The sequence below is a fragment of the Equus asinus genome, chromosome 4 (genome assembly GCF_041296235.1).
Source record: "Equus asinus isolate D_3611 breed Donkey chromosome 4, EquAss-T2T_v2, whole genome shotgun sequence".
Taxonomy (NCBI): Eukaryota; Metazoa; Chordata; class Mammalia; order Perissodactyla; family Equidae; genus Equus; species Equus asinus.
Window position 1 is genome coordinate 41,395,094 of NC_091793.1, and position 117,443 is coordinate 41,512,536.

Here is a 117,443-nt window from a genome sequence, read left to right on the forward strand (position 1 = left end):
GGATTGGTGGTTTCTTCCTTAAATGTTTTGACCCAAGTTCTGATTACACTTCACTTTTAAATCCTTGATCTGTTAGTCATTATTTGTACACTTTTTGGTATTTGTAGAAATAATTTAAAAAATAAACACTTTTGAGGAAATAAAGTAGGCAATAAAAAATTTTTTAATTAGAAAATGTGTCATTTTCTTAGCTAAAGGCAATGTAATCATCTCACCTTAATGACTACACTAGCAATCTCACCCTTTACCTGGATAACAATTCTTTGCACAAACTTTCATCACTACCATCATCATCTCTGACATTTACCAGGCAGGAGTATTTGCCAGGGTCTGTGCTGGGTGTGTTACACATGCCATTTCCTTTCATTGTCACCATAAGCCTATGAGGTAGACACCAGTATTGCCTGCCACATTTTAGAAGAGAAAGCTGAATTGTAGCAAACCATGTCTAGGATCCAGGACTCCAGGAAGTCTGACTGCAGACAGTGTGCTCTTCATCAGCATGAGTCACTATGTCATGGAGAGGCAGCAGAGCCTGGTAGGGATGGAAAAAAGAGATAGACAACCCGGGCTGCAACCCACCTCTGCCTCTAACTGGCAGTGAGACCTGGGACAAGACACGGTAATCTTCCTGGTCCTGGTGTCCTCAATGATAAAATGCAGAGACACTGCCTGTGGGACCTGGGATTTTGGAGGCATCCCCTTCAGTCTGGCAGGATGAGCACCTTTTCTTCTTTTGTATTATATACTGGCCTTTGATAGGATTTCATGTGAACTAATGGTGTGGAGGCTTTAAAATTTTTTAAACCATTTGACTCCTCATCAACTTCTGAGGTTCCCATATTCTAATGATTCTCATTAGATGAATGATTCTGTGAATATTCTATGATTCTATTATCCATCCCATTACCTATTAAGCACCTAATTAGATGTGGACTACATTTATCTAACCACAGAAATCTCCATCACACCCAAATGTTCATTTCTCTAATACCTTTCTAGAATAAATTCTTTACTTTTAGAATGACACTCAGATACTCTCTAAATTTTTACCATATGATAAAGCCCATTTTTTAACTTATTTTCCCCTATAAAGTGACACTCTCCAGTACGTTATAATATTACTCTCTCCTTATACTGCTTTTCATTTAATTTCAGTGGTGTTTAGCAGAGACCCTGACACACTGTATATAAGCACTCAAGTGATCACTGAATCTCGATAATAATAAACTCACTCCTCAAAGATTTAAAAATCAAAGCATCAGACAAAATGTAAGTCTTTATTAGACTTCAGTTTTTGAAACACACAACTCTTACAGCACAAACACAGTATTTACATTTCAAGTTCTTTTTACAAAATATTTATGCCATTTTGAAAGAATACTGTTGAGATCATGATCTACAATACCTGTCAGAGTTCAAAAAGGACTCATGGAAACTCGTCTCCAGAAAGCCACTGTATTATGACATAAATAAAATATGGCTGAACGTCAGGGCTTACCCAAACATACAAATATTAATCCTCTATCCCAGTGGTCAGCAAACAAAGGCCTGTGGGCCAAATCCAACTGGTGGCATGTTTTTGGACAGCTGCAAGCTAAACATGGTTTTGACATCTTTAAAGGATTGTTAAAAAAGAAAAAAAAAAAAAAAAAGAAGAGAAGAATATGCAACAGAGACACATGTGACCTGCAATTTTCTATGTGGCTTTTATAGAAAAGTTTACTGACCCCTGCATTCTATGAAACCAACTGAGAGAGATAGCTGCTGGAATATACTGATGAGTATTAAGGAAGACACCACTGTAATGTGCCAGTATCATCAGCACTGCTCATTTCTAAAATGAGGCACTTCTATTTAAATATGTACATTCCAAAACATAAATACATCTAGAAAGTAGCTCTGCTACTTGACTCTAGCCCTTTGCAATTAGGCCTACACATGAAATCACAGGATTCTTAGGGGCTGAGGGAAACAAGCACAAAGTATTTCAGACATCAGTCACGGAGCTTGTCAGTTGCTGTAAGTGGTTGAAGACCACTTATACAGCCTTAAACGTTAATAAAATCCATAATTTAGGTATTGCAAATAGGAGGTGATATTGCTGCATTATTTAAATAACATCTATAAAAACACGTTTAGTCATCCTAATTCATTGCTGTCAGAAGCAAGAATAACTAGTTAACTTAGTAACTAGTTATTTTTAAAATGAGAAATAGAAAAAAGAAAAACAAAAAAACAAAAATGTAAAACCATAACAAAAGGCTTCAGAATGCAAAGACTGGGGTCTCTTAGCATCACTCCCAAGTGGGCCTAGGCTTCTCAGGTTCAAGTTAGCTGGCAATAATTGCAATGGGAACTTAGAAGCTGTCTCTCATCAGTGAGCCTTTTCATTAAAAGAACGACAGGTCCATGAACAGATGCTTTAAAAGTAAAACCAATTCAGAGCTGCTCAGTACACAAGTTTTCAGTGTGTTGGTTGAACAACTCCTGATCAGTAAGCTAGAGTCATGCCACAAAGCAAGTATTGTAGTGGACATTTTTCCTTCTTCAGGCCAAGCTGGCTAAGCATCGCACCATGAAGACATCGCTGTGAAGCTGAGTTTTAAAATGCTCAGTGAATGCTGAGGTAGATGATTTTCAAATGAAGATCCTCTATACCCTGATTCGATCAGGACTAGCTTCTTTGTGAATCCTCCTTCTGGGAAAGATCTTCCGCTTAAGTGCAATTAACTGAATGATCAAATAGAGAAAATAAATTTTAATTCTCCACGACGACAAAAGAGTGTAAATACATTAAACTTTCTTTCGGAAAGTCTTATGACCTTAATCATTTCCACGGTCTTATACATAAAAAACAGCAAACAAGTCTCCATCATTCCTCCCCCAAAACAAAGCCAACTACTGATTTTATTTGGCTTCATAGGTCAATATGCCAAGATATGTGCTCACAAAAGACCCACAAGGATTAAAATTGTTTTGGCCTAAGCTTCATTTTTCTAAGACCTATAACTACAGGTTTTTACACAGAGATTACCCAAGCTATTTATTTTCACAATGTCTGTTTGTCAACTCTTTCTATTGAAGGAAGATAGTTCTGTTTAGCCATTAAGACTACTGTCCCTGGGTTTAAAAATGACTATATACACAGATTCTTTAAAAAAAAAAAACTGTATATTAAAAATCCTATCAACATTTTTTTCTATACTTCACTGTAGCAATAATCATTTGAAAATACAGGTAATACCCAATTTATGAATGGGTTGTGATGTAAAAGCTCATTTATAAATTAGTAGCTTAGAACCTGGATACTTTTTTCTCACAGAAATGGTTTACCCATAATATATCTGAAATAAAAAACCTGACCATCATTACAATAAAGTTTCAATGAGAAAAACATGCATGTTCTTTATGGTTTCAGTTTGGGATCCTGCTGGCTACTCCTCCACCTTGAGGTGGAAGCAGGGCTTTGCCCAGGCATATGCTGCCATGGAGTGAACGATGAGCTGGGAGTCCGGGGCAGAGGGAGGGCGGTGTTGGCAAGGTTTGTTTCTGAGTGAGGCAGAGGTTATGGAATTTGATTTGAGCGGGTGAAGAGCAGGGTGCCAGAGAGGAGAGAGGAATTATTCTTCCCGGCCTTTGCCCTCCTCCTCCCTCTCTGGTTCCCTGATCTCTGCTGGCATAAACTATACAGAAGGACGACTGACTCTCCTGTTCCCTTTCACCGACACCAGCTGCTCCTTTCAGCTAGGGTCCCTCTCCTTCCCCATGGCAGGCTAGCGCACAGCTGACTCATAGGTTCCTCACTGGACGCCTGTTCTAAAAGCAGGTACAGTCTTTTTAAGATTTTTTCTGAAGATTTTACCTGCCAGGAACAATGACAACAAATATCGAGAACAAGATTTCAATCCTCTGGGAAGCAGATGAAGGTTAAACTGCAGTCCTGCCCGCCTGCCCAATCTCCATTCCTGAGTGTCCCTCCCCCTGCGGCAGACGCCCAGGCACCATTTGTCCTAAAGCGCTCAGCACTTCAGCTGCGCCTCCTCCTCGGTGTGAGTTTCCCATAAGTGACAGCTACAAAAGCTCCACTCAGTCACTTGGAATGGAGGCTGAGGCAAGGTCCACTTGCCCCTCACAAGTCTGGTCAGCCCAGACACTGTTCCCTTCCTTATTCCATCCTTTTTCTTCAGAGCATTTCATAGCTGCAGCCTATTAAGGATTCTCTTATCCTTCTCTTTTTACCTCACAAATCTCCCTCCTACTTCTGGACCCTCAGTGGAAGGAGGCTGTGTGTGTGCCTGCCCGAGAAGAACTCCCAGCAATTCAGAGGAATTGAGAGGACATGTAACAGTGAGACTATCCCAGGCACCGTCTACAGACCAGTGGGAAGTCTGAAGATAAGACACGCAGTCACTTTTAGAAAGGTTACAAGAAAGAAAAAATTGGAGACCCATAAAAAGTTAGTACCAGATGAGGATTCTAGGCCTGTTTTTGGTTAAAAATACTTAGAGCTTTTCAGTTTTAGCTTGAAGTCTGCAAGTTAATCTACTGAGTTCCAGGTAAAAAGAATACTGGCAATGAATTTAGAAGATAGATGAATAAAAGGCTATTATGTTTGCTGCCTGAACATATGAAATCTATTTGACATACTGACATGAGCTATAAGCGAATAAAGGAAATTAAAATTCTCTTGTTGTGAGTTTATATCATTTTCTAAAGAATGAGATGCTAATATCAAGAAATAGTGTGATCTCCACATAAAATATATAAAACTTACCTGTTCAGCAAAAAACGAGAATATAGTAAATATAATCAATGTTGCTAGTACACAATGCGTCCAAAACTTCAATTTGTCTCGATATGCTCTCCTGTTCAGAGAGAAGGAGGCAAATAAGTAGCTCTCTGAATGGGTTCACTGTCATGAAAGTTATTGAATGTATTAGTTTAGCAAAAACAACACGTGAAACACAAAAACATTATCAGGAGGCAATTCTAAAATGTTAACACAATACACATTTCCAACGTGAGTTCAGATTTTTCATTATATCATAGTAAATATTACATTTGAATTCGTAACAGTTATCTAGGCAGAAAAGAGGAGCTAAGAAAATTACTTCTGGCATTTAAACAAAAGCACTCTTTCATTCATTTTTATTTTTTCATTCATACTGATTTATTCACTCAGTCACTCAATAAACACTTCCTGTGACTACGTACGGACAGATAACAAGGTGAAGTCTGTGCTCTGAAGTACTCACAAGCCTGGGTATTCACTGACATGCAGACGACTAGCCATCACACAAGATGGACAGAAATATATGTTAACAAAAACAAAGTCTTGTAGAAAAACTTAGAGACACAGGGAAAGCACCACAGAGACGGTGACATTTCATTTAAGCTGTGGAGGGAGGTGGAAGCACTGGGCAGAGAAAGGGAATGAGCAGCAGCAGAGTCAGAGCAGCAAGCTGCAGAGCTGAACGAAGTCCGGCACAGCGGCATCAGGGAGAGCTACGCCAGGGGAAGGCCGTGGGCGTGCACTGTAGCTGTTCTGGGAAACCATGCACTGGGGTTTGGACATAACACTGCAACGGGAAAGTGGATGAAACGACAGGTATGTGTATGAGTCACAATCAAAGTGAAAATGGTGGCAATTTGAATGATGAATGTCACAAGCAGGTAACGAGACGCAGGCCATCAAGTTAGTCCAGGCATGAAAAAAGAATGAGGGGCGGTGAGAATGAAAACAAACACGCAACTGAGGAGACATTCCAAGAGGAAGATCGACTGGACTTGGAGACAGGATATTGGGGATAAACAGAGGGAGTATCGCACAGTTTCCTCATCTGTAATTTGGAGTAATGAATAATTTTATGAAGACTAAATAATGCTTAACGTAAGGCTTGGAAGATACGCTAATAACTACCAAATTCAGGCCTCTGTGCTGTTTTAGGTTCTCATTACAGCGTCTGGTAGTGGATGTCTCTACCCTGATCAAGTCATGTGTTCAAAATGGTACTCTCCTACACTCTGCTCTTCTTCCTGTATTTCCTACATCTATTAATAGGATCACAACCAGCTCAGTTAGTTACAATGTCTACAGTGTCATTCAGAATCTTTGTGTAATTTAAAGAGCTAAGAAGCCACAGGCTGGAACACAGCTAATGAGATGCCCCAAAAACCAGAGATCCTATAATAGGTGGAGGTGAACCAAGCTTCCCCCAGCTACCAATCCACTGAGCACCTACCATGTGCTAGGGAGGCACCAGGCCTCAGAGAACAAGAAGACATTGTCTCTGCCCCTGCAGAGGGCTCAGTGTCCACCAGGAGAGACAAGCACACCGGACACACACTGCTGTACAGTGCCAAAAGCGCTATACCCAAGAAAGGGGAACAGGAAGAAAGCCAATGCAGGAAACCAGGGACAGGTGACAGGGGACCCAAGAGTGCAGTGTCATGGAAGGAAAGAGAAAAAGAAAAGTTTCTAGGAAGTGGGGCAGGGTTGGTAGGTCAGCAGGGAGAGAGGATGCAGAAACTGAGCAGAACGAGGGAAAAGTAGCCCAGATCAGGGAACTGCAAAGACCCGCCCACACCTGATTTGTCTCACTTGTACGACACAGAAATCAAAGTCCTCTCCAACTTCTCTTAAGCCCACTCCTTTCTTACTCAGTTGGGCCCTTAAAGGTAAATTTAGTCACAAACTGAGTTTGGGGGGTGAACACTTGGAACCACTCAACAATCTTTTTCCTCTGAGCTAAAGGAGAGTGAAAATGGTGAAAAGCCATTCCTTGCCATTTCTAGATGACAAGACCCATGCTTTAGTAATAATTTCTCCTTATGAAAATAAAAACATATAGCTATTAGCAAGAGACATGCTAACTGTCTCACTTATCCAACTCCAAGTTGCCAGGGTCTGCTAATTTCTTCTCTAAAATCTCTCCCAATTCTGTCTACTGCTTTCTCTTTATCCCCTGAGCTGTGTCCTTGGTTCTTACCTTGACTGTCTGATTCCAGGACTACTGAAATGCTTATTACTTGGCTCCCCGCCACCAGTTCCCAGACGACACTGCCTCACTCCAAACAACTTCCTCACCAGCCCAACCCCCACACTGCTGTTAGTTATCTTTCCAAATCATGAAGTCTGATCACAACAAACATCTAAAAAAATCCCTCCTGGGGAGCCCTATTCTCTAAAGAAAAAAATCTAATTCAGATAACAGCCCTTTGCAATCTCTCCTTTCCCTCTCCATAGCACTCTTTGATATCTCCGGGCCTTTGCACATGCCATTTCTTCCACCAGGAATACTCTTTCCTACCTGTAAAAGTGCTTTTCATAAATCAAAACCAAACCCAGTGTCAGCTTCCCTTAAGAGAATTAGCTGCTCCCTCCTCCATACTACAATAAGCATTGAATCTACTATGGCACTCTGTATCATAACTGTTTGCCTGGTTTCTGTCTTCCTGAATAAACTGTGAGCACCTCAAAGCCTAGTACCATATTCCCTTCATCTTTGTATTCCTAGCACCTGGCAAAGGGGAGCAAGGGGGCCAAAAATCTTCCTAAAGTGAAAGATAAAAATATCTTTATAATGAAGTGTTGGAAACGGTAGTAAAATAAAAAATGTAGGAAACAATATAAAGCAGCTTTGGAATATAGTAGAACATGTGGAGGGTTGGGAATCAGGCTGGATTTGGCACTTATCAGCTACTTCACCTTGAGCAAATCACTCAGCTTCTATTACCATGTTCTCATCTGTAACATGGCAATAACAGTATCTTTAAATGTAAAGAGTAGAATAAATGGATTGCCCAGCATTGTCCACCATATAGCAGGTACTCAAGAACCAGGGTAGCTACTCTGATGGCAGTGATGACAATGAATAAGGCTCAGATGTGCTCGGCAAGTGAGCTCAATAAAAATCATATTTCAACTACGAAGCTCAATACAAACTATAGTGTATTTTGACAAAGAAATTATAGAGCAAATAACACATTAAAGAAATTTCATCACTATGAAAAAATACACACACACACACGTCTATGGAACACGCGGACTTACCATTCCTGCAGCTCATGCATATGAAGGAAACGGTTTCGATACTCTCGTGGCAGCTCAAACTGGGATGGTATGGGGAACATGGATTCATAGAAGTCCCTGAGAACAGCCTTCACTGTCTGGGCATCTTTATGATTGTGGTCAATGTTGTCATTCAGGCAAACAAACTTCCTGGAAATTAAACAGAGACCCAGGGTTATTGGTTATCACAAGGATGATCCTGGCCTAACAAAGGAAGAAAGGTGGGTTCCAAATACATTGAATGGATTTATATCCCAAGTTGTTAGATTTGCTGATAGGATTCTCTGGGGGAGTAATGTTTCATAAAATTTTTCTTGGATATTCCTCACCTGTAAAACGAAAAGAACTAGGGAAGATAACCTTCCAAGTGCCTTCTAGCTGTAGGAGTAAATTAATTTAATGATTTCCGTTTAGCACATCCCCAATTAAGTGCTCCATAAATGTAGTTAACTGACTGGTGCATTTTGTTGGCAGCCAGGGAAAAAATTAGTTAAGTACCTAAAACCAAGTGCTCTGAACTGCGAGTTATATAGCTAAGAAGAGTCACGTAGATAACTGAGACAGAGATGGTGCCCTGTAGATATAGATTCTATGAGTTTGATGACTTCTTCCTCTTATGTCTCCAGCCAACCTCTAGGATGCTAGAGTTCTGTCAAAAAGCAGACTACAGTGGTGCTTCTCTACCATTTCAAGTTCCCTTCAAGGCAGAAGTCACTAAACTGAGGGCCCATTAAAAGGGTAGGTAGGGATAATACCAACTTTTGAAGTGCACTTGATAAAATTTTAAAAAAAATCAAAACTTAAATCTAATAAAGCCCTCAGATCCAGCTATCAACTTACAGGAAATACAGAGGACAAAGGAACAAGTTGGACAACTGGGATACAATCAGAGAGGTCCAAAGTGCAGGAAACCTACAGAACAGATAATCGGATTTCTTCACATACACATGCAAAAAATTATATGGTTAAAAAAGAAAGAAATGGAGGGGAAATCTATCCACTTGATAGAAATTTACTTATACTACTTCAAAACAACAAACTTAAAAAACATATAAATGCTTATAAAAGACAATTGGAGAAATGTGTACACTACCAGATAGTTTTTATCATATTAAGATTTTACAGATAAAATATAATGTCTGAGATTTACTTAAAAATAATCGGGAAGAGGTAGTGAGGGAGTGGGTGCGTTTAGATGAAACAAGATCAACCACAAGCTGGTTCTTATTGAAGATGAGTGATGGGTATGTGAAAGTTCATTATCCTGTCTGTTCACTAAACTTGGGGACTGCTTTAATTAAAGGACGCTGAAGAAATATGCCAACCAAATACAACGCATGAGCCTCGACTGTACCCTGGATTGAAAATAAGCAAGCAAAAAATAAACAACAGCTATAAAGGGCATGTGGAGCCAGCTGGGAAATTTGAATATAGACTATCTATTAGATGGCAATATTTAGTCAATGTTAAGGTTCTTGGATGTGTGTTAACGGTCTTGTGGTATAAAGGAGGATGACTATCTTAGAAGACATAAGCTAAAATAATTAGGGGTAAAGTGCCTGGATGTCTGCACTAATTTTCAAATGTTTCAGGAAAAAAAACAAAAACTAAACCTGTGTGTGTGTGTGTGTGTGTGTGCGCAGACAGATGAAGACAGAGATCAAGCAAATAGAACAAAATGCTGACAATTTAAAAATCTGGGTGAAGAGTTTATGAGATTTACTGTACTATTTTTTCAATTTTTCTGTATCTTCAAATTTTTGAAAAGGTTGGAGAAAATTGAAGAAAAAAGTGCATGTGTGAGACAAAGGGTGTGTGTGGATACAGGGTAGCGAAAATAAACCCGGCTCGGGGCCCAGCAAACACTTCCCTCTCCTTCCAAAGAGAACTTGCACTTTGCTCAGTATTTCTTTCCCCATGAGCTGACTCAAAGGGAGGTGACCCCCACCCTTAACCCAGAGGCAGCTCCCGACTAGTGTAAGCAAATCCCTCTCCTTCAGAATGGGGGGACAACACATGACACAGAGAGAGAGCGATCCTTTTCTGCCTCTGGACGTGCTGTGTCTGCAGGGACATGAGGAACTGCAACAGCTGCCCTATCTCCAGGCTGGGGATGAAGCCAACACAAGCAGGGGGGCAGCAGAGCCGAGGCAGTGAGTGGAAGAAAAGCAAACCTGGATACTGCCTATGCCAGAGTCCTCGTTAATGGGACAAACCTGTTCTTAAAGTTTAAGTCAGAGACTGGTTTCCACTCCTGACTTACAATGAGCCCCCCTAAAAGCAAAACAAAACAAAACAAACAAACAAGAGTTACAAACGGTAAAATCTGTTCCGGGTCACAGGAAGTATCAGGACTGGCAGACACTGCTGGAGAAGCCTGGATTGCCATGTGTCTTTTTAGTAAAACCCTGTCCCTTTAGTACCAGAAGATGTCTATGAATTCTCTCACCCAGCAACTTTCAAACTGGCACAAAGACATAAAAGTACAGGGTACAGGTAAAACCTGTAAACTCTCACATGGTATTACTGCAGATCACTGACGCCTGAGCGAGCATACCAACAGGACGGGGGAAGCAAAAAGCAAATACTGAAACTGGTTCTTAAAGTTATTTAGGAAAACCAGAGCAGGGCATTCCAAGCAGAGGGAAGAGCATGTGCAAAAAAGCTGCAAGCTGGGTGATTACTAATTATTATGGCTTCTGTGTTTGCCTGGCTTGGAGGAAATACCTGTTATTTTGTAGGAAATAAAGTATTTTACTGAATTATTGAATAAACTAAATAAGCATTAAAGACATTTTTATTTTTATTAAAATTCCAATTTCTGTCCCACCTCAACAAGAATGCATTCTTAGGAAAAAAACATGACTTTAAAATATCTAGAAACTTTACATCTCTGATCATTTATATAATTAGATTCATAATTTAAATGAGGAGAAACTGAAGACTTCCAAAAGCATTTAAAAGACTCAGATGAAACGTATTCAATTTTATATGCCATAGTCTTTCAGGAAACAGATGAAAGAACTATCTCCCACTAAAGTCCAAAACTCAAAAATGCAGACTTTAATCAATTTTATCAAACGATGTAAGGTAAGTGTTAGGGAGCCAGGCTGGAAAGTTTCAAGGTTGACGTAAACCAGAACAGTTATTCATCCCCAAAGAATGACTGGAGTTTACTGGGTTAATTTTCACATTTATGGTAGCATTTCTTTTTTCCTCAGAAGCTAAGGTGAACTATGAATTGCAAAGATAAATGTAACCACTAAAACAACTTTTCTGGAAGCAGCTTTTTAGAAACGCTGTGAGAGTCCCAGCTGTCTGGCTTCACATCCCTCATGATGCAGTCCGCCCCTCAGTCTCACTGAACAGATCGTGTCACCATTTCTTAGAAGTTGGTACTAGTCCCTCTGCAAGGAAGGACCCCTATCTCAACGTGCAGCTCCTTTCTCTCAGTCAACCCCCGGTTCAAACATAACCTCCACCGTTAGGCATTTACATCTGCTCCAAACAGAAATAAGTCACTTCCTTCTTTCCAGTCCTACTATCTTGTATTCATGTTTATTTGCATGATTAAAGATAATTTTTAAAGTTGTAGGAATTCTCTGTACTTTCTGTTCAACTTTGCTGTGCATCTAAAAGTGCTCTAAAAAATAAAGTTTATTAATTAAAAAAAACCAGTACCTGGGGTTTTTTCTTATATCATCCAACTGGCCAACCACATGAGAAACATTGGTACGAATCATTTTAAAAGCAATTTCTTCTTCTCCCATGATTTCAAACCTAATTATCAAAACATATTTAAAGAATTTAAATATTTATGTGGATATGAAACAAAAAATTTCATTAAGAAAAGCATTTTATAAGACATAATGGACTTAACATTCAAAGAATGACATAATCTTTCAACATTACTAAAGAAAACAATCTCACATAGAATTTAAAAGAATGATTAATAAACTACTGGAAAATTATGAAAATACTAGACTTTTGTAATTATTCTTAAAGTAAACAAAGACAAAATGTATCTACTACTTACCTATATTTGTTTTTGTCTTTATATGCTTTGTGGATTTTATCAGTTACTGCTTTACAGTTGGTTACCAGACTTTTAGTGACTGGGGGCTGTGAGAAAATACAGACATTACATTAGGGCCAAGACGCGGGTGGCGGCAGTCAGTACTGTCGAGTGGATTCTGACTCCTAGCGACCCGTGCACAGCAGAACGACCAAAGATCCCTGCTGGTCTTTTCACGCCATCCTCTCCCCTTTCAGTGCTGTATCAGATAATGCTCTGCTGCTGCTCTTCACAGGATTTTCATGCCAACTTTTTCTTAAGTGGGTGGCCAGGTCCTTCTTTCTAGTCTGGAAGCTTCACTGAACCTGTCCACCATGGGAGACCCTGCAGGTATTTGGAAATCCTGGTGGCAGAGCTTTCAGCATCACAGCAACACCCAGCCGCCACAGTATGACAACCAACAGACAAGTGGTGTGGTTCCCTGACTGGGAAATGAACCCAGGCCAAGGTGGTGAGAGCTGGAAATCTTAACCACTAGACCACCAGGGCTGGCTAAAACTAGGGAAAAGCAAGTAAAATATTCACCTCAGGTGCTAAATTTAAGGGAGTATCAAAAGACTCAGTAATCAAGATGAATATTTTAAAAAATCAAATTGACAGACTGTGGCCCATAGACTAATCACCTGTTTTTGTAAGTAAAGTTTTATTTTAATCACACATTACTACACGCTACCTGTTAAAACAGTTTCATAAGTTAATGTTATAATATTTTTCAGAAAGAAAATAAATTTCTAACATAACCTATAAGGAACTATATCATACTCATAGGCTAACTTGTCATTCTTACAGTCTAATTAGAAAATACTTTTATCCTACGTGTAATCACAGTTAATTATGGTAATGAAGCCAACACCTTGGCTAAGAGTTCACTGGAGTAATGTTAACTAGTGCTGCCAGTATAACTGTACTTATGCTTTAAACAGTTTACTTGCATGAGCTTCACGACTAACTTATAATCATTAGTAAGGCAGCCTTACTTAATTTTCAGCATGCAAAGGATATTTGCTGATTCTAAATCTCATGCCAAAAATCTGGCAAACACTAAAATATTATTCTGTTAATGAACAAAGATATATACATTTCAAAAGAAAACTAAAATTCCTCAATATTCTTTCACTGTGCCTGTAACAGGGCAAGATGAAGAACTGTTTTCTATGTGTACAGCATCTTCCTTAGAAAAGAACACACTTCTGCAAGTCCCATATAAGCGCAAGGGTCTGGTAACTGTAAAGTCTTACTGGAACCTGAAGCTCACAAGAGAAAGAAAACTGGGGAGGAAAGACAGACAAGCGAAAGGACAGACGTGGAAATCCAGGTGGCCGAAAGGGCTGTCTTGAGTGAGAGCTAACATAGGCCATGCCACTAGCAAAGCTCCCTGAAGCCTGAGCTGAAGCCAGTGGCCGCTAAAGCAACCGGCCAGCACAATCACTATACAGTCCCGAAGACAGTGAAGACCAAAGGTCTGCTTAAGGAGACAGGCTGAGGGGGAAACGGTTGATAAGCCCTGCACACTTTCTCCTTTCTTCCTCCTCTGTCCTAGCCACGCTCTGGGGTTGCCCACCAAGAACATACCAGAAAAGGCAAGTTAAGGTGGCTTCCCATGAACCCACAACTCAGAACTAAGTCTCATTCTCGACCTACTGATTCATACCTGCTTACCCCACTAGAGCAAACTCCCTTAGGACTGACATCAGGTCTTCTTCCTCTATTTACCTCAATTTGATTGATTTCGCAGTTTTACATTTTAACATATTTAGAGAACTGGCTTTAAGTGGCACACGTCTATATACTAACCCACGACATATGCTAAACTAACCAACGTGCAATGAGCAATGCTTAGAGTTTGTCTACATGTTCCGACAGCTGCTCTGCTGACCTCTCTCACCAATGGCTGCCACTCGTTACCCAGTGTCTCCTCATGAGCAAGCCTTCACAGGGCTCTCTGAGAACACAAGTGAGGAACACAGTCCCTGACATGTACGATGAAAGCTAAATGAATGATTTCCTTCTTCCAGGAATCAGATTTTTAATTGAGTTTATTATTTTCCTCTGCATTCATTTATAAGTCTTATCTGCAATCAATTATAAATTATTTATATATGACTTGAATATTTGCATGATGCGTAAATTTTTAAAAATAATTTTATTCTAATTATGAAAGCAAAAGCTATTCATTATAGAAAATATGGAAAATACTAGAGTGAAAAAGGAAATTAAAAACTACCTATGATTTAACCTACTGTCACTTCCATTACTTTTTGGAGGTAGGTATGTGTGTGAGCGTGTGAAGGTATTTGGGGATTTTCCACAGTCCAAATCATACTGTGTATGTGGTACTATCTATTTTTCCCCACCTAATCTTATTTTTTAAACATTTTTCCAAATATCAGTAAAACATGACTGTAAGCATCACATTAATGTCTGTATTGTACCCTTGTTCCATCAATTCTAAATGCATATTTTTTTTTTACATTATTCCTCTGAAACTGGGATGAATCTTACAATCAACAGTCTTCCAATCACTTCAGCCAAGTGGCACTCCAATGTAGCTATATGCGCACAATCCACTGCCCTTACTGTTAAGACCAACAAAGTGCCAGTATCCAAACAACTTAGCTTTGATGCAAGATGGTATTCCACCTGATGACTACTTCCTTGGTTAATGTTTAACCTCAGGATTGTTCTCCCAGGCCAGTGAGAATGCTGTGCACTATCTTTCACCACCCTTAGAGAATAGGATGTCTGCTTATGGAATATGAGCAATTAATCTCAATATTAGCATAACATCCATCAGGGAGAAAAAAGATATTCCAAAGTAAGACATAAGTGTTTCTAGATTATCTGTGCTACTACTTTCCACCAAACCCCTATAAATATACAGCCTGCTTCTAGTTTTTGAAGTGCTATAAAAAACAGTCTAACTAACACCTGGTAAGGATATACCTTCTGTTTTAAATACAGAACCATGCCACTTACCAGATTGGGATCATAGTATGCTTCCTGAGTTGGTGGAATGTTGTTTAGCTGAGTGATATTAGCAGGGAGCATTTTCGAGCAATTTATTAACATGTGTTCCAGACCTGTCAAATCCTAACAGAGAAAACCAAAAGGATAAACCTGCTATGTACATTACAAGTAACGACTGTGAGTTTAAAACTAAAAATTATGCAAGTCTCCAAAATTTGTTTAAATATTATCTTCAAAGAGAGTTTGATTATATGATTCTTAAGATAAAGACACCCTAAAAAGAGCAGAATGAGACAATACAGACATAAATATTTCATCTTTGTCTCAAAGTAGAACATACTGGAGTGCGAGACACCATTTCACATCAGAAGGTCCAGGGGATCACCACGTGGGACGCCCTGCAGCTAGATTCCTCGGCGCACTCTCCGTTAGTGGGCTTCCTGCTCTTGGGACTAGTGAACGCCACCACGGAGGGGACCGTGCAGCACCATGGGTCTGGCCGAGATCTCCAGTCGGCCACACCTGCAGCCCATGAATGAACTTGTCACAAGAATCTTATGTGCAGATACGGTCTGCCTCTTCTCCAGATAATATAACAGCAATCCCCACAGAAAGCCCCAAAAGAGGAATCTCATAAAATTCGACCTTCAAGTTTGGTTTTAATTCTGGCACGAAAAATGGACTAGCTACAAACACCTTCATTAAATATTAAGAATTACTTTTACTTGGATTACATTGAAATATGGAGGGGCAGAAAGAGAAAGTATCAAAATTAAAAGTTTCATTTAAAATGTCACAAGGTTTAGGGGGAAAAAGCTAACAATACAACACCTGCAAACTTAACGGCAGGTCGTGAATTCTGGTAGCCAGTGTTCGGATTTCTCTGTCAGATAAGACACCAGATTGGTCTGTATCAACTTCATCAAAAACCTGAGATATATTCAATGGCTGAACTGCACTCATGAGATAATAAAAGTAAGAGAAGGCAAACTGCATATCCTCAGAATGGCGCACTTTGTGAAATGACGTCTTGTCAAATTCTTCAGGGAACCTGTCCAAATAAAACACATAATGAGCTCTGGATATTCAAAATATATACAGTACCTAACGTGTGTAGTTAAAAACCTTTTCCCTTCCCACTTATTTAGATGATATACTCAACATGTTAGTCATCAAGTATTAGAACCGTAAATTTAGCACAGCAAAGATGTACACTTCAAGCAGCCTGAGCTCTGAGCACATGCAAGCAACTCAGACGCGACAGAGACTTACATATCTTGTAGTTCTTGCATAACTATTCGGTCGATCATGTGAGGCATGTGTGCAGGGACTTTCCGAGACGTGAATCCAAACTTGCTATTTAGAATTTTATTTACATATCGGAGGGAATCTGCAAACGTATCTTTTAGTTGCCTCCCAGTATGTTTGCTATCAGTAAAGTATGCCAATTGCGTCTTCAATGACTCTTCTTCCTGAAACGCAGCATTATGTTTAGTGCACTGGGTACTCTGTTAATAAGAGATAAAGGTAGTTTTATATAATGTGATAGTAACTGTCCCTAACTAATTAACAGTCACTAACTGTCCATGAGGGGCAAATGAAACGAGCACTAACAGGTCACTTTAAGGATCCTAAGAGCAGGACTAAACTGAATCTCAGAGAAAGTGTCACCAGCACTGGCTTGAGAACAACAGTTGGGTGACGGAGGCCTATTTATAGGGTGTTCTTCAAGGACTAGTCATCGACCATGAGGTTTCATAGCCAACCCAATGCAACATTTCAAAATTTTATTTAGAAATAAATTTGATAGTACTTTCAATATCAAACTATTTCCATCGGTGACATCAAAGCAGTACTTGAGTTTTGAACACAATGATTAGAATGCAAAATTGGTTTCCCCATATAATATTGTTAACATAATAATATACTAATGAACCCTATCAAAACCACTAAGAGGCGAAACTGAATGAATGGGCAAAGAATACGAGCATACTTTAAAGAAGATGAAATATTTTTGCTTGTCAAACTGACAAAAATTAAAGGGACTGATAACTGGTATGGGTTAGCCTGTGGAGAAATAAGCGGCCTTGTACACTGTGGACGTATGAAGCGGTGCAACACTTTAGAAGGACGTATCTAAATTTTGTATGGACCAGATCCTTTAACGTAGCAATTCTACCTACAGAAATAAAAACTTCCTCAAGAGTAAGATGTATGTACAAGAATCTTTACTGCAATACTACGTATTTGTAATGGAAAAACACTGGAAGTAACTGGCAGCTCTTAAGAAGAACAACGGCACTGACCCAGGCAGTTTGCCTACATACCAATAAAATCAAAGGGCAACTCAAAGCAATTTATGTACAGTGTAATTTCCCTGTTGCACAACAGAAACTAGATCATTTATATGTTTGTATATCTATAGAAAAATACTGGAAGGACACCCACCAAACTATTTGTAGTGATCATCTCAAGCAGGGAGATTAAGAAAGGAAGGAGAGAGACCTTTCTCTTGTATACTATATATATATATTTTTGCATTGCTTGCAATTTTTGCCACTAGCCTAAAGTGCTTTTGTAATTTAAAAAAAAGAAGAGAGGGGGCCGGCCCGGTGGCGCAGTGGTTAAGTTCGCACGTTGCGCTTCAGCCGCCGGGGGTTCGAGGGTTCAGATCTCGGGTGCAGACATGGCACCGCTGGGCAAGCCATGCTGTGGTAGGCGTCCCACGTATAAAGCAGAGGAAGATGGGCACGGATGTTAGCTCAGGGCCAGTCCTCCTCAGCAAAAAGAGGAGGATTGGCAGCAGATGTTAGCTCAGGGCTAATCTTCCTCAAAAACCAAATTTTAAAAAAAAAAAAAAAAGGAGAGAAAAGAGGGGAAAGTGAGGAAGCAAACCTAGGCAATAACCTGCAGTCCTTCACTCAACAATTAGTAAATGTCTAATGGCCAGGTGCGAGACACTTCCCAAAGACAATGAGAAAAATAAGACACAGTTCCCCTCCTCATGCTCTTTCCCCCAGCCTACCATCCACTTATGGCCGTGCTTTCTCCACTATCCAGCCTGGACCACAGAATTTTTCTTGGTCTGTTAACTCCTACTCTCCCTTCAAAGGTCAGTTCACAGGGCACCTCCTCCTGGATGCCTTCCCCAATATCTCTAGGCAGAGTTATGGAATCTTCCCTTTGGACTCCTTGTCCACCCCTCAACAGACATTCGTCACATTGCTATAATTATCTGCCCACAAATCTGTCCTCTCAACCTGCTCTGAGCCTCCAGAAGCAGCGACTACATTCTAATCCTCTTGCACTCCCCAGCAGTTAGCCCGGTGACCGCACTTGGGAGATGTATAAATGACACCAGGCACGTGGGGGCCATGGTATTGGAGGCAGAGCACTCCAACTGTGAGGCTTGGCTCACACTGACTTGCTGTTGTGATGTCGGGAAAACGAATGGCACCTGGATTTTTCAATCAGTAAAGGTGGAAAAACATCAGATCTGCCTCACACAATGTTCACAAAAGCAGCTGTTGAAATCTCAACATGCCAAGTAAGCAAAAGATATCATCCCTGTTCCACCACTTCTCAGGGTAGCCCTGGCTGAACCCCTCGCTCATTCACACTAAGGCTGTTTCCTAAAGTGCAAAATGCAGATAACAACAGTCCATATACTCGTGAAGTATTTTTATTGTTAGGGTTATTGGGACAATTAAATGAAACCATGTAAGAAAAGCATTTAGTTCAGTGACCGGCAGAGGGAAGTACAGAATAAATGAGAGCTATTATTATATTATCATCACTTAGAAGTCTATTTTTCCTGAGCATGGGAACAAATAGGCTGGATGTAACTTACATCAAGAAGATCTTGGAAATACTTTTTTTTCTCCCATGGCAAAAAGCCCAGGTAACTGTCTGTGTAATGTTGCAATTTTCTTCCAGGTAAGACTTCATTAAGACCTATGTCATTTCTAGCATTTTCCTCCATTCTGTTTTTCTCTTGTTCTTTCCCTGTGATTTTCTTTTCTTTTGACACACGGTTTTCCAGTGGAACAATCAGAGATAAGAACTTTTCTTTTGACAGACTTCCACCTCCTACTTTTTGGGTCTGAGTTTCAGATCTAAATTTTTCTTTGGTTTTCAAATCTGTGGGTGGATTCTGACTCTGGTTGTGGCCATTCACTTTTACTGTCACTGCTGGAAAAGTCAACCTGTTATCTAATCTCTGAGAGGCTCCTAGGCTGTCCAGCAAGATGTTTTTGTGAATCTGTTTTTCTGGGGCGGCCTCCAAACTGTCATTTCTTCCACCTGTCATTACAGCTTGATTTATTTTTACATCAGCATCCTGTACGTTCATCAGAAATGATCTCAGCAAGGCTGACTTGGACACGTTGTATCCTTTCACAGTGATGTCGCCACGTTCTAGCTGCAAATCCAAGTTACTGAGACTCAACTGGGCTTCTTTTGGGAGGAGTGAAATATTTACCAGGGGAATTTTCACCTCCTCTTGGAATCTCTCTGTGGTGTTCACATCACGTCTCTTGAACTTTGGGAAGCGTTTTTCTTCGGGAATATCCTCGAATAGGATTTCCGCCTCTGGAAGAAGTGTTATGGGGCTAACCAAATTTTGGTAAGATTTCTGAGTTGTAGAATTCAGTTTTGGTTCCTCTCTTGTGTCAACCTCTACTGTTATCTGTATTTTGAACTCTTCATCATTTGTATTTTGAAATGTAAGATTAAAATGTATTGTGGTCGCATTCATTCCACTGTGCATTATGAGATGAATGGTTTTCCATTTATTGGCAATAGAAGCGTGTCGAATTATTGGATTGTCACTATAGGCACCTTCGACTCCTCTTTTGGCTATTTCAGCAAAGCTGAAGTAAGGCAGGCATTCACCTTTTGGAAGAACATAGTGAGTCTGGTTTGGGAGAAGAGTTACTTTATACAATTCATGAAAATGATCTAGAGGAAAAAACACAAACATAACTTTTAAAAAACTCAGCATTTTTCTCCCCTTTTCCTGTAATTCTTAGAGTTTGAGTCTTCACTTTCTAAGAGTTACTTTAAATTGACTTCAAAACAATGAGAAATTCTAACACAAGAGGTCCTGCTATGGGGTTCCTTTTCCTATCTGAAGCAATCACTTATCAACGTGGAATGCGGACTGACGCACTAGAGAGACACGGCACGACTCTCGACAGCGAATTCCAGTGACAGACTTCCGTGATCTTGTCCATTTGAAAGAATACAACTTTCTGCCAAAATGGTGATAAGCTATCAACAAGATCCAGTATTCGAACCATCCTTACGTAATGAATTATTGGTCTTTTACTGTTTCCAAATTAAACCTTTACCATCTATTTTCAACTACGGTAAATCTGCTTAGTAAAAAGAAAAAATATCAGACTGAAACATAACAGGAAAAGATAGCTACTGTTAGTGTCTACAGTTTCATAAAGATCTACGTCCTTCTCTTACTTTTAACTTACAACTAGTTTAGATGCAAGGCTGGGAAAGGGACGCACAGAAAATAACTACTTTAAATAACAATAATGATCTAAAACCCTCTCTACGTATCAAGGATTTTTATCCCCTTATTCTCATTATGTTTTTATGGCAATAAATATACCTTGCCCACAGTCGCCAGCATCAAACCCACAGGACAAGACATTGCAGGCTTGGTCACAGAACTTATCAGCGAGCCAGGAATTCGCACATCCTTGATTACAGTAAGAGACACTGTTTATTCCTCCACCGAAATGCCAGGGCTGTCCGACTCCAATACTCCCGGTACCCCCGCCTCCTGCGACATAGCGACTCCCTCCACTGTTACCTGTAGAGGGAGGAGGAAAACGCAATCTTGCCGTGCTGATAATCTTGAAAGAAAGACACTTCCTTATTTCTTAATAGTGTTTGCAAGACTGATGTGTTTCAGTCAGAAAAGGTTCACCCCATTCTATAGTAGATTTCATGTAGCTTAAGAAAACAAACTGAAAAGGGGGCATCCCTTGACAGTGGACGGGGCACGGGGTGACCAGGCCTCGGCACTTACTAACTGTCCAGACCTCACAGGTGCTCAAGGGGTCATGTGCAGATGTGTACGGAGGAGCAGGGATGGGGGAGAGATTATTCTGAAGACTGCGACTGTCAGAACTGCCAAAAACGTGTCCTACTAGGGGTGCCAACCTCGTTATCAAATGTTACCGCTCTATCAGGGGCTGAGTTCTCAGGACTGCACAGATCACTTTGCACGTCTGCCTTCTCTCCCTGCAGCTGCCTGTGTTTTTCAAAAGTGTGTCTGACAGATCTGACCGAAACAGAGCTTGAAGCTTTGTTTCCTCCAACACTCCACACTTTTCCAAATCTGTTTCCACACATGGAACATGGGGATGATGATATCCGCACACGTACTCTCTCTTTCTTAGGTGACTAAGAAATTCAAGTGGATAATACATAATGCTTTATAAATTCACATGCTTTATAAACTGAAAGAAAATAAATAAATGTGAAAACTTATCATCAACAAGTCCAAATATAAGCACGTAAGAAAGGGAGAAGAGATGCTGAGAAGTTTCTTTCTTTTGCATCCACTCTCTGACCCACAGCAATCTGCTGCTGAGAGCCATCGGCCAGGAGCTCCTACAAGAACAGTTTAGAGGGATTCTTGCTCTTGAGCTTACATAATTAAGGGTATTCCTGATTTTCATATTTTAAATAATAATAAGAGGCATTTTCAAGTGCAGGGTCAATGTGGGAAAAAAGCCCTCAACAATGGATAATATGAATAAACTGGGCCATATGGGGACACTAGTCATCCCTCCAGAGAGTTTATGATTACTGACTGACTGACGTGTTTTTTTGCTGAGGAAGACTGACCCTGAGCTAACATCTGCTACCAATCTTCCTCTTAATGTATGTGAGTCACCATCACAGCATGACCACTGACACACAAGTGGCGTAGGTCCAGGCCTGGGAACTGAACCTGGGCCGCCGAAGCGGAACACACCTAATTTAACCACTAGGCCACTGGGGCTGGCCCTACGGGATTGTTTTAATACGTGAAAAATGTTTAGTCACTGCACATGTTCAATAATAATTAAGAATGGAAAAAATTCCACAAACATGAACAAATTAGATCTGAACACATCCTTACCAGAGCAATCCCCACCATCCCAATCACAGGCGGAATTATTACAAGCCTTGTCACAATAGCCGTCTTTAATCCAGGAACCCGGGCAGCCCTCGGCACAGTTTGGCACAGGCCACGTCAAATAAACCTATGATAAAACCAGAGAGAAAATAAAATGCTTTCTGGTTTCTGACATTTTTTACTCTCAAAAAGTGTCAGATTCCTTTAAATCTTTTAAAGAAATTAGGATTCCTTTAAAAAAAAAAAATTGAGCCTCTGCAAAGGGCTATCATTTTCCCAGGGCTGTCTATGCTCCCCGGCACATTTTGCCTTAAGTTTGCTGCCCACATTGTAGTTCCCTAAGCCCCGATCTGCTGGCGACGCCTCCTGAGCACAGGACTCTTCCCCATCACTCGAGGAGAGCAGACGGGGGCTCAACTCGTGGATTAGTTTCTCACAGCATGGCCTTATAATCTAGTTTGAAATAAAATAGCAACACAACAGACTTAAATGCAAGCACAAAAGTGTGCAGATGGAAAGGATACCAGACAAGTCACTGCTTTTCTGTGAGAAGCGCCATTATCTCGTCTCAGGGCTGAGAAAAGTTGCAGATGAACTCTCAACATCCTCATCTCCATGCATAAAGCCCTGGCGAATTAATCAGCTCAGCAATCTGAGTTATGAACTCGCCTGCTTCCAAAGTGAGTAATACGGTACATGGTTACTTTTTAAATTAGAATTATTTAAAAAAACACACTCCCCTTTAAAAGTCTCCATGCCTTTGCACATTCCATCTATTTGGAATGTCTTTCTTCATCTAATTGAGTCTTACTTGTTCTTCAAAGTTCACTTCAATCAGATCTGAATTCTTCCCCATCCCTGTCTGATGTCTGCCTCCCCTGCTCCTACTGCTTAGCACACAGGGCACCTGCCAGCACAGAAATCACTGTACACAGTCACTGATTTTGTGTGTCTCCCCTGTCGAGCCACAGCTCAACTCTGCAGCTCTACAATCTAACACAAGGCAACTGAACTGAACAGGGGAACAGGAGAATGAGCACACTGGGGTGGCATACACGGCGAGAGAAAAAGTGGCTACCAAGTTGTATAACTTACAAGCTATGGCGATAAGTCTCCAACTTATCAATGAAGGCTTCTAACAATGCTACAAGGGTATTCCTATTTTCCCCACTATGCAGACAGGAAACACAGACATCAAGCCATCACCCAGGACTGTCCTAAACAGTTGGCTCCTGGGTCTGTGCTCACAACCACTTCTCCATCCTGCCTCTCAAAGCTAGAGACTGGCTGCCTTCAATGAAATTGCATTCATGTCTTTAAGCAGAAAATTGAGCTAACTTTCTATCTTGGGCATTTTGCTGACATCATTACCACGACTTTGAGTTTCATAGCAGTTTTGCTTTCTCTGCTGCTGTTATAGTAGAAAATTTTAGAGAGTCAGAGAGCTCTGGGTGTCTGAGGATGTAGGAAAGCAAGAAACTACTAGAAAGGAGTAGTTTCCTAGTAGTAACCCCCCTGGGCTAAGCACTCAAAAATGTTTATTTGATCAATCTTGAATATTGTAGTATGTATGCTGATTCCTGAGTTCCCCCTTATAACTTGTAAGTGACTTTCAAGCTAGGCATCCCTTCCTCTTAGGCACTTACCTTCTGACCTTTGGAGTGACTGTAAAAATCGTCTGGCCAGACGTCCTTCCCAAACATGACATCATCATTCAGGTAAATAAACTTCTGGGACAGCCCTTCGATGCGATGGATGTGACTCTCAATAGCAGGTGAACTAAAGGTAGGCAAGTGGCTCAAATTTCGAAAAACATCCTTGTAACAAAAAAAAAAAAAAAAAAGGAGAAAAAGAGGAGGGATTAGAGTTTTTCTTGTTGTCCTTGTTTTTGGAAGGAAGGAAGGGAGGTGGAAATGGAGGTGAGGAGGGTGAACGGAATGAAATTAGGGATAAATAAAAGAACAGAAAGAGACAGAAAAGGAAACCACAGCCTCGGGTGTACCTGGTGTGTTACTATTGTCACTCGAGGATTATCAAGGTTCAGCCAGGATGGAATCTGCCCATTGGTGACAATGAAAATATTCCGAACCCATGGTGCATGCCTCTCGATAGATCGCAGTGAGTATCTTAGCTCTTCATTATCTTCAAAACGGCTGGCAGAAACGTCTTCATCTTGCTTAGACTGAGAAAAACACTGGCACATGAAGATGCAAAATATCCCTTAAATTATACCACCTCCTCCTCCCGTCTGGCCCCTGCCCTCTGCTCTCAGGGCGCTCTGGTGGACTTTTAAAGACCAAGTCCTACTTTTAAACTACAGAAAAATGCAAATGACTCAGCACATTTAAAATAACAACAGCAACACAAATACACAGCATTTCTTTAACATACTTTTTAGAAAAGGTTCTTGGATCTGATTCTATTTCACTTCAATTAATATTAACCAGTAGCAGTGGCTGAAAAATCAGAAAAGTTCCAATCAACTCACGTCTCTGCAAGTCCTCTTCCTTCTTCTAATATAGTGACTTATAAATCTTTAACACTCGAAACCCTCAATTCAGGTTTTAAAAGAATCTCTGATTCCCTCACCTGGCTGATGGCACTCAGATCCCATAATAAATACGCAGGACTTATGGTCAGTTCTTTTCCATCGATGGTCATGTTCTTCTTAGTCTGTTTATTCAGTTCTTGGAAATCTTTGGGGTTATTCAATTTTAGAAGTGCCACACTGGCCTCTGAATACAACTGCAACTACAAAGTAACAACAGGGTTACATATGGAAAAACATGTCTCAAAGAAGAGACACCTTTAAATTCCCAGTTTGAGCTTTAATCTCTAAATATAATTTATATTAAATATATACCATATATAGTATCTATAAGATGTATATTATATAGAGACTAAAAGTTTCATATATAGGGGCCGGCCTGGTATCGCAGCGCTTAAGTGCACACGTTCGGCTTCAGTGGCCCAGGGTTCGCCAGTTCAGATCCTGGGTGCGGACATGGCACTGCTGGGCACGCCATGCTGTGGTAGGTGTCCCACATATAAAGTAGAGGAAGATGGGCACAGATGTTAGCTCAGGGCCAGTCTTCCTCAGCAAAAATAGGAGGATTGGCAGCAGATGTTAGCTCAGGGCTAATCTTCCTCAAAAAAAAAAAAAAGTTTCACATATATATATATGAAATAGCAAGCCAATATCACCAAAAAAAAAAAAAGACAAACAGGCCAGACACATTTCCCAAATGAACAGAACAGAGCAGGTATTTAAGAACACAAGGGAGCGGAGGGGCTGTGGCCAACAGGACATCTCAGGACGTGTCTGGAAGGTGCAGCCACTCCTCAACATCCACAAGCGCCGGCAGATCTCCTGAGAGGCCAGGATCCCCTAGTGTTACATGAAATTTTCCCAATTTTCCATGTTGGCTCAAACATTTTTAACTGTCATACATTCAAGCAAAATACATTTGGTCACCAGTCTGTGACCTTTGTTCTAGAATATTTCCAATCTGCTTATACTGGGGAAAACCCTGCAGTGCAGCTTTGCTGGGACTGGTGGACAGCACAGTGGCCAGCAGGGTGTCCGCACAGCTTCTGCGCCCCACACCTGAGAGGAATGTCTTTGGCAAAGCTGCCTGAAGTGCTTCCACAGGAAAATCACCTTTTGGGGTAAAGCTCTCAACGCAATCCTAAATCTAAGAGGGAACATCACAGACATCAACATGTTTTACACACACACTTCCCCGCCTCTACCAGAGTCCACACCACCCTTGATCTGTTCAATGTTCTAACTCTGCATTGTACAACTTTGGATAAAAAGAGGCTTTCAGAGCTTAAAAAAGGGGGGAGGATTGAAAACCACTATTCGAGGACAGCAAAATCTTTGTGCTGAACCGGCTCTTCTAACAGAGCTAGTCTCTTTCTTAATTTATAAAACAGAGCAAACACAAATTATTCTGGGCTCCTGCTGAGCTCTTGTCTATGCTACATGACTAGATTTAGCTCATCTTTCAGAGTTTCCTGAGGTTATGTCGGCCCAAACCTGGAGTTTAGAGTTAGAATTTCATTTACATCTTTCCCCCTTTTTATGACGTAGGTCATTAACTCTTACTACAAACTGGGTGTGGGTATATGTGTGTACCTACACACGTGTGTACTGTCTTCCTGACTGACTACTTTCTTTCACCTTGACGGTGCCTGCTCTCCCCACTGTCACCATCCCGCCTGGGTGTGTGGGGCAGATGGAAGGCAGGCCACGCAGGGCAGATATCCTTCTATCTGGGTACCTAGAGAGTCTCAGACCCACCCCCAGCCTCCCCTGCCCCTACCCTCCCTCCCACCCTGCCTCCCACAGCACCTCCGAGAGCTCCCTGGAGTGCAAAAATCACTATTCTAGAATAAGCAAACGCAGGACTTCAATATTCTAATTTAATTTAAAATTTATTGGGAAAATACCCTTATCTTAATCTCTTCTATCCAAACTGCTTCTACTCTGAAAAACTATTTTGAAATGTCACAGATATTTTTGTAAGGTAACTATACAATAATTGGAAGAGAGATGAAAAGTAAAAAGCTTAAGGGAATGTTTACATGTATGAAAATGATTTTCTGCTGCTGTAACCAAGTTGTAAGCGGTGAAAAGGGTGGGGATGAAGTACCCTCTGCTGGCCACTAGATGGCACCCCGATCCTTGACACTTTACTTAGTTATGCCAGAAGGAAGAGAGACGGGAGATAGTAAGGAAAAGCAGTTGTAGTAAGTGCCTAAGGCTGGAGGTCTTGGCTTGGGTAACTGCCTCCATATATAGCTTCTCACTTGAAATTATATGTTTATCTAAACACTTTAAAAGTTTCTCAGGGCCGGCCCAGTGGCGTAATGGTTAAGTTTACACATTCCACTTTGGCAACCCAGGGTTTGCAGGTTCGGATCCCAGGCATGGACCTACACACCGCTCATCAAGCCATGCTGAGATGGCGTCCCACATATAAAATAGAGGAAGATGGGCATGGATTTTAGCTCAGCAATAATCTTCCTCAGGAAAAAAGAAAGAAAAAAAAAAGAGCAGATGCCTAAGATAGTTTCAGAGCAGTCACCAAAAGAAGGGGCATTAGTACAATATTACTTACATACTACAATTTACTGTGACCTTGAACATACCCTGAACAGAAGTTTGAGGGGCAGAAAGTCCAGGGAGGACAACATGCTGTTCCCATCCTGCCTGCACTGTCTTTCTGGTCAAATCAAACGACCTAGGCAGGCTTCAAGGATCCGTGAAGACTCTCTTCTCTGTGAAAACTTCCCCGTCTCTGATCCACAACCTTCCCTGTCTCTAAATGCCAACTCAACGTTTGTACTACTCTCTTCAATAGCTAATCTTACACTATCTTTCTTTGCTGCTTGAATATATCCTATGCACACACTCTGCTTCCAAACCATATTATAAGTAGCTGGAGGACGCATCTGTGCTCTCCACCTCTTTTGCACACCCACTCAGCAACCACTATCACTGAATTAACCTGAACGTGGGATCGCACTTGACAGCTTTGGGAAGCTTTCCACCTGCTTTAACATATGTGAAAGAAGAAGGGAACAGAAATAAAAAACAAACAAAAAACCTACCATGAATCAAAAAGTCTAAAAACAGAATGATTTAGATTGAGCTGAAAATAAAGACTACGGATCATCTGATTTCTCAAAAGGTGAATTCTGTGCCCATCACATACAAAAAACTCAACAGATAAAATAGAGGGCAATTAATGAGATCATAAAGGAGTCAACTCAAGGTCTCTCAAACTAAAAAGCTTTATTAGAAAAGATTGTTGATTTGTAAGACTACAGTCCACAGAAAAGATTTTATAAATTGAAATCTATTATCTTGCAAATGAAACCATTTTCAAGGCCCACTGCTGCTCCTGGAGGTGGGGGTGGGGATTCTGAGTTTCCTCCAAATAAAATGATAAAGGCAAAGTAGTCGTATGTATACAACCTTGGTATCAAAACCCTCAATGAGGGGCCAGCCCCATGGCCTAGTGGTTAAGTTCGGCATGCCCTGCTTCAGCGGCCTGGGTTCAGTTCCCGGGTGCAGACCTACACCACTTGTTGGCGGCCATGCTGTGGCAGCGACCCACATACAAAATAGAGGAAGATGGCACAGATGTTAGCTTAGGGAGAATCTTCCTCAGTGGGGGGAAAAAAAAACAAACCCTAAATGACTCCTTTGGATAATCGCATTGCTGAAATGTTTCCTTTTATATTCCAGGACATTGTATATGGTAGGTGTATTTAGTCACAGCCTTTCTTCTTGCTCATTCCTTCAACAGCATTTCTCCAGCAGCAGCAAGTGCCAGGCCCCGAGGTGATCGCTAGGGTAGCAGGTGAAGAGGCGTAAATACTTGTCCTGAGATGCTCGCAGGAGGGTAAGGGTCTCCGGGACGAACTCAGCCCCAGATGGCTGGGATGCCACAGGCCTTGGCAAAGGCCTCCCAGAGGAGCCTCCAAGGGCAAAATGGTTTAGCCATCCAGATCCTGAAGTCCAGTGTCTAACGGCCCTTTCCTCCCACACGCCATGTAACACACCCTGAACTGAGCTCTGGGTTTCCTTCCCGAAAACCTGCTTCTCCCACTGAAGCTCTGAGTGTGGTTAATGCCATCACTTCCATCTTCACTAGTAACATCCACTTCCCCTTTCATTTCTCCTTCTCTCTCCTCCGAGAGCTAACAAGTCACTGGGTAGCGTTGAGGTTCTATTTCTAGAACCATCCTCATCATGGGCACCACGGCTTTGAATTCACCACTTGTCTAACCCGAATGTCTTGCTGGGCTATGGCAGGGGTGGCTGAACTGGTTTTCCTGCCTCCAGCCTCTTCTTGTCTAATCTCTACCTGCTACAGCTTTCCCTGCTGTGTTCTTAGAAATGATCGGCTCCTCCGCCTCCTCCTAGAGACGTCCCCCGCCTCCACAATAAAGTCCACGCTCCTCACCAGGAGATCTTTCTCAATCTGGCCTCAACCCATCTTCCCAGTCTCTGCACCAGCAACATCCCTGCCTGGGCTTGCGCCTCTTGGAATAGTCGCCTTGGTTCTCTGAAAACACCACTTAGCTCCACCATCTACCCTTTGCTCAGGCGGCTCCCTCTTCTTGTTCTTGGGATGGTTTTTCCCACTCCCTTCTCTGCTGGGAAAATGGCTGCTCTGTGCAGGGCCCAGCTAAATTGTTTCCTATTCCGCAAAGCCTTCCTTGGCCCCAGTATGACTAAAACTCACATGTTCTCACAGGACTTTGTATAAAGATTTATTTGGCAGTGATCACACCCCAAAATTACTTAAGTGCTTTTATTTGCCCAGTTATCCTGAGCACAGTCCCTGGCACAGAGCAGGCAGTTGATAAATGCTCACTAGGAGTGGACTGGGAACCCAATGACAGGACACTCTATCTCAGGGTACTCATAATAAAACCAGGAAGAAGAACCTAACGAAGCAGAGTCACTGAAGAACTAGGCTCGAAGGCTGACACAGTACCTCTATTCTTCCTCTTCCTCATTTTCTCTCTAGCCTCCAAAAATCAGAAGTCCCAATCCCTGAAGCTGATAACAGGTGTTAGCATCAGCACAATGACCTGCAATGAATGTTACCGATGATTAGCTTGACCCTCTGAGGAGGTGCTGGCCACCACAAAGACAAGTCTGAGAATCCAAATAAATCTCCAACTGGGTGAATGAATGATGGAAAGGGGTATCACCATGCACGAAACTTGTTGGTACTCCTCGTCCAATTAAGTTACTACCCCACCCTACCTCTACCTGCGGATACCACTCCATGTCACCCAAAAATAGCCTGCTGAAGGATCGACCAGTACTTGGAGCGGCATTCTTTGGCAGCACACACCCATCCACCAGCAGATGCACCGGTGAGCTGCTGCAGCAGAGAGAGACATGGGCCAGTCAACCCTGAGCAGAGAATGGAGACACGTCATGAATCTTCTTTCCTTTAAAAATTTATCTTACTTGGAAAAAAAAGAAAAGGGGACCGGCCCCATGGCCGAGTGGTTAAGTTTGTGCGCTCTGCTTCAGCAGCCCAGGGTTTTGCCAGTTCAGATTCTGGGCCCAAACATGGCACCACTCATCAGGCCATGCTGAGGCAGCGTCCCACACAACACAACCAGAAGGATCTACAACTAGAATATACAACTATGTACTGGGGGGCTTAGGGGAGAAGAAGAAGGGGGAAAAAAAAAGATTGGCAACAGATGTTAACTCAGGTGCCAATCTTAAAAATTTATTTTAGTTGGAATTATATAAATAGAATCAGGAATGTCATTCTTTCTGCCTAAGAAATTTGAGCTGACAGTCAAAAGTACAGATATGCCCTCAGACGAGGGAAACAATAGAAAGAATAAACAAATGGGACTTCATCAGACTAAAGAGCTTCTTCAAGGCAAGGGAAAACAGGATTGAAACAAAAAAACAGCCCACTAATTGGGAAAAAATATTTACAAGTTATTCACGTGACAAAGGGTTAATCTCCATAATATATAAAGAGCTCACACAGCTCAACAACAAAAAATCAAACAACCCAATCAAAAAATGGGCAGGGGACATGAACAGACATTTCTCCAAAGAAGAGATACGGATGGCCAATAGACACATGAAAAGATGCTCATCATCACTAATCATCAGGGAAATGCAAATCAAAACTACACTAAGATATCACCTTATACCTGTTAGAATGGCAAAAATATCCAAAACCAAGAGTGACAAATGTTGGAGAGGTTGTGGAGAAAAATGAACCCTCATACACTGTTGGTGGGAATGCAAACTGGTGCAGCCACTATGGAAAACAGTATGGAGATTTCTCAAAAAGTTAAAAATAGAAATACCCTATGACCCAGCCATCCCACTACTGGGTATCTATCCTAAGAACCTGAAATCAGCAATTCCAAAAGTCACATGCACCCCTCTGTTCATCGCAGCATTATTCACAATAGCCAAGTCATGGAACCAACCTGTGTCCAGCAACTGATGATTGGATAAAGAAGGTACGGTATATATATATACAATGGAATACTACTCAGCCATAAAAAAGGACAAAGTCGTCCCATTCACAACAACATGGATAGACCTTGAGTGTATTATGCTGGGTGAAATAAGCCAGACAGAGAAAGATGAACTCTGTATGACTCCACTCGTAGATGGTAGTTAACATATAGACAAAGAGAGCTGATTGGTGGTTACCAGGGGAAAGGGGAGTTGGGGGAGGGCACTAAGGGTGAAGTGGTGTACCTACAACATGACTAATAAGAATGTACAACTGTAATTTCACAAGGTTATTAACTATCATAATCTTAATTAAAAAAAATTATGTTATAGAAAAAAAAAATTCAACAAAGAAAAACCATAAGTGCTTTGCAAGCAGCTTCCCAGTTCCTGTAAAGTCCATTAAGATTTGGCCTGGACTGAGGGTGCCATTTGACGGCTTTGGGATATTGAGTGCCCCGATTTATGGAATATGGCTTTTTGTTCCTTTAGGGTTTCTACAAGGTTTTTAAATAAAGTTTTCTCATTTTCCACTGGGGAAAAAAAAAAGTACAGATACGCATGTGTCTATAATTCTAGAACTAATAGCTAAGACGCCAAGAAACCAAATAAACATTGGCTGAAATGAATGTTAATCTATGGTTTTATCTGCCCAAATCAGAACTAAAAGTAACTCACGAAAAGGAGGGATATAATATCTATTTAAAAATAACTGCAGACTAAGAAATAATTTAACCCTAATCTAGCTGGGCACTACCATAGTTCCAGTACCAAAAAGAAAGTTATTGGGGTCAGCCCCATGGCCCAGCAGTTAAAGTTCTGCACACTCCACTTTGGCAGCCCAGGTTTGCAGATTCGGATCCCAGGTGCACACCAACTCCACTCGTCCACCATGCTGTGGAGGCATCCCACATACAAAATAGAGGAAGACTGGCACAGATGTTAGCTCAGGGACTCTTCCTCAAAAAAAAAAGGTATGAAGGAAACCATGAAAAAAAGAAAACATAAATGTCATTCATATTACCATCATATTTACAAAGGTAATACAATGTATCTTAAAACTGAAACACTTATGAGGAAAAAGAAACAAGTTAAAGGGAACTTTGAGGGGGGAAGGGCTATACAAAACATGGTCAAGACATGAACTAAGTAAGAACTCCCCCACAGTCACAGCTCTCCCCAACACTACCTCCATTCCCATCCTTCCACCTCTAATGTTAAATGACGTCAATAGAAGGAAGGAAGAATCTGGTAAGCTAAACACATGGCAGGATTTCAAGAACATTTCTTTGTAACATCAAGAAAAGCAAAGCCTAACAAATTCTGAGCCAAGAACATCATGCCCTCTATTGTAAGAGAAATGACATTCATGTTTTACCCCCTGGAATGCTTCTGACAGAACAGCAGGCGTCTTGACATAAGGTCAAAAGGAAAGTACACCCACATGGACTGTGCTCTAAATCAATCTGGCAAATGGCTCTGAACACAATAAATGTCAAGGAAAAGGCATGTCACAGGGCAGCATCCAAACTCAACTCTATCAAATGGCATTAATGGTCAAGCGTGAAGAGTTCATAGGTATAAATCCTAGATACATTAATGGCTCAATTAGCTATTAATGAAGGTTTCACATTACCAAATGTTCCAAATATCTGAAGTGTACTCTCTTTACGAGTGAAAGCTCTTAATAAATGCGCAGGTTGGAGTCTATGTGTATGTAACTACATGGGTGGTCCCTCCCATCTCCTCCTACCATGCTCCCATGGCCCTTATGCTGTAAGTTCCATCAGGACTCTCGTCTGTTTGGTCCACTGCTGTATTTCAGCAGCTATAACAGCACCTGACACACAGCAGAAGCTCGTTTGTTAAACAAATGAATCTTGCTTCTGTCTGGGAAACCAACAAACCAAATAAGACTCTTAGAATCTTGCCCAAATTAAGAATAAGGAGCAAAGATCTTCTATAAATAAAGAGTCATCTTCAGGACAACAGATTGTGGCAGAACAGAGACCCTCTTTGCTTCTTATGATTGTCAGAGCTGTATTACCAGGAAATGGGCCACAAGAGAAGGGTCATGTATTAAATGAGATAAGCTATATTGATTCCTCTATTTTTTATGCTCTTACCAGTTTTATTTTAGAAGAAAGATTTTCTGGCAGTTTTGCTTTTAGTTGATTTGTTTCCTTGAATGTCGGTGGAAATCCACTCAGGAAAGCCAAATCTTGCATTAGCACTAACCCAGGGACTTCTTTATCTGTGGTCTAAAATAAGAGGGGGAAAACACAACTCACTCTCTGCAACATAAGGCTGGTGAAAGCTCACAGCTGAGAAAACTAGTAAAGATCTATTGCACCATTCAAGCTTCAAAATAACAATGTTAAGAGGACTCAGATCAACATTCATTAATACGTCCTTGTATGCTAGCCTTGGAGGAAAAGTAAACAGTAAAAAGCCTCTCAAAGTAAAACAGCTTTATTCCTCATACTTTTATTCTAGTCACTGCAAAAATACAATTCATTTGAAACAACATACCAAGTAGCCCCTCCAAACTGTCTGTTTGCTGTTTCCTTTAAACATTCCAGCATGGGCATCTTCAACTGCAATAAAGAATACAATACATAGGCATATTTTTAATCAATACTTAACTACGATGTCTGCCAGGACACTGTACAAAGCATACTGGGAGCTGTTCAAGTGGTATAATACACGGTCTCAAAAAGAGGCAGCTGGGGAAGACAAAATTAACCCCCCCAACAAAAGGGGAATGATGGAAATCAGTGTACAATTAAATGTTAAATTTTGCAATACCGAAGGAGAAATTCATGCAGGCAGCAGAAACGTGCAGGAGCAAACATCAACCACGTTTAATGGGGAAAAAAAAGAATTGCTGGACTAGAGTAAAATATTTGGGAGTGGTGAGTACTGGGACAAAAGGGTAACCAGAAGAAGAGGGCCACTGAAAGCCAGGCCAGTGGCATTTAGGTCACCAGGAGGGAGCTCGTGCAGACTCTAGGGCACCCTGGGAGTCAGAGTGAATTCTTAAGATTCACCAGGTAATGCTGAAGAGGGCAGACGAAGTGGAGGGGGCAGGGACGAGACGTGATGACACAAGTCAACTGAGAGAGAGTTCTAACGTGACAGGGACAAATCAGATCAGCAAACTTGCCGCTGACATTCAAGGATCATGGAAAACAGAAGAGAAGTCAGAAAGCTGTAGTTCTCATCTTCAAAATGGGCACAGAAGGTGCCCATCTAATTCTGCAAATTACAGCCTGGCAAGATGGATGTCAGTCCTGGGCAAGAGTCTCAAACGCACCATAAAAATATAGCTGGTGAGCACTGGAGAAAAGAGAACCTTCGCAATAGACTGCTTATCTTTAAACAAAGCACTGAGCATTAAGAGTAGGTGTTCATGATGAATAACTCTCTCAGATATACACCTCTGTCTGTCTCTGTCTGTCTCTCTTTCCACTGATATGGTGGGTTCTACACTGGTAGACAGAGAATTCTACTGGATGCAGTATACGTATTTGTATGTAATCTCAGCAACCTACTAACAACATCTCATGTCACCTTTGTGGATCTAACAGAGACATATTGGCTAGATCTCAAGGTGGGTGGATTATAACCAATTCTGCCTGGAGAGTGTGAATTATAATGCCACAGTCACGTAGAGGGAGATTGTTGAGGTGTGCCATAGGTTCTGTCTTGTTCGACTCTCCAACAAGGTTTTGGAAGACACAGAAGGCAGGCTTGTGAACTGTGTGGATTCACACGAAGCTGACAGAGAGGCTATTATCCTAGACAACAGACTAAGGGGTCCCCAAAGTTCTTACTATGTGAAGCAGTGAGTCAAATCTAGCAAAATAAACTCTCCCACAAACAATGCTAAGATGTTTAACTTGGCACCAAAGACCAACTACACAAGCATAAAAGAGGGATTTGAGCATTAGCACATATAAATTTTTTTTATAAAGACTTAGGAGTTTTAGTCAACAGTGAGTTCTGTATGAGTCAACAATGCGCTGTGGCCATCCTGAGTTTCCATCACATTGTTGTGCTTTTAAACAGAAGTAGAGTACTCAGAGTAAGAAAGGTGACATTCTCCAATACTGATCTATCAGGAAACCCTGCTGGGTTGACCTTTAAAATGTCCAGAATCCAACCACTTAACACTACGCTGATCCAAGCCACCTTCCCACTTGTCTGAATTATAACTTTTGCCCCCTCCTCAGTCTATTCCCACTACAGCAGCCAGACTGATCCTTTGGGAACATAAGTCAGATGACATTACTCCTCTACCCAAAACCCTCCAACGATTCCTTGTTGCACTCTGAGTTGTAGTCATGCACTGCATAATGACATTTCAGTCAGCGATGGACCACATATTCCACAATGGTCCTATAAGATTAGTACCACATAGCCTAGGTGTGTAGTAGGCTATACCATCTAGGTTTGTATAAGTACCATGGCTACCAGGGCCCACACCATTTGGTCCCCAGTTACTTCTCTAGGCTCATCTCTTGCCCCCTCTCCTCTCCCTTTTTCACTCTATTCCAGCCACACTGGCCTCCCTGCTCTTTTTCTAACATGCCAGATACACTCCTGCCTCAGGGCCTTCCCACTGGCTATACCACTTACCTGAATCACCCCTTCCCCATATATTCATGTTGGCTTCATGAAGGCGCTCTCACCTTCAAATTTTCACTCAAAATCACCTTATCAGTCAGTCTGCCCCTGCTCAATTTTTCTCTACAGGACTTATCATCCACAAACTATCCAATTTACTTGTATGTTTCATTTATTGTCTGTCTCCCTCTGCCAAGATGTAAACTTGACAAGGGCAGAGACTGTTTGTCCATCTGTTTACTACTGCATCTTCAGCACAGAGAACCTGGCACTTAGTATGCACTCAGTAAATATTTGTTGAATGAATAGTCCCACTTGGTTTGCAGATTGAACCACACTGAAATAGAATGCCAGCTGACACACTTTAAAAGTAATAGAAACTGAAGCTCATTCTGAGAAGAGCAAACCAGAACAAAGACAAACCCCTAAGAGACAGCTAAAGAAGAATGAAAACAAATGTCACACGGGAAAGGGATCTGATTAGTTCTGTAGGCTCTCAAGGGGTACACATTTAACCAGTGTGAGAAAGCACTTTGTAATTCCTTGTAAAAGTCAATGAAGTCCCGAGGTAAAATGAACTGTCATAGGAGGAAATTCATTTCCTGTACATCAAAGGGGATAAGCTTGATAGGAAACACCACTTTGCCGTGGGGACCCAGGCCCAGGCCGGCCGCAGGGCTGGGTCAGGGGACTGTTCAAGTCCTGTCCAATTAGTAAGTGTAGGACATAAGTGACACGGCAAAATAATCAGAAGCGGGCAGAAATGACACAAATTAGAAGGGAAAAAAGTCAACAGAACTCAATGATTAACTGCGAAGAGGTTAAATGAGATAAATGAAATGTCAAATATGGGTACAAATTTTTAAATCTAGACAGGGTTGGCAGTCCATGGCCAAAACCTAGCCACTGCTTATTTCAGTATAGTCCACGCTAAGAACAGTATTGACATTTCAAAATAGTTAAATGTGTAAATGCATATATAAATACCTATATAATATCCACCATTTTGCTTCTTGGCCCACAAAGCCTAAAATGTTTACTATCTGGTCCTTGAAGAAAGACTTCGGCAATCCCTGATCTAGATAACAGAAGATGATAAAGAGTGAGTTGTGGCCCACTAGAAATAAAGCTCCCAAACCGCAGGAATGCGTCTTTTTTTTTGTTGTTGTCTGCTGTCTCCCTGTTACCTAGAACAACAGCCAACTCAGAGCGGTGACTCCAGAAATCCTCGCTGAATGAAGGAATATACTAAGTAGGAGAGCCAAATAGAAACCCAAGTGGGAATCCAAAAACAGTATGAATAAGACTATAGTTTAATACAGATTTTACTTATATCAAAATTCACAATCTTTTAAGTCTTTGTTATGTTATAAAATTAGTAGAGGAAAATCCGAGATTCTCTCCATAGAGGTTATAACTGATGTATACAGTAATTGTTAACATAATGTCATTCCTTTTTCTCTTCAGGTAAAATGTTATCGGAGTACCTTAATTTAAGGAAGCTCTAATTTAAAAAAAAAACAGGGGCCAGCCCTGTGGCTGAGTACTTAAGTTCACATGCTCCGCTCCAGTGGCCCAGGGTTTCACCGGTTCAAATGCTGGGCGCAGACATGGCACCATTCATCAAGCCGTGCTGAGGTGGAGTCCCACATACCACAACTAGAAGGACCCACAAGTAAAAATATACAACTGTGTACTGGGGGGGTTTGGGGAGAAAAAAGGAAAAATAAAATCTTAAAAAAAAACCAACCAAACAAAGCTAAATTTAGCCCAAAAATATATCAGATAATTTGTGAAAACTTCCCAAAGATTATCCCTTTGTTTTCCCTATATATTTAAAATGTAACTTAAATAGAAAACATAAGTTGTTTATACAAAATAGTTCAGAAACAGATCTATAGGGTGAAGGGGGAGATATATGTACTTGGAAAACTTACAATTTCCTTTCAAATTACGAATAACTTAAGTAGCAGGAAGTGAGCACTATGTTAGACATCGTTCAGGACACAAACTGGTGAGCGATAAGTTTCCTGCTCAATGAAGAAATTAGATGAGAACACCATCAACTCCTGTGCAATTAAAAACTAAGTTGTGAATTATGTTACAAGTACTACAGGGATGTAGAAAAGTAAAAATAAATAAAATCATTGTGGATGTACTAGTCCAGGATATTCATGGAGACAGATCTGAGATGGGGTTGGAAAGAACAGGAGATGGGCTGGGAGAGGAAGAGGAACAGGAGAGGCAGCACCACATATGTGTGAACACAGGGACAGCATGAGGAAGATGCAAGAAAGGCAGGGATGAGAGGATCCACGGGCAGAATCAAGACAATTAAAGCTGAATCTTAAACACCAGAAGAGGCGTTTATATTTATGGGAAAAACCAACATATACTACTATATTATTCTGCTCAAAAGGGGAGCGAACCGAAAAATCAGAGTCTTCTGATTTGTTTACAGCCATCTGCTGGACAGACTGGAGAAGACCTTTACAGGTAGGCAGAGCAGCTAGGTGTCTATTACTGGAGGCTGTGTGAAGGAATTCAGTCTGGTGTAGAAGAAATGAGATGAGTAAGAAAGGAAGGAAATCTAAGAGTTATTTGCAAGAAATGAAAGCGGTAAGAGGATAAGGTTAATTATTAGTTATGGGAAGTAAAAAGAATAGGTCAAAGATGGTTCCAAAGATTTAAGCTGGGACGTATGACATTAAAAGAATGGGAATTTGAGAAGAGGACTCAATGTGGTAAAGGGAACAGGACAGTTTTCATTTTACACAAGGGAAAAATATAGAGCCTCCAAGTAGAGAGCTCAGTGCAGAGGAAGAAGGAGAGACAGGAGGCCAGAAAAGGAGACACAGGCACCGGGCTCAGCAGCTTGGTGGCCAAGTGTGAGGATGGAATCTCTAAGGATGAAGGTGCAGTTTTACGCCAGGAATTACAATTTTAATTCTATTATCTGCCAAATCCACTGTACAGTATAACCAGATGTTTCGGAATATAAAGTCTGAATGCTCCAGGTATGTCCTGTCCAAACTGCAAAAAACAACCTTGCTCAGGACTTACGTGATAAAATAAATTAAATAAATAAGCCTCTAGAGTAACTCGGAGCAAAGAGATTGAGGCAGATGTGAGTCCCAGGTGTGAGGGCCTGCCACAGAACAGAAGGCATCTGTATTACACAGAGTAAACATATGCAATCCCCTTCTGATGTCAGGTCTGAAATACAATGGCAGCTCTGTTGCTTCTCTTTTTACGTTTTTAGTTTACCGAGCATTTCTTTAAAATTGAACCATGTCTGCTCCATTCGGAATTTTGTTATTCAAACATCCAACGATGACATGATTTTAAAATACCCACAAGGAGAGCTTACCATTCTTAGTACTGTCGAAAACAACAACTGAGACGTTAGTGGAAGGGTTTTTCGGTTTTGCGACATTGAATATGTCACTGGCAGAATGAAAAGAAGGATAAAGAGCTGGCAGGTCCTTCAGTGTGACGTTGGCCGGCAGGGCTGGGTCCAGGACAAGCATCGGCACCTTAATGCAGTGTGTCAGCAAACACTCCAACTGCTTCTCACTGGAAAGAAACACCAACAAGCTCACAACTATGTTCTAGAAAATTTCATCAACACTGAAAAGCTTGCTGGCACTACTAAATTTGCCAGATGTTTTTCTATATCCTACAAAAAATTATAATCTTTTAATAAACAAGGAATTTTACCTCAAGAATATAAACATTTAGAAAATTAGCAAGTATTTATAAAACTACGAAACAAGTGCAACTCCTATTAATAAAATAAGATTGCCACCAAAATTTACTAACTCAAAGGTGCACAAGAAATTAAATATTTCATTACTAGTTTTAAAGCTTACTCATAATCCCAGTAAAGCTCATTATTAGGCAGATTAGGAAATAGATAAATTCTGGTTAACAGAGGGTCATCTTACCAGATACAATTTACCAATTCCAACTAGAATACAATTAAATACACTGGATATGACACAACACCAATGCAAACAAGGGCAAATGCGACAAGGTTCTAAGATGAATTTACATGAGCTATTTCTATTTAAACATAAGAAATACCTAGAATAAACACATTACCTGAATAAACAAACAGGCAAAGGACACAGCAAGAGAATTCACAAAGTGGGGCTATAACTAGTCAAACAATATATAAAATTGTCCAACCTCACTAATAATCAAAGAAATGCAAAAGAGAACGATGAGGTATTACCTTCTGTTTACTAAATTAGTTTCCCTCAAAAAATGATGACTCAATGTTAGTCCAAGTATAGTAAACCTATTCCTCTCAAACACTGCTGCTGTCACTCCAAATGGGTGTCCCCCATTTCCTCTTTGGAAAAGCAATTTGGTAATACGGTCAGGTGCATAACAATGTTTCGGTCAATGATGGACCATGTATACAATGGTGTTCCTTAGATTAGTACCATACAGCCTAGGTGTACAGTAGGCTACACCATCTAGGTTTGTGTAAGCACCCTCTGTAATGCTTGCACAACGACGAAATCACCTAACACATTTCTCAGTTTATAGCCCATTGTTAAGTTAGGCATGACTGCATATACATATGGCACGTAGACATACACATATATACATATACACTCATGCAGACCCATAAAACACACATATATACATATACACTCATGCAGACCCATAAAACACATATGCTTTTTGCTCAGTAATTTACTTCCAGGAGTCTAGTCCGAGGAGAAGAGAAACAAAACAGGAAAAACAAATAAACCTACAAACAGAAAATGCCATGGACCCAAATATAACATCACAAAATATTTACAATAGTGAAAATTCCAAAGTGCCCAACATTTAATACATTACAGTATAATTATTTTATGGAGTATTATAAAACTATTAAAATTTAAAAGTAAGAAGTATGAAGATAATTTATCAACATGGAAATATTTATGATTATATAAAACGTAAAAAGATACAAAACTGCATAGATTATAAATTATAACTATAAAAACATGCATGAAAAAGGAATAATAAAATGATCAGAGTTGTTGAATGAGGGCCATAGAATTACGCGAGTTTGCTCTTTTTACTTTCCTCTCAACCTTTCTGTAATGTTGCATCATTACTTTAAATAATTTAAAAGTCACTATTAACAATAAATAAATATACATAATTAACATAAGGAGATGATTCAGAAGGCACTTCTGGATCTCAAAGTTCCTCAGGCTCAATTCTACGAATAACTCTTTCATTTAAGTCTAATGGTTAAGTGGAGAAGTGGCAGTTAACAGATTTCTGATTCTCAGTGACACAGTCTTGTTTTAAAGATCTATCAGATCAGGTATGATTCAAATCAAGATAGATGCAGCTTATTCTTATCATTGAGCTAAATCGCCTTCCCAAGTCCTTAAAGATAAGACATACAGCTATGACAGCTTTTAAAGATAAGGAAATATATACTGAACACGTAATTAAATGATGGATATAAATACTCTAAGTAAAATACTAGGTGTAAGTTAGAGTTTAAATGGACCAAGAGAACAGTACAGCAAGACAGATTAATGAAAACGACAGAGAAGAAAACCTTTTTTCTAACCCATCCAGAAACAACAAAGCTTTGGCTAGCTACAACCCAAAAAAATCAGAGTTCTCAATCAACTATGCCTTTGGCACTGCAAAATTTTCCATCTAATGGATGCACTTAATTTAAGGGTCAAAAACTAGCAGAAGAGGGATTGAACAGGAGTAACAGAGTAAATACAAAATAACGTGCACCAAACAAAAACAAGTGAGAACCTGGAAGTTTCACTTCAATGCTTCAATCTTTATTCCTGGGAGGAAACTCAAAATGCTTACCTCTTCTTAGTTGGTTCTGTTGTGTTCTTCCCAAGGATTTCTCTAATGAAAACAAATATATTTCATTACATTTGCACGGACTAGTGCTAGCCCTAAATGTGACTAACAGGTAACCTACAACCTGGATTTTCTCGGTTACTCCACTGGAACTACCCAGTAGGTTAGGAAGCACTATAATGCTTATAACATTTAAGATGCATAATAAATTATGTTTCAATCAAATATGATCAACAAATATTCTCACGCACCTCCCACAGTAACCCCGACAGTTTACTTAAAATGTAAGCTTTTACATTTTACTAGTAAAACATGGCACCAGCCTGTCAAAGTCATTTTCATGCACTGGGAAGGTCTTATATTCTCTGACACAGAGACAAAGAGACAATTTGTGGCAGTATAACATGGCCAATGACCTGCACCTGGGGTGCACCCATAACATTTACAAAGAAGTGAACGAGGAAGTTCTCAGCAAATACTCCTGAGCAATCAAAGGTGAAGTTACACCAGCCAGATCCCCAGCTCTGAAGGCTCACCAGAAGCTCACTACACCTTTCCCAGATAAAGTAAGTGAAATGATCAAAATTCCCTAGTAAAAACATTACCCAAGTTTCTAGTTCCATAGTGTATTACTTGATATTAAAAGGGATAAAGGTATTGCTTCTTGGCCTTTTGGCTAAGATGAAGTGTAGTATCTGTTCTTATCAGTTTAATATCTGATACATCCTCTATCTGAGGACAATATATTAAATGGATCTTTGGAGCAGGGAGATGGAATAGGAGCTTGCTCTGTCCACTCCGCGCATCGACTTGGTATTGCAGTACCTCCAGGAACGGTGCACCCCCTCTGGGGAAATTAAAAAAAAAGGGGGAGGTGATAAGCGGAATATACTTTTTACTGCCTTTATCAAATGGAAAAAAGTTAAGTCTGGAGGCCTGTTTTACTTTTCAAGGGAATGGGTATTACCGTGAAGCTATTCTGCATGATAAAACTTTTACTTCATGAAGCTATCACGCCTCAGACTTGGGCTGAGCCAGCTTCTAAGCCTGGAACTCCTTTGGGAGGCTCCTTCACCTTTAGGCCCCTCGGAGAGCAAGGCATCACTAGCGCCACGGTCATAAAGTGGCCATCTAACATATAAGGCGAGCATCTCGCCAAAGTGGCTGATCCTGCTTAAGCATCAAGAAACAAGGGTCGGACACATGAGTGCCAAAATCTTCTAACGGCATGAATCTGAGATGCAGAGTTTCCTTTGGACAGCATTGTGAACATCACCCTACCCTTCTGAAATGTACTGTTACTTGTACTCATGGAACTTTTTGTGGTTTGTTTTTAAAAAAGAATCAGCCTTACCTCATAGCTTTCTGCTCCTCCTCCATCTGCTCTCTGACTTGCTGTAGTTCCTTCAGTAGTTCAAGATCTGTGCCATTCACCCAGGTGTAAACCACGTCGATGGGCATGGGCAGACAGAGCCTAGGGTAAATGCACACGGCCCCCAGCTTATATGCATTTTTCCAACATATTTTGGAATAAGAGTACAACAGTTTAAACTTAGAGGTTATGAAAAAAATCAATGAAAAGGTAATCCAGCCAAGACATATATCACAGAATTGCATGTTTGCAAACTAGAGTGGTGGGACTGACGTTTGTTGAGAACCTTTTCTGTGAGTTGCATTATGCTAGACACTGTGCAATCTGCGTCATTCGGTCCTCCCAACCACCCTGTAAGGAGGCTGCTATCACTCCACTTTCAAGATTGCCGCCGCGTGCTTGGAAGCTCAGTTTAAACTGCTACATTCTTAGTTTAGCAAACGACAGAGCTGGAATGCAAATGCAGTCAAATGTAGAAAGGAAATCAGAAGCTAAACAAAGTTACCAAAAAGCAGTTAGCCAACAGTCCCCAGAGAAGACCTGGCCCCATGTAATGCTGCAGCCATCCACTCCCCGCTGCCCCCAAGCCCAGCCCCTCCCAATCCTCCCTGTCCTGCTTTGCTTTGCTTTTTTCCATAGCACTTTTCACCTTTCTAACATATTAAATAATTAACTTGCTACCTACACTGGTAATTATATGTGTCCCTCCCCAGAATGTAAGCTCAAGAAGGCAGGAAACTTTCCTATTTTGTTCCCTGCAGTACTTGACCGATTCCAAGAGTGCCTGGCACAGAGGAACTCAGTACGCCTTTGTTGAATGGGTCACTGATTTATAGGAGACACTAGCACAGAAGACATTCCCAAACCTGTGTGATTTTTCCCTTAGTATCTTATCTTCAAGATAAAGAACCAGGCAGCCTTTTAATTCTTGAGTATCCAGTCTAAGCTTCATCCTTGTGTTTGTGTTCAGCTTTTACCCCTGCTGAAAGCTTTCTTCCCCTTTCTTTCACCAACTTACCAAACTCCTACTCATCTTTCAGGGCCTGTTCTGGACCTATCATAGGAGTTCATAGTGACAAAGGACACACACTTTAGATGGTTCTGTTTCAAGTTTGATCTTTTTCAAAAAACGATATAGGTGTTCTTTTTAGGCCAAGGACCAAAGCTTACCCTAGCTTTGTCTTCCTCCCAGGCAGGCCCAGGATCAGGCCCGCAGCAGTGTACAGGGCCCCAAAGACTAACCCGAGCATCACGTCTTTGCTTTTGGCTACAATCTGATTACTCAGCACAGGGTTAATTGTCTCATGGGGAAAGAAATGCAGTTTGGTGGTTACATCTTTCAAATTAGGAAAGGAAAAAAATCAATGGTAGAAGTGACAATCACTTTTAGCTTAAAGTAGGTGAGACGACTGGAAGAAAGGAGTGGTTATCCATTCGTTGAACAAATATTTAGTGAGCACTTGGTATGTGCTAGGCACCGTTCTAGGGGCTGGGGACTCAGGAGTAAATAAAAGAAAAGCCAAATCTGTGCCTTCGTGGAGCTTACATTCTAGAAAGGTGAAGACAGGAAATAAACCAAATAAATAAAGTCAGATGACGCTAAATGTTATGGAGAAAATAAAGCAGAACATGGAGATGCAAAGTGTGTCCAGGTGGTAGGGGTGAGTTTTAAATAGGGAGATCAGAGATGGCCTCACTGGAAGGTCAGCAAAGACATGAAGGAAGTGAGGAAGCAAGCCACATGGGTAACTGGGGGTAAAACGGTCCAAGGAAAGGGAACACCATGTGCAAATGCCCTGAGGCAGACAACCCCATCTGAAATAGGCAAGGAACTAGTGGCCAGTGCAGCAGAGACAATGAAAGCAAAGGGAAGAACATAGGAAGAGATGAGGGTCAAAAAGGTACCAGGGGACACGGAGCTTCTTGGGGAAAATGAGGAATCACCTCATACTCAGGCATATGTGATAGCTGAGCATCCACCAACACTCCTGTCAAGGTTCAGCATAGCAGGCAGAATAAAATCTAAATTCCTTCATAATCTGCCCCTCAAGCTTTGGACACTCCAATGGTACACCCTTCCCCAAAGAGGATAAGAACTTGCAGGTTTCTATGCCTCTGAACATGCTTCTCCCTCTGCCTAGAATATCCTTTCTTTCATGCTTCTTTCAACCACTTCCACCTTCCCCAGTCGCCGTCTTCCCTCAGCTCCCACAAAGAGAACGTATTGCTTAACATGCGTCTTCTACGCTATCTTGTACTCTAAAGAATCCTTAGCACTCTGTGCTGTACTATTTTTATGCATGTCTATCTTCCACTAGATGGAGTATCTCCAGGGCGGAAATGGTATCATGCCTTCTGTGCCCTGCTTCATTAACTACCTCCTCCCTTTCCTATATCTTCAGGCTGTCTCCCCACTGTAATGGTATGCAAAAGCTTCCTCATCTAGGCTTTTTCTGCATTTATCTATATCAGTGGTTCTCAAACGTTAACAGGCATCAGAATCACCTGGAGGACTTGTAAGACAGATTGCTGGGCTCCACTCCCAGAGTTTGATTCATTGGGGGGTGGGGGAGGGCCAGAATTTGCAAATCTAACAAGTTCCTAGGAAATGCCAATGCTGCTGGTCACTTTGGGAACTGCTGATTTATATACAGGTTATAGTTCACATTTTTTAGTTAAAAAATCAAAAGCTTCCCCCACTAAAATGCCAGTTCTATATGAAGTCAATGGGTTCCTCTTGTTCATCACTACATGCCTAGGGATAGTGCCTGGTACATGAGTTAGGTTTAATACATACTTGTTGGCTAAATAACTATTAATTAATTCCCTCAATATATACAGCAGTCTTTTCCATTTAAAAAAAAACAAAAAACCTCATATTACTCACATGTAAATTATTCAAGGTCATCTCATTCCCAACTTCTCAGGTAGGCTATACTCAGACTAAAAAATAATTTTAGGGGCCAACTCTGTGGCAAAGTGGTTAAAGTTCAGCGTGGCCCAGGTTCACAGGTTCAAATCCTGGGAGCAGACCTACTCCACTCATCAGCCATGCTGTGGAGGCATCCCACAGACAAAATGGGGGAAAACTGGCACAGATGTTAGCTCAGGTCTAGTCTTCCTCAAGCAAAAAAAAGAGGAAGATTGGCAATGGATGTTAACTCAGGCAAATCTTCCTCACCAAAAAAAAAGAAAGAAAGAAAAAACAAAAGTTAATTTTAAAAAGCAGCTTAAGTGACATATTTTAAAAAGAACAGATTTTTTAAAAGGAAAAGAAAAAGAACTGCATATTCCAAAGCTTTCCTATAAAAGTAATTATCTGCTATTAAAGATTTTTAAATAGAATCAAGAGATATCCATACATGTTCAACTAAGAAAAAAAATATTAAGTAGATAAATGCATTTATGTACTGGCTCTTCCAATAATGCTGCATTACATGATCAGTTTAACTCTCTGGGGTTAAACTGACTGCCCTCGGGAGATCCTGTGATCTGCTCCAGGTCAATGAGTCAGTTGTTTTTCTACTCTTAGATATGATCGTGGCAGTGAGATTGAGTCTTTCGTTCTAACCACGAGACCACTATCTCAGTTCCCAGATGAGAAGGAAGCCTTTATCTAGAGCTGAAGACTAAATAAATCACCTATGACTCAGAACCAAAGTGGTGGTGAGAGTGACACAACTTTTATTTTAATCAGTTAACATAAAGGCACTTCATACTCCCTTGGTTCTCCATTCTATAAAGTAGGTAAGACACTTAGAACTTAAATAGTACCTTAGAAGCAGAGTTAGATTTACACTTACTCTAATATCTACATTTTAGAGATGACCAAGTTGAGACCCAGACTGACTTAATGCCTCACAATGGGTAGCAGCAGACAATTTACATATTCGCTTGTTACTGACAAACAGAAGGGGATTTTTTTTTTCATGCAGGGCAAACAACATTACAAAGACTTGCAGAAAAACTAGCAAAACAATGAAAATTTCCTATAAACATTATGGTATCTTAAAATATATTAGAATATGTGATATGTTATATATGATCCATTTACTTGTCATCATCAAAATTTGGCAATTTTGAAATATTCCTACATGAAAATCAAACTACTTTAATGCAATTTAAAATCAGGAGGAGAAATATTTAACACACACAAAAATATTCTTCAGAAAGAAAACAAAAATGTTTGATTAAAACTGCTGACCTCGGGGCCAGCCCAGTGGTGCAGTGGTTAAGTGCGCATGTTCCACTTCAGTGGCCTGGGATTCGCTGGTTCGGATCCCAGGTGCGGACATGGTACCACTTGGCACGCCACGCTGTGGCAGGCGTCCCACATATAAAGTAGAGGAAGATGAGCACAGATGTCAGCTCAGGGTCAGTCTTCCTTAGCAAAAAGAGGAGGATTGGCAGCAGTTAGCTCAGGGCTGATCTTCCTCAAAAACAAACAAACAAACAAACAAAAAAGTGCTGACCTCAAAATCTGGATTGTCTAAGCTAGTTTGCCTTCTAAAAGTTGTGAAGCTTCTTCAGGGCAGGGACTTATGCAACCGTGCCCCATGAGCACCTAGCACAGCATAAGGCACAGCAGGGTGAGCAGGTACTCAATAAACGTAGAAAAAGACAATACACTTTGAGCTTTTCTTAAGAAAATCAGCATTGCTAAAAAGAAAATTGGAGAAGTAAGAAAGTTCTATGTCACTAGTGATGCGGGGTCGGTGAGCCGAGGAGTTGAAAGAAAGATTTCTTGGACTCTCAAGATCTGGCAGTAGTGCTCTTTTATTTAGGGAATGGTGAGGAATAGCATGGGGACAGGACCCGTGGGCAGTCAGAGCTGCTGCTGCTGCCGCTGGCATAGGGACAGGACCCATGGGCAGGCAGAGCTGGTGCCGGCATGTTGCTGCTGCGTGGGGACAGGACCCACGGGGAGTCAGAGATGCTGCTGGCATGGGGAGCTGCTGCTGCTGCAAACATGGGTGGAGAGTTAGGCTAAATTTAAGGCATAGGTATGTGAGTTATCTCTTTACAAGAAAAAGGAAAGAATATGTAAAAAGAGTTGTTAAAATGCTATCAGTGCCGGTAGGTTCTGGCCATTGGGCGGTCCCACAACTTTTAGATAAGAATCAAACCGGATTGAGTAAATGGCAGAAGTCACTGCTTAAATATTATCCTCAGCTAAAGACAAAGGAGGATGTGGGGGGGGGGGGGGGGCGGTCACTTACATGAGGTTGCCAGACAGTAAACAACTTAAGTTCTTGCCTTTGGTATTGATCAAGAGTTTCTAGAGATAATGCCATCCCCCTTCTTCCTCCTGGCACAGAGAGAAGGCATCTTTACAGATGGAGGTTTCCATTACAAATGTAAATGTTTCCCAACAAAGGGCAAGCAAACCCTACTCCTCAGAGTTGCTTTTATTAAAGGTAACCAGCCCCCTTCTCATTTGCAGTTTTAAAAGTAACCAGCCTAAAATCCTCATCAATTAGGAATCTGTTAATGCAGTAGATCTCAAAGCGTGGTCACCAGACCAGCAGTTTCAGTATCACCAGTGAACTTGTTGGAAATGAAAATTCTCTGAGCCCCTCTGAGACCCACAGACTCAGAAAGTTGGGGGCAGAGGGGTGGGGGAACCATATTTCCTCAAGCCCTGCATGGGATCCTGCTGCACCCCAAAGTTTGAGAACTGCTACCGTAATGAAATGGTTCTCAAACTTTGTAGTCTCCAGACCCTGCACACTTTTAAACATTATTAAGGACCCCAAAAAGCTTTTGTTTATAGGTTATAACTATCCACATTTGCCATATCTGAAAATAAAAGATATTCAAAAATATATGTTAATTCATTTTAAAACAATAGTAAACTCCTTCACAGATTAACATAAATAACTTTTTGTTTTTAAAGATTTTGTTTTTCTTTTTTACTCCCCAAAGCCCCCCAGTACCTAGTTGTACATATTTTAGTTGTGGGTCCTTCTAGTTGCAGTACGTGGGACACGGCCCCAGCATGGCCTGATGAGCAATGCCATGTCTGTGCCCGGAATTCGAACCGGTGAAACCCTGGGCCACCAAAACAGAGCACGTGAACTTAACCACTCGACCACAGGGCCAGCCCCAATAAATAACTTTTTTAATGAAAATATTTTCCAAAACAACAAAAAAATTTAGTGAGAAGAGAAGCATTGTCCTATATTTCTGTAAATCTCTTTAATGACTTAGCAGAAGAAAGCAAGCATCTCATGTCTTCTGTATTCAAACTGTGCCCACATGCTGCTTTGGCTGAAGTACATGAGGAAAACCAGGCTCACGCATATACGTAGCTGGAAAGGGGAGGAGCCTTTTAACAGCCTTTTCAGATAATAGTGGATATTCTTCTATGATACTACACCAAAATAAATAGTAGTTTCTTAAAAATTAGTTGCAGTGTGGAATCTGAAACCACATTATTGAACTTTTTGTGCTTTTATATTAAAATCCATTCATCTTTCTTGCACTTTGAATGGCTCTTTTACCCATGTAAGATTCTGTGACATCAAGGTGTTGGTTATCTGGAAAATAACAGCTTACTGAGTTATGCAGATCTGCCAAATGGTGACACATTTCCTTAATTTTCTTACATAATATTAACCCATGTGATTTTTAGATGACGCCACAAATCTAATCAGAGAAGTCTTTACAATATTGTGAACCTGTTTAGGCTCAAAGTAATGAAAACAAGTTTTCCAAAATTCTAATTTTCACTTGCAAGCTCAAATGTTATCATTGGCAACAAATACTATTAATTGTCTTCCTTTAAGAGACAAGATCTCTTTGTTCATTGTCAAGAAAATACCTGCCAAATAACCAAGTCTGAGTAATCATATGCCATCTGTCCTTTCAAGTTCTAACAATGGTGTTCCATGAAACAGAAGAACTAGTTCAGTTTGCAGCTCAAACAACCACACAAGGACTTTTCCTCAACACAATCCCCATGCAGCCAGGCGCTTGATGTGTGCTTCCCATTTCATCCACAGAACATTAAAAAGATGTGCACTCAAAGGGTCAAGATATAATTGACTTAGTAATTTTTACTGCTTCATCATGAACATTTTTAAGTGAAACTAACTTTTTTCCTTCTCCCTGCAAATACGTGGCAGGAAAGAATACAATGATTCACACTAAGGTGTGGCAATTTTACCCACCACTGCTTTTACACGATCAGTGCAAATGTCTTAGTAAAAACGGTGAATAACACCTTAGTATTGTGATAAAAATAGTTTTAATTTTGCAGATCCCCAGGGTCTTTGAAAACTACTGTTTTAAGAGATCCTAAGAGAAAGATCTAGAGTTTCCCTACCCTACTAGACTACAGCAGATAGTCATATCTCAGTGTCTAAAAAAGAGTAAGGCTCAAAGAGTCAATCTTCTTTGAAGGAGCAAATTCAGGGATGCCATTCATATGTAGGGTGCCTTAAGGACCAAAGCAAAGGGTAAATCTTTAGGTCAACTCAAGGAATCCCACAGCCCTTCTCCACTGAATAGATCTAATTAGCATAGTTATTTTAAAAACTACTTATTTGATAGAAACCACATGGGCACTCATGACAAGCGAATGGAGGGACAAGGAAGGGCTTCTAAGTCCAGGTCAAGGGCTCCAGAGGAATCAGTGGTACAGCCCAGAGCTTCTCAGACAACTGTCAAGGCACACCAACTGACAGCAATTATTGCTTGTAGTTCCACGAGGTTTTCTGGTTCAGCGAGAGTAAAGGGAAGGATTTGTGGGACCTATCCTCAGGAAAAAGTGCACAGTCAGGATCGAGAGAGGTTTCTGCTTATGGCCTCCTCGGACATTTAGACCAAGGACTTTTGTGAGGTTAACTACCTTCGTTAGCCCCTCCCACATCTGCTTTGGTCACCTCCAGCTCCTTGCCCTGTAGTGATCAGTTGTGTGCCATTACAATGGAAAGAAGAGTCAACAGATAACCGCCTAAAGTGAATAAATCGAAAAGGAGAGAATTCTTGTTTCTTTTTGAAAGTCAGAATGATGATTACCAGAAGAATCCAAACAAAAATTCAGTAACAGTGGTCCCTCCGTGTCAGGGGAAATTCAGAATGGAACAGAGATCACTTTACTTTTATTTTTATGTATTGTTTGAAATGTTTTCAACCATACACATATTGCTTTTAGGATATGAAACAATATAAGTAATAGTTTTATCGACAAAAACTGAAAAGAGCCTCTATGATTCATTTTAGCTGCAAGAAGGAAAGGAGGATGTTGGAAAAGATTGCTTCCACTCTGAGGTCTGTCTTGTGAGAGGAAAAAAAAATCTCCAAGGAAAGGAAAGGTTGAAGGCAGCATTCAGGAGTGGCTGCCCCAAGAAGCTTGCCTTAAGGAGAAAAAGACCCAACCTGTGGTCTCCCCACAGCAAGGCAGCAAGATGTGGTGACCAGAGGGGCAGCTGGGGGGGGCCAATCCTGGTGGCTACGACGGGAACAGCCCTGGCTAACAGTGAAGGCAACAGAAGAATACTGACTACGGCTCAGAACTGGCTGCAGAGTAGCCACATAGTTTCCTCATCCTACAGGGGGATGGAATTATCTTTACCTCACAGAACCAGGGTAAGGGTAAAATGCACTCATGGAACTTAAAAGTACTCAATAAACTGCAAGGCAGGATTACTCTTTGGGAATCAGATTTTTCACCCATGAAACATGAGGATGGACTACAAGGTGCCTTCGGATGGGAGCAGTCTTGAATAAGTTAAACCATAGCTACAACTTGGAAAGAGCCCTTCAAACATGATATTTAAAGCATAGGTGAGTTCACGACTCATCAGTTAAGTCCTAATAAGCTACTCCAAATTTGATCTCTTCTCACCGATTCTGAAAGGACTTTCCAGCAATATTGTCTCTGTAGGAATCAAATAAAACGTGGTATTGATCCCGGCTCCATTCCAGAACCACCTAGGAAAACAAAAAAGAAAAAGAAAATGTTTTCTTTGTATTCAATACTAAAAGTATATAGCTGTCATTTTAATTTCATTAAGAATTGTTAAGGCAGCAGGTAAAGCAATCAAAATTCATCCATTCACTCAGTGCTTGCCACTTACAGACATTGTACTCAATCCAGATGAATAAGCTACAATATAAGGATAGTTGTATACATATATAAATACAAGCTATAGTTCCTGGCCTGAGGAAGGAGGAGGGAAATGAAAGAGATTTAAAAGGATGCTATATGAGAATTGGGTCTTGGAGAATGAGTTCCCCAAGTAGGGAGAAAGGGACAGTGCCAGAAGAACACGTTCAAAGGTTGAGAAGCAGCAAGGACGAGTTGTTTGTGGGCAACTGTGCAATTGGCTTTGGCTGGAGCCCAAGTAGTAACTGGAGAGAAATGGGGGTGGGAAAGAAGCTAGGCCCTCTGTGATGTGTCTTGCATGCCATGGGAAGGGGGGCACTGAAGGATTTTAGGGCAGCTACATGATCCATCCAATACTTGGGAAACACTCATCTCACAACAGAGAAGAACACAAGCCAAAACAGAAGAGATTGACAAGATATGGAGAATGACGACCTTACTACCTACGAGGTTTCAGTTGATGACGCTGACAAATATTTCATGAGAAAATGAAAGGCTTTAGATAGGGGCTCTCTCGTGTCTGCATCCCAAATCTATAAACCTACCCACATAGACAGCCCATTTTCTTCTTCACTCCCTTTACCATGGAGGAAGTGTTCCTCCTCCTTGCAAACATCCCATCTCTGTCCACTTTCTCTGGATCTCATCAACTAATCTTCTCAAGGCCTTGCTTCCTTTCTCTTTTCCTCTCAATACGATTATTCCCATCAGCATATAAACTTATTCTAGTATCTCAAGAAAACCTTCCCTTCACTCCCCTCCCCCCTCCAGCTAGTTCCTCTACTCCAAATTCTGTCTCTTTCAAGGGCAAATATCTTTAGAGAGTCACCTCCCACTCCAATATCACTTCTGCCCTCACCATTTCAGTGACCTTACCAAGGCCTTCATGCTGTCATACCCAGTGACGCTTTTCTGATCTCCTTCTTACTCAATTGGTAGTGATTGCCCAGTTCCCCCTTATTGAACCACTTTCTTGGTTTTCCTTCTATTACTCTGGTTACTCCTTTTCAGCCTCCTTTGCCAGGTCATGCTCTTCTATCTGACTTTTAAATGTGTCCTTTCATTCTACTCCTCTTCCTGGAATGCCCTCCTTCCTGCCAAGGATTCTTTCAGCTTCCTCTTCCACAAACCCTAGAATGTGGCCCTGTTATATTCAGAGAGCTGTGGGAGCCCCAGTCATTGAGATTTCTTTCCTGCCAGCAGAAAGGAGAGAAAGGGAAGACATGTCCCGCCTTTAGGAGACTTCTTGGAAGCTGCACTTACCACCTCTGTTTCTACTGGCCAGAACACAGTCACGTGACAACATCTGCCCACAGGGAAGGCCTTGTGGACCTATGTGCCCAGCTGCGACTGCTCATTTCCTTTCATGGCATTTGGGCTTTCCAAGACCTGGCCTCTGACTACCTTGACAACCTCACTTCACTAGAAGCTTCATAAGCACCATAAATTCAACTAAAAATTCTCCCACTCAATGTACCAATTTAAAAGCCAACTGATTTTAAAAGGTATTGATTTAAAAACTGAGGGTCTGATGTGCCTTGTACTAGGTTCACAAAAGAAAATAAGCTATGTTCCCTGACTTCAAGAACTACAGCCAACTTTTTCTTTTTTGGAAAGATTTTATTTTTTTCCTTTTTCTCCCCAAAGCCCCCCGGTACATAGTTGTATATTCTTCGTTGTGGGTCCTTCTAGTTGTGGCATGTGGGATGCTTCCTCAGCGTGGTTTGATGAGCAGTGCCATGTCCACGCCCAGGATAAGAACCAACGAAACACTGGGCCACCTGCAGCGGAGTGCGCAAACAGCCACTCAGCCACGGGGCCAGCCCCTACAGCCAATTATTTTTCACAGAGAAATTTTCTGCCAGCTATAATTGCACTGAAGAAGGAGCATTTGACTCTTTCTAGGAAGACACCAAAAAGACCTCCCTGAATAAGCAATGCTAGCTGCCTTAAAGGATGAGCAAGGAGTCTGTTGGCAGTTCAGCTGGGGAACAGGGGGTGTGTTAGAGGGAACTGCTTCCAGACTGGAAGGGGGAGTGAAGGAGGGGAAGAAAATCAAGGACGACTGCTAGGTTTTCCGTATTTCTATGAGTGACTGATAGTGGGGCCATTTAATGACATAGGAGGAACAGGTGTAGTGGGGATGAGAGCTGTGGGATTCAAAGGTCCTGTTTTAGTCACAGTACATTTGAGCTTGCACGTGCATACAACTGGCCCCTTCAACTGAACTGCAAATTCCAAGAGGACGGGGAATGAACTGTACCTTTAGTATCACACACAGCGCCAAACCCAGTGGCAGGCACATAGCTTTAAAATGCCATCTACTTTGAAAATATGGAATATGCATCTATTTTTAATAATACAATAGTATTGATTTGTGTCAACTTATTGAGCTCAACAAGAAGTGATTCTCCATCAACATCCCTGTGTAGTTTGCAAAAGGACAACCAGTGTATCTATTATTTTTGTAAAACAAACCACAAAAAATAAAGCTCAATATGACTGTTCCTGGCTGGCAGGGATACCCAGAGGTGGAAGGAAAACATCAGAGGGGGCACATTTCACAAATGTCTGAGAACCACTCACATGCTCTATATGTTGACACAATGTGCCTTCCTTCATCAGATAAATTAATCTCACCATCTCCAAACCACTTTGGTGTATTGGAAAGAACAGCAGCAGCAAAGGGTCCTTGTCTAAGACATTTAAGAACATTCCCACCAGTTCAGAGTTCTGCACACTCAGATCTCCAGGGAGGCAGCAGGAATGCAGGGTTATGACTCAGGGAATGTGAGTTTTTACCCAGCTCTGCCACTCAACCTTGAACAAATTACTTAGTCTCTTTGGGCTGTTTCTTCATCTGTAAAATGAAGCAGGTCTGAGCAAATCTCTGAAAGCCCTTCCAGTCCTGAAAGTATAAGACTGAAGGAAGGGCAGAGCTGCGTGGCTGACACTGTATGACTGCCCCAGTTTCCTCCCTGTGCCCACATATCTGGTCCATCAGGACACCGTATCTCTTTCTGTCTTCAGCCTCCTCTGGGTCTCCTGTCCCTGGTCCTAACCCCATCAACATTTAAATTTGATTCCCTTCCATCATAACCATTTCCCTTTTCTGCTTAATCCCAACGGTCAACTAGACCCTATTATAGAAATCTTGCCAAATTCTTTTTTAAGTGAATGAATAATATGCTATATGAGGGATAAAAAAGGAGACTTGCAAATCAAAATTTATCGAAGGGTTAGTTCAGATCATTTTCTAATACTATCAACAATGAAAGAGAGTAGAAATTTGAATGGGCAATGATCAAATTATTTATTCTGGGGTAAACTATAAAAATATAAATACCTTCCAAACAACAAAGAAGACAAAAAAGACTTAAAATTGCAATTAGATCTTGTTTTCAGCCATTATTAGCAATAAACAAGCAAACGGTTAGAGAGGAAAAGGTTCGAGAAACACTAACTACTGGAAAGTCAGGTTTCTTTTCCTCCACCAAGCCCTCCCATATTCTTCAGCCCCATCTGCGTTGCTTGCTTCTCAGAACTCTGAGTAACTTTTATCCTTATCACTTGCATGGAAACCAATTACCTGCTGCCTGGTAACATTTCTTGCCTTGCATCCTTAGCTTTTTTACTGTTATTTACCTTTGCCCCCAAGTTAGTGTCTAGTCAGACCAATCAAGTCATAAACTGCTTGACGGCAGAGAACTATTTACAATTCTATTTATCATCAACTCACACCCTGCACAATTCATTATTCACCATCATCATCTTCTTAATAAATATTACCTGGTTCCAGCAGGAGTGATATAAGACAGCCTGGATTTGGGAATTTGTGACACCTCCAAGGAGAAGCTCCCAGTTCTCCTACTTAGAGGATGTGTGACCTTGAGGAAGTTACAAATGTTCAGGCCTCAACTTCCTCGACTATGAACTAAGTACAAAATCGATCTCATCAGTTTGTAGTGTTGCTGTGGTAGGACGGTGACTCTCACATGACCTGGCTGAATAAAGGGTCTGAGGAGCGTGCCGGGCATACTAGAAGTCAGGGCTAAGCAAGGCATATCTTCCTGAACCGTCCTTTTCATAATGGCAAGACATTATATTGGTAGGAATGCGAATTTTTTATGAAGAAAATGGAAAATTGAGTGATTTTTACAGATACAATGCTGGCCTTCAAAAAATTTCCTACTTGCCATTTTGAGCTATTCCTCCCCCACATACGCCTCCTCTCTACATTCTTCTCCTCAGAGTACTTACTTTCTCTGCCACTAAGGGCAGTTTGTTGGTAAAACTTAACAAACAATGAACTAAAATTTATTTATTTATTTTTCTGCTTTTTCTCTCCAAATCCCTCAAGTACGTAGTTGTATACTTTAGTTGTGGGTCGTTCCAGTTGTGGCATGTGGGGTGCTGCCTCAACGTGGCCTGTGAGCGGTGCCATGTCCACGCCCAGGATCTGAACCGGCGAAATCCTGGGTTGTCGCAGCAGAGCGCACAAACTTAACCACTCGGCCAGGGGGCCAGCCCCCTAAAATTTATTTTTATTAAAAATTTATTTATTTATTTATTTATTTACCTAGTAAAATACTGCATGAGCTCTGAAATACTACACAAATGATGTATTATTTTAAAAGAATTGTAAAAATCATCTAAAGGTAGTTTATTCTACTAGTTAAAAATGTTTATCACTTTTAATAAAGACTCCATTTTAACAGTCACGGCATCCAAAGTATTCAAGATCAATTGTTGGCTAGTTTTTACAAAACGGCAGCCAAAGTCAGTCTTAACGTGCCAACCGCAGAGGAGAAGGGGCGCATCCACACATGCACCAAGCACCACCATGCCAGACACCTCTCTCTATTGAATCCCTGTAACAAGGTAGCACCTGTGAGGCAGGCACTACGATGGCTCATTTTCAGGGAGAAGTTCCAGGCCACATAGCAGTGTGTGATGGGGACGAGATCTGAATCAATCCAACTCCAGAGCCCACGTTCCTGTTTAGCTTCGCCCAGGCTCTCCCAGCTTCTCTAGGCGGCCTCCTCTGGGGCTTATTCACACAGAGCTCACTTTGTCAAACACACATTTATGAATGCAGTCATTCAACCAGTTCTGAAACGGGGATGTCTAGCATCCTTAATTCAATGATCCAGAAACCCTGGCATATTTATAAACGACCACACGTCACATAATACATTTGTGGTTTTCCTCAGTATTTTATTTCTTTGGTTTTTTTTCCTTTCTTTTCTTTTTTTGAGGAAGATTAGCTCTGAGCTAACATCTGCTGCCAATCCTCCTCTTTTTGCTGAGGAAGACTGGCCCTGAGCTAACATCCGTGCACATCTTCCTCTACTTTATATGTGGGACACCTATCACAGCATGGCGTGCCAAGTGGTGTCATGACCGAACCCAGGATCCGAACCAGCGAACCCCAGGCTGCCGAGTAGCAGAATGTGCGAACTTAACAGCTGCGCCACCGGCCCGGCCCCCTCCTCAGTATTTTAGAATGTGTTCCTTTAACTGGTTTGTGCATACAAATGCTAAAATCTTCAGATGATAAACTTTTTAAAATTATAAAACCAGTATACACTTGTGTTGAAGATTTTTATGATTCCAGAACAGGGTCAAATGCAAGCCTGTGGTGGAATACTGGTGAATGAGATACCAGCCCTATAATCCTTTGTATCAGAGGGATCCCCTAGCCAAGGAAAGGAAAAAGGTAATTACTAAGAAGAGAACTGGCATATAGCGCAAAGATAATAAGATTCACCATCAGAAGACATGAGTTTAAATCTGGCACTTATCAATAATAAAATCTAGGGTACTTCTCTTTTCTCAATTTCTTCTTTTGTAGAATGAGGATATTAGTATTACCAATTTCATAAGATTGTTTTGATGCGTAAATGAGATGTACAAATCATAAAGGGCTCTACCACAATACTTACATGCAAACCATTCACACGTCTCTTAAAGACAGCATTTACAATGCTGCAATATAATTTACCTTTTAAAATATCTGTCTACACCTCTGTGAGCAACTCAAAGACAAGAACTTGATCTCCTTCTTATTTTTATTCCCAGAACCTTGCATAGTGCCTGGCACAAGATTAACAAACATTCTAGAATGAATGAATATGGCTACTGATTTTACAAGGTGAACATCTTGGAACAGCTCACCCTCCATGGTTTTCCTCCAGAACCTCCTGGTTTCAGAGCCATTCCCAGTGTCAGAGTAAAGGCTAAAGGCTACAGTCATAAAAAGACACTAGCAGGCCTAGGCGCACAAGGATATAAAACTCTCTCTGTAAAAGAACATGTCGCTTTCTCAATTTTTCAGGCGTAGAAGTGTGACAAGCTACCCTACAAAACTTACACCGTCGAGGCTCTCCAACCTCAAGCAGTAAGCACTCTAAGTAACACTGACAGAGCTTTTCAGACATTGGAAGTTTATAATATTCCTAAATTACAACAGCTTCTTCAAAGTTTTTGAAAACGAAATTTATTTTGCATTAAGAGGCACTACAAGAAAGACGAAGATATCTTAAAGATAATCCAAACTTTATCTTTTCTACTTACCCTCCTCCTCCTTCGATATCAATCAGGAAGTCAAATCTGCTCATCACTAGCCGTGTCTGGGGAGGGCCCACTTTCTGGTTAAGAGAAGGAAGTCCTCTCACTGTGTCCCACTTGGTGGAAGCGATGAGAGAGTTCGCTGGGGTCTCTTTTATAAGGGCACTAATCCCATTCATGAAGTCTTCACCCTCAAGATCTAATCACCTCCCAACGGTCCCACCTCCTCATACCATCACACTGGGGATAAGGTTTCAACACAGGAATTTTGAAAGAACATAAACATTCAGTCTCCAGTATTTCCCAATGCAAAGGGGCTAAAATAAAACATTAACACATTTCATATTAGGAACTGAATGGTTATTAAAACTGAGGTGTTTTCCCCTTTTTAACATAAAGGAAAGGATCCAAACCCAAGAAGTATGACCACTATTTACTCAAACATTAACTAAACCCCAAGACACTTTTCTAGATCATTTCTACCTTCCTGAATACTTCACAGAATTAACACATCGTATATTTGTCGAACATTTTAAGGAGCACAAAATGGAAATAAAGGCCCTGTCCTCGAGGAGCTGACATCCCTATTAAGGACTAATCATTTACTTGAATGAAATGATTTCGGAGTACTTATTGATGAACTTTAAATGAGTACAGACTGAAAGAGATTACTGTCAGGGAAAAGGAATAATCAAGGATAGGGCTAACCCTGACAGCTTCACAAAATCCCTCTCCTTTGCCTAGGAGAGAAAGCTGAGATTTTTAAGGAAATAAAGCTGTGGAGAGAAAGAGAGGACTGTTTGTCACTTTTAGGGGGTGGGGGGGTTAAGAAAATAATGAAGGAAAGTGTATTAAAAGGCAGAATTAAGAATGTTAAACCTTTGATGGTATACTTTATAAATGGTAAAAAAGTTACATCTCAAGGAAAAAAAGAGAACTTCTTGCAACCACACTTGGATAAAAGAAGAAGGGGAAAAAAAACTACCAAAGATACTTTCAAAAAGTATTCATACCAAGACAAAAAACAACAAATGTTGGACAGATTGTAGAGAAAAGGGAACCCTCATCCACTGCTGGTGGGAATGCAAACTGGTGCAGCCACTACGGAAAACAGTATGCAGATTTTTCAAAAACTTAAAAATTGAAATATCATACAATCCAGCTATTTAACTAGTGAGTACTTACCCAAAGAACTTGAAATCAACAATTCAGAGACGTATGCACCCCTATGTTTATTGCAGCATTATTCAGAATAGCTAAGATGTGGAAGCAACCCAAGAGCCCATCAACTGTGGACTGGATAAAGAAGACGTAGTGTGTGTATACACAATGGAATACTACTCAGCCATAAAAAAAGACAAAATTGTCCCATTACCAACATGGATGGACCTTGAGGGTATTATGTTAAGCGAAATAAGCCAGACAGAGAAAGACAAACACCTCGTGATTTCACTCATATGTGGAAGATAAACTAACACATGGACAAATAGAACAGATTAGTGATTACCAGAGAGGAAGTGACCCCTTTGTCTCCCTGAAGCTGCTGCTGCCAAGCCCCTTAGCGCTATAAAACCCTGCTGTTGTGTGTTCTTGAGGAGGTGGATTTGAGCAAACCCAGGCTCCACCTACTCGTTCTGGCCAATGCAAATAAATCTTTCTCCATCTCCAAGCCTAGAGGTCTCAGCATTTGGTTTACTGTGCATCAGGCACATGAACTTGATATTAAGAGGTCTGATACCATAACTAGTCAAACTAAGGTTTCTTTTTAATTTTATTTTGGCAACATTTAATTGCCATAAGAAAGGTTAGTGTGGGGCTGCCGCATGGCCTAGTGGTTAAGTTCAGCATGCTCCACTTCAGTGGTCCAGGTTCAATTCCTGGGCACAGACCTACGCCACTGTTGGTGGCCATGCTGTGGTGGTGACCCACCTACAAAACAGAGGAAGATTAGCACGGCTGTTAGCTCAGAGTGAATTTTCCTCAAGCAAAAAGAGGAAGATTGGCCACAGATGTTAGCTCAGGGCCAATCTTCCTCAGCAAAAAAAGAAAGTTAGTGAAATAAGATGAAATTTTACAAAATATCTGCTTGTGACACTGCACTTATCTCCATTAACAAATGAATTTTCTCTCATACTGTTACGTAGATAAAAACAGTTTTAAATACACCAAGAAGAGGACTCTTTTTATGAGTTTGAAGTGCAGAAAACTCACAAATTAGGTGAACATAATGTTATATATTTTTAAATAGCTGCACAACCCTTTTAAAAAATCACCCCTTTCCTGAGGGGAAATTAGCAATACGTATCAAAGGACCAGAGAAATGTTCTGGTCTTTTGCTCTGATTAATTCCACTTCTAGAAATACACACCAAGAAAAGCATCATAGATGTACCCAAAGACTTCTGTATAAATATGATGACAGTTATTACTTTTAAAAAATAAAATAGTTTAAAAATTAAACAATAGGTACTTGGGTAAATAAATTTTGATATTCATACAAATATCACAAAGCTATTAAAAATAACGTTTTCAAACAATTATTAAAAACTTAGCAACTTAATTTAGTCAGTCAAAAGCATGTGACATCATTCTAGACTCTGAGGACACAGCAATGGCCAAAACAAATTTTCTCCCTTTGTAGAGAACACAAACTAGTCAAGAGATAAAGTGTTTGATATATTATTATGTGAAAAAAGCAACAATCAAAACCATCAGTCTTGGGGCCAGCTCAGTGGTTAAGTTCACATGCTCTGCTTCCACGGCCCAGGGTTTCACCGGTTCGGATCCTGGGCATGGACATAGCACCGCTCATCAAGCCATGCTGAGGCAGTGTCCCACATGCCACAACTAGAAGGACCCACAACTGAAAATATACAAGTATGTACCGGGGGGGCTTTGGGAGAAAAAGGAAAAATAAAATCTATAAAAAAAAAATTTTTTTTTAAACTATCAGTCTGGCGCATGAGGTCAGCAAAAAGGCAGAGTAGGCAACTCCAATCCCTCATCCCCCCAAAATCAAAAAACAAGCAGAAACTACCAGAACAAGAGAAGACAAACATTGTATGAAACACCCACTATATGAAATGTCCAGAATAGGCAAATCGATAAGGACAAAAAGTAATTAAAAGTTACCAGAGCCCAAGGAGAGAATGGAGAGTTACTGATTAATGATTACAGTTTCTGTTGGGGGTGATAAAAAAATTTTGGACATAGCGGTAAGGGTTGCAAAACAATGTAAATGCAATGAATGCCACTAAGTGGTACACTTAAAAGTCATTAAAATGGCCAATTTTATGTTATATGTGTTTTGCCACAATAATTTAAAAGAGAAGTAAGTCACTAAAGTACTCCTCCCAAAAGAGTAATAAAAGACCATTACAAACAACTCTATGACCACAGATTTGATAACTGAGATGAAATGGACCAAATCCTTGAAAGACACAATCTACCAAAGCTCCAACAAGGATAACAGATGATTTGAATAGGCCTATACCAATAAAAGAACTTGAATCAATAATTAACAACCTTCTAAAAGAGAATGCACCAGGCCCCGATGGGTTCACTGGTGAATTCTACCACATGTTTAGGGAAGAAATGACACCAATTCTCTACAATATTCCAGAAAACAGGAGCAGAGGGAACACTTCCTAACTCAGTCTATGTGGAAAATTACACGCCAATATCTCTCATGAACATAGATGTGAAAATCCTCAGTAAAATGTTATCAAATCAAATCCAATAATGTATAAAGAGAATTACATACTACAATCAAGTGGGATTTATTCCAGATATGAAAGGCTAGTTCAACATTCAAACTCAATTAACATAATCCATCACATCAACAGGCAAAAGAAGAAAAATCATACGATTATATCAATAGATGTAGAAAAAAGCACTTGACAAAATCCAACACCTATTTTTGATTATTAAAAAAACCTCTCAGAGGCTGGCCCGGTGGTGCAGCAGTTAAGTGTGCATGTTCTGCTTCGGCGGCCCAGGATTAGCCAGTTCGGATCCTGGATGCAGACCTACACATTGTTTGACAAGCCATGCTGTAGCAGGCATCCCACATATAGAGTAGAGGAAGATGGGCACAGATGTTAGCTCAGGGCCAGTCTTTCTCAGGAAAAAGAGGAGGATTGGCAGCAGATGTTAGCTCAGGGCTAATCTTCCTTAAAAACAAAAAACCTCTCAGCTAACTAGGTATAGAGGGAAACTTCCTCAACTTGCTATCTATGAAAAACCTACAGCTAACACACTTAATGGTGAGAAACTTGAAGTTTGTCCACTAAGATGAGAAACAAGGCAAGGATACGCCCTCTCACTCCTGCTTTTTGACATCCTATTGGAAGTCCTAACAAATGCAATAATACAAGAAAAGGAAATAAAAGGTAAATAGATTCGGAAGGAAGAAGTAAAATTGTCTTTGTTCACAGATGACATGATTGTCTCTGTGGAAAATCCCAAAGAATTGACCAAAAGAAATCTCCTGAAACTAATAAACAATTAGTTGCAGGATACAAGGTTGCCAGATACAAAGTTAACAGACAAAAGTCAATTGCTTTCCTATACACCAGCAATGAACTATATGATGTTCTGGAAAAGGCAGAACTATATACACAGCAAAAAAAAAAAAAAAAAAATCAGGGACCAGCCCAGTGGTGTAGTGGTTAAGTTCACACACTCTGCTTCAGCGGTCCAGGCCCCACAGGTTCAGATCCCAGTTGCAGACCCACACACTACTCATCAAGCCATGCTTTGCTGGCATCCCACACACAAAATAGAGGAAGATTGGCACAGATGTTAGCTCACAGCCAATCCTCCCCAGGCAAAAAGAGGAAGATTGGCACAGATGTTAGCTCACAGCCAATCCTCCCCAGGCAAAAAGAGGAAGATTGGCACAGATGTTAGCTCACAGCCAATCTTCCTCACCAAAAAAAAAAAACCAAAACGAAAACAAAACAAATTGGTGCTTGCCAGGAGGAGGGATGACTAGGTGGAACATGGGGCAAAGGCGTTTTTATGGTGGTGAAACTATTCTGTATGATACTGTAATGGCAAACACACATGACGTTATGTGTTTGTCAAAATCTACAGAACTGTACAACACAAAGAACAAATCTCAGTGTTATCTACGTTCATTAGTTAATAATGTGTCACTATTGGCTCACCAATCATAAAAATGTACCACACTGATACAAAATGTTAAAATAGGGGGAATATGCTGGGGGAGGGAGGTATGTAGGAACTTCCTGTACTTTCCACGCAATTTTTTCTGTAAACTTAAAACTTCCCTAAAAAATAAAATCCATTACAATTACTGTAATGGTTAATTTTAGGTCTCAACTTGACTGGGACTCAGGGTGCCCAGATATTTGATCAAACATTATTTTGGGTGTGCCATTGAGAGTGTTTCCAGATGAAATTAACATTTGAATCAATATACTGAGTAAAGCAGCTTGTCCTCCCTGGTGTGGATGGGCCTCGTCCAATCAGTTGAAGGACTAAATAGAACAAAAAGGCTGAGTAAGAGAGAACCTCCTCTGACCTGACTGCCTTGAGCTGGAGCATCTGTTTTTTTCCTGCCTGCAGACTCGAACTGAAATATCAGCTCCTCCTGGGGCTCGAGCCTGCTGACTTTCAGACTGGAACGACACCATCAGCCTTCCTGGTTCTCTGGCTTTTGGACTCCAACTAGAACTACATCGTTGGATCTCCGGGGTCTCCTGCCTACTGAAGGCAGACCTTGGAAAGTTAGCAGCCTCCATAACCATGTGAGCCAATTCCATACAATAAATCTATTTCCTTACTCACACATACACATACACACATCCTATCAGTTCTGTTTCTCCGAAGAACCCTAATATAATTATATATTATAATGTATATCAACTAAACCTACACACTTTCTATTAAGGTCAAATTGAGAGACTGCTCCCTGCAAGTGACTTTCTATATTTAGATACGAGGAAAAATTATTTCTGCACTCAACTTCTGGGCGCCAGGCTCTATTCGAGGGGCCGAGAATACAGTGGTGGATAAGATAGTTAGGCTGAATAGACAGAAGCTCTGTTCCCACAGAGCTTACATTTTAGTGGTAACAGATAAGACATTAAATAAGAAAATAGAGAGGGCTGGCCACATGGCCTAGTGGTTAAGCTCGGTGCACTCCACTTCAGCAGCCCGCATTTCATTCCCAGGTGTGGAACTACACTTTTCAGCGGCCATGCTATGACAGTGACCCACATACAAAACAGAGGAAGATCGGCACATAAGTTAGCTCAGGGAGAATCCTCCTCAGGCAAAAAAAAAAAAAAAAAAAAAAGGCCATACATACATACACATTTTCAGACTAATTAAAAAAAGAAGAAAAAGGGGAATACAATAAGGAATGACCTGGTGAAAGAGGCTGCCTTAGGGTGGATGGTGGGGAAGGCCCACCTGAGAAGGTTTTACTGAGCTGAGACCTATATGACAAGAAGGAGCACATCACAGGAGGGTCTGGACACAGCATTCTCCAGCCTGATGGGGCAGCACTGCAAAGGTCCTGAGGCAGAAACAAATTGGACGTGTTCAAGGAACCCCAAAAGAGGGTGAATGCACCAGTTCAGAGCCAAACCTTGGGAAGTTGCGCAAGTATCCACCTGACTCTTTGAGCCTTTACCAATGCTTGAGAAGAGCACGTCCAGGCTGGCCCACTGGTTCCAGGAGGATGAAAGACACATGAGGTGCAGAGCCAACCAAGTCCAACCCACATGAGCCAACTCCCAAGCAGCCCGCACAGCCCAGAGAATAAATAATGGTCATTCTAAGCCAGGGTTTGGCAAACGTCTCCTGTAAAGGGCCAAACAGTAAACATCTTAGGCTCTGCAGGCCACTCGGTTTCTCGTACAACTACTCAGTTCTGTCGTTCTAATGGGAAAGCAGCCATAGACACTAGTAAACGAATGAACACGGCTATGTTCCAATAAAACTTTATTTATGAACACTGTTATTCAAAATTCATGTAATTTTCATGTGTTATGAAATATTATTCTTTTTAATTTTTTAAAGCCACTTAAAAATCTAGAAACCATTCTTAGACTGTGCCATAGAAAAACAGGTGTAATTTGCTCCTCCTGTTTCAAGCCAGCAAATTTGGGGGCAGTGTGCTACGGAATATTTTTGTAGAAATAATTACATGATATACAGTGGATACACGATACAGCCTGCTCAAAGAAGTGGGCAGGCCTGGCACATTTAGGATCTTATACACAGACCATTGGAAGGAGTCTAGATTTTCTACTATGTACAATGGGTATGATGTAAGCTGATTCACATTTTTAAAAATATGTTCTGGGGGGCTGGCCTGGTGGTACAGTGGTTAAGTTTAGCACACTCCACTTTGGTGGCCCAGGTTCACAGGTTCGGATCTTGGATGTGGACCCACACCATGTATCAAGCCATGCTATGGCAGCATCCCACGTACAAAAGAGAGGAAGATTGGCACAGATGTTAGCTCAGGGCCACTCTTCCTCACCAAAAAAGAAAAAAAAAACCCCACTCTGGTTGCAATGTGGAGAATAGACTGTAATGCAGCAACAGTGGTGAGAGATCATGATAGCTTATACTTGTATTTGCATAACAGAAGTACCACATATTTCTTGTTAAATGCTTGGAGCAGAGGCTCTCAAACTTGTTGGTCTCAGGACTCCTTTATACTCTTAAAAATTATTTAAGATTCTAAGGAGCTTTTTTTTTCAAATGTGGGTTATACCTATTGATATTCACCATATTAAAATTAAAACAGGAGGGACGGGCCCGGTGGCACAGTGGTTAAGTTCGCATGTCTGCTTCTCAGTGGCCCAGGGTTCGCTGGTTCAGATCCCGGGTGCGGACATGGCACTGCTTGCCAAAAGCCATGCTGTGATAGGCATCCCACGTATAAAGTAGAAGAAGATGGGCATGGATGTTAGCTCAGGGCCAGTCTTCCTCAGCAAAAAGAGGAGAATTGGCAGTAGTTAGCTCAAGGCTAATCTTCCTCAAGAAAAAAAATAAATAAAACAGGAAAACTTTAAATATTTGTTCATTTATGAAGAAATAAACCCACTACATGTTAACATAAATATTTTAACGAAAAACTACATTTTCCCAACCAAAAAAAAATTTAGTGAGAAGAGTGACACTGTTTTTAACTTCTGCAAATTTCTTTACTATCTGGCTTAAACTGGACATCTGGAGTATCTGTCTGTTCTGCATTCAATCTGTTAGAATGCCACATGTCCTGTAGGCCTCTGAAAACTCTGCTGTACTCTCATACGAGAATGAAAGCAAACATGCAAATAATGTCTTAGTATGATTACAAAAATACTTTTGACCTTGAGGATTGCTAGAAAGGGTCCCCATGCCACACTTTGAAAACTGCTGGCTTAGAGAAACAGCTTACTTTTAAAGATTTTATTTTTCCTTTTTCTCACCAAAGCCCCTCAGTACATAGTTGTATATTACTAGTTGTGGGTCCTTCTAGTTGTGGCATGTGGGACGCCGCCTCAGCATGGCCTGATGAGCAGTGCCATGTCCACACCTAGGATCCAAACCAGCGAAACCCTGGGCCACCGAAGCGGAGCGTGAACTTAACCACTCAGCCACGGGGCCGGCCCCTTCGGCTGACTTTTAAATGCTACAGCCTCAGTGATTTTGAAAGTACTCTGATGTAAGTTACTCTACCTCACATACTATACAGCAAGGATAATTTTAAACTAAAGAGACTTGCCCGAAGTCAAGCAATGAGTCAGCAATAGATAATGCCAGTTTCCGAAAGCAAACATATCTTTCTTTCAGGCCTTTGTAAAATTATGAAAATCAGTATTCAGAGCCTGCCGACTCTGAAGCATTGCCCTCCATGTGGTATTGTCACTTGGATTCCTACCACACCCCACAGTCTCCTGCTACCAGTTCTCTTCCACCTGCAATTCATCCTCCAACTTACCTCTAGAGCAACTGTTCCACACACAGACTAACTCATCACTCCCTTGCTTACAATCATTTGAATGGTCTCCACTGTCTTCAGGATGAATCCAAATTCCTTAGCATCACTCAACAGACAAGTCCTAAAGTGGCCGCTGTCCGCATCTCCAGCTCCAAGCATCGGTGTGTGCAGCAGCCCTTCAGAACTACTTTTGTTCCCAGAAGGGGGAAGTGCCTCTCCTTTCCATACCGCTACCTGGATGGCATCCTGAACTTCAAAGGGGTGGGGGGCTCCCCTTTCTTCCGTCAGCCATCTCCTTCAAGGTCAAGCTCAGATGTCACCCTGGCTGAGAAACTTTGCCTGACACCCATGCCTATCTCTTCGACTTAATTTATCATGATGCATTTAAGACTGTCTCTTTGCTCGTCCATCTCCCTGTCTGGAGAGTGAGTTGCTCAAGAGCAGAAAGAAACTGAACCATCTTTGTGTCTCTAGTAAGCAACAGAGTACCTGGCCCAGAGTAAATGCCTCCATAAACCTCTGCCGAATAAACAACTTCTGAAAATTTGGAATCAAGCAGAGAGAGGAATGAAGTTAATGAAATGTGGTAATGAAGGGGGGGAAAAGGTACACCAAGCGGAAAGATAAACTAGAACCTAAAGGAAAAAAGAATTTTAGGAAGCAATTTTAAAGTGGGCGATACGGTTTTTAGTCTGACCACAGAACGTATTTGGCTGTCCCTGCACGAGTGTGCCTTGGTAACATTTTTGAAAGATCACTTCTTTTTCTTGCTTAATTTAGTGCATGTATGAATCACAAACAGGCTGACTAATCACCTGCTAAACAGACTGCACGTGGATCACGAGACTGGAACAATCACTCTAAAGGACAGCAGAAATTTAAAAAGATACAGCATGAATATATATAACCTATTACAAGCTACACTTGTTACATTTTAGAGGGAACTAGAAAGGAAGCCTGCATACTTTAAAGGTGCAGGCTGTATTAAATCAATAAAGCACTGCTCCCTCTGCTTTCATACCAACCATAATAGAGCACACTCAGGTAGAGAAATCATTGTGAACTTTTCTGCTCTGTCTCTAAGGAAAGATTAACATACTCTTCAGTGACCTCGGGCATCGGCCGAGAAAGGAGGTCTCCTCTGCTGCCTTCATGAGCATCGTGGCCAAGGGGAGAACAGTCCCGGGACAGGACACGATGCAGTTAATTAGCATTAAGGAACGCCCTGCACCAGGCCCTATGCAAGGTGCCTTAAATACGTCAGACATCTCACTTCAGCCACCTTTCCTCACCAGGCTCAATCAGAAGCAGTGGGCAAAAATAAATTTTTATAAGTATTCATTCAACAAATATTCACTGAGCTCCTATAGTTAGGGTCTTGGAGAGCCAATGAACTTGTCTATCTTGCTCACTTTTGTATCCCAACATATCAGCGAAGTGTCTGGCACATAATGGAACATAAAGACCAGATGATTTTGCCTCCTAAATCTCTCGGATCTGACCACTTCTCTTCACGTGCCCTTCCACCAGCCTAGCCCAAGGCCCCTGACTAACTGCCCCACAGCCATTCTTGCTCCCTCTAATTCAGGGTTTCTCAACTTTGGCACTATTGACCTTTAGGGTCTGATAACTCTTTTTCGCGGGGGCTGTCCTGCGCATTGTAGGATGTTCAGCAGCATCTTGGCCTCTATCCCTGAGATGCCAGTACATAACCTTGAGTGGTATCCCATTGTTCTCAGGACAAAGACCTAAAGCCTAAACACCTAATCTACCACGTGCTGGGAACAGGGCACCACCAATGGCACCAGTCTCCCCTAGAACCGCACTTTCTCTTACTCTCCACCCCTCAGCCACATGAGCCTTTTTTCACCTTCCTAAATGTACCCCAATTTCAAGACTTTCACACTGTTTCTAGGGCCTGAGCAATACTGACACTTTGGGCTGGATCTTTGTTGTGGGGTGCTGTCCCGTGCATTGTAGGATGTTTAACAGACTATCTGGCGTCTAGCCACTAAATGCCAGTAGCACCAACCCAAGATGTGACAACTGAAAATGTCTCCAGACATTGCCAAATGCCTCTGGGGGACAAAATCACCCTCAGTTGAGAACCAATCGCCTAGAGTAGACTTGCCCTCCTCTGTCCTCTGCCTCAGTAGTCTGACCCTTCAGTTGAGCTCAAACTGCATCTCGAAAGCCTCTCCTGCCCCAGCCACCAGATAAGACCAGACACTGCTGGTCTCTTGCACAACACCCTCTCCTTTGGAGCATTTCTCACAATTGTAATTAAGTAGCATTTAATGTCTGACTGTACAACCAGAATACAAACTCCTTCTCTGGAGAAACACATCTGCTTTGTTCACTGCTGTATGCCCAGAGGCCTGGCACAGGGCTCGACAAATATTTACTAACTGAATGAATGACTCAAGTGCTCTGCTGGGGCACCAGGACTCCAAGATAAGAAAGATAATGTCTTTGTGCTCAGGATGCTGAGTACAGGAACGGCAAATACATTTCATCTCCTGGGCAAGCTCAATTAACTGCACTGAGAAGCTGTGCAGGTAGAAACAAAAGTTTCTTCTGAAACATCAAAACACCAGATATCACACTCCAAAGTGCAGTGTTAATCAAGATGTGAAGTTTCCTATGGAGGGGGTTGAAAAACCAAAACACAGTAGAAAGGTCCAGAGGAGGGTTTTTGGAAGCTGCTGGGATCCTGTGAATCCTGCTCCACCTCGTCTACAGGCGAGGGGGGAAATCTCTTTCCCATTACCTCAAACCCTGGAAAAGGGCTCAAGGGATTACCAAGAGAGCTCACTTTGGGTCCATCCAATTGGGTGGACACCACATCTGTCTCACACTGAGAAATATGAAGGGTTGGTCGGCTAACTGCTCTGAGGACAAGGGGGAGGTTGCCGCTATGCTGGAATCAGCATACACAGCCCACACTTTGAACTGATGGGGTCCAGGACACGCTTGAAGCGCTCAAGAGAAAACTCCAACACCTGCAAATCTCAGCGAGCTCCAGCACCTGTTTAGGAAGAACTTGCTACCCGCATTTTCTTTCCTTCTTCCAGGTGCTCCAACCCAGGAGGGGTCAGGACAGGTTACAGAGGAAAAAGCGGAGCTTCGGATGAGGAAAGAGAGAAGCAGCCCACGGCACCCAAACTCCCTTCCTTGACTGCAGGCTTTCAGCTGGAGCACGCCTGAGCGGGGGAGGCAGGAAGCTTCAACTTCCAACAGGCTCAGCGTTCTGTTCTGACGTGAGATTGAAGGCTTTAATTTTGAATTGACGTTATGTTTTGTAATCTGAAGTGACCTCAGGACTTTTTATTACCTAGGTGTGACAGGAGAAGGCTTAGGCCCACCAGAGTTTTCATCCGGAGGCAGAGGCAGAGCTAACCTTACAAGCTGATACAAAGGGCCAGTACCATGATGAATGAGCACCCTCTGTCATTGGGCGGGGGGCGGTGGCAAGTACGTGCTGCAGACAGCTAGAAGGAAGTGTGGATCTGAAGCTTGTTGTCAAAGCAGCTGGAGATCAGGGAATCACAAAAGTCTGGATGGGGGTCTGAAACATGACATCTCCCACATATAAGAAGAGAGGCTGAGGAGCCGAGCCTGGGGAATCCCAGCATTTATGACTGAGAAGGAACAGTGAGTGGGCAGGGAGAAAAGGGAGGGTGGTGTCCCTGAAGAAGAGGGAGTGAGAACTTCCAAACTCACGGAGTGCCAGGGGCTGCCAAAGGTCAGGTTAAGTCTTTTCTCTCACAATAGGCCAAATTTCATTAACAAGATAAACGACATTTAGACCCCAAGAGTAAGTGAAACCAAATACAATTATCCAATCACCACATTAAAGATACATATTGAAAGATTTATGAGAGCACATGAACTGTGTCTAAGAAAACTCCTATGAATACACCCACCCAAGAATACAAGTTTCACAGATTAAGAGTAATTAACAAGATATTAAAAATGGATAGAATCCACTTTTACACCCTCTAGAACAAGGTGAAGGACTAACAGCTATCAATCATCATGTCAATGTCAAGGCCAATGAAAGGAAATAGGTTTTGACTCAGACAGTGTCTAGGACATCTGTTGCTCAGGCCCTTTTGATAACAGCCTTGTAATTTTCCTCGGGGGAACCTCTCTCGTCCACGTGGTTCAGTTGAGCCTGAGCCCTCCCACAACTCTAGCTCTGGGGATGATCCAAGTGGTTAATAAGGGCACTCATTCCCCGGGAGGCAAGCCACCCCAGGTCTAGCTGGCACCAATGAGAAACAGAAGGTCTCTATTTGCTGAGGTTATGAAACTGGCGGACTAGAAGCTTGAGCTGCTGGCAGCAATCTTAGCTCCCATATGGGGAGAGCCTGCCTGAGAACTAAACCAAGAGAACTGGAGAACAGGGACAAAAAGAGAGCCCTGATGACATCATTTGAGCACTTTGATCCAACCCCGCCAGGAGTTTCACCTTATATTTTTCAAAGACACAAGCAAAAAACCTACCGTTTCTTCTTAAGCCAGGTCTGGGGGGGTGTTCTGTCACTTGCAACCAAGTGCTGCTGACTAATACCAGCAGCAATTTTAAACCAATAATAAATCAAAAAGAAAAGCTCCTGCCTCCTTGTAAAAGTCTCACCTTCCTCTAGGATGTTTCAACCCATAATTTTCTTCCCTCCCTCTGATTTTCTAAGCAATTACTGTGTGCCTACTCAGGCATTCAATTACTCACTCCCTTCTATTGTTACTCATATGTACATCATGGCTTTAATTTAACTAGACAAAGATCGCCAAGGATGAACTAGAATTCTTTCTATCTCTGATGACAGCTTCTATCATACGAAAAAAAACCGACCAATCACGTCTGAGAAATGAAAGGTAACTACAGATGGTATGCATCAGAGTAGAAAACATACCTTTACTGGAAAGGAGCTTTAAGGGATGTTGGTTAAGATCATGCCAATTCATTCAGTCATCCATCCGTCAAGTATTTATTTGGCACCTACTGGGGACCAAGCACTTTTTAGGTGCTAAGAATATATTTTTAACAATGAAAGGTTTCCCACCCACAAAAGACACCTATGTAAAACAGAGTGGCAGGAGGTAGCTGGGAATAAGTTTGGGAAACACTGAGGATCACAGTTTATGTTGGAGCTCAAACCAGGCCAGAGGCTGTCTCCCAACTCTTAGGCCAGGTCTCTGGCTTCACCTATTACCTGCCTTGGCAAAGAACACACTCAAAATAGAGGCTCCCAGAGGTCACATGACTCACCCAAGTCAAATGGTTTACAATAGACAAGCTCCTCCCTGCCACCCGCACCCCAACGCAACACACTTTAGTCACGGCCATTAGTCCCCATCCTGAGGGCCTTCCCAATGGGTTAGGATCCAGCTCTGCTTTTGTTTGATCATAGTTCCCAAGGGTTCTCCAGAAAGTACTTGGCTTGACTTAAAAGAAAATTAAATGTTTTTATAACACTTCCCTCCCCCAATTCCAATTTTCTTTCTCAAAATTTGGATGAGCATACAAATAGCTTATCAAAACGTAGCAGCCAATGCCACTTATACTGAGAGGAGGAAAAAGATACTAAGGAATTCTCAGCTAACAATGATCTTCTCAGTCCTTTTATTCATTGCAATTAGTAAAGTTATTAACAAGTTGGTAATATTAACTGTATGATGCAAGTATTCTATTTCAAGAGTTTATTTCAAAATAAGGACTAAAGGCATAAAATAGTTGGTAATAATAATACCAGCAGTAGTTACTATCATTTAATGAGAGTCTGTTAGGTGCAAGGAACCCGGCAAGGTGCTAATCCTCACCATCAGCTCTGCAAGGAAAGTATTCTTGCCTCCATTTTAAAGATGAGGAAGCTGACGTTCAGAGAGGTTTAGTGTCCTTTCTAAGATCATACAAAGGACAGCCCAGGCTGTTTGAGAGACCATAAAGAGATGTGCTTAAGAGTACCTCTCTGGAGATATAACTGCCTTGGTTTGAAACCCAGCTCTGCCATGAACTAGCTGGATTAACTTGTGCAAGTGCCTCAGTTTCATCACCTGTAAAATGGGGAGAACAATAGTACCCATCTCCCAAGCGCGATGTTGTGAGGATTAAATGAGTTAATATATGTAAAGCAGTTAAGAGAGTGCCTGGCAGCTGGTAAGCCCTATGCATTAGCTATTGTCATGATCATTAATACTGGCACCAGCATTCAAACCCAGATCTGCCTAATCTTGCGGCTCCTCTTTTCCACCGTGCTGTAGAAATTAACTACAGGCAACAAATTAGTGGCATGGAGCCAGATATCTCCACCTCCTGTGCCACCTGTTGGCATTCTTGCCCTCGCATTTCTTCTGTCTGTTCCAAACTTTAAGACCTGTGGCCACGTCAAGATTGACAAATGTCTTTCTTTTGGTAAATAAATAACCAGGCGTGGAATACATGAAATGAAAAATTCCAACAACTGAAGCCTTTAAGTCAGCTTCACACTGCAGGGGTGTTAAACAGCTAACCTAAAATTACTCAAGCCCACAAAAAACTTCTTTCAGCAATGAGACACTTAGCTATGCATGGATGCATTCACTATATTATGTTGCAACACATGAAACACAGAACAGCAGGTGGTATAATATTATATACATATTCCACACTTACAAGTCCGGGGCACTTTCTCACCCTTACTTTTAAGACTCACTTTATTCTAGCTCCTAGAACCAAGAACTACTAAAAGCGTACACTTAGAAATCATGCCATACAATTTATTCATTCATTAAACAAATATTTAGACTGCACACTCTGGCAGGACCCGGCGCTGTGCTTGGGCCAGGGGTACAGTAAACAGACAACACCCTCTCTTATGGAGCTTACAATCCAGCACGGGTACAGACTTCAAGCAAATGTATACCGTGGCATTTCTAAAACCCATCCTGTTAATTTGAAAACCTTTACAACCGCCTACAAAAAATTTTAAAAGATTAAAACAAGGAGATAGATTTCAAACAACTTGAAATATAGCTTATCTCCCAGTCGCTATAGACGCAATTTTTAAAGTGGTGTTCTCTTGTCTCTGCACACGTTTATGATTAAAAAAAACCATATTAGGCTGTCAATACTGACACAACTATCCAACCTAAATCAAAGAGGCATTTTATTTAAGACAATGTTGAAAGTATACATCCAGAGGGGCACAAAATCTATTAAACCTGGGTGCTTCCACCCTCCCAAACCTGTTGCTTGGCCCCTCTTAAGAGTTAACCGTCTAACGAAACCACTTTACTGTATATTAACTAAAAGCAGATCAAGAAAGGCCAGGCTTGTGTGATCTGGGGTCTAAATTACTAGCATATCACATGACACATAGGGCTTGTGCTGGCTCCCAAGAGGTCGGGTGCCCTTGTCCTGGTCACATGATGGGGCCCTAGCCTCAGCTGATCTCGGGACAGGGAAAAGTGTCTGCAACTGCCAAGAAATCTCTCTTATCAGCGTGTGCACTTCTACCAATAGATCCTCTATGGACTAAGTGAGGATGTACAGCTGTCCCAAATAACACAGCAAAAGTGAAAAAAAAAGAAAATCCCCTTTCACACATAAGTCCTTTAAGTTTTGGGCCAATACACTCTCCCCACTGCAAATTCGCATGCAAAGAAACACAGACCTCTTGGACAAAAGTTTTGAAAATGGAGAAGGAACGGGATTAAGAAGATAAAGGGCCTCTGTCAAGGTGAAAAGATTAGGAGGGGGACACCTGAGGAGGAAAACTGTAGGAGCGCCAGGGAATGAGAGTTTAGGAAGGGGAAGAGACATAAAGCCTAGGTCCCGGCAGGGGCTTCGCAGAGGAGAACAAGGCCTGAGGGGGAAAGTCAAATGACTTGGGGACCCTGTAGAAGGCACCTGGAGGGAAAGGGAACCTGCAGAACGAGGGCCTATGCCCCCAAACCGTCGGAAGCATGAGATCTCGACCCCAGGGACTGAAAGCGGGGCCCGGGGAGGAGATCGAACTCTCGGCGCCCCCAGGGCAAGGCCGGGCTCTGGACCTGTCCCCGGGCTGCAGGGAGGATGCTGAGGCAGGACAGAAGAGCGCCAGGGCTCGGGGCGCCCCGCGGCTCGGCGAGGACAGGGGCTCAGGGTGCCGCGGGGTCGTACGGGCTCCCGGCGCCCGCACCGGGGCCCGCGCGCCGCTACTCACCTCTCCGAACTGGAAGGCGGACACGATGGTGACAACGACGCCCACGAAACAGACGTAGAGCCCATACCTGTGGGACAGGCAGGTATAGGTCTGTCGCTGTAAGAGCTTGAGCAGCATCACCCCGGCCGCCGCCACGCCACGCCCCGAGGAGCCGGAGCCGCCGGCGCCGCCGCCGCAACACGCCGCCGATCAGCGGCCCCGGCCGGGCCGCCGCGCTCAGCTCACAGCCTCCGGCCGCCGCGCATTGCAGCCCCGGGGACCGACGCCGCTCGGCTCCGCGCCGCGGCCGCCGCTTCCGGGAGCCGGGAACCCACGCCCTCCGCGCGGCTGAGGCGGACCCGCGGCCCACGAGGCGGCCAGCGCCGCCTGGGTCTGGCCCAAGAGGCGGTGGCGGCGGCGGCGGCGGCGCCGCCAGCGCCACCTGGAGGGCGGAGGGGCGGAGGGCAGGCGCACGCCCTCCCCGTCTGCGCGTGCGCGGCGGGCCGTCGGGCTCGGCTCGGATCCGCGGACTTGGTTGCGCAGGCCGCAGACGGCGCTAAGATGCTGTAAACCCTTCTGTGCACAAAACCCTTTCTGCGCGGACAATAATTGGGAAACTATGATTTCTCACCGCGCTAAGAGGAAATGCCGTGCGGGGCTCCTTTCCCCTCTCCCTCACCATATTGTTTGAAAGAGGTAACCTTTGGGCTAAATGTGCCAAAACCAATATTCATCGATGCATTTGTTTGTTAAACATGTGTTTAGTGTCCGGTGCCTGACGTAGTGCTTGGTGTCGGGTATTCGAAAATGAACTAGACCTGGCCACTGTTCCCGGAGAGTCGAGTTGGGGAGATAAACTCATAAACCACTAAGTACAAAAAAGTTATTCTGTGATAGAAATCATCCGATGTGCCGGAGGGGAACCAACGCAGGGGTGGTCAGTTAGTTCTACTTTGGCACCGGGTGGTTTCTAGGAGGGCTTCCCCTCGGCGCTTCTTATTTGAGAGTTTTTTTCCTCCCCATATCCCCTTGTTAATATGATTTTTGTCTTAAATTTAGTCACCCTGGGAAAGAATACACTTCCCCAATGTTGTCATCATTCAGAGCAATTTTTAAGTTATCTTCAAAATCAGCTTCAAGAAATACTCAGAATATACACCCTCTGCTTGATGGTTAGGCGGAATTAACAGACTTGCAAAAGAGATTAACTTCCCTCCAATCCAAGGTGAGGTGTTCATACTTTTCAGTCAATTCTTTTTTTTTTCTTGAGGAAGATTAGCCCTGAGCTAACATCTGCCACCAATCCTCTTTTTTTTGCTGAGGAAGACTGCCCCTGAGTTAACATCCATGCCCATCTTCCTCTACTCTATATGTGGGATACCTGCCACAGCATGGCTTGACCAGTGGTGTGTAGGTCTGCACCTGGGATCCGAAGCCCCAGACTTGGAAGCAGAATATGCGCACTTAACCGGTGGGCCACCAGGCAGGCCCCTACTTTTCAGTCAATTCTTTTAATCCTTCTTCAGGAGAAGCTGATACATGCTATGCATACATGACAGAGATTGTGGCTGTTGTACAAGACACTTCTACAGTTCTGAGGTCTTTTCAATCATGACAACAGATATAAAACCATCAGGACTCAACAGGACTCTTAGGACGTTTGTTTCCCCAAAAGTGATAGCCAACATTTACTTAGTATCTACCGTGTGCTGGGCTCATCTACTCCTCACAACAACTTTGTGAAGTAAATACCATTATTATCCCCATTCTACAGGTGAAGAAACCGAGAGACAAAGAGGTTAAAAAACTGTCAAATATCACACAACCAGAAAATGACAGAACTGAGATTTGAACCTGTTCCTTAGGCTCTGGAACAGGGCTGGGATCAGGGGGGAGGTGAGTCCAGCAAGTGCAGGGTTAGATTCTGCCTCCATTTAAAATTCTAATATTTTATTCTTCATGTATATTTTGCATTAATTTTGGTCTTTTAAAATATTGCATTAAAATATTATTGATCTTCTTTAGTGAGTTTTGGGTTTTCTCTTAAATTTTGTTCCCAAGGCAAGTGCCTTGCTCTCCTAGTCCTGGCCCAGCCTGTGCTTTGCTCTAATGCAAGTTACCCTTAAAACTTTTTTCTATCTCTTTATGCTCCAACCAGAAGCCCCAAGGGTGTCAGGAGTATTGTCATAGTGCTTTGCTCTAGAGAACTCGCTCTTGCTCACTCTCTCCCTCTCTCCTGAGCCATATGGTTGAACTTGAGTAAAATAAGTGTGGGTGTAATGCAATACACCTGTCGTAGCTACCTTACAGAGTTATTAGGAAGGTTCAGGAAAATAATGCATGAAAGTGTTTAAGCGTCTGGGACATTTTAAGCACTGGGAAAAGTTAAGAAAACAATATTTAACTTTTTCTATAAGCAATGAGGCTTTCAGCAGAATGAACTGATGAAATATGCCCTTCACGAAGATTAATCTAGCAGTATGAAGTTTGTGGAAAGGATTGTAAATTCCCAGTATCTGAACAGTGGAAGAAATACAGTGGCCTCTTGATTATCTGGAAATCTTGTATCTGGCAACATAAAAGAGCCAGAAAAAAACAAGAAAGCGAAAAGATTGTCAGGAACCTACTGAAACGTAGGAGTTTTGCTTTTAGGAGAATCTTTCAGTCTCTCTTTCAAAATCTGGTAAATATTATTCTGAGAACTTCTGTTATCTGGGTTCTCAGTCAATAGCAGAGAGAAAAAAACAAATCAGGAGTTCCCTTTCCTGTCCTTCCCCCAAGCAAGAAGCGATTGTCAACAGACAATCTTGAGGAAAAATGAAAGAAAAACCACATTAAAAAAAGAGTCAAACTGGTTCAAAAAGTATAACTGTCTTGGGAGGAATAATGCAGATGAGGCAAGAGCAGAGAGATGCAGCGGAAGCAGCAGTATCTCTCAGAACAATAGGATAACAGCTCATGTAGTGCTGAACCCAATCTTTGAGAAAAGTCAAGTTATGTATAGTGTTTATTCATCATTTATAAATGAACACTCTGTGCCGGGCATTTTACCAAGCACTGAGGCTAACTAGTAATGACCTAGGTACCCAGAGGAATGACCTAGGAATACATACTCCCTGCTGTCCTGGAATTTACACTCTAGAGGGGCAAGTAAGTATTGAGTTAGTATTGTGAGGGGAACTAACCTAGCCTGGGAGGTCAGGGAGTGCTTCCTGGAGGAAGTGATGCTGAAGCCAAGGCTTAAGGACTAAGCATGGATGGGATGAGCAGGAAGGGAAGTACATTCCACGTAGGGCTGGCATGCTGAAGGCTCTAATCTAAGGCAAGAGGGGCTGCAGGTGCAATGAGATGGAGCTGGAGAGGTTGGCAGGGCCTTGAAGGCCATATTAAGAATAAATAAAGGACTTGAAGGGCCAGCCCAGTGGTGTAGTAGTTAAGTTCAGCGTGCTGCACTTTGGCAGCCCAGGTTCACAGGTTTGGATCCTAGGCGTGGATCTACACAACTCATCAAGCCATGCTGTGGTGGTGACCCACGTACAAAATAGAGGAAGATTGGCACAGATGTTAGCTCAGGGGCTAATCTTCCTCAAGCAAAAACAGGAGGATTGGCAACAGGTATTAGCTCAGGGCCCATCTTCCTCACCAAAAAAAAAAAAAAAAAGAATAAAGGACTTAATCCTAAAGATAATTGAGAATTTTGGTGAAAACTGAAAAGTGGCATAATCAAATAGGAATTTTGAGAATCATCATGGGGCCGGCCCTGTGGCTGAGTGCTTAAGTTCGTGTGCTCTGCTTCAGTGGCCCGGGGTTTTGCTGGTTTGGATCCTGGGCGTGGACATGGCACTGCTCATCAAGCCATGCTGAAGCAGCGTCCCACATAGCAGAGCCAGGAGGACCTACAACAAGAATATACAACTATGTACTGGGGGGCTTTGGGGAGAAGAAGAAAAGAGAAGAAGAAGATTGGCAACGGATGTTAGCTCAGGTGCCAATCTTTAAAAAAAAAAAGAATCATCATAACTGTGGTGTGGAAAATGGATTGGAGAGGACCCAAGGAGTTGAAGTGAGACTGGTAGGAGTAGAGTTGCCAGATAAAATGCAGAACACCCAGTTAACTTTGAATTTCAGATAAACAGTGAATAATTTTTTTTTTTTAGTGTAAGTATATCTCCTTCAATATTTAAGACTTATGCTAAAAAATTATTTGCTACTTATCTGAAATTGAAATTTTGCTGGGCATCCGATGTTTTTATTTGCTAACTCTGACACCCTAAGTGGGAGGCTACTGGAGAGTCCAGGTAAGGGGTGACAGTGGCTTAGAGGTGGGTGAGAACAATGTCAAGGAACAGAACCCTGCGTATATTTAGTAAATTGAACTGCCAGGACTTGGTGATTGACCTGCTGTGGTAGGGGCAAGGTATCAATTGTGACTCAAAAATTTGGCATGGACAGCTAAGTGCATGAAGGTGTTGATTCTCTAGATGGGGGACAACAGAGAAGGAGCAGGCATGTGACACATATTTTAGATATCTTTCCAAAATGGAGTAATTACTGGTAATAGGAAAAATTGGAGGTTAATATATTAAGCTCTGGTAAACTATGAAGTTTACAGAAATAGATCAATCACCTTATTCCCAAAATATTAGAGAAGTAAAGAATCACTACGGACAGCCCCAGTGGCCTAGTGGTGAAGTTCAGCACATCCCGCTTTGGTGGCCTGGGTCAGGTTTCCAGGCACAGACCTACACTGCTCATTTGTCAGTGGCCATGCTGTGGCAGTGGCTCATGTACAAAAAGAGAAAGACTGGCCACAGATGTTAGCTCAGGGCAAATCTTCCTCAGGAAAAAAAAAATTACTATATTCTTTTTATTAGTGCACTTTTTCAATTTTCTAACTACAAGATTCATAACAAAATCGAGCAAAGTATTTTTTCTTTTCAATATGTTCTTTTCCCAATAGTTTTTTTTTTAACATTAAGAAGAAAACTGTAAATACAATATAAGTTTCTCTGGAGCCAGCCGTGATGGCCTAGTGACTAAAGTCTGGCACTCTCGCCGCTTCAGTGGCCTGGGTTCATTTCCCGGTCACGGAACCACATCACCCGTCTGTCAGCTGCCATGCTGAGGCAGCAGCTCACACAGAAGAACTAGAAGGACTTACAACTAGGATGTACAACCATGCACTGGGGCTTTGGGGAAAGGGAAAAAAATGTCTCTGATTTAAAAAAAAAAAAAAAAAAGCTTAATCTTTTGCTAGGGCATAAAGAAGAGTAATTTAAAGGTAAGTCAGTCACAAATGATAAACCTATGGCCTGCAGATCCTTTTTATTTGGCCAGCAAGTTTTAAAAACTATTTTAAAATTGTGAGAGTTTACTGACAAATCCTGATCCTAAATTCTAGTTTGTTCTGAATAAATGGAAAAATCTGATCATACCAAAACCACATTTCCACATGACAACAACCAGCTGTGGCTGAGTGGGGACTGCCTGCCCACTGGGTACAGGCACTTCACCATGGTTCCCGTCACTCGGCTTCATCTCCCCAACCTGGAGGCTTAGGGTCAGTTGACATTTATCATAGCGCTTGCACTGTAATTTATTTCACAGGTGAGAAATATCTCTTTGCATACACATCTTCATCAAAAGTGGTAAATGGAAGGCAGAGAGAGACACGTGATTCAAGTCAAAGGGGGAGAGGGTTTTGTGTGTGTTTAGAAATGAAGATATTTTTATATGTATGTGTGACATCCGGCCTGAGTCACCCAGTTATGTTACCCGCCTCAGTGAGCTTACCTGCCTGGTACAGAGTAGGTGATGCCCGAATTAAAGCAACAGACAGACTGTTGGCTAACAGCTTGGATTTTGTTGAGATTGAAAACAAAGCAAGACTGGTGAAGCAAGATTTATTCTTTCCATCCCCATTCCTGTGCACTTCCAAGTGCCTTGCTCCCAGGGGATAAATCCTGAGGTGGGCTGAATCTTATCAGAATTGGTTAGAACGCTACAAGAGATCCTCAGAACTGTTCATTGCCCACTGAGGCAAAGAGTTGAACGGAAGTGTGCCTTCAGGTGGCCTTCCAGTAGAAGCAGGGGTTGGGGCAGTACCACATGATGGAATAAAGCCAGAAGGCTTAGGTCTCAAGAGGTTTGCAATGACTATATCTCATTTCAAGAGGTACTTTTTTCTTTCAACATTTTAACACTCTTGGCCTCTCTTGCCACCCCTCACCCCTGGAAAAGAGGAATGTACCTGACCAGTGGGGTTGAAAGGAATTGAGCTGGTCTGCCAGAGACGGGAGTTCTGATCCACTGTCTGCCCAGCATGTAGTCTCTGAGCCCAGGCCTGGCCAGGGCCTAGGAAGTCTGTCTCATCCAGGGATGAAGTACTGGCTGCCCCCTTGTCCACAGAGGTAAAACAACGTTCTCCAGTTAACTTTATCAGTACTAAAGCTGGCGCTTTGTTCTCCACCTGTCTGTACCTTCCATGGCTTTCTCAGTTGGTTCAAAACTCAGGAGATGAGGAGAATGCCTTTATGCATTGGGCCCTAAAACATCCACCGTCTGTGAGTCTCTTTTTGTTCAGACTTGATGAAAATGAGCAATAAGAGTAAACAATCCTGCACAAAGAGGGCTCTTTTGCCCTGGGCATATGAAACATAGAGGTTGTACACAGAGATGGTGAACTTGGAAGGCCTTACTTTGGGCTTATAAGAAAATTGAACTTGAACAAAGAACTATAACTAGCAGATTAAGGAAAGTTAAAATAACTCCTGATAAGTCTATATTTAGCTTGCTTTATTCAAGGTAAAGAGATAAAATGTTGACATTGTGGAATGCTTGTACTTTTAAGCTTTAAGCTTGAAAAACGTGCTTGTTGCCAGGAACCATATTTTGATTTTGTCCCCTCCCTCCTTTCAGGATGTAGAGTGTGTGTTCATGAAACATATGCCTGCTGTAAGCGACCTCATCCTTTTCTTTCTTTCTTCTAAAGAAAGAAAGCCAGGACAGCTTTTAATTTTTTGAAAAATAGTAAATGAAACAAAATTATTCAGAAATTTAATGGTGGGCCAGAACTCGTGGCCCAGTGGTTAAGTCCAGTGCGCTCTGCTTCAGTGGCCCAGGTTCAGTTCTAGGGCATGGGCTTACACTATTCCTCTGTCAGTGGCCATGTTGTGGTGGTGGCTCACATACAAAAAGAGGAATATTGGGAACAGATGTTAGCTCAGGGCAAATCTTCCTCAGCAAAAAAAAAAAAGGAAAGAAAGAAATTTAACTGCTTCTGATAGAATTTCAAGAGCCAAAACATAACATGGCCCACTGTTTATTTTTTTGTGAATTCAAATACATTGTGGATATATAAAGAAATGCACATAATTTTCACATAAACGTAACCATACTTTGTTCTATTTATTTGATGTTTACTTGTAGGGTTTTTTTGGTATATTTCCTCTGTGGAGTATAGCATCATAAAGTCAAGAGACTTGCCTACCTTATTCATAACTATACCCCCACTCTTAACATTGTGCATTGCTGATAGTAGCCAACTGGTAAAAATTTATTATATGAATGAATATATTTTGCACTGATAAAAATACCAAATATAGTGTTGGCAACTATTAAAGCTTTGATGGATTGAATTGCAATGTGTTATTAAAGGAAACTAGAATGTTATGGAGAACAAACCTAAATTTTGAGGTAAAACTCCCTCGAGAACTGTCTGGACCTAGATCGTTTTGGTATGGGGGATTTCCAGAAATGTACTCAACTCATCCAGGTTTTAAACTTTCCATTATGTTTATTGTTATTTACTCTCCGAGTGTTTGTTTCGTTTTGTGTATTACTTCTTTTTATCTTCTCAGCTGTTTCCTAAATAATTTTTTTGCTTACTCTTTGGCTCATCCTGTCTATTTTTCTGTTGTTTTCTCTTCATTGATTGTGGCTTTATCTTTGTAATCTCCTTTCCTCTTATTCTCTGAATTTGCTCTGTTGCTCTTGAACTAATTTCTCAAATTTAATACTTAGCTCAATTTTTTTATTACTTTTTATGAATGTTTCAAAACTATAAACTTCCAGGGGCTGGCCCTGTGACACAGTGGTTAAGTTTTGGCGCTCCACTTCAGCAGCCCAGAGTTCACAGGTTTGGATCCCGGGCATGAACCTACACACCTGTCATCAAGCCATGTTGTGGCAGCATCCCACATACAAAATAGAGGAAGATTGGCATAGATGTTAGCCAGGGATAATCCTTCTCAAGCAAATAAGAAAGTTGGCAACAGGTGTTAGCTCAGGGCCAATCTTCTTCACACACAAAAAACCCTATTAATTTCGGGGGCCAGCCCCAGGGCATAGTGGTTAAGTTTGACACAGTCTACTTCAGCAGCCCAGGTTCAGTTCCCAGACACTGACCTACACCACTCATCTGTCAGTGGCCATTCTGTGGCAGTGGCTCACATACAAAAAGAGGAAGATTGGGAACAGACCCACATAGAGAGTAGAGGAAGTTTGGCATAGATGTTAGCTTAGGGCTGATCTTCCTCAGCAAAAAAAGAAAAAAAAAAACCCCAAAACCACACACACAAAAAACAACTATAAAATTCCCTCTAAGTACTAATTTTATTGCATCCCATAAATGTTGGCATAAAATGCAGGTGCCCATTGGGAGTTGGGGCTCATCTGTGGGTGCCTGGTCTGGGCAAAGTGTGTCCATATCAGGGGAACTGCATCAAGGTGGTTCCAGGTCTAGGCCAGGGTGGTAACTGTGCTCTCTGAGAGTGCATGACCCAGGCAGGGCACTACTGATGTCCTCACATACTAGTACACTAACCTACCATGCAGCAGGTGGAAGAAAAAGCAAAAACCACACACCGGAATCAGTATCCCTCCAACGCCCTCTACTGGCAAAGCTTAACATCACAATCACTACAAAGGAGAAATGAGTCCAGTCCGTTCACAGCAGATTCCAAGCGGGTAAATTTGGAGCTGAGAGGTGACAATTGATAACTGGCACATCCCCGAAACTAGGGTTCCATATGTGATTTAGATTCTCCTAATCAGATGAATTTACAAAAGGTTTTAATCTGGGAGTGACGTAGGGAGAGAGGCAGGGCAAAGGACACCGTTTTTGCTCGTGAGTCCATGCAGATGTGCTGTGGTTCTGAAGGCAGCACTGCTGAAAGTGGCTTCCTGCCTCTGTAAAGATGTCCTGGTCCTGCTCTTCCTGACCATGGCAGAGGCGGCAGCTCAGTTCAGCTGAGGTTTTGGGAGCTTTCCCTTAATTCAACCTCCAGTCTCTGTGTTCAGCCCTCCTAATGGTTCATGGGTGAACCAACTGAATTCCTTTCTGCTTAAATTAATGAATGGATTCTTTAGTCTACAAATAATTAATCTGACCAAGACAAGGTAAGAGAACGTTCTTTGTGTGATATTTACTATTTGGAATTCATTGAGGCTTCCTTTCTTGCCTAGTACATGGTCAATTTCTGTGAAAATTTCAGGTTGCTCAAAGCGAATGCATATTCCCTATCTCTCCCGCTCGCGCTCTCTCTCTATCCTGGCTACTAATTACTGCCCTGTTTAAGGTCTCACAAGCCATCCATTGAACTATAGGTTCCAAATATTTCCCAGGATCAATAGCAAGCACCATGATATACTTTGCAGAATCTACCTATTTGCAAAAGCTAACTCTTACCCTTATGTTTGAAAGTTGGATCAATTTCCTGATCTCCAAGCCTTTGAAACTTTCTGATCTCCATGATTTTTCTTATTGGCTTTTAGTTTTCTCCTCCTTAGGGCCAAAGTAATGAGCACTCAACATGTATGGTTAATTATCCGTAAACACTAATATATCTAACTCATTACAATGTTAGGTGCATAATTAAATAGGAAGACTTGCATCTTGCACAGTCTGCCTTCTAGAAGACTGTAAAGGGTACTCTGATATTTTGTTGCAATGCTGTAGCAATGGTCTAAATTTATTATGGTCACTGTAACCAATCTTAAGGAAACAGTATAAATCCTAGTGCTGCCAACTAATATAGTTAAGGTCACCAGATTCCAGAGTTCGTTTATCTAAAGTGCAAATGTCACAATAGACGATGGATATAACTGATGCCTCTGACTAAAAGCGTGAATAGAGGGAAGCTCATGAAGAAGAACAGTAGATTTTCTTTTGTCTTTTCTTCTGTCATCAAGTATGAACTTGCTACAGGTTTCTCTCAATTACTCCACTGTGGTGAGGTTTTTCAAACGAAAAAAGTTCTAGAAGCTACGTTCTAAGTTCCCTTACAATGTGGACAGCTCTCTTCCTTTCTAAGGCTGATAGACTCTTTGAGTTCTTAGTTTGAAGTAGTGGCCTTAAGGTCACAATTGAGATAGGTGGGACTAGGTTTATTGTGTCTCCCATCTCACTTCATATTGATCTAAATTCAACAGGTAAAGTCCTTCTCATTGGCTTTATTTTCGGTTTACAATGTGCAGGTTCACTGCTAATTAATTTTGAGAATTTTCTCCTAGGTAAGGTAGAAACGTGCTTTTGTATTAAGACCAATTTTTCTCAAATAAGATTAAATAAGCAAAAAGTCATGGTTCAAAACCTGTGTCTGCTGAGCAATCATGGAATATTTTTGTTTCCATTTCCATTTATTGCCTTAATTCTTTTTCCTCCATTTCCTTAAATATTCCCTATTTAACTTTTTTAAGAAACCAAATTTATTGAGGCATAATTTACATATCATAAAAATTGACCTATTTAGGTCAACAATGATTTAGTAAGTTTGTAGAGTGGTTCAACCATCACTATAATCCAGAATTAGAATTTAGAATATTTCCATTACTCTAAAAGTTCTCTTGTACCTGTTTGCAATTAATCCCCACTCCTACCTCCAGCCCTAGGCAACCACAGAGTTGCTTTCTATTTCTCTGAATTTGTCTTTTCTAGACATTTCTAGAAAATGGAATGGAATCCTGCAGTATCTATGGTATCTTGTTTTTTGTGTCTGGCTTCTACCTCTTAGCATGATGTTTTTGAAGTCCATCTTCATCCATGTTGTAGCATGTATCAGAAATTCTTTCCTTTTCATTGCTGAGTAGTACTCCATTGTATGCCTACCACATTTTGTTTATCCGTTCACTGGTTGATGGATGTTTGAATTGTTTCCAGTTTGGGGCTCTTATGTATAGTGCTGTCATGAACAGTAACATACATGTCTTTGAGTGGACCTATGTTTGCATTTCTCTTGGGTAAATATGAAGGAATGGAACTACTGGGTTATATAGTAAGTTTAGTTAAGTTTTTTTTAAATTTTTTTAAAGATTGGCAGCTGAGCTAACAACTTGCCAATCTCTCTTTTTTTTTTTGCTTTTTCTCCCCAAATTCCCCCCAGTAGATAGTAGTATACTTTTAGTTGTGAGTCCTTCTAGTTGTGGCATGTGGGACGCCACCTCAGCATGGCTTGATGAGCGGTGCCACATCCACACCAAGGATCCGAACCACCGAAACCCTGGGCCACCAAAGTGGAGCACGTGAACTTAACCACTTGGCCACGGGGCCAGCCCCCTAGTTAACTTTTTTTAATCTTTTTTTTTTTTTTTTTTGAGGAAGATTAGCCCTGAGCTAACATCCGTGCCCACCTTCCTCTACTTTATATGTGGGACACCTGCCACAGCATGGCTTGATAAGTGGTAAGTTGACACCCAGGATCCAAACCAGTGAACCCTGGGTCGCTGAAGCAGAGTGCACGAACTTAACCACTATACCACCAGGCCGGCCCCTAGTTAATTTTTTAAGAAACTGCCAAACTGTTTTCTGAAGTGATTATACCATTTTACCTGCCCGCCAGCAATTCAGGAGGGTTCCAGTTTCTTCTCCTCCTCTCCAACACTTGGTACTATCATTTTAATTATAGTCACTCAGTATAGGTTTTTTTTTAATTTAATTTAATTAATTTATTTATTTTTAAAGATTTTATTTTTCCTTTTTTTCTCCCAAAGTCCCCTGGTACATAGGTGTGTATTTTTAGTTGTGGGTCCTTCTAGTTGTGGCATGTGGGTTGCCCCCCCAGCATGGCCTGACGAGCAGTGCCATGTCCACACCCAGGATTTGAACCGGTGAAACCCTGGGCCACCAAAGCGAAGCACGCGAACTTAACCACTCGGCCATGGGCCAGCCCCTCACTCAGTATAGTTTTGATTTGCATTTCCTTGCATTTCCCTGGTAACTAATGATGTTAGCATCTTTTCAGATCCTTATTAGCCATTTGTATATTGTCTTTGGTGAAATTTCTACTCAAACCCTTTACCCATTTTTAAATTGGGTTCCCTCCTTAACCTTTGGCAACTTGATTTCTACCCTTACTCCTATTAAAATCACCCTCTAATGTCAGGATGGAAATTACCTATTTTTAAATTTAGTGGATTCTTTATCAGAGTTATAAATTTCTATATTTGGCTTCTATCTCATCAATCATCAATACAGCCTTACATACTATAATGAAACAAAATGAATTTATATTAATATTTTTAAATTGGTTGCTCATTATACTAAAGAGTTGTTTGTTTGTTTTTTTCTGGAATCAATTGTTTCTAAGAACTAGGTGGTTTCCCTTAAATAGAATAAGAACTTTATAAAGCTTTCCTGTGGTATTAAATTTTTATGCCCATTTTGTAGAAATCTATTACTACTCTATTTGTAAAATATGATATTAAAAGCTTTCAATTTGTTGAGTAAAAAAAAAAACTTCCCTCTGAAATATGAACTACCACTGAAATAATGAATCCTAAAAAGCTGAGTAGTATTTTTTTATGCATCTTCTCCTTGACTCTTCTGCAGCACTTGATAGTGTCTTCAATAACCCCTTCTTGAAATGTCTTACTGTTACTGAGCCAAAGTGTGTTCCCTCCTGGCGAGTGAAAATCAGACTCTCCACCAGAAGTAGTTGTCACACAAAATAGAGTTTATTTGCAGCAAATAGGAGCCCACGTGGAATCATTTCCAAAGTCGTGGCTGTCCCCAAGCACGAGAAAGCAGGGACCTTTTATTTCAGATGGGCCATGAACATTCAAAAAGGAGAGGTGAGTATTCGCTTGTGCAGGCTCAGTTGGCATCTCTCGGCTCATCCGGGCAGGTGCTGCTCTTGTAGCGGGGCTTGGTCTGGTTCAGGGCGGTAGGAGATTGCATTTCTTAACAACAACAAAAAGAACCAAAAAAACAATTGGGAGAATGCTTCCGAAACCTCCCTTGAGTTTCTCGGGGTAATTAGTCAGTGACATTACTTTGGTGCTCAGGACACAATACTCTGCTGATTCTTCTCAAGGAGTTTTGATAACTCCCTTTTTGGGTAATAGCCCTCCTCCTCCCCTCTCTGAGTGGTCCAGTCCACATAGATTAGACCTCTACCCTCTGCTTTTCTCTTTCTACATTTTATTCCATTGGTTGAAACCAGAGGCTAGGAGAGGTTGGATAAAGCCATTCGGAGTGTCGGTAAAGGGTATAGGAATGAATCTGGGAGTAAATGGAGAATAGCAAGTGTAATGTCCTATCGTTCCTTCACATTCAGTGTCTAAAACAGATCTCATCATCTTCGTGCCTAAATCATCTCCCTGTTTTTACTTCTGTTCCTCTGTCAATGGTTCCATTACTCTCCCAGTCTCCCAGGCTGGAACCTCAGAAAACACTCCAAACCTCAGTCTGTGATCTCTTCTGCTAATAAATTCTCTATCCCTCATTAACCACTTCATACAGTTAAACTGGATGACTGTTAAGAGCCTCTATGAAGGTGAAATTCCATTTTTTGGTTTTATGGTCCACGACATTGCATCATGATTTTATCGACATTCTCAAGTGTGCGCTTGTCTGCTGAACAAGATTGTAAGCATTTTTAGTGCAGGGTCTGTTCCTCACACTTCTTCAAAGCCTCTTCATGCCCATCAGTTTTCTTTAAGGTCAGAGACTCAGCAAATGTTTGTAAAATGAATCTATGAATGATTTAGACATGGGCCTAAAACTCGCCTAAATCCCTTGTCAAATTACAGATTTGACAACATGGGGCCCGCCTGGTGGTGCAGTGGTTAAGTGTGCATGTTCCGCTTCTCGGCGGCCTGGGGTTCACCGGTTCAGATCCCAGATGTGGACATGGCACCGCTTGGCATGCCCTGCTGTGGTAGGCGTCCCACATATAAAGTAGAGGAAGATGGGCATGGATGTTAGCTCAGGGCCAGGCTTCCTCAGCAAAAAAGAGGAGGACTGGCGGTAGTTAGCTCAGGGCTAATCTTCCTCAAAAAAGAAAATTTTGACAACAAATAGTCAACAAGTTTCACCACTACGTGGCAGTATCCACAATGATAATTTCCAAACCTGGCCCAATTCCAGCAACCACATTACTGAGGTTTCAGTGATCATAGTAACAAAAGTATGATAAGAACTGAAACTGTTAGATGAACTGTCCTCTTTCTGGTGAAAAATTATCAATGAATTACTTTCTGTGCAGATAATTTCTAATAAATATGGTTGGGAATCAAAAGTGTCTGTCTGCTTAGCAAATATTTACTTTCATTCAATATTTCTATGAATTTTAATATTCTTTTTGTTTTTAATGAAAGTTTAGTTTTCTTATTATGAAATTATTATGGCCTTAGTACAGAACAAGCCAAAGAAGACGATATCTCCTATAGCTCTTCCTGTTATTTCTTTTCTCTGTAAGTGTTTCACCTTGGTTTTTTCTTTTGCAAATTGATCTTTAAGTTTTATTGTTCCAAAATAATTCATACTCATAAAAATAAAGACAGTAAAAGTGTACAAAGTAAGAAGTTAAGACTTCCTTCCCTCCGAGTCCCTGCTGCCCCTCCCCATGGGTAAGCATTGTTAGCAACATGATATATTCTCCCAGACAATTATTTTTGGCAGAGTTAATCATTTTTTAAAAATTTTAAGCATTTTTAGTGAAAAGTACAATACAAATAATTTTCCCCTTCCTCACCCTTACCCCTTCCTCCTCTTAGAAGAAACTGCAGAGAAATAATCCCCGTTACCAGTTTGCTATGGATTCTGTTTCTCAACAGTCAGGCATTTGGAAATGTGTGAGGGCATTTGGGGTTGTTACAGTGACTGGGGAGCTCTGTCGTCCGTAGGGTATAGTGCTCAGAGGTTAACGACTCTGGAACGCCCAGGAGGGTCCCACATGATAGCACATTGTTCCACTTGGAATGTCACTAGCATTCCTGCTGAAAAAGCCTGGAAGATCTCTTCCATGCTGAATATGAACACACACACACACATGCGCACACAGAACCTTTTTTCACTTCTACAGAAACGTTGAAAGAATAGTACAGTAAAACACTCCTATACCTACCACTAGATTCTACTTTTAACTTGTCGCCTTATATGCTTTTTCACGTATCTATTCAAACATCTATGCCAATTCCCTTTTATCAATCTATCTTTTTTTCTGATGCATTTCAGAGTAAGTCACAGAGGTCAGTATACATCATCTGTAAACACTTTCACCACTTACTTGTTTTTAAAAAATCACCTTATACGGGGGCTGGCCCCGTGGCCAAGTGGTTGAGCTCGCGCGCTCCGCTGCAGGCGGCCCAGTGTTTCATTGGTTCGAATCCTGGGCGCGGACATGGCACTGCTCGTCAGACCACGCTGAGGCAGCGTCCCACATGCCACAACTAGAGGAACCCACAACGAAGAATACACAACTATCTACCGGGGGGCTTTGGGGAGAAAAAGGAAAAAATAAAATCTTTAAAAAAAAAAAAATCACCTTATACGGATTGATCTAGAGCTTGCCTTATAAATGTATCCTCATTTATTCAAGAAGTGGATATTTTTTATTGAGAGTTGACTCTGTGCCAGGTATTTTGTTAGACCCTAGGGTTATTTTATTTATTTATTTTTTTTAAAGATTGGCACCTGAGCTAACAACTGTTGCCAATCTTCTTTTTTTTTTCTGCTTTTTCTCCCCAAATCCCTCCCCCCCCAATACATAGTTGCATATTTTTAGTTGTGAGTCCTTCTAGTTGTGGCATGTGGGATGCTGCTTCAGCGTGGCCTGACGAGCAGTGTCATGTCCACACCCAGGATCCAAACCAGTGAAACCCTGGGCCGCTGAAGCAGAGCGCACGAACTTAATGACTCAGCCACGGGGCTGGCCCTGGGGTTATACTGATGAGCAAAACAATTGCGGTCCCCAAATCATAGCGCTTAGTCGAACAGAGCTTTTGAAACTCTTTCCTCAGAAATAATGAAGATAATAATAATTAGTAGTAGTATAACAATATTATAACAACAAAATAATTATCCTTATTCTAACACTATAACAATAAAGTCTAGTATTTATTGTGTGTCTGCTGTATCCCTGTCACTGTTGTATTTTAAATATATTAACTAAACTAACCCTATAAAGCAAGATCAACTGTAATCTTCATTTGGTAAATGATGAGACTGAGACACAGAGAAATTAAGTAACTTGCCCAAGATCACAAAGCTAGTAAATGACAGAGCTGAGGTAAAAACCCAGGCAGCCTAGCTCCAGAGTCCATAGGCTGCACCATTACATTATCGCCTCTACTGCATGATCTCCATGTTAATAATACGTAGTCTACTCTATTCTTTTTTACAGGTGCATAATATTCCACACAATTAATTTAATGCAGTGTATTTAATGATTCCCTTACTTTTAAAATACATTTCACTGTTATATTCAATGATGCAGTGAAGATCCTTGTTCTTAAATCTTTGTGGATGTATATAAATATTTTTTGTCAAATAGGTTCTAGAAATAGACTTGTTGAGTCAAAAGATATGCATAGTTTAATTTTGGTAGATATTGGTTAACTGCCCTCCAAAAATGTTGTACCAATAAGTACTCCTCCAAGAGAATATGAGACTACCAAATTTCTTCTGTCTCTCACAACACTTTTTTATGTTTTACCCATCTGGTGAAAGAAATTATATAAAATCATTTCTCATCTATTCATTCATTTCTTTATTATTTGTTTAATTATTTAACAAATATTCATTGAATACCTATTCTGTTTCAATCACTGTGCTGGGCCCAAGAGATGGTGAATGAGCAATAAAGGCAAAACTCTTTCCCTTTTGAGCATATAATCACTAAGGATAGGCAGATAATAAAGAAATGAGCAAGTTAATATACAGTATAGTGGTAGGTGGTGATAAGTGTGATGAAGAAAAATAAAGCAGAATAAGGAACTAGAGAATGATGGAATTAGGGATTCCATCAGGAAGGGTCTTTTTATGTGACTTTTAAGCACAGATGTGAATGAAGTGAAAGGGAGCCCTGTGAAAATCTGGGACTATTTTAGGCAGCAGGTGCAAAGGCCCTGAGGTGGGTACTTGGTGAATCTGAGAAACATCATTGGTGTTTCAATTTGCATTTCCATAATTACTACTGATATGGAGCAACTGTTTGCCCCCTACCTCCTAGTCTATAATATATATGAGTGTAGCAGTTTCATAGACTTCGAAGCTCCTTTTCATCACTAAATGTCAGTCAGTCTGTGACTTTAATATGTGTAACGATTTTGAATTAAGCCAATGGTAAGGGTGTTTTTCATTTTTTTTTTTTAAGTCAGGCCTATTGAGTATAATTTACGTGAAATAAAACTCCCCTTTTAAAATGTATGCTGCAACAAATTTTGACAACAGTGTGCATTTGTGTCACCATCACTACAATCAAGATAGAGAACTATTCCAACACCCAAAAAAGTTCCCTCATGTCCCTTTGAGGCTGTAGAGGAGGAAGAACTATTCCTCTACTCTCTAGTTTCTCCTGGCTGGTCTAAGAAATTGGCATGAGACAGAATAACGAGAGGAAATCAAACAAATTTAACAATGTGTATACCTGGGAGAAACCCAGGAAAACTGAATAATCACCAAAATGGCTAAAGTCACCCCCTTAAATACCATTTTCAGCTAAAGACAAAGGAGATGTTGGAGGTAGGGGTTCAGGACTTCAAAGGGGAGGAAGGCAATTCACATGGAGATGGAAAAGCAAATGTTTGGTAAACAAACGTTGGCTGGGCCATCTATAGACAATGGGACCACAGAGAGAACTTCTATGAAAATGGGCCTTGCTAGAGCTTTCCTGTCTACCACGAGTAGAGTTATCTATGGTGATAGCTCCCTCCTGAGACAGGTCTTCTATCTTAAATTCTTTTATGCATTTAGGGGGAAGGTCAAAGTTTCTTTCTGAGTCTTTTGTGCTTAAAAATATTCAAGCCAACCAAAGAGACACATGTTGGGGTGGCTAATTCTGATCCCCCATGAGGTCAGTTCCTTCTTTTACCCCCAGCCTGTGGATACCACTGATCTGTTTTTTGTACCCACAGTTTTACCTTTTTTAGAATGTCATATGAATGGACTCATACAATAAGTAGCTTGTTGTGTCTTTTTGTGCTTTTAAGCACATTCGTGTTGTTTCATCTGTCAGTAGTTATTTCATCTTTATTGCTCAGTAGTTTTCCACTGTGTGGTTATACCACAATTTGTTCATCTGTTTATCAGTTGGTGAACATTTGAGTTGTTTTTAGTTAGAATAAAGAAAGCTATTTTATTATAGCTATTATAAATAAAGACGCTCTGAACATTTGTGGATGGGTCTTTGTGTGGGCTTATTCTTTTTTCTTTGCATAAATTCAGAGGAGTGAGATTGCTGTATCATATGGTAAGTGTACATTGCACTTTATATGATATTGCCAAACTGTTTTCCAAAGTGTGTCTACCATTGTACTCCAATCAACAGTGTAAAACACTTCTAGTTCCTTCATATTTTCACCAGCACTTGGAATTCTACCGGATATGTGGTAATATCCCACAGTGGTTTCAATTTGCATTTCCTTATAGACTAACGATGTTGAGAGTCTTTTCATGTGCTTATTTGCCACCTGTATACTTTCTTTAGTAAAGTGTTTGTTCAAAACCTTTGCCTGGGGCTAGCCTGGTGGCGCAGCGGTTAATTTCGCACGTTCCGCTTTGTTGGCCTGGGGTTCTCCCGCCTGGATCCCTGGTGCAGACCTAAGCACCACTTCTCAGGCCATGCTTTGGTAGGTGTCCCACATAAAATAGAGGAAAATGGGCACAGATGTTAGCTCAGGGCCAGTCTTCCTCAGCAAAATAAATAAATAAATAAATATTTTTTAAAAAGCCTTTGCCCCTTTTAAAATTGGTTATTTTTTTGTTATTGAGTTTTGGATACAAGTCCTTTCTCATATATGTGTGTTGCAAATATTATCTCCTAGTCTATGACTTGTCTTTTCATTTCTTAATAGTGTCTTTTCAAAGAGAAAGAGCTTTAAAAATTTTGATGAAGTGCAATTTATCAATTTTTTTCTTTGATGGTTCACATTTTTTGCATCTGTCTTAAGAAATCTTTGCCTAATCCATAGTTTCTTAACCTCAGCACAATTAATATTTTGTGATGGATAATTCTTTGTTGTGTGTGAGGAGTGCCTTGAAGAATGTTTAGAATGTTTAGCATTGTAGAATGTAGAATGTTTAGCAACATTCCTGGCCTCTACTCCTTACATGCCAGTAGCAATTCCCTGCCCAAAACTGTAACTACCAAAAACGTGTCCAGACACATCAAGCGTTCCCTGGAACCAAAATCACCCCTGATTAAAAACCAAGATCATAAATATTTTTCTCCTATACTTCTAGAATTTTTAAAGTTTTAGCTCTTATATTTAAGTCTATGATCATTCTGAGTTAATTTTTGTATAAGGTGTGAAGCAGAGTACTTTTTTTTTTTGGTATATCATTCCAGCATCTTTTGCGGTAAAGACTTTCCTTTTCTCACTGAATTATTTGACACTTTTTCAAAAATCAACGGACCTTGTATTTATGGCTGTATTTTTGGACTCTCTCTGTTCCACTGGACTTCATCTTTTGCCTGACATTTATACCACACCACCTTGACTACTGTAGCTTTATAGAAAATCTTGAAATTAGATAATATGAGTCTTCCAACTTTATTTTCCTTTCAAAAATATGTTGGCTATTTAGATCCTTTGCCTTCCCGTAAACTTTAAGTATCAGTTTGTCGATTTCTACAAAAGAGGCCATTGGGATTTGGGTTGAGATTACATTAAATTCTTAAGACAATTTGGAGAGAATTACATTCTGACACAAGAAAATCCTCAAATTCACATACATGATACATTTCTCCATTTACACAGAACTGTTTTGTTTTGCATTATATACATATTTTACAATTTTCATTCTTTCCATTCTCTTTTGGATCTCAGTGCTTTTCAATTTTTTCTCTTTTTGGTGTTCTGCAGTTCCAGCACTGGCTGTGGTGTCTACAACATTTAGTATTTGCGTGCAAGAACATGGCAAGTTCCTCTATGTATTCATTTCTCTTTTTTTTTTTACAGAATTAATTATCTTGGAAATTTATACAAATCTACCACCAAAACCACTGTCTTCTTGTTACTGAGTCAGATATCCCACTATATGAAATGTTTTCTTTTGAGTCCAATGTAGTCAACTTGCCACCAAGTTGGTCTCCTCAAGGAAATCTAAAATCCATTAAAACCTTAGTTTGACAAATGGCACATTATATAACATCAGAGAAATCCGGATTCTGAGAAAAACTATTTGCAACTTGTATATGTTAAGTATGTGATATATTTATTAAATTAAAGCCTAAAGACAAAGACAAGTAATCCATGATGACACTTCGGGTCTCCAACTATCATGTCAGCTCAGCCCCTGAGTGTGAGAGCCCTTGAATCTTTCTGGGGATTCCCTTTTCTTCAGTGCACAGCCACTGCAGTAAATGACCATGTGTACCCTCAAGCAAGGACTGGGAGAATCATTACAGAACAGACTCACAATGGTGTTCCAGGGCTCTTTCTCCTGGTGAGCTGGCCACCTCTTTAGTCAGCCAGTACCAGGTCTAAAAAGTGACTTGGGCTCAAGAACTGGGCAAGAGATCATGACTCCCTATTGGGTGACCACTCCAGTTTTATCAAATGCAGTTTATTAATCAATATACACCTAGAGCTAAGCATAGGGATTGACTCATAGTAAGTGATGAGGATGAAGGCTGACCCTGCCCCAGGGAGAAGCCCAAGGCGTCCTGCCCTACATCCTGATCTATATCTTCCTCCGGGAAGCATAGGACGTCCTGACTTAATCTGATCTGATTCTTATCTAAAGTTATAGGACCACCAATAACCAGACCCCACCTGCAATGATAGCATTTTAATGATTTTTTTCATGATCTTTCCTTTGTCTTGTAGAGAAATAACTCACATACCTGTGCCTTATAAATTTGGCTCTAACCCTCAACACATTGCAGCTCTTACTGCCCATGAGTCCTGTCCCCATGCCTGCAGCTCTTCCTGCCCGTAGGTCCTGTCCCCATGCTACTGCATGCTATTCTCTGAATAAAGGAGCACTACTGCCAGACCTTGAGAGTCCAAGAAATCTTTCTTTCGACTCCTTGACTCACCGAGCCCGCATCACTAAGCACTCAAAAAATATTTGTCGCATGAATGGATGATGCTTGTGATTTCCTAGACATAAAGGTTTAGGGTAGTATACATAACCTAAGCCAATCAATTGATTACTGAAACTTTTACCTTTTGTTAAGCATCTGACTTGACCTATAGGGAATGTAGGGGAGGAAGACATTTCCTCTTCCCAAATGTGGGTTCGTCTGGCTGGAGAACAAATTAAATTCACATGAGACAGAATAGCAAGAGAAAATTAAACAAAGCTTTATGAGGAACCATGGCCCGGGGCCTCTCTTCCCAAAGGAAGAAAGGGTACCGAAGAAGTGGGGTGCACAGAGTGGTTATATACCCCTAAACAGGGTGTTTCACATGTGATTGAAATGTCCCTTTTACAATAGTCACAAGATTGTCCTGTCGGCACAGTGCTTGATGGACACAGCAGGTAATGGTCTGCTATCTCGGTGGGTGTAGCAGGAGGCAAATCGATTGTCTGGAGCTGGGCGGTCACAGGTGAGTGCAGCAGCAATCAGTTCCTAGCCTAAGGAAAGATGTTTGATCCTTAAAGAAATGCCAACGTTGGGAGGGGGAGGGAAGTCAGTTACAGGAGGTTACCAGACTAGCACAATAAAATGCAGATTTTATGTCCTTGCCTTTGGTATTGATTAAGAGTTTCTAGAGAGAAGGTCATCGCCTTTCTTGTTCCTGGTACAGAGAGGGAGGCACCTTTTACAGATAGAGATTTACCTTACAAATGTAAATGTGTCCTAACAAAGGGCAAGTTCCATTCCTCAGAGCCTCCTTGCCTGTCCCAGGTTATCAAAAGCAATGAGCCTCAAATAATCCTGATGCCAAAGAGACATATCTTGGGGTGGCCAACCTCAGGTCCCCACAGGAACATAGAAAACTGCTCAAGAGAATAGTTTCTGGAATCAGTCAGTGTAGATTTGATACTTGGTCCCCTCTTACAATCTCTTAGCCTCAGTTTCCTCATCTGTAAAATTAGTATGATAATAACCTGTCTTATAAGGCTGCTGTAAGGATTAAATGAGATAATTCACGTAAACATCATAGTGATGTGGGGTCAGTGAGCCAAGGAGTCGAAAGAAAGATTTCTTAGACTCTTAAGATCTGGCCATAGTGCTCTTTTATTTAGAGAGTAGAATAGCATGGGGACAGGACCCATGGGCAGTCAGAGCTTCTGCTGCCGGCATGGGGACAGGACCCATGGGCAGTCAGGCTGCTGCGTGGGGACAGGGCCCAGGGGCAGGAGGAGCCGCTGCTGCCGCCGCTGGCATGGGGACAGGACCCATGGGCAGGCAGAGCTGCTGCCAGCATGTTGCTGCTGCCGTTTCTGCTGCTGCTTCTGCTGCTGCTGCTGCCGCTGCCTCTGCTACAAAGTTGGGTGGAGAGTAAGGCTAAATTTAAGGCATAGGTATGTGAGTTATCTCTTTACAAGACAAAGAATATGTAAAAAAGTTAAAATGATGTCAGTGCTCGTATGGTCTGGCCATTTGGTCCAGCCATTTGGCGGTCCCACAAATTTTAGATAAGAATCAAACTGGATTGAGTAATTGGCAGAAGTCACCGCTTGAATTTTATCTTCATCTAAAGACAAAGGAGGATTTGGGGGGGGGAGGTCAGTTACATGAGGTTGCCAGACAGTAACCAACTTAAGTTCTGGCCTCTGGCATTGATTAAGAGTTCCTAGAGATAAGACCATCCCCCTTCTTCCTGGCACAGAGAGGGAAGCATCTTCACAGATAGTGGTTTTCCTTAGAAATGTAAATCTTTCCCAACAAAGGGACAAGCAAATTCCACTCCTTGGAGCCTGAATCTCATCTGTAGTTTTAAAACTAACCAGCCTAAAAATCCACATCAATAGTATTATGAGATTAAAAATTTAAATATCACAACCCACAATTCTATGTCCTTTGTGTTTATTTATTATTGATCCAAACGTTTTCACTAACCTCCAACGCACTTGGTTGGAGGGAGGAAAGATCAGTAGAGTGGGATGCCATAAAAGTTAAACCTGCCAGGTATCTTAGTCTTCTGGTTAAAACTGTCTCTTGCAGGGTAAATCCGATCTCTAACTCCACATCAGAGCCATTTCATCCACCGTCCCCCTCTTACCTTTCAAGATGTCTGTGTTCCATGAGGAAGCCCCGTGCAGGAAGAAGGGGCCCTTGTACACATAAGTGGATCTTTCTGTAGGCTTTAAAACCCATGGGCCTCTGGGTCCCTGCTCAACTTGGTATTGACGTCTCAAGTATGCTTACCACTGGGGACCCTGGGGAAATTTACTGCTGGAATATGTAGTATGAAGACTATTGACCTGTCATCTTGCCTGGGCTGGGGCCCAGTGATCCACAAATGCTGACCTGGCCCCACCTGTGCATCCCTTAGAGATTCAGGCACTGTCTCCCTCAGGCCTGTGGCAAAGGTTCTCATGTCACTTTCCTTCCAACCTCATTTCTCATGACAGCTCCACCGTAACCGGTCCCACTCAATTGCCTTCCACTTCCCCAGAAGGTATGTGAGCGAGGGGGCTTTTGGCTCCCTCCAAACCATCAAGGGAGGCTTGCTCTGTCTCACCGAGCTATTGTTGCATCCTGCAGCCACCCTGAGCAGGCCTTGGAGCATCATGTAGAGTGCTGTTGTCTCCATTTCAGAACAGGAAGCCAGGCCAAAGCCCCCTTTGCATTTGATTTATCTCCTCCTTGCAAACTGTGGTGTGGTTTTCTTCTTTTCTAATCCACTACAACTTCTAGAGTTTCAACAAGAGCAGGGGCTGTGTGCAAAGCAATGGTCTTGGTGTCTAATCTCTTCTCTCACATCTTCCACACCCTGCACCACTAGACCAGAGGAAGGCTCCCCAATAGGTAGATTTCCCTCTTAGAAAATCTTCTCTCTTCCTGAAGGGTATCAGAATATGCCAACTCAAAATGTGGTTTTTTTTGCACATGGCATTTATCTTGAGCTAAAGGCCATTGAGAACCAGCAGAGGCAAGAAAAGCTCTAAAAACAGGACATAAGTTTTCATTTTGTAAAGGAAATTTACATTTTAAAAAGTTTACTTTTGTGAAAGTATCTCCCTTTCTGTTACCAGGCAGAGGCAGACTCTTAACAATGCTTATCAATGGAGAAAACATTCACTTAAATCTGCATAACAAATCTTATTTAACAATGCTTTTTTTTTTTTTGAGGAAGATCAGCCCATCTGCTGCCCATCCTCTTCTTTTTGTCTTTTTGTTGAGGAAGACTTGCCCTGAGCTAACATCCGTGCCTATCTTCCTCTACTTTTTTATATGTGAGATGCCTACCACAGCATGGCTTAATGAGTGGTGCCATGTCTGCACCTGGGATCTGAACCAGGGGAACCCGGGCCGCCAAAGTGGAACGTGCGAACTTAACCGCTGTGCCTCCAGTCAGGCCCAACAATGCTTCTTTACTATACTTTTCCTGGTTACATTCCCATAACTTGCCTCCTTCCTCCCCTCCCCCAACCCCTCAGGCCAAAACCTTTCCTTTGTTTAGCCTAAAATGGTATATAAGCCCAAATTCTAAATACCACTTAGGGTTACTCATGAGTGGGTATTCCCATGTGTGTGAGCAATGCACATGTTAGTAAACTTGTTTGTTCCTCTCTTGTTAATCTGTCTTTTGCCAGTCTAATTTATGAGGCTCCAGCCAGAGAATCTAAGATGGATAGAGGAAAATGTTTTTTTTCCCTCTCTTATATTCTTTAATCTAAAGCTAGTTCTTCTCCTTTTCCCTGGAGCGAAAGACCTCTCCCAGCCTTAAGGTTTAAAACGTTTGTAAGAAAAGGAAACAGATTACAGAGGAAAAACTATTTTGGGGAGATATTTCTACAATATTATACCAGATACATCATCCTTTAGCTGAAAGATTTGAGTGTTCTCCCACCTTACCCCTGCCCACCTTTTTTAGGTTAATTACAGAAAATCAAAACCCTATACATTTTTATATGGTTGAGATATAACGTTTAAAAGTTTGACCATAAAACATTAGAGCCTAATATTGGTGAGGATGATAATGATGATAATAATTGTAGGGGAGGAAGTCTTCTCCTCTACCTAATGTGGGTTCATCTGGCCAGAGAACGAATTAAATTCACATGAGACAGAGTAGCAAGAGAAAATTAAACAAAGCTTTATGAAGACCATGGCCCGGGGCCTTTCTTCCCAAAGGAAGAAAGGGCACTGAAGAAGTGGGGTGCACAGAGTGGTTATATACCCCCAAACAGGGTGTTTCACATGTGATTGAAATGTCCCTCCCACAATAGTCACAAGTTTGCCCTGTCGGCACAGTGCTTGATGGACACAGCAGGTAGTGGGTCTGCTATCTTGGAGGGTGTAGCAGGAGGCAAGTCTATTGTCTCGAGCTGGGCGGTCACAGGTGAGCACAGCAATCAGTTCCTAGCCTAAGGAAAGATGCTTAATCCTTAAAGAAATGCCAATGTTGGGAGGGGGAGGGAAGTCAGTTATAGGAGGTTACCAGGCAAGCATAATAAACAAATGCAGATGTAAGTCCTTGCCTTTCCCATTGATTAAGAGTTTCTAGAGATAAAGTCACCTCCCCTTCTTCCTGGTACAGAGGGAGATATTTCTACAGATGGAGAGTTCCTTTACAATGTAAATGTCTCCTAACAAAGGGCAAGCAAGTTCCATTCCTCAGAGCCTCCTTCCCTGTCCCAGTTTATCAAAAGCAACCAGCCCAATAATCCTTATGCCAAAGAGACATATCTTGGGGTGGCCAATGCCAGTCCCCCACATAATGATGGACTTGATCAAAAACACAGAAAACTGGATGGCAGGAATTGGAATGCATACTGCCTCAGATTTTGGTCTATTAATGAGTGCTTTGAGCCAATTTTCAAGATCCTTTTCTTTTTTTTAATTCTTTAACCAAAATAATATAGGGACAAAGATACTGGTTGAGACCATAAAACCTGTATTATGATTGTTGTGATGGAGACTCTGCTACTACATAGCCATAAGTTTGAACCTATTACCTCTCTGGTTTAAAGTTTTCTCTTGTATAAATCCAAAGGATTAGACCAGATGATATCTAATGAACTTTTCAGTGGATCTATGATTTTTCCTGAAATATTCAGATGATTCACTGTGGCATTGAGTGATAATTCATGGGTCACATGTTAACCCCTTATGGGAAATGTATTATGTCACACTATTATTATGCAATGAAATGTCAACAACAATAATCCATAACCAATCTATAAATGAAAATTTGGGGTGAGTTTATTTTGAGCTAAAATGTGAGGACCATGGCCCAGGGCCTTTCTTCCCGAAGGAAGAAAGGGCACCAAAGAAGTGGGGTGTACAGAGTGGTTATATACCCCCAAACAGGATGCTTTACATATGATTGAAATGTCCCTTTAACAATAGTCACGAGAAGGCTCTATCAGCACAGCGATTGATGGACACAGCAGGGTGGCAGGTCTGTTGTCTTGAGCTGGGTGGTCACAGGTGAGCTGGGTGGTCAAAGGTGAGCGCAGCAATCAGTTCCTAGCCTAAGGAAAGATGCTTATCCTTAAGGAAATGCCAATGTCGGGGGAAGTTGCACCTTTATCTTAAGGACATTTGTTCTTGCCACAGGAAATGTTTAAAACAGATAAACAATGCATGCTCAATGGCCACCTCAGGCCCTTTTGGAAAAAAACCAAGTCAGGCCGAGTTAGGTTTACACCAAATGGTTTCTTCATATACTCCAATATGTCCTATTGCTTGCTATTTCTATTTGTCACCTCTATGGCTTTAATAAGGATTGGGTTAGAATAAAAAGAACCGCTGAATGTTATGCCCAGTTTAAGCACAGGCACAGAAACTATATGACTGAGATTGGTAAACTCAAAAAATTCCTGAAAATGAAACACATTTTTGCTCCTGTTTGTTCCCTCCTTCTCCATGACCTTACTTCATCACTTATTTTCTCTGCTAGTGAGTCTTTAATTCTCCCTCAGATAGGATTCTGTCCTAACTCACAAGTGTGAGCATCTCTCCATTTTGTATTCTTGCACTTCTCTGCCTATCATTCTGAAACAAAAGTCTGAACGTACTCCCTTCGTCCTTGTTTAATGCAATCCAACGTTTATTTTTTATAACTCTACTGAAAATTTTTTATAAAGATTGTCAATGACTGCTTATCTGCGCAAACCAATCTTTTTCTTCTTGTGTTTGATTTTGCTGCAGCATTTACTCCTGACAACACAAAATAACCAATAACCATTCTATAGATAAGAGAAATAGGTGAGCCAGAGTGATGATTGTAACCCTGGGAAGGTCTTTTCCAGATAAGAAGAAAGTCTTCTACAGAAGCATTGTTTTCAGCACAGTCACACATTTTTAGAACAAAGAGCATGCATTAAACACGCCCAGGATACACATTCATCAAAGTTTCAAAGAGGTATTCAGTTGCAAATTATCAGGTCAACATGACCCTGATGTCTTCGGGAAAGGGACAAATACAGGCGTTACCAATAGGATGTGGGAGGGGAAGTATGCATTCTCGTCTTAAGAGAGTGTATTCTTTAATGGTTAAAGCAGATGGTAATGTGTGTTTGCTAGCCATTGATCAAGCTTCTTTAGTTTAAGCTGAATCAATTTTGAACCCAAATAGTTATCCCATATACCTCAGTGTGTGAAAATCTCTTTCACTCCCTTGGTGATCTCACCAATATTAATGGTGTACCACTCCCTGTCCACTGATGCCTCCCAAGTCACTTTGCAGCTACCCAGCAGTTGTCTTCACCTAAGGTATCCTATAAGCATCTGAAACTGGTCATTAAATTATTTTATATCTAAAACCAAACTCGTAATTCTCCATACTTCTTTTATTCCCTGGTTCAATTAATGATTAGTATGCACTGAGCTTCTCAAGTTGGAAACCAACACCATATCATCTTCCATTCTTCTCACTTATTCCATCATCCAATTGGCCACAAAATCCCTTTTCTCCATCCACAATCCACTGCCTTACGTTAGGTCTTTAGCATTTCTTAAAAGGGCCCACTTGTCATTATTCCCCACTGCTATCTCTAGGCCATTTGATGTGGGGTCGGTGAGCCAAGGAGTCGAAAGAAAGATTTCTTGGACTCTCAAGATCTGGCAGTAGTGCTCTTTTATTTAGAGAATAGTGTGGAATAGCATGGGGACAGGACCCATGGGCAGGCAGAGCTGGTGCATGGGGACAGGACCCACGGGCAGTCAGAGCTGCTGCTGCTGCTTCTGCTGCAAACATGGGTGGAGAGTAAGGCTAAATTTAAGGCATAGGTATGTGAGCCATCTCTTTACAAGATAAAGGAAAGAATATGAAAAAATGTTAAAATGGTATCAGTGCAGGTGGGGTCTGGTTATTGAGTGATCCCATGACTTTTAGATAAGAATCAAATTGGATTAAGTAAAGGTCAGAAGCCACCACCCTAAATCAGTTACATGAGATTGCCAGACAGTAACCAACTTAAGTTCTTGCCTTCCACATTAAGAGTTTCTAGAGACAAGGTCATTTCCCTTCTTTCACAAATGCAAATGTCTCTCAAAGGGCAAGCAAATTCCAGTCCTCAGAGCCTGCTTCTCATCTGCAGTTTTAAAATTAACCGGCCTAAAATAATCCTCATCACATTCACCTAAGAGCCACTGGCGTTTTCACCAGAGAGAAAAAAATGGATAATGATACCACCCTAGTCATGAACTTCCACTCTGTCCTTGAAGGTTACTTCCAGGTTATACCCAATCTCCACAGCATATTTATTTATTTATTTAATTTTTTTCTTTTTGAGGAAGATTAGCCCTGAGCTAACATCTGCTGCCAGTCCTCCTCTTTTTGCTGAGGAAGACTGGCCCTGAGCTAACATCCGTGCTCATCTTCCTCCACTTTATATGTGGGACGCCTGCCACAGCATGGTGTGCCAAGCAGTGCTATGTCTGCACCTGGGATCCGAACCAGCGAACCCGGAGCCACCAAAGCAGAATGTGCGAACTCAACCATTGTGCCACCGGGCCAGCCCAGTCCATAGCATATTGACGCAAGGCTTTTCACAACATCATCACCACCAGCCTTCATGTGTTCCAGTCACACTGGACCACATATCTCCTCCTAAGCAGACCAAGTTCATTTGAATACTGTGACCTTAATTTCAGGCACTGAGTGTCATTTTTGTATATCCTTAATGACTGTTGGGAAGGGGGAATTCCCCGTTCTACCCATCTAGTGTTCTTATAGCTGGACTAATAATAAAATTGACACAAGACCAAATAAATAGGAAAAAAATCCAACTTAATGTATTGGAGATCACAGAGAAATGATGCTCAGAGAGTGAACAGAGCAGGCAGTGTACATATCTTTCATATAAAGAAACAATAAATTTATGAACAGTGACAGGAGAAAGAAACTTAGGTTTGAGGTAGGTAGTTAGTGAGGAATTTAAATACAATTTAGGCTTGAGGTAGTAAATTAGCTAGGTTTGTTTATACAGGAAAGCTATAATTCCCTAGCTTTGGTGATAAGGATGCAGGAAGAGCACCTTTCACATGGGAGATTCATTTCCTGCTTTCAGGGAGAAGAGAGAGGAGGGTCAAATGCTTTTTTCTTTTCTTTTTTGCACTCACTGCTACTTTTCAAGTAATTTTTTTTAAGGTTTTTCAAATTTTTCCTTTTTTCTCCCCAAAGCCCCCTGGTACATAGTTGTGTATTTTTAGTTGTGAGTCCTTCTAGTTGTGGCATGTGGGATGCTGCCTCAGCATGGCCTGATGAGCGGTGCCAAGTCCGCCCCCAGGATTCGAACCGGCAAAACCCTGAGTCACCAAAGCAGAGCGCCTGAATTTAACCACTCGGCCACAGAGCTGGCCTCTCAAGTAATTTTAATTCAAAATAATCAATATGCCATCATGGGATATTTTGGGATGGCCTGCCCTGGATCCCAACATCACAAAGTCTGACAAATTGTACATCCTCAATCAACGTTTATGAATGAATTAGCCACAAATCCTGGATAGTTGGTTTCTCAATAAAACATTAATTATTAATTAATTAAGCAAGTACATAAAAGAATTCCTCCTTCCAAAAAAGTTGCTTTTTCAGGCAGAGGAGGCAAATAATTGTCTACCGACCTGATGTTTCTGCCATTTTCCTAGCTATTTACAAATCTTGTCCAATTCATGTCAGACTATCGAAAGAAGAACATGTGACAAAACCTTGCCACCACCGCCCCCCCCCCCGGCCCTGTTTCTGTAATATCTTTACTATGTAGAGAAATAAATTCATAAAATCATTGTAAAGATGAGCATCATACCTAAGTTTTTCCATAGATAGTGACAACTAAAGCATGAACTGGACCTCATAAGAAAACCCTATGTGGGATTGTTGAAGTAAATAGATATTTAAGATTAGCTAAACTGAGAAAGCCAGATCATATGAGTTCCTATATTTGCAAGTTAATTTAGAAACTATTCATAAGGGGAAGAAAGAAAAAAACTGACCTCTTAAAATTGACAAGAAATTCTCACTCTCTTGTCATAATGGAAATTCCCAAATTTCTCAAATGTGTTCTTTCTTCCTCATCTCTGGGAGCATAAAAACACCTGGCAGAAAAATATGAAACTGGCGAAGTATCTGGCGCTGTTGCCCAAACCTGTAATGACTTGTAATGATCAAGTTATCCTCACAAACAGGTATCACTCCCACAAAGGGCTCTGGTTTCTGTCCCTTTGAGTAACTGAAATGTCTAAACCTTTTGTACTTCTTTCTGATTTCTGTACTCAGTGATATGGGGTTAATAGTGCCCCTTCTGAGATGCTAATATGGTCTCTGGTATGTACAATTGTGTAAAGACCAGATTCTCTAGGCAATAGTATTAAACTAGTATCAAGCATTCATCTGTACATATTTTTTCAATAAACATTTATTAACCATTTATTTTGTGCTAGTTCTTGGCACTAGAGATACAAATATAGGAGATTCAGTTCCTGCTCACAAAGAGTATTTATTTATTCATTATTTTATTATTTTTTTATTAAGATTATGATAGATTACAACCTTGTGAGATTTCAGTTGTACATTATTGTTAGTCATGTTGTGGGTACACCACTTCCCCCTTTGTGCCCTCCCCCAACCCCCCCTTTTCCCTGGTAACCACCGATCAGATCTCCTTGTCAATATGTTAACTTCCACCTATAAGTGGAGTCATATAGAGTTCGTCTTTCTCTGACTGGCTTATTTCGCTTAACGTAATACCCTCAAGGTCCATTCATGTTCATGCAAACGGAACAATTTTGTCCTTTTTTATGGCTGAGTAGTATTCCATTGTGTATATATACCATATCTTCTTTATCGAGTCATCAGTTTCTGGGCATGTAGGTTGGTTCCACGTCTTGGCTATTGTAAATAATGCTGCAAGGAACATAGGGGTGCATGGGACTCTTGGGATTGCTGATTTCAGGTTCTTAGGATAGATACCCAGTAATGGGATGGCTGGGTCATAGGGTATTTCTATTTTTAACTTTTTGAGAAATCTCCATACTGTTTTCCATAGTGGCTGTACCAGTTTGCATTCCCACCAACAGTGTATGAGGGTTCCTTTTTCTCCACAACCTCTCCAACATTTGTCACTCTTGGTTTTGGATGTTTTTGCCAATCTAACGGGTGTGAGGTGATATCTTAGTGTAGTTTTGATTTGCACTTCCCTGATGATTAGCGATGATGAACATCTTTTCATGTGTCTATTGGCCATATTTATATCTTCTTTTGAGAAATGTCTGTTCATGTCCTCTGCCCATTTTTTGATCGGGTTGTTTGTTTTTTTGTTGTTAAGCCGTGTGAGTTCTTTGTATATTATGGAGATTAACCCTTTGTCGGATAAGTGGCTTGTAAATATTTTTTCCCAATTAGTGAGCTGTTTTTTTGTTTCAATCCTGTTTTCCCTTGCCTTGAAGAAGCTCTTTAGTCTGATGAAGTCCCATTTGTTTATTCTTTCTATTGTTTCCCACAACTGAGGAGTTATAGTGTCCGAAAAGATTCTTTTGAAACTGATGTCAAAGAGTGTACTGCCTATATTCTCTTCTAGAAGACTGATTGTTTCAGGCCTAATCTTTAGGTCTTTGATCCATTTTGAGTTTATTTTGGTGTGTGGTGAAAAACAATGGTCAATTTTCCATCTTTTGCATGTGGCTGTCCAGTTTTCCCAGCACCATTTGTTGAAGAGACTTTCTTTTCTCCATTGTAGGCCCTCTGCTCCTTTGTCGAAGATTAGCTGTCCATAGATGTGTGGTTTTATCTCTGGGCTTTCAATTCTGTTCCATTGATCTGTGGACCTGTTTTTGTACCAGTACCATGCTGTTTTGATCACTGTAGCTTTGTAGTATGTTTTGAAATCGGGGGTTGTGATTCCGCCGGCTTTCTTTTTCTTACTCAGGATTGCTTTAGCAATTCACAGTCTTTTGCTGCCCCATATGAATTTTAGGATTCTTTGTTCAATTTCTGTAAAGAATGTCCTTGGGATTCTGATTGGGATAGCATTGAATCTGTATATTGCTTTAGGTAGTATGGACATTTTAACTATGTTTATTCTTCCAATCCGTGTGCATGGAATGTCTTTCCATCTCTTTATGTCGTCGTCAATTTCTTTCAAGAAAGTCTTGTAGTTTTCATTGTATAAATCTTTCACTTCCTTGGTTAAGTTTATCCCAAGGTATTTTATTCTTTTTGTTGCGATTGTGAATGGGATTGAGTTCTTGAGTTCTTTTTCTGTTGGTTCATTGTTAGTGTATAGAAATGCTACTGATTTATGTATGTTGATTTTATACCCTGCAACTTTGCTGTAGCTGTTGATTGTTTCTAATAGTTTTCCTATGGATTCTTTGGGGTTTTCTACATATAAGACCATGTCGTCTGCAAATAGTGAGAGTTTTACTTCTTCATTGCCTATTTGGATTCCTTTTATTTCTTTTTCCTGCCGAATTGCTCTGGCCAACACCTCCAGTACTATGTTGAATAGGAGTGGTGAAAGTGGGCACCCTTGTCTTGTTCCTGTCCTCAAAGGGATGGCTTTTGTTTTTGTCTGTTGAGTATGATGTTGGCTGTGGGTTTGTCATATATGGCCTTTATTATCTTGAGGTACTTTCCTTCTATACCCATTTTATTGAGGGTTTTTATCATAAATGGGTGTTGGATCTTGTCGAATGCTTTCTCTGCATCTATTGAGATGATCATGTGGTTTTTGTTTTTCATTTTGTTGATGTAGTGTATCACGTTGATTGACTTGCGGATGTTGAACCATCCCTGTGTCCCTGGTATAAATCCCACTTGATTGTGGTGTATAATCTTTTTGATGTATTGCTGTATTCGGTTTGCCAGAATTTTGTTGAGGATTTTTGCATCTATGTTCATCAGTGATGGCGGTCTGTAGTTCTCCTTCTTTGTGTTGTCCTTGTCAGGTTTGGGGATCAGAGTGATGTTGGCTTCATAGAATGTGTTAGGGAGTACTCCATCTTCCTCAATTTTCTGGAATAGTTTGAGAAGGATAGGTATTAAATCTTCTTTGAATGTTTGGTAGAATTCTCCAGAGAAGCCGTCTGGTCCTGGACTCTTATTTTTGGGGAGGTTTTTGATTACTGTCTCTATTTCTTTACTTGTGATTGGCCTATTCAGATTCTCCATTTCTTCCTGGTTCAGTTTGGGTAGGTTGTAAGAGTCCAGGAATTTGTCCATTTCTTCTAGGTTGTTCAATTTGTTGGCATATAGTTTTTCATATATTCTCTTATGATCCCTCGTATTTCTTTGGTATCTGTTGTGACTTCTCCTCTCCCATTCCTAATTTTATTTATTTGAGATTTCTCTCTTCTTTTCTTGGTGAGTCTGGCTAAAGGTTTGTTGATTTCGTTAATTTTTTCAAAGAACCAACTGTTTGTTTCATTGATCCTCTCTACTGTCTTTTTTGTTTCAATATCGTTTATTTCTGCTCTTATTTTTAATATTTCCCTGCTTCTACTGACTCTGGGCTTTATTTGTTCTTCTTTTGCTAATTCTGTTAGGTGTCGTTTGAGGTTGCTTATGTGAGCTTTTTCTTGTTTAGTGAGGTGAGCCTGTATTGCAATGAATTTCCCTCTTAGGACTGCTTTTGCTGCATCCCAAATGATTTGGTATGACGTGTTCTCATTTTCATTTCTCTCCAGATAATATTTGATTTCTTTAATATCTTCAATAATCCATTGTTTGTTCAGTAGCGTGTTGTTTAGTCTCCACATTTTTGCACCTTTCTTTGTTTTATTCTTGTAGTTGATTTCTAGTTTCATAGCATTATGATCAGAAAAGATGCTTGATATTATTTCCACTCTCTTGTATTTATTGATGTTTGCTTTGTTTCCCAAAATATGGTCTATTCTTGAGAATGTTCCATGCGCACTTGAGAAGAATGTGTAGCCTGCTGTTTTTGGATGAAGTGTTCTATATATATCTATTAAGTCCATCCGGTCTAATTTTTCATTTAATTCTATAATTTTCTTGTTGATTTTCTGTCTGGATGTTCTATCCATTGGTGTTAATGGGGTGTTGAGGTCCCCTACTATAATTGTATTGTTGTTGATGTCTTCTTTTAGTTCTGTTAAGAGTTGCTTTACAAATTTTGGTGCTCCTGTGTTGGGTGTGTATATATTTATAAGTGTTATGTCTTCTTGGTGGAGAGTCCCTTTTATCATTATATACTGTCCCTCTTTGTCTTTCTTTATCTGTTTTGCTTTGAAGTCGACTTTGTCTGATATTAGTATAGCGACACCTGCTTTCTTTTGTTCATTATTAGCTTGGAGAATTGTCTTCCATCCCTTCACTCTGAGTCTGTGTTTGTCTTTGGGGCTGAGGTGTGTTTCCTGGAGGCAGCATATTGTTGGGTCTTGTTCTTTGATCCATCCTGCCACTCTGTGTCTTTTGATTGGAGAGTTCAATCCATTTACATTTAGAGTGATTATTGAGATGTGGGGGCCTACCGCTGCCGTTTTATGTCATGTTTTCTGGTTCTCTTCAATTTCCTTTGTTTCTCGTCCCATGGTTTAGTCTGTTCTGATGGAGAGCTGCTACTCTCTGTTGTTGTCCTTCTACTTATCTGCTTTGCTCTTGGTTTTGTAGCCCCTTTCCTTTTTTTGACTTTTCAGGAATGAGGGTTTTCCTGAGCATTTCTTGAAGAGGAGGTTTTGTGGCAATGAACTCCCTTAATTTTTGTTTATCTGGGAAAGTTTTTATTTCTCCATCGTATTTGAAGGATATTTTCACTGGGTAGAGAATTCTCAGCTGCAGGTTTTTGTCCTTCAGATTTTTGAATATATCATTCCACTCTCTTCTAGCCTGTAAAGTTTCTGCTGAGAAATCTGCTGATAGCCTGATGGGGGTTCCTTTGTAGGTTAATTTCTTCTGCCTGGCTTCCCTTAGTATTCTCTCCTTGTCATTGACTTTTGCTAGCTTCACTACTATATGCCTTGGGGTTGGTCTACTTGCATTGATAAAGTTTGGAGATCTATTGGCTTCTGTCACATGAAGTTCCATCTCTCTCACCAGATTTGGGAAGTTCTCAGCCATTATTTCTTTGAATAGGCTCTCTGCCCCCTTCTCCCTCTGGTATACCTATAATCCTTAGGTTGCATCTCCTAATTGCGTCAGATAATTCTCGGAGAGTTTCTTCATTTCTTTTTAGTCTTAGTTCTCTCTCCTCCTCTGCCTGCAGCATTTCTATATTCCTATCTTCCAAATTGCTGATTCTTTCCTCCATATTATCAGCCCTACTGTTCAGTGCATCTAGATTTTTCTTAATCTCCTCTATTGTGTTCTTCGTTTCCAGTATTTCTGTTTGGTTCTTCTTTATAGTATCAAACTCTTTTGTGACATAGCTCCTGAACTCGTTGAGTTGTCTATCTGAATTCTCTTTTAACTCATTGAGTTTTCTAATGATGGCTGTTTTGAAGTCATCATCATTTACGTTATATATTTCATTGTCTTTGGGATTGTTTTCCATGTGTTTGTCATTTTCCTTCTGTTCTGGAGATTTAATATATTTTTTCATATTACTTGATGGTGTAGATTTGTGCCTCCGCATAGAGATAGAGTTTAGTTACTGCTTCCACTTGTTTCTATTGGTGTGGTGGGGGGACAGCTGTTTATACTGCACCAACCAGGAACCCTATCAGCTGTTGCTAACTGGGCCTGGGCCCCTCCTCGCAGTCACAGTGATACTGTGGGTTCCCTCTTCAGCTGTGGGGGCCGTCACAAGGGGGCTTCAGGCTGCTGGTGCTTACTGTTGCAGACCACCTAGACATGCTCCCTCCTTAGGGTCTGCAGTGTTGTTATGGGCTTTCCCAGCGGCCAGGGGCAGGATCACTTATATTTGCAGCTCTGTCACTGTTGGCGCCCACAAAATCTCACTTGTCCACTATGGGTCACAGCAGAGCTATGGGCATCTTCTGCAGTCTGTGGTTATCTCACCTAGCTATGCTACTTTTGTCCCAGGGTCTTCCAGCCTTGTGGTTGCTGGGTGGGTGCTCTCTACTAGTGCTGTGCAGAGGCTATCGTTGAGGCCGCTGTGAGACTGTAGAGTTTCCCCCTGGGCCATGGAGCCGGGTCGCTGGAACTCCACCCAGCCCCAGTCCTCTCGCCTAAGATTTCGGGGAGCCCCTTGCCCTGTCTGGGGGATAGCCGGAGACCTTGAGTTCAGTGGCAGCTGGCTGGCTGCTGCCCTGCCTGGGATTCTCCTCTTCCGGACCCTCCTGGCATTGTGGATGCTGGGTGGGATCTCTCCGCTAATGGCAGGTAGAGAATTTGCCTGCTGCCCGGACGGAACTCTGGAGTCTCCCCCGCGGGCCACGGAGCCAGCTGCTGGAGCTCCACCCAGCCCCAGTCCTCTCCCAGGAGATCTCCGGTAGTCCTGAGCCTGGTTAGTGGAGCCGGTGGTGGCAGCTGGCGGGCCGCCGCGCCGTTTGGGATTCTCTCCGGGAGCCTCCCGGCATTGTGGATGCTAGGCGGGGCCTCTCCGCTAATGGCAGGTAGGGGTTTTCCCCGCCGCCTCAGGTGTGTAACTCTGGAGCTTCCCTCTAGGCTTAGGTGTATTTGCGGGGGGCTTAGGTAGGGCTCTGGTCACCTGTTTCCACCGTTGCTCCTCTGGTGTGCGCTCCCTCCTGCCCTTGATGTGTGGCGATGTTCTGGGGGCGTCCGCTGGAAGAAAGCCGCTTGCAGGTACTAGGCTGTTCGGGGGTCGGGGTAGGAGAGTTTTCACCTTCCCAGAGGGAAGTCCGTCCGCCTTCTGATGTATAGCAGAGTGGGTCTCTCAGGCGTCCTGAGATGCTATATGGATATCTTTTGTTAAGCGATGAATGTCCAATTAGTTGTAGATTCGAAGGGGGAGAGACAAAGAAGACTACTCACGCCACCATCTTGGATCTTCATCAATCCTATTTATTCATTATTTTTAAATTCTATTTATTTAAACTGAAAAAAAACCCAAAACAATTCACCCATTTCTCCCACCTTCCTCACCCAGCGTCTCTGGGAACCACCAGTCTGTTTTCTGTAGCTATGAGCTTATCTTATATATATATATATATATATATGTATTTATTTATTTATTATTTTTTTGAGGAAGCTCAGCCCTGAGCTAACATCTGCTGCCAATCCTCCTCTTTTTGCTGAGGAAGACTGGCCCTGAGCTAACATCTGTGCCCATCTTCCTCTACTTTATATGTGGGGTGCCTGCCACAGCATGGCTTGACAAACAGTGTGCAGGTCCACAACCAGGATCTGAACCAGCGAACCCCAGGCTGCTGAAGAGGAATGTATGAACTTAACTGCTATGCCACTGGTCGGCCCTATATATATATATTTATATTAGCTTCCACACATAAGAGAGATTATGTGGTATTTGTCTTTGTCTGATTTATTTCACTTAGCATAATGCCCTCAAGGTCCATCCAGTTTGTCACAAATCGCAAGATTTTATTCTTTTTTATGGCTGAATAATATTCCATTGTGCATATATACCACCATTTCTTTATCCATTCATCCATCAAGGGACACAGCTTATTTCTATATCTTGGATATTGTAAATAACGCTGCAATGAACACGAGGGTGCAGATATATTTTCAAATTGTTTTCATTTTCTTTGGATAAATATCCATAAGTGGAATTGTTGAATCATATGGTAGTTTTAAGTTTTTGAGGACCCTCCATACTGTTTTCCATTGTGGCTGCACCAATTTACAGTCCTGGCAAAAGTGCACAAGAGTTACCTTTTCTCCACATCCTTGGCAGCACTCATTATTTCTAGTCTTTTTGATAATAGCCATTCTTGTAGGTATGAGGTGATATCTCCTTGTGGTTTTGATTTGCAGTTCCCTGATAACACATGGTATTGAGCACTTTTTCAGGTACCTGTTGGCCACCTGTATGTCTTCTTTGGAAAAATGTCTATTCAGATCTTCAAGCCATTTTTCAATTGGATTGTTTGATTTATTTGCTATTGAATTGTACGAGTTCTTTATATATTTTGGATATTAGCCCTTATCAGACATATATGATTTACAAATATTTTCTTCCATTCAGTAGGCTGCCTTTTCATTTTGTTGATGATTTCCTTTGTTGTGTAGAAGCTTTTTAGTATAATGTACTTCCATTTATTTATTTTTGCTTTTGTTGCTTTTGCTTTTGGTGTCAGATTAAAAAAATCATTGCCAAGACCTATGTCAAAGAGCTTATTGTCTATGTTTTCTTCCAGGAGTTTTATGGTTTCAGGTCTTACATTCAACTTTTTAATCCATTTTGAGTTACTTTTTGTGTATGGTGTGAGATAGTGGTCCAGTTTCATTCTTTTGTGTGTGGCTGTCCAATTTTCCCAACACCATTTCTTAAAGAGACTGTCCTTTCCCTATTGTATATTCTTGGCTTCTTTGTTGTAAAGTAATTAACCATAAGCATGGGTTTACTTCTGGGCTGTCTATTCTATTCTATTGAGCTATGTGTCTGTTTTTACGCCAATACCACACTGTTTTAATTACCATAGGTTTGTTAATATAGTTTGAATCAGAGAGTGTGATGCCTCCAGCTTTGTTCTTCTTTCTCAAGATTGCTTTGGCTATTCAGCGTCTTTTATGGTTCCATATAAATTTTAGGACTGTTTGTTTTATTTCTGTGAAAATTTTCATTGGAATTTTGATAGGGATTTCATTGAATCTGTATATTGCTTTGAGTGGTATGGACATTTTAACAATATTAATTCTTCCCATCCATGAGCATGGAATATCTCTCCATTTATTTGTGTCTAATTTTGTTCAGTAACATCTTATAGTTTTCAATACACAAGTCTTTCACCTCTGCTAAATTTATTCCTAGGTATTTTATTCTTTTTGATGCAATTGTAAATGGGATTGTTTTCTTTATTTCTCGTTCTGAAGGTTATTATTATTTTTTTAAATAATATTTTATTTTTTTCCTTTTTCTCCCCAAAGCCCCCTGGTACATAGTTGTATATTCTTAGTTGTGGGTCCTTCTAGTTGTGGTATGTGGGATGCCACCTCAGCATGGCCTGATGAGCGGTGCCATGTCCATGCCCAGGATTCGAACTGGTGAAACCCTGGGCCGCCGAAGCAGAGCATGCGAGCCTAACCACTTGACCATGGGGCCAGCCCCTGTTTATTAGTTCTAACAGTTTTCTGATGGAGTATTTAGGGTTGTCTGCATATAATATTATGTCATCTGCAAATAGTGACAGTTTTATTCCTTCCTTTCCAATCTGAGGGCCCTTCATTTCTTTTTCTTGTGTGACTGCTGTTGAATAAAAGTGGTGAGAATGAGCATCCTTTTCTTGTTCTTGATCTTAGAGGAAAAGCTTTCAGCTTTTCAACATTGAGTATGATGTTAGCTGTGGGTGTCATATGTGGTCTTTACTATGTTGTGGTACATTCCCTCTATATCTTCTTTTTTTTTTTTTTTTGAGGAAGATTAGCTCTGAGCTAACATCCACTACCAATCCTCCTCTTTTTGCTGAGGAAGATTGGCCCTGAGCTAACATCTGTACCCATCTTCCTCTATTTTATATATGGGACACCTGTCACAGCATGGCTTGATAAGTGGTGCATAGGTCTGCACAGGATCTGCACTGGTGAACCCCAGGCTGCCACCAAAGCAGAACATGCAAACTTAACTGCTATGCCATCAGGCCGGCCCCCCTCTATACCCTCTTTGTTGAGAGTTTTTATCATAAATGGATGTTGATGGGCTGGCCCGGTGTTGTAGTGGTTAAGTTCACGCATTCCACTTCAGTGGCCCCGGGCTCACAGGTTCAGATGCTGAGCACGGACCTACACATTGCTCATCAAGCCGTGCTGTGGTGGTGTCCCATATATGAAATAGAGAAAGGTTGGCACAGATGTTACCTCAAGGACAATCTTCCTCACCAAAAAAAAAAAAGGGATGTTGAATTTTGTCTGATGCTTTTTCTGCAGCTATTGAGATGATCTTATGATTTTTATCCTTCATTTTGTTAATGTGGTGTATCATAATGACTGAATGCAGGTGTTTGACCATCCTTGCAGCTCTGGAATAGATACCACTTGATCTATTGTATGATCCTTTTAATGTATTGTTGAATTCGATTTGCTAATATTTTGTCAAGGATTTTGCATTTATGTTCATCAGGGATATTGGCCTGTAATTTTGTTTTCTTGTGGCATTCTCTCTCTTTTTTTTTTGAGGAAGATTAGCCCTGAGCTAACTGCTGCCAATCCTCCTCTTCTTTTTGCTGAGGAAGACTGGCCCTGAGCTAACATCCATGCTCATCTTCCTCTATTTTATATGTGGGACACCTGCCACAGCATGGCCTGCCAAGTGGTACCATCTCTGCACCCAGGATCTGAACTGGTGAACCCCAGGCTGCTAAAGTGGAATGTGTGCACTTAACTGCTGTGCCACCAGGCCAGCCCCATATTGTGACA

The 117,443-nt window shown here is 41.3% G+C and overlaps 1 protein-coding gene and 1 non-coding gene across 3 annotated transcripts; one reads left to right on the forward strand and one right to left on the reverse strand.

Moving 5' to 3' along the window:
• Positions 1–1,245: 1,245 nt before the first annotated feature.
• On the reverse strand, positions 1,246–76,359 carry GNPTAB (N-acetylglucosamine-1-phosphate transferase subunits alpha and beta). Of its 2 annotated transcripts, none has more exons than XM_014835021.3 (21): positions 75,981–76,359; positions 51,994–52,079; positions 43,125–43,244; positions 41,774–41,815; positions 39,294–39,499; positions 33,827–33,891; positions 33,421–33,555; positions 24,853–25,014; positions 24,266–24,445; positions 23,910–24,080; positions 22,267–22,390; positions 20,743–20,946; positions 18,967–20,075; positions 16,389–16,588; positions 15,948–16,167; positions 15,126–15,239; positions 12,111–12,196; positions 11,756–11,854; positions 8,057–8,224; positions 4,778–4,868; positions 1,246–2,733 (listed from the first exon to the last, which is right to left on the reverse strand). In XM_014835021.3, the coding sequence occupies exons 1-21, from the start codon at positions 76,095–76,097 to the stop codon at positions 2,656–2,658; spliced, it is 3,777 nt and encodes a 1,258-aa protein (XP_014690507.2). In that variant the 5' UTR covers positions 76,098–76,359; the 3' UTR covers positions 1,246–2,655. The 2 variants fall into 2 exon arrangements, with proteins under 2 accessions (XP_014690507.2, XP_070363259.1); XM_070507158.1 differs by having other exon boundaries at positions 24,266–24,457.
• LOC123283672 (U2 spliceosomal RNA) lies at positions 42,427–42,617 on the forward strand. The gene has a single exon (XR_006524347.1). It is a non-coding gene; the product is annotated as a U2 spliceosomal RNA (small nuclear RNA).
• Positions 76,360–117,443: the final 41,084 nt, after the last annotated feature.

Excerpts from the sequence above, each read along its gene's own strand:
- GNPTAB (XM_070507158.1), bottom strand. The coding sequence starts at position 76,097 with ATGCTGCTCAAGCTCTTACAGCGACAGACCTATACCTGCCTGTCCCAC. Across the intron at positions 22,391-23,909 it reads GTCACTCCAAAGGTCAGAAG|GTTTATTTGACGTGGCCTGT; the intron begins GTAAGTGCCTAA and ends GTTTTATCATAG. Across the intron at positions 2,734-4,777 it reads TCTCGTTTTTTGCTGAACAG|TTAATTGCACTTAAGCGGAA; the intron begins GTAAGTTTTATA and ends TTGATCATTCAG.